This window comes from Helianthus annuus, chromosome 9 (assembly GCF_002127325.2).
Source record: "Helianthus annuus cultivar XRQ/B chromosome 9, HanXRQr2.0-SUNRISE, whole genome shotgun sequence".
NCBI lineage: Eukaryota > Viridiplantae > Streptophyta > Magnoliopsida > Asterales > Asteraceae > Helianthus > Helianthus annuus.
In genome coordinates, this window is record NC_035441.2 from 155,632,193 (window position 1) to 155,776,371 (window position 144,179).

Genomic DNA, 144,179 nt, shown 5'->3' on the forward strand with positions numbered 1-144,179 from the left:
CTTGTCACCTGCAAATGCGACATATCCGCCTCTGATACTTCTCACATCGAACAGAAGACGATAGTCTCCAGTCATGTGCCTGGAAGCTCCACTGTCGACAATCCAAAGACTATTAACAGTTCCTCCTGGAGCCGCCTGCACATACAGTTAACACATCAGATTGAGAGGGGGACCCAAGCCTTTGTTGACTTGGGTCGTCCTTGATCATCAAGGAAAGTGATCTCTATCACTTGATGATTAGGAAATAAAACTTCTGGTGCTCCCCCTGAATTCAATACCTGCTTTTGTTTCCAAGCTTGTGGCACTTTACCAGTATTTGAATTAAACATTTTTGTATTTACTGGTTTTACGTTTGCAGACTTAGCTTGTACAGGTTTTGCATCCTTGACCTCAGATTTCAAGGCCTTCTCAATTACCTTTTTGTTCTTTTGTTTTTCTTTCTTTTCCCTTTCTTGTAAGACACGCGGGTCTTGTTTAGGGGAAACTGGTTGTTTTTGGTAATTGTTTTCATGGGGAACACTTCCTTTTTCTTTCAACTTCTTCAAATATGGGCAATATCTTACGATGTGCCCAATTGTTCCACATTCAAAACACATTCTCCGCTCTACAAACCTCGGAGAACTGTGTTGATGACTCGACTGAGAACCAGAAACTGAACTTTGTGGTTTAGATGTGCTAGGACCTAAGTCACATCCGTTTGTGTGTTGGGTATAATTGTTTTCATCATTTCTCTTTAAAATTCTAACTTGTTTTATGAATTCAATGTTAGATTTATTTTGAAATGTTTCCAATTTGTCCGTACCCTTTGACTCGACAAAGTTCATTTTCTGTTCTCCTTTCTTGACAGAAGCTCTCTTGTTTTGCACCCTAGGAACCTTAGGTTGCTCAACCCTAGATTGTAGAATTTTGGGTTGTGCAGCCTTAGGTTGAGGAGCTTTAGACTGTTCAACCTTAGGTTGTTGAACCTTTGGTTGTGCAGTTTTAAGCTGCTGTACCTTTGGTGCTTGTGCCTTTTGAGCTTTCTTTTCCTGTACCTGCTCTTTACCTTTTCCAGAATTCACTTGTTGTTTTCGCTCATTTGACAATTTTTGATTTCCGTATTGTTTTCTAATTACTTCACACGGAACGGGTTCACATTGGGTGACCGTAATTTTGTTACCCTTGTTTCCCAAAAACTTGTCAGTTCTTCCTTCAAAAATTTTCTCAATTAACTCTTGATTTACGTTTTTGATTGGAAAATCCTTGTCAGAATAAATTTTACTGTCTCCCTTGAGCGTATACAACAAGTTATTCGTTTCACTGCTAGGTACACTGGGTTTCATTGCCTTTGATGTTTCAGCCTTACTCGGTTTCACTGCTGGATCACACAAGATGTGATTCTCAACTGGAATGTCTGGTGTAACCGAGTTAGACTGTGGCCTCACAATTTCTTCAGATTCATCGTCTGAAGAGTCAGCATCCTCAATGATGGGAGGACTCTGTTCCTTTTCACACGATGAATTTTCCACATTCTCAGAAGCTGATTGTTCCGAGGAAGATGTACCAGTTTTGAACCCGAGGCCTGCAGCAAAGTCATCTCGCGCAAGTGGCACAGTAGGTTCAAAACGGGGCATATCCTCGTCATCAGGCTGTTTTGAATAATTGTGGCTCATTGGGGGAGGACATTTTTTGTATCCAATACATTTTTTATCCCCCTTTTCCTTTTGAACACTGATGATGTGATCCAAAACAAAGCGGGAATTGGAATAACTGTCCAATTTCTGCTTGATTGCATCACACTCGCATCGAGCTGTAGCTAACTCCACCATTTGTTTCTCAATTGTGTCAATTAAGTTATTATTAGCATGTTGTTTTCTCAAAACAGCCTTTTGTAATTCAGAAACATCATGTTTTAATGACTTAATTGTTTCTTTAAATTCTTTTTCATTTTTGGTTAAAAAGAAGTTAGCTTCAGATGCTTTGGCAAGATCAACAATCAATTCTTGATTGTGTTTTTGTGTGATTTCAAACAGACTTTCCTTTTCTGCATATTCTAGACATTTAGCACATTCAACAACAGCAGACACAGAGTCAGGTTTAGAATCACATACCTGTGAGGTTTGTCCTTCAACATGAGCCATGAAGGCTGTAAGAAAAGAGAAAGATCCGTCTTCAGAGAAAAATTGAGAAAGCTTCTCAGAAGTTCCAGCAGCTTTCTGGCACAGAATAGACTTTCTCTTGCATAATGCTTCAGCATCAGCCAATAATTCATCAACCTCCAGATCTAAAGCATCACTTGACATATCACCAGTATCAAGTGATTCACCATCAACACTTCCACTGTAACCCGAGCTATCTTCATCTTCTGAAGATTCGCCAGCAGACACGGGTTCTTCAACCTTTTCAACTACCTTGGCATAACAAGCTGTGCCACCATTACCTCCATTACCTCCTTCTCCAAGCTGAACACTCCAGTTACAAATCTCATCAGCTTGAACAACTAATCCTCTGTGGGGATTAGAGTTTGCGGATCCAGAAGTATTTCCTCCCACGGGAACTAATTGTCTGTCAGAATTGTTCTGTTGTTGCTGAGGCTGTCTTGAATTCCTAAAAGGATTCTGATTGCCTTGCTTGGGTGGCTTCTGACATTCCCGTTTGAAATGACCCTTTTCACCACAGTTGAAGCAGGTGACAGCATTTTTATCAAAACCATACTTGGTGTTGTTGTTGCTTTCCAAGCTGGTTCTTCCTGTTCTCTCCATAAACTCTTTAGCTCTACGAATGGCACTAGCAAGGGCCCACTTTATATCCATCATCTCAAACTCTTCTTTGTCAATTTGCTGGTAATCTTCGTTGGTTAGATTGATGTTTCCAATCTGACCTGCAACCATCCCACAATAAGCACTAACCAAGGTGTTTAGCATCTCCATATGTTCCTTGGCTATCTCAACACTGACTTTAGAAAAATTTGAAGTATCCAATCTGACAGTGTTCGGATTGGAAGTAGCTTGAAAGCTTGAAGAACTTCCATAAAATCCTTGTTGTTGTGCCTGTTGCTGTTGAGCTTTGTTTGGATCTAGGAAAGATGGTGGAGTGAACTGTTGAGCTGTCTGTTGCATATACTGTTGTTGTTGAGAAGAAGAAGAATCTGGTCTTGAGATCATAGTATATGCTGATGGATCAAACTGATCTGCTGTGGACGGTCCGGAATTAGAAATGAAGGCAGTTTGCAGCTTAGCATGTTGAGAAGCTGGCTTTTCTCCACTAATACCACCTGCAATCCCAAAATACATCTCTGGATTCTGAGGAGTGACTGTTCTTTTCGCCTTGAGCTTTTCTTCAACATCTTTGTTTTCTAACTTCTGAATAAGCTCATAAACGGTAATCGTATCCAGAACACCGTTTTCCTTGAGGATTTCAAGATAACTGCTCCACTTTGCTGGTAAGCTATCAGCAAATCTCTTCACTAGTTCTTGTGGGGAGGCAGTGACTTTGAAAGCAAACATTTCACTCAGCAGATGGTGAAATCTTGTAGATAACTCAGCTAAACCCTCATTCTCCATGCATGTAAAGCCCTCAAATTCTTTCTTCAGCAGCTCTTGTTTAATCTTCCTTGATTGAGCATTTCCTTCACATCTCAAAGTTAACATATCCCACAAGCTTTTAGTCGTTGTGCAGTAAACAAATTGGTGGTATATGTCTTTATGAAGAGCTTGCGTAAGAATCATGAATGCCTTCTTTTCTAATTCAAACTTCTTCTTGTCGTCATCAGACATGGTGCTATACGTTTCTGGATTTGATCCTGCAACTTCTAATTCATTTTCAAATGGAGTGAAGAAACACATCCAGAGATCTTGACCTTGCCCCTGTACATACGTTCTTAGCCTTTCCTTCCACCATCCCCAGTCATTGATATGATTCAATTTTGGTGGTTTTGTACTTGTACCGGTTTCACTATCGTTCTGCATCATGGCTTGAATGCTGTTGCTTTGATTTGTAACTAACGCCCACTGACTTGCAGTTATCATTGCAGTTTGAGGTGGAGCGATAGCCCGCATCCATGCATTTTTATCGAAATCTGACGCAGATTGCGTAGAGGATGATTGTGGATTCAAGGTTGTTGTCGTCCATGCGGATGGATCCCATTGACCGTTTGTACCCATTTTCTATTTTAATATATTCTGTGAAAATTAACTTAATAAAAAGTTGATTTTCACAAACTATGTTAAAAGTTTCGAAGGATAGCAAGCAGCCGAAGGATTGAGGATCGAAAGACCTGAAATTCACAACTGTTAAGTCTAAAAAATTAAGACTCGAAGGATCCACGAAAGATCACACCAGTTCGAAGGATCAACAGTGTCGAAAGATTACTGTTGAGATTCGAACGATGACCTCGAAGGATAACCTTGAAAGATTCACCTTCACGAAGGATCCTTATCTTTCGAAATGAACAGTGACTCGAAAGATGATCTTTCAAAAAGATTCCTTGACTCGAAGGATAACCTGCTGACTTCGAAGGATGTTCGAAGGATGGCTATCTTTCGAATCTCCTAGTTCGAAGGATATCTTTCGAGTTCGAAAGTTATCTTTCGATGGTTCTGACACAAGTACAGAAAGGTACAAAAGTTGGTGAAAAGTTGATGTGGTTGGTGACCTGCTTTCGGCAAAAGAGGATGTCCTGACACCACCTTTTCACAAAACAGTTTGACTTTCAAAAATAATACCCAAAATAGAACCTTCTTATCCACACCAAGGCAACCGGAATTTGACCGGAATAATGGTCGGAAAACAGAAAAACTATCGGATATGATTTTTAAGTTACCCAAACCTTCCCGTAACACACCCGGTTAGTTTAGAACACGTTTTTATGGTTAAAATCCAGAAAACACACTAAAAACGGGTGCTAAACCAAGAAACTTTTTGTCCAAAAACTACCAAGTCTTGCACAAAAACCCGGTTTTAACAAGGAAAAGAGCCACGGCTCTGATACCACTTGTAGGTCCCTCGGAGGTTGAGGTTTAACCTATTCCTTGTTATGTTTAACCCACTAGCAAGTGCGGAATCCAAGCTAGCAAGCAAACCGGAGTTTATATGTAAGCAAAGTGAACAAGAGAAAGAGTAGACAAGCAAGTATCAAAGTTTTCTCTTGTATTTCAGTGGACACGGTTACAGACCTTGACCAAACTGAAAATACACTCTAACAAAGACCTGGGTTTCACACACAAAAGCTCTCTATCAAGAACACACACTTTGGACAGAAACTTATCAGAACTTATGTGAAAGTGAAACCCTTCATGGATATATATACCCAAAACAGATTCCCATGCACGAAGGATAGACATTCTGATCGAAGGATTATCTGTCGACCAGAAAGCCATTCGAAAGATCTCGAAGGATCTAAGCATACCTCGAAGGATTGTACATCCTTCGAGGTCCACAGAGATACTTCGAAGGACATCTTTCGAAGTCATCGAAGGATACTAAACATCCTTCGATGACATCCTTCGTGGCATATCATCTTTCAACTACTAAGTGTTCAAGTTTGGCCAAGTCAAACCAGGAGGATGGTTGACTTGGTCAAACAACACATTACAATACATAAACACACATAAAGGACGTAAATACAACGACAAAAGACATCGTTTTATACATTACAAAATATAGACAAAGTACAGACACAAAGTGCACCAACAATTAGTGTTTTATTGTGCATAACAATATTGTTTTTTGGGCTTCACTTGTATCAATTTAATTAATTCTATACTATCAATTTGAAACACAACTAGGCAATAAGTAGTTGTACATGATGCATTAGTGTTTTATTGTGCATAACAATGTTGTTTTTTGGGCTTCACTTGTATCAATTTAATTAATTAAAATCAAAATAGGTTAATTTGGACTTTAATCATCATGTGAACCCTTGTCAACCTTGTATTTGAAACAATTACCATACTAAATTTGTAACATGTTGGTACTTTATGAGTTTTACTCTAAGGTTGGGGAGTTTTCTAAAAAAAATTACTATACTTTTCACTTTTAATCCAAATATTTTAATTTTTTGCATTTTAACTTCTTTGGTTTTATTTTTTTTTACTTTTAACACAAATTTTTCTATCTTTTGCAATTTAACCCCAACATATTTTTATTTTCAACTTTGATCATCGTATTTTTCATCTTTTGCAAATTGTTTGTTTTACGTTTCGTTCTAATTTTACGAGTGAACACGCCGCAGCGTGCGTGTGGATTCAACATTTTTTCGTCTATTTTTCCCGTTTGACAGGATTGTTACAATGCGTCTATTTTCCCTATTTGACAGGTTCGTCGAATGCGCGTGCTCTTAGATCGACTTAGTTATTGTTTTCTATTTTTACATTTCGGTCTAATTTCTTCGCATTATCATGCCGCAACGGGCATGCCTGATTAAGTGATTTTACATATGCTTTTCGTTCAGTGTTGTTATTTTTTCCTTTTTGTTTATTTTGTTTTTACGAGCTTTTTCAGTGTTGTTGGTTGCTGGTAGTTGTGTAGCATTAGTGCTACTTGGAACGGTTTATGCCCCCGCCGTAACACGGGGGCACTTAATACTAGTTTATTTTAAAAATTAACCATACCTACCTATCTAGGGTAAGGATTCTAAGAGAAGTTAAAAATTGAGTTAATTACTGTTTTCGTCCATGTGGTTTGTCAAAAATCACTATTTCAGTCCATTAGTTTAAAAATTGCGATTTCAGTCCCTGTAGTTTCACTTTCGTAACCATTTCAGTCCCTGTGGTTTCACTTTCGTAACCATTTCAGTTCATTTATTCTGTTAGTACAGGGACTGAAATGGTTACGAGGTGGACTGAAATAGTTACGAAAATGATACCACAGGGACTGAAATCACACTTTTTAAACTAATTGACTGAAATAGTGATTTTTGACAAACCACAGGGACGAAAACAGTAATTAACTCTTAAAAATTAATCATACCATATATATAAACCTATCTATGTAAAGCAACCATTTTAATCATTTTTCACACACGTCCTACAAGACCTCTTCCATCTCTACAAAAAGTCTCTCACCACCATGTTTTCCAACAACATCAATGTGTTTAGCCCGAATCACCCGTTTTTTGTTCAATGTCAAGCGATGAACCCCAAGAACCCGTACCGAATGAATCCACAAACACGTGAAGTAGAGTACTATCCGATCATGCCTTCTCCACGATCCCCGCAAATGCTCATACCCGATTTCATGTACTACTCGCAAATGCCAACTTCGGCTCAAAATTCTCCCTGATCCCCCTTCCGCCACAATCTTCACAATCCATACTCGAAACCCAAGCGACTTCGTCCAAGACTCGTAGACACTGTATGAAGGGCTTGGAACAAAAATGTGCTATGAAGACGGTCGAGTGGTGAACACCTACCAAAGAGCTAGCTTTGTCACGGGAATGGCTCAATGTTTCGGAAGACCCAATTATTGGTCATTTTTTTTAACCAAGTAAAGTTAAATATTTTGTCAAGTATTATATTTATTTTGTCGCATATGATATTTGCTTTTGTCTAGTGGTTAGATAATTTTGTTTTTGTCAATTGACTTTATAATAATTTTTACTAGGGAGTGACCAAGAGGCTGTCGTTTTTGAAAGCGTATTCGTGAGAAATTTTTCGCCGCGATGGACCATGGTGAATACCGCACACCAGATTCGTTCTCGAACAAGTGGGCCACTATGGGAACCAAATCTCCTACTTGAATAGCATTTACATTAGTATTATGGGCTATATGAAAGCTGATACCGTGTCGGTACCCTGCTGACAAAACAAAGTTTTTCGACCAATGTAAAATATGTGTCCATATTTTTTTGGACATGTTACAACTATATTTTTCCAATCCGTTTTGACGTGTTACCTGTGCCCTAATGCATCAAATCGATATCCAACCGAATGCATTAGCTAGGCGTGAGGAATCCCACTAGTATCATCTATATAATTCATCATCTTTACAAATTTGGATAGAAAAGAACTCTGAACGTTCCTTTTGGTTTTAAGGGTGTACGGGGTGGAAGCGGCAAGGGTTGCGGCAAGCCCCTTTGCCACAAGCGGAACATCGTCGCCATCATTTTTAGCCGTGTGGGGAGGACTTGAATCGGGGATTGTATGCCGCATGCGGGGAGATGGAGGGTGGGTTGAATATGACCGTTGGGAGCACCTTTTTGACATTTCAAACGACTGTATAGCTGCTAGTTAAAAAAAAGGTTTTTATATATTTAAACTATATAAACCTATACCCATTTGAAACAAATTCACACCAACCCACTTCCTCATTTCTCCAAAACTATAAATCTCTACCCCTATTTTAATTAAAAATTGTGGAAGAAATACTAGTGTTTTTCCCACCCGATAGCTGTGATTCATCCGATAGTAGCTTAAGTTTTTTTTTTTCCAAAAACTCATCGACGAAGCCGAACTACAAGACACGGCCACATCTAGTAAGAAATGTTATCTTCGTCGTGGTCGTGAGACTGGCCACGAAATCCTTATGGTGACTCGGGCACATCTAGTAAGACACGACATGGCGCTTTTATACCAAGCTCATGATGATAAACATCACCTTCCTGGTATGGTGGGTAGCCTTGATTGCACCCATTTCGTATGGAGAATGTGTCCCACAGAGTTTCGGGGCCAATATATGAGATGAGATCATTGTTACCCTAAGGTTATGCTCGAAGCGGTGGCCTCTCAAGATTTGTGGGTTTGGCATGCTTTTTGCGGTCCACCAGGTGCACAAACGACATAAATGTGCTTCAGCAATCTCCATTACTTCAAATTGAACGAAATGAAACGACCCCAAAATGTCTATTTTACGTAACAACCAATTATACAAACGTGGTTACTATCTCGTGGATGGAATCTACCCTACATAGTCCGTGTTTGTCAAATCATTTCCATATCCTCACCTACTTGATGAAAAAAAAGTTCAAGAAGCAACACGAGGCGGGAAGAAAAGACGTGGAACGGGCTTTTGGTGTTTTGAAGTCAAAATGGGGTATAATGAATCGGCCAATGCGTGCTAAGAGTGTGTACGTGGTGTATACGTGTATTATTTTACATAACATGATTTTAAAAGACGACGGAAACGCGATAGCACCGGTACACATTCGGGAACCTCGAGTCGAAGCCACGCTCGATGACAGTGTGTTAAACGAGCTTATGGATGAAAATACGCATTGGAGACTAAAACATGATCTCGTTGAGCATCTAGGAGGAATAGATTTACCCCACCTATTGGTGGAATCCGACGAAGAGTAGTAAATTTTGTTAGTTTAATCTAGTTTATTTTAAGTATTTTTAATTAATGTAATGTTTTTTCTTTTAATTTTAATTTAATGTAATGTTTTTTTTATTTTTAATTTAATTAGTGTTCATGATCCGCGCGTTGCGGCAGAAACATTTAATCGAATAAAAAAATAGATGTAAAAACGTTAAACCACACATACGCATTGTGACATGTTAACTCGTAAATTCATACCGAAACGTAAATTCGTCGACATAGTAACAAAATCACGAAAATAATATAATGAAATAATAAAACTATAAAAGCTTAAAGTTATAAAAATATATACACTGCAATTATATTTTTTACATTGATTTTAATATTAGCCATCATTTCTTGGATTAAACATTCAATAATGATAATAATGATGATTTAGAAAAAATTGAGATTGTAAATAAATGTAAAGGTTAGGGCCATCAAAATAAAGTTTTTTATTTAGCCTATAGGTGGCCCAATGGAAATGCATAAAATTAAAACTTGTGAGGTAAAATAAACTTGCCAATTAATATAGGGGAAATGTAATGGTTTTATTTAATTATTGTACTTTTATTAATTAAGTAGTTTTTTTTAAAAAAAATTAGTTTTTCCCCATGGCATGAGAGAAAACCACCTCTTATGATTTTTGGGCAAGAGGGGAGGCTGAGAGGAGAAATAACATGGCATATTATGATTGGGTGGGTGGAAATTTCTCCCATCTCATGAGGGGTGTACACCCTAACAGAATTGAATGCAAGGGAATATCTGATTTTGGCAAATTCTTCATGTAAACCCTTGTCTTTCAAAGGTACTCAACCTTGTGTTTCATCCTGCTTTTTTTTTAACCGGGAAAGGTTTTCATTAAAACAGAGACGATTATAGACTAATGGCAGGTAGACGGGCAACAAGCTGCGCCGCTACCCCCTTTCTGAATAGCAAACCCTCCCCTGCTAAACATAAAATTCTGCCCCTTAACATGCGAGGTGTTACTGCTTACCACCTGCTGAACCCGCTTGAGGAACCGCACCGCGTCAGGGGCGAGAGCGTCAAAGGTATCGAAAGCGAACGAGACAAACATGTGCTGATTCTCGATGCAAGCTTTTTCGTGCTTAGCTACTTTGCCCGCCTCCGCATTGGTTATCACCTGGCCTGCCACAAACCCGTGGTCCCTTAGCCCAACGTGGGGGGACACACTTGTTAAATCGACGCACGCGTGTTTCCCTCCTTCCCATCCAAAAACAAGAATGTCAGCAGGCCGTAGGGTAGATCTCCCTTCTAATGGATCGGTCAAGAAGTTCATCAGGGCTTCCTTTTTTGCCGAGATCCCATCCCGCTTATGGACATCATGAAGCACATCTCGAACTAAATCATGTCGATATTTAAAGCCTGGTATTTCTTTGCAATGGAGTGCGTGCTCCCCAAAATAATCCAAGCAAGCCTTTCGACATACGGGACACGAGTCATCAACCGGGAAAAAGGGTACCATCAGCCGCTACTTGAGGATAGCTCGGTATTCCACAGTTGACATACATTGCCCTAAACCTTCGATGGGAACAACAGACAGAAAATCCTGAGCAAGGGGGGCGCGCAAACACTCAAACACGACTCGCTGCCGTGGGGACAAGGCAAACTTCTCTTCAACTGTCTTGACGATTTCACCATGTATAGCATTCGCCAGAATTTTCTGGGCTTTAAAGGGGGCGGTGCCTTTAATGTAGAAACCGTAAAGATCAAGATCGGGAAGAAAACTATGCAAAGTGTCCAATGCACCCCTGTAATCAGAATCCAACAACCCACCACCATATTTACGAAGGATGTGGTCTTGAAGAACCCAAGATTGGGCTCTTGAAGCCACAAAAATGTAGGAAGAGGCATGCTCAGCTGAGCAAATCCCAAGACCCCCAAAATGGGTCGGGAGAGAAGCTAACCTCCATTGGAGGTCCCCGAAGAAGGCACCCCCACAAACAACAATGTCCTCGATCGCATTCCGAAGCCCCTTGTCAAAAATAGAGACGACTCCCCCGACGTAAGAAGTCTGACACGTCCTGAGCCCGAACAGCAGTTTAGCAACCCCCATGCACGAACGAAGCAGGAGGAGTTCACTCTGAGGGTCCCGAAGACGTTTGAGGTATCACATAAGCTCAACCGCACATTTGGCTCTTTTGCTGACAGCACCACCCAAGAGTTTTACACAATTTTATTATTGAATCAATGTATTTGGTAATATCTCTGCATCACCGTAGTTTTAACGATGATACGATATGTTTTTTTTTCTTCTAATGTAATTTATGTGTTCTTATGTTGCTAATTTGTTAATGAAAATCATTCGACTAATCGTCTTCTTAGGTTCCCAATTTATGTGTCTGCACGTTAAGTGTTAAGTGGTCGATGTTTTGCGTCATAGGAGTGGCACTGTATTTGTTTCTTCTAATAATCCCATAACAATAGAATGTTGTGTTGTTACAATTTTTTGTTGTTTGGTAGCATAACCTACCTCTATGCGACTCTGTTTTTATTTTATGTGTTTGTAGAATGTCCAAGCGAAACATAAATGACACTGAATCACACTATGCAAATGAAACATGCTTGTTAAGTGTCAATGCTTTTAAAAAACATCATAGTTCTTGTAGAATGTTATTCCCTGGATTAGCTAGTCAGTCTCCCATTGATAGCATGCCTAGGTATGTTTGTTCTGCACGTTTCCATCATGTGCAGTATCTGAACAAGAGACTAACGAAGAATAATACCATGTCTTAAGTATTGTTATAAAAATAAAGAATGATGCGTAAGTCATTTGCTAATATATAAGCAACACATTGGAGTCTTTTGTCATTTTTTCCACATATATGGCCATTTTAGTTGCTTAAATTTCAAACCCTGTCTTTATCATTTCATTTTCTGGAATGTATGAGCTCACCAACTTTGACAACATTTGTAGAGCGGTTAAGATCATAGAAGCTAACTTAGTTGTTTGGGCGTAGTTCTTTATAAATGCTAGTAACCGATACCTTCATTTTTATAGTAAACGCAAGGCAATTAGTGACACCCTTAAAAAGGATCTTCTGTCGATTTTATACATCATTCTTTTAAATATCATGACTACCTATTGTTTTCTAATTTGAAATTATTTGTTAATACAACTTCTTTGTAATTTAACAGATAATGCTTCTAGAAGCTTCTTAATTGTTACATCACTTAAATCTGACGTTTAACATGTCTTTAAGACATGATTTGGTGAACCATAACTCAGAATTTAACTCATAAATATATAAAAGAAGCCTATAAATCATACAATTGAGGCTTGTTTTGGTTACTTTTAACGATTTTGCAGAATATAACCTTTTAAGGTATTGCTCTTTTGCATCTATCTTATTGCATATTTTTAACATACTAACCATCTTAAAATAGTGCTTGTTCTGCATATACTGATACAATCAAAGAGTGACATCAAATATAGCTTGAATCACTCAGCTTTGGTCGATTTGCAAACCAGTTGCTCTGTTTTTATTAAGAGAACCTAGAAGGTTTATTGCTTAGGATATCAGTAAATAACTAGTCGGGTGATTGAATTAATTAGTTATTTTCCTGGCTTATGAGCTTATGACTTATTTAAGCCTATCATCATTAGAACGGATGAAAAAGGGCTCATCAGCTTTTTCGAATTCGAATAAGCTCATAATCCAGAAAAAAAGCTAATCTAAACACACCGTTTTTCATGAAGTTTATAGGCTCTTCTTCTGTATATTAGCAGGTTTGATCTGTTAACTGTTATATTCATTCGATGATGGCAATTAAAAATTAATATGTACATGAAAAGAGTGATACTAGAGATACATAATTTAATCACAAAACAATTGACATCAAATTTAAACCAAAAATATTGCTTGTCTGTGATGCTGGAGTCTTAAGCCCGTAAATTTATATTAGCCTGCCGTTGACTGTGATATCTCGCTGAAAGTGTCAGTCGGTGACGTGTCATGTCTTTTTGCCATTCCTGTTGAGTCCAGTGATACATATTCATCGGTTGTGGCTGGCTCTGCTTGCATGGATAATGAAAGCTGTTGATTTTCTAACATTCCACCGGTTTCCTCAGCATCTTCTTGCAGTTGCAATGCTAACTCTAGTCCCCAAATCACTTCGTCCATGGTTGGGCGTGCGATTCCTTCGTGTTTCAAGCAACTAATTGCTGTCTCTCCAAACTTCATTAAGCACCTGGGGGCAATCTCACCGCTTAGGTTGAGATCAATTATCTCATGCAGGGTACCCTTTCGATAACATGACTTTCCCAGTTCTGCTAGATTCACTTGTTTATCCGGTAGCCCTAGATTGATAACAGGTCTTGCACACAACACTTCAAGCAAAACGACCCCAAACGAGTACACATCAGATTTTTCAGTGAGTTGTCTCCTCCTGTAATATTCTGGATCCATATACCCGATGGTACCCTTCCCCACTGTGCTAACATGGTCTTTTGTTCTGTCTTTAGGGCCTAGCTTTGACAATCCAAAGTCAGACAACTTAGCAACCCAATTTTCATCTAGTAAGATATTTGTTGACTTGACATCCCGGTGGATTATTGCACGGTTTGCACCTGTGTGGAGATACTGCAATCCTTTGGCTGAACCAATGCAAATATCAAGACGTCTTTTCCATGACAACGGAGGGTTGTTATTCTTGTACAGATGTTCCCGTAGAGTTCCGTTGGGCATGTAATCATATACCAGTATCATCTCGCCCTCATCATCACAATATCCAATCAGGGACACTAGTTGTACATGACGTAGTTTGGATAGAAACCCAATTTCGGTTCTGAATTCATGAAAACCTTGCTTGGATGATGACTTGAGCCGTTTGATTGCAATAACGGTTTTAGTGTTGTCAATGTACCCTTTGTACACCGTACCAAACCCTCCTTTGCCTATGATACATTTTTCATCGAATTCACAGGTTGCAATTTTCAATTCTATAAGTGAAAAACGAAGACATCGATCTGATAGTAATGGTGGCTGACAAGTCTTAGTAGATTTTGTTGGCTTGTCACCAGCCTTACCAAAGTGTTTGACTCGTGTTCGCAGGAAAACAACAAGACTCAAAACAGTCAACAAGACTAACCCTCCACCAACACCTCCGATTATGGGGCCATATGGCACCGTTTTCTTTTTGTTCTGTATTACAGGAGATGCAGGCCTTGGTTGTGGGTATTCCCTAAGTTCCGGGTTTGGGCTAGCAAGACTTCTATCCGCGCTTACCTTGAAGGCTTCCAAACCGTTCAAATAAGCATCATGAAATGTTTCAGTATTGGGACTAGGATGTATAGCGACCCACATATCCTGCTTGCCTCCGCTGCGATCCGGATCATTGACAAACACGATGTAATCCTTGTATACAGGATACCCGCTATCTTGAGTCAAGTGGAACAGATCAATTTCCTCGTCGGCAGTTTGATTATTAATGAAAATCTTGAAAACCACCTGACCTCTTTCTGTGTATTGTGGTATAATGTTGCAAAAATGGAGCCTGAGCTTGTAATAAAACCCAGAATCAACGGAGAGTAACCAAGTCAGATTGTACCTGTCAGCCTGATTGCCCATACTCCTTTGGGTTTGATAAACTAGCTCAGGCGCAGTATAATTTGGTGTCTCCAAGGTATACGTAATCGGCTTCAACTGAGCATAGACAGGTGTCCACCCGATTGCTGCCCCGTATATATACCTATTATCTTGTTCCCATGACCGGTACATACCAGTATCTTCAGTACCTGATATATGTCCCCCACCCATGTTTAGCCTGTAAATATTTTCAAGAGCTTTTTTGTTGTCAATTACAGGTCCTGTTGTTTGACCAACGTAGTTCAAGTTGCTACTGTTAAAATACAGATTTTCCGGCATTGAAACGATTTCAATACCATTAATGAAGGCATATGAGTTGGGTGTGGGTGTAAAGGTAACATTTAGGATTCGTGTATCTTTTACATATATGATGAATTCTTTGACAAAGTTGGGAACCTGGGGACCATCAACTCCTGCATCAGACCGGGTCGTAGCCAGAAAGGAGGCGGTTCGGAAAGCACTGAAGTTGCTTAAGAGAGAGTAGCCATTGCATGATACTGAGAAATAAGATTGGTTTGGATTGAGGTCAGAATAGGTGGTGGGATAGAAATAGAGGCGGACGAACTTGGGCCCTTGGGAGACCGGGAATTTGTAGGTGAACGACGAAGTGTTAAAGATTCGGGCAGTGGAGTAAGGTGTTTCAGGGACCGAAGGATCTCGGTAAAGGGGGGCAGATGAAAATGAGGTGGTGGTGATGCTGGAGGGTACAAAGTTTGAACTTTCATCACCATCCCATATACGGTCCGAAAAGTTGGTGGTGCTAGAGGAACCACAGTCGAAAAGGTAATGGTCGGTGGCGTTGTATGGTTGGGCGGCCGCGGTGGTGGTGGAGGAGAAGAGGAGCAAAGAATAGAGGGGTAAAGTGAAGGTGAGCAATGGCATAATGCTTGATAGCTCTCCTTGATGATGTTGAAAATATTAATACGTATTTGTGACAAAACATATATGGTGGTGGTGGTTGTTGAAACTTATAACTAAAAGGATTGGCTAGTTGACTTGAGTCTAAAAGGGTTGGCTAATTGACTTGAGTCTTCTAACTTTTGCTAGTGGCCAATAGGAATAATCTAAATTCTAATGATTAATTAATACCTTCTGCAAAAGGAATTGTACCATAACTAGATATATATGAGACGTCATTTGTATTTTCTTTCAGTGACATAATTAGTCGTCACTTGTCATTTATTTAATATAGATACAACGGATAACACATGTGCATCATTCGAACTACATCCGAAGTTGCTTGTATAGATTTTTTGGTTAGATTTATTATTTTTAATTGAATTTATATTTTAATTTAGGTTGATGTGGACTAATTACTGACTTTTATATAATAATAAAATTAGTTTATAAACTTGTAGCATATGTTTTTTGACACTAAGTGACGTGCACACGATGGGTATTAACAGATTCAGTTAATCTTAATAATTTAGCAACCAAATTATGAAAACGCCTATCTTCAAAACCTTTTTAAGTTATAACTTTACTCTATCCTACGGTCTTTATCAGATTAAAATACGAATGAATTCGGTTGTCTAGTATTCAAATCGGGTTTGCTTTGGAATCGAATATGAACTTAGGATTTTTGAACCGATCCTTCCCATAAATTCAAATTCAACTTGTATATAAGTTTATATATTTTATACAAAACATGTAATTGCTACATGAACTCTAAAATTCTCGATTCTCAAACTTAGTCGTTCGCCCACTTAGTCGCTCATGGCTCATGTCTCTCCTCATTGACTCACTGAAACTGTCCGAGAGGACCAACACTCCAACATGTAAATCGCTCCTCTGTAAAGTTTTCAATACTGCCTACCTATAGGGGTGTTCGAAAAATTCTAAATTCGACTCGATTTGAATTCGATTATCATGGTTAGAATTCGAGTTGATTAATATTCCAGTCCAGTAATCGAATTCGAATCGAATACGAATTTATGTTTTTCAGTTCGATTCAAAATTCGAATTCAATATATATATATATATATATATATATATATATATATATATTTAATATGCATATATATACAAACATATATATACACAGGTTCAATTTATATATAAATCTTTCATATATACACACAAACATATTTGTTGACTTAAAAAATACAGTATTCAATAATATTAAATATATTTACCCATGAAAGGAAACATCGCTGCATATGCGATACCAAGTTTTGACTTGCCAACTGCGTTTATTCATGAATGGATTTCCTTTTAAGTTTTAAGAAGGAGAAAGAAAACATTTCTTCCCTCTTCCAAATACCGCCAACTTACTTGCCTGATTTTCAAACTCCTTTTCTGTCTTTTCATGTTGCCACTGAAGAAAGAATATTTAGAAAATTGACTAAAATGAAGTTATGATCAACTGATTATGTACAGGATTGGCCATTCAACATTTAAAAAAAAGGATCAAACTGGGATTTTTGATGACATCTAATCATCTTGAAGAACACAACATTTTACCCAAAGGCAAGTTTTTTGTATTTCCTATCTTTATTGCAAATTTCTAATCTGTTATATCTCAACATATGAAATACATCTTGAAACACTCATACAATGGATTCAATGTTAGTTGATTTGCCGAGCGTGAACGGTTTTGTAGATTGAATCTTCGTAGAAATCTGTCGTGTGACAACAGTTAGTGAAAATCCGAGCAGATAACACGACAATTACTAGAAAACATAATAAGGTCATATGATGAGTGTGCATAGTTTAAGGTTTAGGACATAGTGTAACACCCCGACCGCGTAATACAACAAACCGCGGCGAAAACTTCGGGGAGTCATGTCACAGAATCATTGTTTCACAACACATGGTAATTACAGTTTTGTTTTATTTCATTATACAAACCAAATAAATACAAACAATTGGCTTTCAAGTTTTAAAGTCACTAAGGCCCGCATCCATCCTAAATGAAGCAAGCAATCAACAATCGTCACATAATTGAACCTGAAACATATGTGAAAAACAGTCGGCATAAAAATGTCGGCGAGTGCATCGGTTTTGTATGGCAAATTCATGACTTTGAATTCATATTGCAATACCTCGACCAACTACGAGAGTTGTCGAGTATGTTCCTTGAAATCAAAAGTATTTGATATTGCAATATGTGTTATCAACTTTACAAGTTGATAGAGTAAAACCAAAACCATTGTAGCCATGAATCTTGATTGAAAACATTTGTCTTTGTAAAACCAAGTATAAATCGTCTTTGAAAGTAAACATTGTATGGTTTATATCTTTAAGTGAATATCGTTGTGTGGCATCGTTTGAAAACATTAGTTCAAGTGATCTAGATAACGCTACGACATGTAATGTGATAAAAGCACTTATATATAGGAAGTACCAGCGGCATATCTACCATGCTTTTATCACATTACATCCGTCCCGTTATCTAATCACTTACCATAAACCAATCGTCCAAAATCGTTTAAATCATCCGTGTTATAAACCATCATTCAATCGTTCGTGTTATAAACCATCATTCAATCGTTCATGTTATAAACCATTGTTTAATCGTTCGTGTTATAAACCATCCTTCAATCGTCCGTGTTTTAATTGTGAAATACAACTCTTGGTCGTTCTTTAATGAATACATTCAAACTTTTGTGACTCGACTATACCACCCACGGGGTATCTTTAATAGACCCTGAAAGGCCTCTTTAACAAGACTAACGAATCAACACATGATTTGTTAATCAGAAAACAGTTTCCGTCGTTATCCACATTATCCACCAACTCCATGGGAATACTCCAATAATGGGATTTGTCAGATCCTATGGTACCATAACATACTATTGGTCGGCTTGATTAAAGCTAATGAATGTCATTCGTGTTATGAACTGACGCACCAACAAGTTCGTTCAGATTATTGAAATCGTCGTGTTTTATATAAACCATAGTCTTTGTTTATGAAAACTTGAAAAGCATTTAGCACATATGAGTTGCCCCAAAACAATTGAAAGCATAAAAGAGGGGAGCTATGTACTCACTTGGGATTGCTAAGTATCCTTGAATCAAGTGAAGTATCAAGCTTCGTACGTGTCCTAACGTGTCCTGACATCGGTAACTATGTTTAAGTAACGGCACATAATCGGAGGAATCGGATAGAATGACTTCTTGTAAACCAATTGAGTGTTGAAACTCATATGAAATGGTTTAACAAAGTCTACATTCTGATTTGGAATGAATCCTAAGTGCTTTTGACCCGTTATAACCCGTTAAGGTAGTTTACGCTACTTTAATGTGTCATTTGCGCAATTGCGCGTTCGGATGGTCAAACTAGTCCTATGATAAGTCTTATATGCCTAAACATTTTTAATAATGTTGCATTATCAGTTTAAGTGTCAAAATTTGGGTTACATATGCTTAAATTGAATTTATGCATAAAAAGGGCATTTTGGTCATTTCTTAAAGGCATATAAACAATCTATCATACAACTAACCAAACGAAGTGACCATAAGGTATAACCTATGGAGCTTATTCCCTATACAACTATGGTTACCGTATGTGTTTGGTCGGATCCTAGTGATCGACCAAACGGGTCGGGTTCGAAAGTCTAAGCGGTTGTCAAGACCGCTTGACTTACGACCCTAAACAATCACTAAACTAGAAGTGACGAGTTAAACATGTTAAAACATGTTTAACTAAGTTAGAAAACTGACTTGGTATTAAAACAAAGTGTTTTGATACCCGGAAACAGTTTCGTCGCAAAATGCATATAATCGTGCATTTAATTTGACCGAAACTTTGACTCATCACTTCGACTAGTCAACGTGGTAATCAGTAGGTATAGTCGCAAGGGACTATAACCATCGTGATTACGATCACGTTGCAAAGTTCAATTGAACTTTGTCTTGACCAATTCATGGTCAAAGCCGAAAGTCAAACACTGTTTGTCTTTTAGCTTGAAATAGCTAGAAATGAATAAACAAGACTAGTTAGAACACTTACAAGTGTTCTAGGATGGAAAGAAGACTAGAAAACTCAGGTAGGAAGCCTCCAATGAGTGTGGTAGCCTCCACTTAGAGTGTATGAGAAAGAAAGAAAGAAGTGAAAGAGCAATGGATTAAATAAAGGTGATGGGCATTTATAGTTGTTCATGGAATGGTAGGATCATTACAAGTGTTTATGTGCTCTCCAAGTAATGATCTCCACCATATAAGTGTTTAGACCTGATTAGTAACCTTGTTGAACACTAGGTCCTCAAACAAGAAAACAAGGAAACAAAACCATTAATTCAACTGATTTTAAAAGAAAACAGCTTCTGCCAGCTACAGCTCTCACGCCCCGCGACCCAATAAGCTCTGTGGGTCACGCCCCGCCAAAGAGTACAGACCAGCACTTTCAAAACTTGGCAGAAATGGTCCCTGCAGCTCCAAAACTTGTTTTTCGACGCGTTTAACCCTTGTTAACCCATTTTCAAGGCTTTATAAGGATGTTAAATCATAGGGAACTTGAAATATGCTTAGAAATCCAATTAAGGACTTGTGGATGTTTCGCTTTCAAATAAATCCTCCGTTCCCTTAGTAAAACTCTGGGCCACGTCTGCATTTCCAGCGAATTTGTTAATTGTACTTGTGTGTTGTCTATAGGAAGGTGTTCAGATCCGAAGATTTATGAAAGTACCCTTAGATATCCAAGCAAGGATTTAAAGTGGTACTTTGAGTATTTGTCAAGAGTTATAACTTGCACCTTGTACTTTGTTTCTTAGAAGAAACAAGTACTTAGGATTTTTGTGGAGATCGCGAGCGATCTCAAAAATGGAAGAACAACTAGAGTAGTTTGTCTTGCAAGGAACATGGTTCCTTTGTGTCGGTATCGTAGGGGTGTGTCATTCATACAAGTAACCACATTTGTTTTCGTACATCGAAATGCGAATAAATATTTATTTGTAAACCAAACTAATTGTTTCAAAGTTCTTGGATAATAAAAGAAATAAAACATAAAGTTTAGTCGTTTCAAAGCAGCATCGTCTTCAAGTTAGCCAAATGCTCATCCCCAGGCTGGATTTGCATTAACAAGCCTTAGGAAATTGTTTCTAAAATCGCCTCTCTCGCCACAATTGTAACAAGAACCTGGTGGAATACGAGCTTCAGCAGGGTTGGCTTGAGGTTGGTTTGGACCACCATGGTTCGGGGTAGTTCGACAAGCATCTGCCAAATGACCAAGTCGCCCACTTGATGTGCACTGACGACACTATAGGTGAGCTTGGTAGGACATAACAGACTTAGTTCCTCATAACGATCAATGTCCTAACTGGGTCAGGGAGGCCATCAATGTACTTTTCAATCGCCTTATCCAAAGGCGTAACCATGGTAGGACATAACAGACTTAGTTCCTCATAACGATCAGTGTAAGCTTGATACTCACCGCTATCTTGTTTAAGATTGTCGAATTCCCTTTCCAGTGCCCTGATTTCATGACGAGGACAGAATTCCTTCATCATTAGAGCTCAAAGCTCTTCCCAGGTTTGAGCCATTGCGACATCGGCACCCTTGTCTCTCATCACACCATTCCACCATGTTAGTGCCCTTTTCTTAAAGACACTAGATGCAAACTCAACCTTTCGCTCGTTTGGGCATTAAACGTGTCGGAATGTGCTTTCCAAACTCTCGAACCATTGTAGGAGCCAAGTAGCTCCTTCAGACCTAGAAAATTTAAGCGGTTTAGTCGAATTGAATGTCTTATAGTTGCACTAAGCATTGTTATTGTTATTATTGTTGTTTGCGTGATTTATCTGAGTAACAAGGTTCAGGAGTACAGCAGCGATTTGCTGAGCGACTAAGGCTGCTATTGCAGCATCTTGAGTTTGATCGCGTCTAGGAGGCATTCCAAAAGAATAAGGAAACATGGGAAACGTGTGAGATTGACATTTGGATAACCAAAAAGAGGTATTGAAAATATCGATGAAACATGACGATTGTGACCATTTGTTCGTTAACTAAAACAAACAAATGACAGGTGCCTAATCAAAGTAAGTGGGTCTTTATAATGTATCGCGAAAATATGCTTTAGCTTATAGGTGGACACTCACCCCAAGAGTTCCTAGGTAAGAGTGACTGGTCCGGTGATGCAAATTTGTACGAACACTCTAGCCTTAGACAGAAACTCAGAGTACAGGCACCCACCCTTTCGGATTGCACATGCTCACATTATTAAAGCCCAAACTTTGACGAGATTTTGAAAACACCAAAGGCTCAAATAGCCTAAAACAAATCATCTAAGGATAGATGATTTCTTTGTGAAGTTTTGGAATATTTTTGACTCGAGAGAATGAATTGTGTTTTGTTTTTGTTAATCACCTAAGGATAGGTGATTGGTATTGTATTTAAGAATCTAAACGCAAATTTACATGCGTTAGGGTCCTAGGAAGGTTATAGACTAGGTCAAGAGCATTACTAATAACCTAATTCCCTATAACCATGAGCTCTGATACCAACTTTTCTATAACACCCCGACCGCGTTATACAACAAACCGCGGTGGAAACGTCGGGGAGTCATGTCACAGAATCATTGTTTCACAACACATGGTAATTACAGTTTTGTTTTATTTCATTAATAGACTTGTTGTTTTGATACAAACCAAATAAATAAAAACAATTGTCTTTCAAGTTTTAAAGTTACTAAGGCCCGCGTCCATCCTAAATGAAGCAAGCAATCAACAATCGGCACATAATTGAATTTAAAACATATGTGAAAAACAGTCAGCATAAAAATGTCGGTGAGTACATAGGTTTTATATGTCAAATTCATAGCTTTGAATTCATATTGCAATACCTCGACCAACTACGAGAGTTGTCGAGTATGTACCTTGAAATCAAAAGTATTTGATATTGCAATATGTGTTATCAACTTTACAAGTTGATATATTAAAAACAAAACCATTGTAGCCATGAATCTTGACTGAAAACATTTGTCTTTGTAAAACCAAGTAGTAAATCGTCTTTGAAAGTAAACATTGTATGGTTTATATCTTTAAGTGAACATCACTGTGTGACATCGTTTGAAAACATTCGTTCAATTGATCTAGATAACGCTACAACATGTAATGTGATAAAAGCACTTAGATATAGGAAGTACCAGCGGCTTATCCACCATGCTTTTATCACATTACATCCGTCCCGTTATCTAATCACTTACCATAAACCAATCGTCCAAAATCGTTCAAATCGTCCATGTTATAAACCATCGTTCAATTGTTCGTGTTATAAACCATCGTTCAATCGTTCATGTTATAAACCATCATTCAATCGTTCGTGTTATAAACCATCGTTCAATCGTCCGTGTTTTAATTGTGAAATACAATTTTGGTCGTTCTTTAATGAATATATTCAAACCTGTGTGATTCGACTATACCACCCATGGGGTATCTTTAATTGACCCTGAAAGGCCTTTTTAACAAGGCTAACAAATCAACACATGATTTGTTAATCAGAAAACAGTTTCTGTCGTTATCAACATTATCCACCAATTCCATGGGAATAGTCCGATAACGGGATTTGTCAGATCCTATGGTACCATAACATACTACTGGTCGGCTTGATCAAAGCTAATGAATGTCATTCGTGTTATGAACTGACGCACCAACAAGTTCGTTCACATTATTGAAATCGTCGTGTTTTGTATAAACCATAGACTTTGTGTATGAAAACTTGAAAATCATTTAGCACATATGAGTCACCCCAAAACAATTGAAAGCATAAAAGAGGGGAGCTATGTACTCACTTGGGATTGCTAAGTATCCTTGAATCAAGTGAAGTATCAAGCTTCATACGTGTCCTAATGTGTCTTAACACCGGTAACTATGTTAAAGTAACGACACATAATCAGAGGAATCAGATAGAATGAGGTCTTGTAAACCAATCGAGTGTTGGAACTCATATGAAATGGTTTAGCAGGGCCTGCATTCTGATTTGGAATGAATCCTAAGTGCTTTTGACACGTTATGACCCGTTAAGGTAATTTACTCTACTTTAATGTGTCATTTGCACAGTTGCGCGTTTGGATGGTCAAACTAGTCCTATGATAAGTCTTATATGCCTAAACATGTTTAATAATGTTGCATTATCATTTTAAGTGTCAAAATTTGGTTTACATATGCTTAAATTGAATTTATACGCAAAAAAGGCATTTTGGTCATTTCCTAAAGGCATATAAACAACCTATCATACAACTAAACAAACGAAGTGACCATAAGGTATAACTTCTGGAGGTTACTCTCTATACAACTATGGTCACCATATATGTTTTGTCGGATCCTAATGATTGATCAAACAGGTCGGGTTCGAAAGTCTAAGCGGTTGTCGAGACCGCTTGACTTACGACCCTAAACAAGCACTAAACTAGAAGTGACGAGTTAAACATGTTAAAACATGTTTAACTAAGTTAGAAAACTGATTTGGTATCAAAAAAAAGTGTTTTGATACCCGCAAATAGTTTCATCTCAAAATGCACATAATCGTGTATTTTGACCGAAAATTTGACTCGTCACTTCGAGTCGTCAACGTGGTAATCAGTAGGTATAGTCACAAGGGACTATAACCATCGTGATTACGATCACGTTGCAAAGTTCAATTGAACTTTGTCTTGACCAATTCATGGTTAAAGACGAAAGTCAAACACTGTTTGACTTTTAGCTTGAAATAGCTAGAAATGAATAAACAAGACTAGTTAGAACACTTACAAGTTTTCTAGGATTGAAAGAAGACTAGAAAACTCAGGTAGGAAGCCTCCAACAAGTGTGGTAGCCTTCACTTAGAGTGTATGAGAAAGAAAGAAGTGAACGAGCAATGGATAAAGCAAAGGTGATTGGTATTTATAGTTGTTCATGGAATGGTAGGATCATTACAAGTGTTTATGTGCTCTCCAATGAATGATCTCCACAATACAAGTGCACTAAACTTGGTCTCCAAACAAGAAAACAAGCAAACAAAACCATCAATTCAGCTGATTTTCAAAGAAAACAACTTCTGCCAGCTACAGCTCTCACGCCCCATGATCCAATAAGCTTGGTGGGTCGCGCCCCGCTAGAGAGTCAGACCAGCACTTTCAAAAGTTGGCAGAAATGGTCCCTGCAGCTCCAAAACTTGTTTTTCGACGCGTTTAAACCCCGTTAACCCATTTTCAAGGCTTTATAAGGATGTTAAAGCATAGGGAACTTGAAATATGGTTGGAAATATTGTGGATGTCAGTTTGTTTGGTCGTACATCGCGTTTTTCGGTTAATTACGACGAAACTCGAACGGACGCGAAAACGATCCAAATTACACGACGAAGGGTATTTTTGTATTCCCATCACTAAAATACAATATTTTAATGATTACAAAATTTTTTTGGATGTGCAGATATGGTCAAAACGCAAGATATGCACGAATTTGCATACTTTCGCAGTTTTGATGCTTTTAATCCCTGTTGATCAAATAAGCATATTTTCTCATACCGAACCCCTCAAAGCTTATTTCTAAGCTATGTTAAGGGTATTTAGGGTATGTTTAGCTTATGAACTTGTTTTGGAGAGTACGTTGCTACGAGAATCGGCAGACTTTCGTAGTTTGTCGTCAATAGTCCCTGTGATCGAACAAGCTTGTTTTTGCCATACCGAACCCTTCAAAACTTATTTCTAAGTTATGCAAAGGATATTAGGGTACTTTGCGTTAAACTGATTACGTTTGCATAATAGTTTACATAAAACTTTCAGAAAAGCTTCTCGAGGGTTCGAAATCATATGAAATTTGATATGTGTAATTGTCACATGTAATTATACAAATTCCGGGAATGAAACACAAGATTTCATTGGATTTGTAATTGTATGATGGTCGTAGAGGCACAAATGTGAATGAAATACACATAGCATGGATGATATCATAACTAAATGAAGTATATTTATTTCATGTGAAGGAAAGGATTCATGCAAATTACATAATGCAATCTTCTAAACCAAAATTTAAAAGATAAACACTTGACTGAGAACTAAAAATCTAGAATACCACCAGATATTTCTGGTTACACACTAATTGCTTATTGGTTTAGCTCTAAAATTTAAACTTCTGTATCATCTTCCAGCTGGCTTCAGAAACTCGGAGAAACTTGTTTCTGACTTGAACCCTCCATCGCTGGTGCTAATCGATGATGTGCTATTTCTTATTGCACTTGATCTTGTGAACACATCTTCTGTTGTTGTCGTCTCTCCTTGCATCAGAAGCAGAAGTTCTTGATCTTGATTTTCAGACATTGCTTCACCAACCATTTTCTTTGTTAGGTCAGAACATATATTACACGCACACTAGAACAATATGCAGTAAGCTCACACACTCACACACTCTAAATCACAAGAACAAGAACACGAGATATATAGTGGTTCGATCAAGCTTGATCTACATCCACTCTCCACAACTAGTTCTCTCTTTGTATTAGGTGCTCAAAGTGTACATGTACAAGTACAAGAATAATATTTATAGGGTACAATTAGGTTACTGAATATAATAATATGTCTTCATCAGACTAAAGGATCAATCCACTACTCGAGTCAAATCCTCCATAACCCAACAATCTCCCACTTGGAGGCTTTGACGACCTCAAACTGCTCTCCTTAAAACTTCATCTTCACAAGTACCTCTGTAAACAATTCATCTTCACTAGTTGTGAGCAACGTTCTCATCAATTAATCTGAATGCCAATTGAAGCTACGCAAAGCTTCAACTTCTCTAAGGTGACAACCTTAGTCAACATATCAGCTGGATTTTCAGTTCCTTTGATCTTCTTTAACTTAAGAGTGCCATCACTAACATGGTCACTAACTTGATCTTTGATAAAGTGATATCTCAACTGTATATGTTTCATCTTCAAATGGAAGACAGGGTTCTTTGCAAGGTGTGTTGTACTTTTATTGTCACAGAACAGTGCACAAACAACTTGTTCCTTGCAAAGCTCTTTAAGAAAATTCTTCAACCAAATAAGCCCTTTGCTTGCTTCAGCAATTGCCATATACTCCGCTTCAGTGGTTGAAAGGGCAACACTTTTCTTAAGTTTGGACATCCAACTTACAGTAGTGCCTCCCACTGTAAAGACATACCCTGTGGTGCTTTTAAATGATTCTTTACGCTCACCAAGGTCTGCATCCGCAAAACCCTTCAGAATAACATCTTTCCCCTTAAAACGCAATGCCACTTTTGAAGTTCCATTTAAGTATATTAGCAGCCATTTAACTGCTTCCTAATGTTCTCTTCCCGGATTAGACGTAAAACGACTAACAACTCCCACTGCATGAGCAATATCTGGTCTCATGCATACCATTGCATACATGAGGCTACCAATTGCAGATGCTTACGGAACTTTAGCCATTTTGCTTTGTCTTTATTTGATTTGGGTGATTGAACTTTAGAAAGATTAAAGTAACTTCCCAAAGGTGTGCTTCTGATCTTGGCATCTTTAAGGCTGAATCTCTCTAACACTTTCTCAATGTACTTCTCTTGAGTGAGTGTCAAAGAACCATCTTCTTTGTTTCTGAAAATACTCATCCCGAGCATTTGGTTTGCAGCTCCTAAGTCTTTCATCTCAAATTCTTCAGACATTTGCTTCTTTAACTTCTTGATCTATGTCATGTCTGAACCGGATATTAAATATCATCCACATAGAGTAGTAGAATGATATAAGAACCCATAAACCTCTTGATGTAACAACAATGGTTATTGTCACATCTCTTGTAACCAGCTCTTCCCATGAAGTTATCAAACTTCAAATACCATTTTCTAGGCGCTTGTTTCAGATTATACAATCTCTTCTTCAATTTACACACCAAGTTTTCTTTGTCGTTAACCCGAAAACCTTCTGGTTGTGTCATGTAGATGTCTTCTTCTAGGTCACCTGTAGAAAAGCTGTCTTGACATCTAGCTGCTCTAGATGCAAGCCTTCTGCTTCTACAATACTGAGAACAAGTCAGATGGTAGTTATCTTCACCACTGGAGAGAATATTTCGTTGAAATCAATTCCCACTTTCTGTTTAAATCCCTTAACTACTAATCTTGCTTTGTACCGTTTGGTAACATTATGTTCATCATTGACCCTGAAAACCATTTGTTCTGAAGAGCCTTCTTCCCAAATGGAAGCTTTGTCAAATGCCAGGTCTTGTTCTTCTCAAGCGATTTCATTTCATCTTTCATTGCAAGCTCTCACTATAATGAATCTTTCAACCCCATAGCTTCAAAGTGTTGGGGTTCACCATTTTCTGTCAAAAGTATGTAGTTGACTGATGGTGAGTACCTGCTTGGCGGTCTAGAGGCTCTAGACGATCTTCTTGGTTGAACTTGAGGTGTTTCTGGGGAATTTGGAGTTGAAGGAGTAGCTTCGTCTTCCTCCAAATCATTACTAGAATCGTCCCCTAAGCTCCCATTGTCACTTGACTCATCCCCATTGTCTCGGCCCCCGTCCCGGTTTGACCCGGTCCAGGAGCCGCGGGACAGAAAACTCGTGGTATTTATTATCTGATTTGACAGCAGAAGTTTTAACAGGATCTTTTCAACTTGAAAATGCCCAATTATTTTATTTCATAATCTGGGATAAACCCCGTCATTTACAATAGAGGAATTTCACGAGGAAATTCCCTGGTTTACAAAACATGTTTATTTATTTAACTGAGCCACCCTTCAAGCTTGATTAGTGCTCCATAGCACTTTTCCTTGATTCACACGAGGTCTCCTGAAAAATGTTTTAAAAAAATATTTTTTTCAGCGGGGAAATACTGGTGAATCATTCAAATTTAATAAAATGACACATAGCTATTAATTACAGCATAAGAGCGATTACAATTGCTTTTATCTTATTTTTATCTGGTGCCGTGTCACACCCTGGTGACGATGGTCATACCACTATTGGGTCCTTTCCCCCAAGTAGTTATGATTATCACGGTTAGGATTTATTAGGCTAACCATGAGAAATTAGTAATGTGCACAATACCCCACTTGCCAGTGATTCAAGATAACCACGACTTAATCCCTGTAACTATAACTTTGAAAATAATTGGAGGTATTGTAAAATACTTTTGATAAAAGAGAATGACTCACATTGCAAGTTTAAACGGGCAGAGTTTAGCCTACTGATAAGTCTGATAACCTAGTTTAAACAACAATGCACACGAACAAGGTCAGTAACTAATACAACATTTACGATAACTCACGAGATACAAACCCTCACAATGAATGACAAAGTGCAATACTTAAACATCTATCGAGTTCACGACGTATGACAAAGTATAACCCTAATGTTGGCAGCACTTAAACATCCATCGGATAGTTCCAATCGATCGGACATTGAATCGTAGCAGCGATCGAGTTAATACCCGGTATTGTGGCAGCACCTCCCTAATGAAAATTATGGTTTTGAGCAATGTATCTTCATTTTTTTAGAAAAGTTTTCGACACCAGTGAACTGCTCATGGCCAACCCTATTTATAATTGATTTTTGGGTCTTACGCGGCCCGCGTAAGCCCTTTCTTGATCCTTACGCGGCCCGCGAGGCCGCCTAGTCTACGTGTAGGGCTTAAGTGTCACGAGTAGGAGTGCCAGATGGACAACGCGTGGCCCGGATGCTTATCCGGTCAAATCTTAAGTTGACGCGGCCCGCCCGAAGGTTAAATTTCTTGTTTTCTTGGTTTTTCATGCACGTTAGGGTTTCAGGGGTCCAGGTTTTCACTTGCGGGTCATTTAGGGACATTTTTGGCAGTCTTTACATCCTCCCTACCTTATTTACAATCTCGTCCTCGAGATTCATTGAAATAAGTGAGGGTACTTTCGCTTCATTTCCGATTCCAGCTCCCAGGTGTATTCAGGTCCTCTTTTTGAATCCCACTTGACTTTGACTAGTACTAGTCTTTTGTGTTTGAGAAACTTAATCTTTCTGTCTTCTATTTGAAGTGGTTTCTCAACAAACTTCAACTTTTCATTTACTTGGACATCTTGAAGAGGGACTACCATGGATTCGTCAGATAAACATTTCTTGACATTGGATACATGGAATACGTCATGTACCCCGGCTAACTCTTCTGGTAGTTGTAAACGATAGGCAACTGGTCCTATGCGCTGAATTACTAGGAATGGTCCTATGTATCTTGGACTCAGCTTTCCTTTCTTACCGAACCGAACTACTCCTTTCCAAGGAGAAACTTTCAAGAGTACCTTGTCTCCGACTTGAAACTCTAGCGGCTTATGTCGGTTGTCTGCATTTCTGGCGATTTGGAGCCGTCTTCAGTCTTTCCTTGATTTGAGTTATGTTGTCAGTGGTCTCTTGCACAATCTCAGGACCTGATAATTGGCTTTCTCCTATTTCTGCCCAGCAAACTGGATTTCTACACTTGCGGCCATACAGTGCTTCGAACGGGGCAGCTTCGATGCTTGAATGATAACTATTGTTATAGGAGAATTCAATTAAGGGTAGGTGGTTATCCCAGTTACCACCAAAATCGATCACACATGCTCTGAGCATGTCTTCCAGAGTTTGAATCGTTCTTTCACTTTGTCCGTCAGTTTGGGGATGGTAGGCAGTACTTAAATTTAATCGGGTCCCCATTGCCTCTTGAAAACTCGTCCAGAAATGTGAAGTGAAACGACTATCTCTATCCGATACAATGGAGAGTGGAACTCCATGTAAGGATACTACTTCGTCTACGTATAACTTGGCTAATCTTTCCATGCTAAAGGTTTCTTTTATTGGCAAAAAGTGAGCGGATTTGGTTAATCGATCCACAATCTCCCAAATCGCGTCGTTACCTTTTCTGGTCTTAGGCAACTTAGTAACGAAATCCATGGTTATTAGTTCCCATTTCCAAATAGGAATTTCTAATTGTTGGGGTAACCCTGAAGGTTTTTGGTGTTCTGCCTTAACTTGCGAACAAGTTAGACACTTAGATACATATCTAGCTATGTCTTTTTTCATTCATATCCACCAGAAATTATTTCTTAAATCTTGGTACATCTTATTGTTTCCTGGGTGCATGGTATACCTAGATTTGTGAGCTTCCTCTAAAATCTTATCCCTTAAGTTTTCTTGTTTAGGTACCCAAATCCTTTTCTTGTGGAATCTCCAAATTCCATCGTTACCTTGCTCTAGTTCCTTTATACTTCCTTTCATTCCTTCAGCATCACCCGTGATTGCTGCTTCCTGACATTCTTCAATTGTTCCATTAAATCTACTTGAAGATTTAATCTAAGAGCACGAACTCACTTTTGCTTTTCATGATACTTATGACTAAGAGCATCAGCGACTACATTTGCTTTTCCTTCGTGATATTGGATATCACAGTCGTAGTCACTTAGAATCTCCATCCATCTCCTTTGCCTCATGTTCAACTCTTTTTGCCCAAATATGTACTTTAAACTCTTGTGATCTGTATAGACTGTAAACTTACTGCCATACAGATAGTGTCTCCAGATCTTAAGGGCAAAAATTATTGATCCTAATTCTAAGTCATGAGTGGTATAGTTTTCCTCGTGCTTCTTCAATTGCCTTGAGGCATACGCAATTACCTTTTTGTGTTGCATTAATACACTTCCAAATCCTAACTTAGAAGCATCACAGTAAACTTCAAAATCTTCTGTTCCTTCTGGTAAAGCAAGAATTGGGGTGTTTGTTAACCTTTGCTTTAAAATCTTAAAAGCCTCTTCTTGCCTAGATCCCCATTCAAATTTCACCGCTTTACAGGTTAGCTTAGTTAATGGCACGGCTATCTTAGAAAACTGCCAAAATTCGCACTTGGAGAATTTAGCGTAAAACTTCTATTTTCTTAACAAAGTTAAGAGTGCATGTAAATGCTCACAATGCTCGTCCTAGCTTTTTGAATAAATAAGTGTGTCGTCGATGAAGACAATTACAAATTTATCCAAATACGATTTACAGATCCTATTCATCATATCCATAAATGTTGCAGGAGCATTTGTTAATCCAAAGGGCATAATTGTAAACTCGTAATGACCATACCTAGTTCTGAAAGCGGTTTTTGGTATGTCTTCTTCTTGTACCTTCAATTGATGGTATCCGGAGCGTAAATCTATCTTAGAGAAATATCTAGCTCCCTGAAGCTGATCAAAAAGATCATCAATCCTAGGTAATGGGTATCGATTCTTAATTGTAACTTTATTTAATTCCCTATAATCGATACACATTCGCATCGAACCATCTTTCTTTTTCACAAACAACACTGGTGCTCCCCAAGGGGATGAACTAGGTTGTATAAATCCTTTGCTTAGTAATTCATCTAACTGCTTTTTCAATTCTAGCATTTCGGTGGGTGCTAACCGATAAGGTGCCTTGGCTATCGGTGTAGTTCCAGGAATTAGATGAATCCTAAATTCTACTTCCCTATCGGGTGGTAATCCAGGTAGTTCTTCTAGGAATACATCCGGGTATTCTGATACTACTGGATTGTCCTTAAGTTCTTTACTTTTGGTATTAACAACTACCGAAACCATATATGCTATTCCCTGCTTTCTCAAATAACTGGCCACTTTCATGACTGAAATGAATTTCATTGGCTTTCATGGCTTATCCCCTGCAACCATAATTATTTCTCCTGTGGGTGTATGAATTTCTATGGAATTCTTATCACAAAGGATTCGAGCATGGTTGGCTACTAACCAATCCATTCCTAACACAACATCGAATCCAGCTAAGTTCATGGGTAACAGGTTTGTAGAAAATCTATGACCTGAAAGTTCTATTTTACCTTCCTGCAAGACTCGATCTATACTAACAGAGTTACCGTCGGCTGTTTCTACTTTATAAATCTACGTAAGTTTGGTTAACGGTAACTTAAGAGCTTGGCAGAACGAAGTATTTATAAAACTTTGGTTTCCACCAGAGTCAAATAATACTTTCGCATAAACATTGTGAACTAGAAACGTACCCGCTATCACATCCGGAATCAGATCTGCTTCTTGTGTAGTTAACTGGAAGGCTCTTGCATTCTTCTTGGTAGTTCCTTCTGCACGCTTAGCCTTGTGGTCAGCTGGTTTGGCCAGTTTAGGGCAATCTGGTCTAAAATGTCCAGCTTCTCCACAATTGAAGCAGATTGTTGATTTCTTCCTCCGGCAATCTTCTTCCTGATGCCCTGGAATTTTGCAGAAATTGCAATACCCTTTGCATCTTCCAAAATGCTTTCTTTTGCAGGTACTGCAAAACGGAACAATGGAGGATTTCCCAGTTCCTCTTTTCCTGAAGTTGTTACTAGCATTACCCCCTCTGAATCCTTCGGTAATTTTCTGAGCTAAGTCCTTCTTTCTATTCTCTTCTTGCGTGCGTACCAGTTCATCTGTCAAGGTATTGGCTAACTCCACTGCATCATCAATTGTGCGGGGTCTGGCAGCTTTGACGATATTACGGATCTCGCTAATCAAACCCCAAATGTAGCGAGAAATAAGTACCGGCTCTGGTGATGCCAGAGTTGGCACAATTCTGGCATACTCGAAGAATTTCGAAGTATACCCTCGACAGTCAACATCTACCATTCAGTGGCTCAGGAACTTGTTTGCCATTTGTTCCTTTTCATATTCGGGACAAAATTTTCTTTCCACTATTTGTCTAAATTCTTCCCAATTCATAGTATAAGCCAAGCGACTTCCCTTGGCTTGTAATACCGTATTCCACCATTCTAATGCTTCTTCCTTAAAAATGTGAGAAGCGTACATGACTTTATCTTCCTCCGCACATTTACTTATTTTAATTACTGCTTCAGTTTTCTCTAGCCAATGCAGTGTAGCGGTCGCCCCTTCATTGCCTGCAAATTCAGCTGGTTTACAGGCAAGAAATTCCTTGTAAGTGCAACCAGGTGTTGCAGCTTTCATTCTTTTGAGTATTGGGGCCTGAATTAAGTTGTCGTTGTCGCCTCCTCCGTTAACACTATTACTGAAATTATCGTCGCGCGTGCGTTTACTGGGGTGAGCTTGTGAAGGCTCAACAAGACTTTTAACTGCAGCGACGATTACCGGAATAGCGTTAGCTATTCCCTGAGCGACAATGTTTTCTATATCTTGCCGATTTAGAAAGTGATCCTCATTATTGTTTTCCGATTGATTAACTTCATTAACCGGTTCATTCACAGCGTGTTCCATCTGGTAACTAACAATATATGGATAAGTTAGTGGTACGAATAAATACAACCAAATGCAAATAAAGTAATCGCACGAATCACACCAAACATGTATAGCTAAAATTACCGACTTTTATAGATATACCTGTCTATTACAATTTACAACTGAACTTTAAAATATACTAGAGGTTGTGCATTCCTTATTTAGTCTAGCTAGGAATATTATACTTAGTATGCTTTTATATATATATAAGATTTATTCTATCTCTTCTTACTAAAGTTTCTGGCTTATAGATGATATGGGTGCTGGTACTGGGTCAGGGTGATGAGATCAAATTTTATTGATTGATCCGGTTTGGCAGTTTAACTTAATTAAAAGTTGGCATTTACTGCTGTTGTGGCTAACATATAGAGATTCGCCCACTTTTCCTCCAATTCATCTTCCCATGGTGGGTTATTGTCTATTTCCTGAGTTTCCTTATTAGTTATCATTTCTTTTTCTTGACTTTTTTCTAATAATCCGACGTCTTTTCTTAGCGGTAAGTGGTTCCTCAAACTGTGCCTTACGAATAAATATTCCTTCCTTAGTATCTGCTGAGTATCTTGAGGAATTCGATTGAGATGAGGTTCCTTTATCTTTTGGTGAATTATCTAGTTGACGATAGATGTCCGAAATTCTTTGCTTACCCATACTGTAAATTAACAAACAGTCAATTAACACAAAAAGAAAAACACATAATCACACTAACACGTATAGTCAAAATTGTCGACCTTGCGACTATCCGATTTTATATATTTTAGTAATATGCATCCGTACACACTGATTATCTTACAAAAGTTTTATTCTAAGTTATTTTACAAGATTATATTATTTATTATTTTATTATTATTAAACAAACACACCACACCACCACAAACTGTCCCCGTCAGCTGGCACTTTCAGAAACGACGTTCCCTCTCGTCGTACTTCCAGGAGATCTGTTCTCCTACTTCCCGGATTCTATTCCCTGCATCCACCAGCTCCTCGCCATAGTGGCGGAGTTCAGCCAAATTTTCATTGCTCATTGGTGGGTTTGGTGTAGGCTCCATGTCGAACTGAGGGAAAAAGGTGTTAGAGTTATTCAAAAGGTTCTGAAATTGCCATTCAGTGGTCCACCATTCTTCCAGTTCTGCTGGTAGAGGTTGGGGGTTAACAATGGGATCTGGGATAGCAGGCTCCAAATCTACTGGGAGTTGTGATTCAACTGGGTAATAGAAAAAGTCTTCATCGGCAGGTCCGATGAGGTCACTAAGTGCCAGTTTCTGATCTAACTCCTCCCAGGGTGGCATTTCCTGGGCTTGCCCAGAACTTTCTACAATCTCTATTCCTTTCCCTTTTTCCTTGGGATCCTCAACCTTTTTAACTTTTGCTTTCGATACGGTTGGTCTTTTCCTACGCACATGTCTCCAGCCTACAAACCTTCTTCTCTTTTTCACCTTTGGTTTATCCTCGGGTTGGGCCCGGAATACCATTGGCTCTTCAACATCATCCTGGTAACCCGTGGTAGTATCCATATCTGTAGTATGGATAGTAAAGTTTTGAAGGGCTTCTGATAGTTCATTCATGCTGTTAGCATACATGAAGAAACACACAAAATTCTAAGTTAAAATTTTGTAAACTAAAATTTCACAGAATCATAGAATGGCAATCAGAAGAATTAAGTATTTTAAATACTTAATTGGCTTAAATCAGTGGCTCTGATACCACCTTTTTCTGTCACGGCCCCCGTCCCGGTTTGACTCGGTCCAGGAGCCGCGAGGGTGTAGAGGGTTTTGATCCTTTTGTTCCGGGAGGAATAGCCTCTCATCATATTGCGGCAGAAAACCCGTGGTATTTATTATCTGATTTGAAAGCGGAAGTTTTAACAGGATCTTTTCAACTTGAAAATGCCCAATTATTTTATTTCATAATCTGGGATAAACCCGGTAATTTACAATAGAGGAATTTCATGAGGAAATTCCCTGGTTTACAAAACATGTTTATTTATTTAACTGAGCCACCCTTCAAGCTTGATTAGTGCTTCGTAGCACTTTTCCTTGATTCACATGAGGTCGCCTGAAACATGTTTTAAAAAATATTTTTATCAGCGGGGAAATACTGGTGAATCATTCAAATTTAATAAAATGACACATAGCTATTAATTACAGCATAAGAGCGATTACAATGGCTTTTATCTTATTTTTTTCTGGCGCCGTGTCACACCCTGGTGACGATGGTCATACCACTATTAGATCCTTTCCCCCAAGTAGTGATGATTATCACTGTTAGGATTTATTAGCCTAACCGTGAGAAATTAGTAATGTGCACAATACCCCACTTGCCAGTGATTCAAGATAACCATGAGTTAATCTCTGTAATTATAACTTTGAAATAATTGGAGGTATTGTAAAATACTTTTGATAAAAGAGAATGACTCACATTGCAAGTTTAAACGGGCAGAGCTTAGCCTACTGATAAGCCTGATAACCTAGTTTAAACAACAATGCACACGAACTAGGTCAGTAACTAATACAACATTTACGATAACTCACGAGATACAAACCCTCACAATGAATGACAAAGTGCAATACTTAAACATCCATCGAATTCGCGACGAATGACAAAGTATAACCCTAATGTGGGTAGCACTTAAACATCCATCGGATAGTTCCAATCGATCGGACATTGAATCGTAGCAGCGATCGAGTTAATACCCGGTATCGTGGCAGCACCTCCCTAATGAAAATCATGGTTTTGAGCAGTGCATCTTCGTTTTTTGAGAAAAGTTTTTGACACCAGTGAACTGCTCATGGCCAACCTTATTTATAGCTGATTTTTGGGTCTTACGCGGCCCGCGTAAGTCCTTTCTTGATCCTTACGCGGCCCGCGAGGCCGCCTAGTCTACGTGTAGGGCTTAAGTGTCACGAGTAGGTGTGCCAGATGGACAACGCGTGGCCCGGATGCTTATCCGGTCAAATCTTAAGTTGACGCAGCCCGCGTAAGGCCATGCTTAACCTTTACGCGGCTCGCCTGAAGGTCAAATTTCTTGTTTTCTTGGTTTTTCATGCACGTTAGGGTTTCAGGGGTCCAGGTTTTCACTTATGGGTCATTTAGGGACATTTTTGGCAGTCCTTACACCCATTTTCTGGAATGTCAACTGAAGCTTGTTTTCTTGTTTCACCACTTTCAAATTTAACATATTCTTTGTGAACTTCTGGTCTCTGGTGTTTTTGTCTTTGTACAATTCGTTTTCATTGAAGATGACATTTTTGCTTATGATTACTTTTCTGCCTTCATTATCCCAGAGCCTGTAACCCATTTTTTCTTACCCGTAACCACTGAATGTGTACTTCTTGGACTTTGAGTCTAACTTATCCCTGATCACATGCTTCTCGCCCTCTCATTCAGTGTTCTGTTCATTCTCTTAGCTACACCATTCTGCTGAGAAATTCCTGGAACTGTCCTGATTATCTTTATCCCTTTCTTGGCACAATAGTCAATAAACATCTTGCTTATATATTCACCACCATTGTCCGACTTTAAGCACTTTACCTTCAAATTAGTTTCATTTTCAACAACGGATTTCCATATCTTAAAAGCATCAAATATATCAGATTTATGTTTAAAAAAATAGACCCATACCTTGCATTTTGAATCATTAATGAAGGTAACATAGTATCTCAAGCCTCCTAGAGTTGAAACTAATGTTGGCCCTTATACATCCGAGTAAACAAGCTCCAACTTCTGAGCTTTCGGTGTCCTCCCTGTCTTCACAAAAGTGACTCTCATTTGTTTACAAAGGACACAAGAGTCACATAATTCAGTTTCCACTTTCTTCAAATCTGGAAACTTCCTTTTCTGAGCCAACATCTTCAATCCCTTCTCGCTCATAGGTCCAAGTCAGTTGTGCCATAAATTAGATGGACTCCGACTGGTGGTCATGGCATGAACACCTTCGGCATAAATCTCTGCCATGTATAGAGTTTCTTTCTTCTTTCCTTTGGCAATCACCAAGTTGCCTTTGATCACTTTCCATTGTCCACCCTCAAAGTAGATATTAAACCATTCATCGTCCAATTTACCAACTGAAATCAACTTTCTCCTCAAATTAGGAATAACCCTGACATCTTTCAGCGTCCATATAGTTCCCAATGAGGTCTTCAAGTTTACATCTCCAATACCCGTAATATCAAGCATTTGATCATCGGCTAAACGAACTTTACCAAAGTTACCTGTTCGTAGATTCTTGACCATATCCTGGCATGAGATAGCATAGAAAGAAGCACCTGAATCCATAACCTAGGATTCCACTGAATTCTCAACACAACATATGAGAGCATCTCCTGATTCTTCAAAGGATACACTGTTTACTTCTTTCTTTGCAGCTGGTTTTGTACATTGGCTTCTAAAGTGACCTTTATCTTTGTAGTTCCAACATTCAATGTCTTTTCTGTTCTTTGACTGCCCCATTTTTCTGGACTTTCACCTACCTTGATTATGTCCGTTATCATTTCTTCTTCCTCTACTTTCTGTGTGGAATAAAGAACTTGAAATAGAAGTATCACCATTGCTTCTCCGTCTGATATCTTCATTTATAATCAAGTCACAAATACTCTCAAAAGTGAGGTTAGTAGTGCCAGATGCGCTACTAACAACTGTAACTGTGCCTGACCAACTGTCGGGCAAAGATGATAAAAGGAAAAGCGTTTGTATTCCATCATCAAACTTTATTTCAACCGAGGCTAAATGAGAGATAATCGAGTTAAACTCGTTTATGTGAGAGGTAACCGACATGCCTTCCTTCATCTTGGTGTTAACCAATTGTTGGATGAGGAATACTTTGTTTGAAGCAAAAGGTTTTTCATACATGTTAGACAAAGCTTTTAATACACCATACGTAGTTGTTTCATTGACAATGTTATATGCAACACTCTTTGCCAAGGAAAGCCTAACCACACCCAAAGCGTGTCTATCCAACAACTTCCATTCTTCATCATACATGTCATCCGGTTGTTGTCCCAACATAGGCAAAGGCAAACCCTTTTGATACAACAAATCCTCAATTTGCATTCTCCAAAATCCATAATCACTACCAGCAAACTTGTCAATCTTGATTTTACTATCTTCTGCCATTTTAACGAACAAATAATTATCAACTGCTACAAACTAAACGAGTTCGTACGGCTAAAGGATAACTATACTAGTGGAATCAATTAAAAGAAACGAGTTTCGAGCTTTAAATGGGGATGAAAAAATAATGGTAGATGATGAGATCAATTTGTTCAAGATTGAGGGACTTCTTTGCAAATAATGGAAACTTGATTAGAAAGAAAAAAAAAGAACGGTAGTTCTCTTCTTCTCCTTCCTGTGCGACCTTGCTCCCACAAACTTCACAAAATTAGGCAACTCAAGTGTAGAATTGAAACCAGTCTTTGATTTTGGAACCCTAGATGCGATATTCAGCAACAATGGTCTCTAATTAGGAACCCTAGGTGGTGGCTATGCTAGCGGCGGGGAGATGAACGGCAGCGGCGGCTACTGGGTTACTGAAATCCTAGTCATGATCTAAAGCAACGACGATGAACAACGTCTTCAATCGGAACCCTAGTCCCGACAAGTATCTTCTTCTTCACCTCTGTTTGTTGCTAGTTCAAGTGAATCAAGAGCCTGAGCTCTGATACCAGTTTTCAGATATCACACGAACACTAGAACAATATGCAACAAGCTCACACACTCACACACTCTAAATCACAAGAACAAGAACAAGAACACGAGATTCATAGTGGTTTGATCAAGCTTGATCTACATCCACTTTCGATAACTAGTTCTCTCTTTGTATTAGGTGCTCCAAGTGTACAGATACAAGAATCAGAAGTATTTATAGGGTACAATTAGGTTACTGAATTTAATAATATATCTTCATCAGACTAGAGGAACAATCCTCTGTCTAGAGAAATAATCCTCTGCTCGAGTCAAATCTTCCATAACCCAACATTCTCAGCAGCTTCTTGTAGCTCCAATGCAAACTATAGTCCCCAAACTACTTCATACATTGCTGGCCTTTCACTTCTTTCATCTTTCAAGACACTAATTGCCACCTCTCCAAACATCTTTAAACACTTGGGTGCAATCACACTCCTTACATTTGGATCAATTATTTTGTTTAGGGTCGCTTTCTGGTAACAAGATTTCCCCCAGTCTACCAAATTCACTTCTTCTTTGGCAGCCTGGAATGTATAACAGGTCTTGCACACAAGACTTCAAGCAAAATAACTCCAAATGAGTACACATCAGATTTCTTCGTGAGTTGTTGGCTCCGGTAATATTGGGGATCTAGATACCAAATACTACCCTTCACCACTGTGCTAACGTGGTTTTGTGTTTGGTCTCTAGGCCGCAGCTTTGACAAACCAAAATCAGATACCTTAACTACCCAATTTTGATGTAGTAAGATATTGTGGACTTCCAAACCGTTTAAGTAAGCATCGTGATATTCTTGAGAAGCACCATTAGGATGCATTGCGACCCGCAAATCTGTCTTGCCTCTACTGCCACCGGAGCCATTTAAAAACACAATGTAATCCTTGAATATAGGATACCCGCTACCTTGAGTTAAATAGAACAGATCAATTTCATCGTCAACTGTTGATTATTAATGAAGATCGTGAAAACAACTTCACTACTTGTATTGTATTGTGGTATAGTGTTGCAAAAATGGAGCCTAAGATTGTAAAAAAAAAAACCCAGAATCTACGTGGAGCTTGGTTTAAAAAAGCGGGAAGCGCACAAAAGCAATGAGGTCTAAAACTGATTTTTAAAAAGCGAAGCGTAAAAGCGGTGAACTTTTCATACGCAATGCGCAAAGTGATTATATAATTTATTTTATATATACCATAAGTGTTTAGGATCCAATACCTATGATTTATCTATAATTAAGCTTTATATATATGTTTTAAAATGAAAAAAACATAAATGTACAACATAAAAAGCCTGTTGTACAACATTCAAAAGCATAGAAACACCCCATGTACAAAAAGCGTCCGCCTCAGCTGAGCCTTAGGTCGATTTTCACCCTAAAAAGCGCGCCTTAGCTGCGCTTCTTGTACATCGTGCGCCTTATGTTACACAAGGCGATGGGGTTTGCGCCTAGATGCGCTTTGCGCTTAAGCGCGCTTAAGGCATGCTTTTTTAAACCAATTAAGACGGGGAGTATCCAAGTCGGATTGTACTTGTCTGACTGATTGCCCATACTCCTTTGGGTTTGATAAACTAGCTCAGGTGCAGTATAATTCGGTGTGTCCTTGGTATATGTAATCAGTTTCAGTTGATCATAAACAGGTGTCAACCGAAAATGCAGCTAGGAAAGCACTGAAGTTGGTAAAGAGAGAGTAGCCATTGGATGATACTGAGAAATAAGATTGTTCTGGTTTGAGGTCTTATTGAAATAGGAGGTAGCACGAATATGGAATTCTGATCACCGTCCCACGTCAAGTCAGAAGTGGTGGTGGAGGATGAACCACAGTCGAGGAAGAAGCGTTCAGTGGTTTTGAATGGTTGTGCAGTGGTGGTGGTGGAGGCGAAGAGGAGGAGCACATATAAGAAGTGTAAACTGACTGTTAACATGGCGGTTGAAGAGTAGCATGATTGCTTGAATAATCATAGGAAAGTGTCAACTATGGGTGTGTTTATAAATAACAAATTATTGCAGCAGCGAAAGGCTTGTCTGTTTGCTTCAAGAGTAGACTTGAAAAGTCTTCTAGGTCTTCTCCAAGAATAATTTTAGAGTTAGTCATACGATTATACGTTGTGTGATAGGAGTTGTAATTTGTATGGAATAAACACATGCTTTTGTCAATTACTGGTTCAACCAGTCAGGTTTTGAAAACTACACTGCTTAACATGCAATCCACACAACTACATATAAATTCTATGGATGTGGTATAACCATCATAATAGTGAGTGCGGAGATGTAATTGGTGGTCCTTTGTTAACATGCAATCCACACAACTTTCCACGTAGCAAAGTACCGTGGGCTAACCTGACACTACTCTGATCCTAAGTGTCAATATACCATGGCCTAAACTAACCTGAATTATTGGTTTTGGTATCATATCCCTTGAATTGAATAGTTACATTACAACACAGTGAGCATACTTCTTGATACAATCAGACAATTAATGGCTTCAATGTTGATTTGCAACTCGTGAGTGGTTTGTAGATTAATTCTGATATAAATCTCACTTGACACCAATCAGTTGTAACCCGAGCACTCATATATTCTTAATTTACTAGAAAAGGGTAACAAGGGTTTAGGGAACAATATCACAATTGTATGAAATTTATTCATTACATGTTGCCTGTTAAACATTATTATGTAAAGGGAGAGAACCCTGGAAATTACATATAATTTGACCACAATATAACATTGATTGTTTGTGGTTTGGCTCTAAAATTCCAACTTACATGTTATCTTACAGCTGGCTTCAGAATCTCGGAGAAAACTGTTTCTGACTTGAACCCTCCATCGCTGCTACTAATCGACGATGTGCCATTTCTTATCGCGCTTGATCCTGTGAACGCATCTTCGTTTGTTGTTGGTGTTGTTGCTCTTGTCGCTCGTTGCATCAGAAACAGAAATTCTTGATTTTCAGGCACGGCTTCACCAATTGTTTTCTCAGAAGATTCTTGTAGCTCCAATGCAAACTCCAGCCCCCAAACTACTTCTTCCATTGCTGGCCTTTCATTTCTTTGCTCTTTCAAGCAACTAATTGCCACATCTCCAAACCGCCTTAAACACCCAGGTGCAATCACACTACTTACTTTTGGATCGATTATTTTGTTCAGGGTCCCCTTCCGATAACAATATTTCCCCCATTCCGCCAAACTCACCTGTTCGCTGGGCAGCCCGGGAATCAGAACCGGTCTTGCACACAACACTTCAAGCAGAACAACACCAAATGAGTACACATCAGATTTGTCTGTAAGTTTTTGGCTTCGGTAATATTGGGGATCCACGTACCCGATACTACCCTTCACTTCCGTGCTAACATGGCTTTGTGCTTGGTCATTGGGGCCTAGCTTTGACAAACCAAAATCAGATACCTTAGCAACCCAATTTTCATCCAGTAAGATGTTTGTGGACTTGACATCCCTATGAATTATTGCACGTTTTGCACCTGTGTGGAGATAATGCAACCCTTTAGCTGCACCGATGCAAATTTTGAGACGTCTTTTCCATGGCAGAGGAGGCTTGTTTGTCTTGTACAGATGTTCACGTAGAGTCCCATTAGCCATGTAATCGTAGACCAGTATCATCTCTCCCTCATCTCCACAGTATCCAATCAGGGACACTAATTGGACATGGCGTAGTTTAGACAGCATCCCTATTTCCGTATAGAATTCTTGTAAACCTTGATTGGATGATTCAGTTAGTCGTTTGATTGCAACAGTGGTTGCAGCATCGTCCATGTACCCTTTGTACACTTTACCAAACCCACCATTTCCTATGACGAAATCATCATTAAATTCATTCGTAGCTGCTTTCACTTCTCTTAGTGAGAAGCGACGACATCAATCTGATGGCAGTGTTGAATGTGAAGACTTTGATTCACTATACCCTGGCCCGTACGATGACCTGTCCTTGGAGGCACCATAATGTTTGACTCGCCTTCGTTGCTTCATAACTATGAGAACTAAGATTGACAACAAGACGAACGCTCCTCCACTACCTCCAATTATGACAGCATATGGAGGTTTCTTCTTGCTCCTTTTTACACTAGTTGTCCGCCCTGTTGGTGGGGTTGTGGAACTAAGCTCAGGGTTTGGGCTAGTGAGATTTCTATCCATGCTCAGCTTGAAGGCTTCCATACCATTCAAATAAGCATCTAAAAATAACTCAGAATGGTAGTCCGGACGGATAAGTAAAATCAAATCTTGCTTGCTTTTTCGGCCATCTAGAAATGTGAGCATTAGTGGCGACTTAGTGGCAACATGGAGTATTAGCGGCGACTTGTCCATGGATCCGTGCCCTTGTGTCTAGGTTAATACTGATCGTTGATATGAGGTATGATCAATGGCTAAGGTTTTATCAGAAAAGGCGGGGTTTTTCCCTCCCTCCCAGGGTCACTTTTTCTCAATCTCCCCCAAATTTACATTTGCAGCAAAACCCTACCAACCTCCAAAATCACGCTACCAGATCCAATCTCACTACCGTAAGCATTCTCAGTTGTAATCAACAACCACCTCCAATCTCACCACCGTATTCTGCCACTACCGAAAACCACACCACACCCACACCATCACGGACCTTTAATCCCCTACCGGACGAACCTCCACCGGACGACCACTGGAGCTTTTGTTCTCACCACCCGACGAACCCCCTTAAGGTTATCTTTTCATCTTGTTTTTTTAAGAATTCGGAATTACTTTGCAGTGTTTGATTTGTGTAATTGGAACACTATTTAGGCTCGCGTATTTTAGAAGAATATTAACTTGGAGCTGGTATATATATTGATTAAATGAAGAAGATGGATATAATTTAGGAACCCTAAATAGGAAGTTGAAAAGTCAAACTAATTGTTGGTCTTGATAGCACAAATTAATTGTTGTTCGTTTGATTTGCTTGAAATCCTGTTAAATGGAAAACAAAAGGTCAACCATTTGAAAACCTGGTGAATTGTTGATTTATGTGTGAAAAGCTGGTTGTGAACTAGGGTTGGTTGATTAGTAGATATCTGGCTACAAATACACTTGAGCATACAAAATATCTTCAATTTTGGGGAAAAAGCTTAATATGCAATTATAACACAACATATATATAATTCAGTATAATAAAGAACTTTATATTAGGACAAGTACAAAATGAACTTTATATTAGTACAAAATGAACTTTATAAACATATTTGGTTGGAGTTTTACACCGAACTCACTGCAATATTATGGCCCTTGATCAACAAAACGATAGGCACCAGTTCCGTACCGAACATTTTCGCTACCGGTACCCAGTTTTGATGATTTTCAGTACCGGTACCAGTACTACACTCATCCCTAGCCGTATATGGCTGGAAAATACGTTTGGACGTGGCTGAAAATAAAGCTGTACAGGTATGGATATATGCCGGCATTGGAGTTTTTGTTACAATTATAACCTTAAAGATAGAGGTCGGTGGCACCGACCCAATCTACCCCTAACTTTGCAATAATGTCAAAAATAACCCTGCAAATTTGTAAATGTCACTTTGGTCCCTTCAAGTTTCTAAAGTTTCGAGTTTATCCTAAAACTAACTTCTCATGTTTTTTTTTTTTTTAATTTTTATGTACGTGTCGGTATAAATTCAAGTTCATCTACGCTTTAACGTAATTTTTGTTTCGAAACGAGTCGGGTCAATTATATAATGGGTTGAACTGCCACTTGTACGTCTTAGTTATAGCTATATGCCTGTACATGACCCATATCATGAAATTATTTGTTGTGTAGCTTGAAGAACTTCGGGCTGATATCGTGGACCTGAAGGAGATGTACAGAGAACAAGTAAACACTCTTGTAAATAAGGTATTTAATTTAGCCATCAAGGTTACAATTTACATTAAACTATACATCACTAACCGAAAAAAATGTTAAATATTTTGCCCGATGTTTGATCTTTTGTAGCTCCAGGTGTTGAGTTCATCAATTGGTGCTGCTTAAAGGAGTGGTCAGTTCTTAAGGGTGCAAAAATATACTATACATTATTACAGTAAAATCATTGTTTTACCCTTCTTTTTTCCCTTGATGAAAGATCTTGTATTTTGAATGATTAGTATTTTTGTTAAATGAGTTTTTGAGAGCTTTCATGGCTGCTCATATGTTCTGTAACTTCAATTGATTTAACATACAGGGTTATAGAATTTTTTTTTTTACTATTTTGACTTTTAGTGGCGACAAATATCGTCGCTAAAGATCAATATGTCGACACTAAAAGTGAACAACCTTTAGCGGCGACTTCTTTAGCGGCGACACCTGATCTTTAGCGACGGAGTATTAGCGGCGACCCGTTAGCGGCGACAAGTCGCCGCTAAAACTCTGTTTTTCCTGTAGTGGCACAAACACAACGTAATCCTTAAATACAGGATGCCCGCTACCTCCAGCCCAATATATTACATCAGCCTGCTCCTCTGCAGTTTGATTATTAATCAAAATCATAAAGAGCATCTGACCTACTTTTGTAATATTTGTCATAATGTTGCAAAAATGGAGCCTGAGCATGTAATAAAACCCAGAATCAACAGGAAGTCTCCATGCCAGATCTTTAGACAGTCCCAAACTCCTTTGGGTAGCATAAACTGGCTCAGGTGCAGTATAATTGGGCGTCTCAGAGGTGTATGTTATCAGAGTCTCATTAACAGGCGTTTTCCCACGCACTGCTCCGTCTATGTAATTGTTATCTTGATCCCATGATGACCTGTACATACCAGTATCATCAGGTACCTGTCCCCCACCCATGTTTAGCCGGTATAAGCTTTCAAAAGCCATTTTCTCGTCAATCGTGTATCCTGTCGTCTGATCAACAAATTTCAAGTCGCTACGGTTAAAATACAAATTTCCAGGCATGGAAACGATTTCAATACCGTTGATGAAGGCATAAGAGTTGGGTGAGGGCGTAAAGGTAACGTTCAGGGTTTGTATATCTTTTACATAGATCATGAATTCCTTAACAAGGTTTGGAACAGGGGGACCATCAACTCCTGCATCGGACCGGGTCTTTGCCAGAAAGGAGGCAGTTAGGAAAGCACTGAAGTTGGTTAAGAGAGAGAAGCCATTGGATGACACTGAGAAATAAGAATGTTCAGGGTTGAGGCTGGAGTAAGTGGCAGGATAGAAATATAGGCGGAGGAATTTGGGACCTTGGGACACAGGAAATGTGTAAGTGAATGAAGAAGTGTTAAATATTCTAGCAGAAGAATAAGGGGTTTGGGGTACTGAAGAATCTGGATTGCATTTAGATGAAAATGAAGTGGCGATGATATTGGAAGGCACGAATTTGGAATTCTCATCACCATCCCATTGTTATGGACTAATACCATTGCAAGGTATGGGACTTGTCCCACATCGGTTGTATGGGCAACTGATGTGGGGTTTATATACCAAATGTGCTCTTTCACCCACCAGACTAGTCTTTTGGGTTGTGTTCTCCTGTTTGGTATGTAACATTGGTATCAGAGCCAGAACTCGGAGTGGTGGCCCACGGAGTGGTGGCCTGGAGAGAGCCAGCCGTGACCAACGAGGCTCGGAGTGGTGGCCCATGGAGTGGTGGCCTGGAAAGAGCCAGCCGTGACCAACATGGACATTGGCCCTTAAGGAGGGTCGATTGTTATGGACTAATACCATTGCAAGGTATGGGACTTGTCCCACATCGGTTGTATGGGCTCTCTCACCCACCAGACTAGTCTTTTGGGTTGTGTTCTCCTGTTTGGTATGTAACACCCATCTCCGGTCCGAAGTGGTTGTGGAGGAGGATGAACCGCAGTCGATGAAGAAGCGATCGGTGGCATGGTATGGTTGCGCAGTGGTGGAGCAGAAGAGAAGGACCACAGAAAAGAAGGGTAAACAGAAGGATAACATGGTTGTTGAAAGGGGGTATGTTTTTATAAATCATGAAAGCAGTCGTCATAATATATTTACACTTGCATCAAGAGTAGACTTGGAACGTCTTCTCGGTCTTCTCTTAGAATAAGTCCACAACTAATTATACAGTTATACGTTGTGCGTTAGGAGCTGTATAGATAGAGACATGTTTACTTGATGTTAATTTGTGTGGAACGAACACATTCTTCTGACGATTACTGGTTCAAGTTGTCATTTGTTTCAAGGAAGATGCTTTGTATCACTTTCAATAGCAAAAATAGAAAAAAAAAAAAAAAAAAAAACAAAACAAAACAGTAGAGATCTAAACTTGGGGTTAGGATTAATTATAACGTCTTCTAAAAATAAGGAATCGTAAGAAGGTCATCAAACGTACTCTAATTGACCTCAATTAAGCGGCATTGAAACTGTCTTATCAAACTCTACGATGTGAGATTTTAGGTTTTTGTTTTTAGATGTTTAGAGCATTTCTCATCCAATCCATCAAATTATACATACATTCCACTAAATACAACTCCTATATCAATATATTTTCACTAAAAACAAATACTTTTTCTCTCTCATTTTCAATTAAATAATATTATCATTACATTTTTCTCTCTCCTTCACTCACAACCACTTTCAATATATATTAAAAAAATTATACTGGGTGAACAGTGTCCCCCAAATATACAGATGAAGAGTAACATTTTCTCTCTCCTCCACTCACAACAATTTTTTATACCCTTTAGAATATAAAAACTACCCCTCACATATTTTGATGGTTTGGATGAGAATGCTCTTACTTTGTAGATTTTAGACTTTTTTTTACATTATTGTGTCTTTTTATTTATTATTGTGTCTGTTCTATTTGCTCGTTGTTTACATTATTGTGTCTTTTTATTTATTTTAAAGTCTTATCCCACCCCAAGATGCCAAACTATAATATTTGGACTACCATTTTCAACATGCCAAAAGAAAGAAGAAAAAAAAGGGTTTTTAGAGATATGGCTCTAGAGCAGCCTGTCTATTCTCTTTCATATAACACTACAAGAAATCGGACCTTTAGCGACGACCCAAAAAAGACTTTTCGCGACGAAATTCCGTCTCTGTAACCTATTGCGACCAAACTTGGTCGCAACAGGGTCGTTGCTATTGATCCGTCGTAACAGGGTGCAATTTTCATCGCTATAAAGGCGTCGCTATAGATTGACTTACAGCGACTATTTTTAGTCTCTATAGAGTTTTTACAATTTTCTGCAATTTCACCTTTAAAGACTAAATTTGGTCGCTATATGTTTTTTACAAATATAATTTTTTTTTTTCCTATGGACACTAAATTTAGTCGCTATAGGGTTTTTACAAATATAATATTTTTCTACTACAAACACTAAATTTAGTCGCTATAGTGTTTTTACAAATATAAGATTTTTCTCCTATAGAGACTAAATTTAGTCGTTATAGGTTGCAGATGGAGTGTCACTGATTGCAACTACATTTCGTCGCTATTGTTGAAAAATTTTGATATTTTTTTTTCTAATTTTCCAGGTTACCTAAATTAAAAGCTGTAAACATCAATGCGTTCAAACAACAAATTTTAAAATCAAACTAAGGTCAATTCTAATATAATAGCCATAACATCTAAATACTTAAAAGTTGCAATATATCATTAAAATACATTCTTCCAAGCAAAACGAAACTAAGTTAAACAAATTCATCATCTTCTTGTTCCTCCTCTTGTTCCTCTTCTTGATCATCTTCTTCTTCAAGTGGAAATGACGAGCCAGGAAGTACCAACTTCAATATATGTTCATTTGTGCTTTCAAAGCCGCATTATCTTTTCGCAACTTCTCATTAGCTTCTTCTTATTTTCGCCAACGCTCATCCCTATTTACATTAGGGAATAGTTCGGGTGTTACACTTTTCAAAACTCGTTCAATGCCCCGTAAGTGAGAATGGCGAGTCCCTAAAGCTTTTTTAAGACACCCCACTTGATCAACCGCCATTTCATCCCCACCCGAGCACGGCAATGATCTATTATACTCTTCTTCAATGTTTTCCTGCATTTAACAATAAAATATACATACATTAAATGCTTTACGAAAATCCGGCAGCATAACCACTATAAAATGGATAACCGGTCTGTTACAACAATATCAATAATATCCCGAACCCATTTTTGTATCCTTAAATTACAATTTACAAGTTTAAACGGGTCAAAAAATGATACAACTTACCCAAGCATGTTTTGCATTGTCGTTAATCCATTTGCCTTTCTTATAATGCATTTCTTTCCAACCTTTAACATAGCGGGCTAGCCCGGTTTCTTTAACCTCTAAACAAAAGCATGGTCAGCTCTCTTAATAACCCACTTCAATTCCGATATATAAACTACAGGTCACAAGAACATGGTTAGCTCTGTTATTTCTAACTGTAAGTTTTTTTTTTTTTTTGTGGGCTTTTGTAAACAGAATATGATATGCTATATCAATTAAGAGACGGGTTGGTCATGCATTATTTGATCTTTGTATGTTATAAGATTGTGTACACTTTCTTTATAAAATAAATTACAAAGTTGAAATTATTTGATTATGATCATGTTAAGGTTTTTCTCGGATGGCCAAAACAGTTTTTTACACTTTCATATCATGATGGCCAAAACAGTTTTTTACTCTTTCATATCATGATGGCCAAAACAGTTTCATCATCCGAGAGTGTATAGACATGAAGGTATGCATTCTGCACAAAATTTCTCAGTTGTAGTTTGATTCTCTACATTACAAAATGCCAGTATCCTACAACATATATTTTCGAATTATAATTGTGTGACCCAACATATGACTACTGATTCAAAAAAGTAATTTTGTACGAGTAGTTACCTCTTTGTGTCGCCTATTGGCAAGAGATTGACTCCCGTGATAACTTCCATAAAGTTGTTTTGCTCTGTTTGCCTTATTTTTTTTTTCAGAATGATTCATATACGCGGGAGTTGTGAACAAGCCGTCAATGAGCTTACACCATGCTTCTGGATTCATTGACTAGGGGGTGTTTCTTTGCCTCTTCAACATCTTTATAACCTCCATGCTTATCAAAATGTTTTTTCATTCCTGCCTTTCTGTCCTTGAAACGGCTTGCACATTCTACTTGTATCCCTTCCTTGATTGCATCCCAGTGCTCCGTATTTTGGAAACATTTTATATCAAAATAGTGCTGCCAAATGAAGAAAGCAGAAAAAAAACTGAATGTTACTGAATTGAAATAAAAATATTAATTTGTATCCTTACAGCTAGGGCTGTCCTTTTTACCCGAAACCCGACCCAAACCCAATATAAAGGATTCCCCGAAGAACCCGAACCCAAATATGTCACACCCCCAAAAGACCACATGCGGAAACCCCCGCGAGGCGTGTGACGTACCAGGATCCAAGCAACCAATCACATTGAACTCATAAATATATTTAAATAAAACTTTCATTCATTAACATAAAGGGTTACAAACGTTACATATCTTTCATTGCGTATAGCGGAAGCAAAACTCATTTGTTAAGTGTTTAGTAAACCATGTGTACATAAATCATTTAGCTTGTGTTGAGGTTCCATGTATCATGACCCATGACCACTCCAGCATCCCAAACAGCAAGTCCCAATGATATAAACCTACAACCCGCAAGCATGCAGACAAGTGTGTCAGACGACCCTGGTGAGTTCAAAGTTTTGTTAACGCGTTTAGTTACCAGGTACGTGTATAAAACAGTTCAACAGTTCAATAGTTCAATAATTTGATTTGATGTTGTTATTAACACGATTACCGCAGATGGCTACAAGATGTATTTACCCAACCCCAATGTCTCTATCAAAACATTGGTCATGCTTTAAGGAAATTAGTTCACGCCCGTCCTCCCCGGTACGGTGTGAGGGTGCCAAACCTAATAGCGCTATCAACTAATAACCTCGTTCCCTCCCCGACAACTGTCGGTAGATGTAAGGGGTCTTATGTGATAGAAACTGAGTATAATAACAAACATCCCAATAAACAAGCGTTCCTCCCCGGAACGTTACCCGATATCCCTCCTCGGGATGCATGGTTGGAAAAAGAGCAGTGAACTCACCTGAGATTGCTCGGTTTGTTAATCTACTTTACCAATTCCCAATTGGTCAACCAAACCCTACCGTGGTTACCAAAGATAATCAGTTTCGGAATCATTCATGTCATACATCAACATACAACAAATCACGCACGATTACACAGAATGCTTTTATCATAAAATCATGGCATGACAAGTATCGGTACTTAATTTAAAACAACTAGCATACACAACCCATTATTCTAATTAACATTCTCAGTTAAAGTAATTCAATGACGACATATGCGACCCACTATTGATTTTCAGTTCCCAAAGTCTAGTCACAATATAACAGTTTGATCACTTATATTCCCTTAATAAAAAATTCAATTACATTTGATTACTTGAACATCCAAGTCCCATGTGCGGCCCACTTATTTATCCATTTGTTTACAATTAATCAAACACATGTATGATTGAGACTTGGTTGGTTTTATTCGATAACTTGAACATGTGCAGACCATTTAAATTGCATTAATCACATACATCCATCATGACACAAAATCAATCAATCATAGTAATTATATATCCCAACATCACGTGACTGTTTACATGCATGCATAAGAATATTGTACTGACCTCACCAAATCATTACTCCATGCAACCCTAACACCATGATCATTAGAGTGTTTAACACGTGGCCTATATCATAAATACTATCAACACTCAAACATCTCAATCATTATACAATTCATGTTCATTACAGCGGCAATGTCGACAAAACAAACCCTTACCATAGATCCCCAGCAAGCATCACGCAACATTAAATTCATCCGTAATTCAGAACTCATCCTAATTAGAAACATACCACCGATTCATGCATAAACAATTCATGGACAGAAATCAAACTATAATCGGCCCAAAGATCATACAACATCTTTTATTAACATGAATCTTGAAGCAGTGATTTAACAATACGCAACACGTTCACATCGGAAAAAAAAATCATTATTTAACATTAAACATGTCATCAATAGTTTCTGCCTATCGGCCATACATCGGAGATAAACAGGAGCAATCAAGCAACATTAATCATACTATACTAACAGACATCAATCATGTAATAACACTCAATTATTAACATTGTTACCCTAATCTTCGATCTTCAAGAACATATATATACAATAACTATATGTTTATTAACATATGAATGAACACCGTGAAACAAGCATAACTGACTAACCAAGAGGTTGATACTCGCAAGATACTAAGGACGATCTCCAAGAGAAGGATACTTCAACAACATGGTGGAGGAGTCTACTGCCGTATGCACTCTTGGGAAAATAGGGTTTTTATTTGAGTTTTTAATTCAATCAGTATCATACTATGTATACATATGTGCAAAGAATTGGACGGCTTATTCACTTGGCCGAAATATGGGCTTAAGCCCATACACTTGGGCTGCCAAACCCAATGGCAAGAATGGCGGCTGTTTGGGCTTCAAGTCACCTTGAATTTTCTTTGGGGCTCCTCGGGTTTGAATGCAGCCCACTAAATTAACGATCTACACGAAACACAAAAGTGTGGCCCAACAGTACTAACATATACAAGTCTAACCAGGTTATCGAAAACGTTAAACAGAATTATATAAGTACGGAGCGTGTAACACAACAACGAGTAATAACAAGGAGTTAGGATCACAAGGTTAAACGTTACTAACCTTGAAAGTTCAGGTTGTCACATCATCACCAACTTGACAGAAATTTTGTCCCGAAATTTGATAAGTAAGCACGGAGAAATGAATTGACAAATCAAGATTGTTGCAAATTTTCCCCAGGTGCCACATCATCCCCAACTTGAAGAGGAATTTCGTCCCGAAATTCACCAGTAGTACCAGAATTAGATTGATTGACAGGAAAAAGTTGAGGATATTTGAGCTTCATCTGATCCTCACGCTCCCACGTGAACTCCGGTCCACGTCTTGAGTTCCAACGAACTTCTCACAATCATGATACGACTATGTTGACGAACCTTGACTTCCTGGTCCATGCGTTCGATAAATTCCTCCAGTAAAGGTATCGCACGTGTTTCATCCGACAACCACTGCCTTAGATCCGAAACATAATGACATCGCGTATGTTATCCGATTCGTCGGGTAACTCGAGTTTGTAGCTTACGCTACCGATTCCTCCCAGACTGTTGAATGGTCCACCGTGACGTCAGTTAAGCTCGCCATGCTTCCCAAGCATTCCACACCCTCCTAGGGTGAGACTTTCACCCCGATACGATCGCCTACAGCGATCTTCCAGTGTTTCCTGAGTTTATCAGCTTTCCTGAGGGTCACGCGTTACCGCCAATCGACTCCCGATCGAAACAACCTCCTCAAGAGTTTCGAGTACCAGTCCTGGACCAGTAATTAAGTTGTCAACCATCCCAGTCTAACAAGAAGGTTGGCATTATTGTCTATGCAATGCCTCAACAGAGTTGTCTGGTTACCAAATGATAACTACCGCAGTAGTACTCAACCATAGGTAAGAGTCCTTCCAATTTGCACCAAAGCCAGTCACACACATGCTCGCAGCATGTCTTCGAGTGCCAGGAGAGTTCGTTTTCTCTGATCGTTTGCCCAACAGCGATAAGCAATGCTCTGGTCCTGACGTTAGCCAAGGGTGTTGTGTATTGCCTGACATAAATCATGCATAGCTCAAATTCAGAGGTAACAGGAGTTGGCACCTCGTACCTAAAAGCCGCCTCTCTCAGAGGAACATTCACAACTGTGAAGACTCGTCAGTTTTCTTAATTGCAAGAAAGTGTGTTGGTAACTTGAGTCCATCAATGATCACCCAGGTGATAATGTTTCTATTTCGAGTCCATCAATTCTCTTTTCCATACATGTGTTTCTGGTTGCCACTATCCCACCTTGACTTTCCTACATGTCAAACTTCGTTCCCATGTGTGGCTATGGGGGCATTCAGGCCCGGTCACCCGTACATGGTCTACAGGTTTAATACATCCTATCAAAACTCAAATGAGTAGGATATCGAGGCCCGTGTGCTTCGCCTGCACCAGTCCCCTAAGGTTGCTGTAGTGAGGTCCATATTCGTCCCATGAAGTAGCAAATATCGTCCGACCTGCCAAAGGTTGCTTCCCCATGCCCCACATCGGTCAATCTTGAAAACTCTCTTCCTTCAGTTCCTCAGTTTGAACAAGCGAGTCTGATCAGGTATGTTAAAGTCGATAGCGAGATGCAAAGCTCGTGCACGTCCAGGTTTCACGGTCGTATTCATTCAAAAGTTCTATCATGCGATGCCATTAACTGATTTAGCTCTTTCAAAACCAGGGTACACAGGAGGCCCTTGTGATCGGTCTAAGTAACGCGTTCGGTACCGTCCAAGTAATGCCTCCAAGTAAATCCGAAGACCACGGTTTCCACCGCCGGTTGTGTGTCGTGCAGTTCCTCTTTGTAACTCAATTACGTAGGTCATCACTCTCTCGTGTTGCGTCGACGTGTAACTAGGGCTCTGATTCGAACCATAATGATATACCACTGAGTCACCCGCACCCTTGGGTAAAGACGATGCTTAGCGCATTGCAGAGTTGGGATTCGAAAGCTGAAAAGACGTCCTCCTGTTTTGTCTTTCACGAACATAGCACTCTATTGTGCTAAAAAGATTTAAGCTGCGCGATCTTCGAAAATCCTGTGGTGAATCTGCGATAGAGTCTAGTGTGACCAAGAAATTGCTGCATCCTCGAAGGGATCTTTGGTGCCAATCGGTTTCTAACAGAATGGATCTTAGCGAGATCCCCCATGCGTTCCACTCGTTGATTTCATGGCCAAAAATGTACCTTTCGAATCCAGTAGTCACATTTATCAAGACTTCGCGCGGTGTGGCTCCTTCCCCCAGGAGCTCCCAAATAAGTTGCAAAGCTGCCCATGATGTTCTTTTCTCCAGGAAATGATCCAAAACGTCATCGATAAACACAGCCGGTTTATGTGATCCATAAAGCTGCTGGTGTGTTGATTAACTCAATGGTCATGGTGTACAAAGTCACACTGGCCGTATTGCGTTCACTATGCCGTTCCAAGAACATTCTCCCCTTGGACTTCCATATGATAATAGCTCATTTTGTTAGTCAATCCTCGAATGGAAGCTTGTCCCTCGCAACTGGTCAACAGGGTGTTACTACATGGTCGAAGCGAACGGTTCTCAACTGTCACCTTGCTGGGTTCCCGATAATCAGTACACATACGAAAAGGCTTATCTTCACGGGTATAACTGGGGCTCCCCAAATCGAACAAAAACTATGTCCAATAAAACTCCTGTCCAACACTTCCTGTAGATAGTCCTTGCAACCCTCCTGGTGCAAGACGGTATGTAGCACAAGTAATCAGGGTTGCCCCTGTCGTGAGATCAAACTGAGATTCTTCCCCTAACAGTGGTAGAAGTAAGTCTGAAAACTCCTCGGGTAGCACACTGATAGGAATCACGAACAATTGGTGGATCCTCGATCCTCTTTTCCTTAGCCTCAACATCAGTAACGGTTGCTAACGTAGCGGGGTCATCCCTCCGTAGACATTTCTGGGCCCTCATAGCTGGAATGGCGCTAACCCTTGCACCCCTTTGATGCTTTAGAACAGACAACGGTCCTCCGCTAGGGAGAAGGATATGCAAAACTACCTTCTTAAAGGGTATATTTGTGCGATATCTGAATAACCAATCCACCCTATCTACTGCATCAAAACTGTCAAGGGTAGTAGAAGGAAGGTCGATGTCAAACACTTGTCCCACAAGGTCGAGTTTGCGTCCCTACAATCATATGAGGTTTCAGTTGACTTGCCATCAGCCGATTCCATAGCAGGTTCGGTTTCAAGAAGCATCGGAGTTAAGCAAAACAGTGACAAGGCGATTAGTTACTAAAAACGTGTGGGTCACCATGTTGTTATAATCCTAGCGCCACCCACACCAATCCTATGTGCCCTTCACGAGTACCACATCCAGCGTTGTTGCTACTGCTACTAGAACTCCCAAAACTGTTATTGTTCCCTGGGTTGTTGGCGTCTTGCCTTAACATCGTCCATTCCTTGTTGAAGCCACCATCATTTTCCATACCGAAAGTCATGATTTGTGAGTACCTTGATGTCATCGTGACTGTTGCTTCTAATGTCGATGCTCGAAACGGAGTCATGCGGCCTTTCGCCAACAGGGTCCACCTTTTCACATTCCGTGCCACGTCCTACTCACTGTGCTGTTAGCCACATTCCACACTATAATCTGTTGTCATTGCTTATGTCCCGATTGATTCGTAAGAGTTGACTCCCACGCGTCGCTGACTAGGGTTAAGAATTCGATTGAAGTCAATTTGCTGGTGTTCGTTGCCACTAATCAGGGTTGTCCAATTACTGAGGTCGGTAAAATACTACGCTCACTCTTTTATCCATCGATCTAGCGAGTTGAATGAGTAATACGCGGTATGCTGCGGGAGTGTTGCAGAAGTGATCACACTTCAGAGTCTAAGACGCCAATATACTGAGTTCCAACTAAAGAAGAGGAGTGAGAAGGGTATCGACCAAACATTCAACGCTGTGACATCCAACTCAGGGATGTCCGTACAAGCACCTAACATTCTATCCAGTTTGCTAGGCGTTCAGATGGGTGTTCAGGTAATGCTCGATAGCATCGAGATTCGAAATAATTCAGAGAGGAGTGAAAAGATCATGTTCGAGTAGGAGACATACACTGCTATGACTCCTATAGACTGTTGTGTTTCACATTGATCAATTAACGGGACGGAACACCTTTTTCACTTGTTAAGCCTCATTGGGACTCACATGCACCCCACATTATTATTATGTGTGCACCCACAATAATACTGCGATTTGCATACTCATCTCAGTTCCCCTTAACTCATGTCAAATGGTTCCTCTAACTCGAGTAGCAAACAAAGAGCATCATGAAACGCGAGTCATGAAGGTTTAGGGAAATACCACCCTATCAGTCACATAACACAGGCAAGTAATACATTAACTCATATTGTTGTGCTACACGTGCAATCTCATGCAATATTATATGTAAGTGTTCACTAGTTATGCAGTACAATAAGTATACGAGAGACGAACCTTGCAGTCTGGAGCTGAGTGTCATGGTCGTATTCAGAACTTGTTCGGTTATAGTCTGGTTTTATGAAAACGTTTTAAAACCAAGTTCACTATAACCAGTGGCTCTGATACCAAACTGTCACACCCCCAAAAGACCACATGCGGAAACCCCCGCGAGGTGTGTGACGTACCAGGATCCAAGCCGCTAATCACATTGAACTCCTAAATATATTTAAATAAAACTTTCATTCATTAACATAAAGGGTTACAAACGTTACATAAATCATTTGTTAAGTGTTTAGTAAACCATGTGTACATAAATCCTTTAGCTTGTGTTGAGGTTCCATGTATCATGACCCATGACCACTCCAGCATCCCAAACAGCAAGTCCCAATGATATAAACCTACAACCTGCAAGCATGCAGACAAGTGTGTCAGACGACGCTGGTGAGTTCAAAGTTTTGTTAACGCGTTTAGTTACCAGGTATGTGTATAAAACAGTTCAACAGTTCAATAGTTCAATAATTTGATTTGATGTTGTTATTAACTCGATTACCGCAGATGGCTACAAGATGTATTTGCCCAACCCCAATGTCTCTATCAAAAAATTGGTCATGCTTTAAGGAAATTAGTTCACGCCCGTCCTCCCCGGTACGGTGTGAGGGTGCCAAACCTAATAGCGCTATCAACTAATAACCTCGTTGCCTCCCCGGCAACTGTCGATAGATGTAAGGGGTCTTATGTGATAGAAACTGAGTATAATAACAAACATCCCAATAAACAAGCGTTCCTCCCGGGAACGTTACCTGATATCCCTCCCCGGGATGCATGCTTGGAAAAAGAGCAGTGAACTCACCTAAGATTGCTCGATTTGTTAATCTACTTTACCAGTTCCCAATTGGTCAACCAAACCCTACCGTGGTTACCAAAGATAATCAGTTTCGAAATCATTCATGTCATACATCAACATACAACAAATCACACATGATTACACAAAATGAATTTATCATAAAATCATGGCATGACAAGTATCGGTACTTAATTTAAAACAACTAGCATACACAACCCATTATTGTAATTAACATTCTCAGTTAAGTAATTCAATGACGACATATGCATCCCACTATTGATTTTCAGTTCCCAAAGTTTGTCACAATATAACAGTTTTATCACTTATATTCCCTTAATCAAAAATTCAATTACATTTGATTACTTGAACATCCAAGTCCCATGTGCGGCCCACTTATTTATCCATTTGTTTACAATTAACCAAACACATGTATGATTGAGACTTGGTTGGTTTTATTCGATAACTTGAACATGTGCAGACCATTTAAATTGCATTAATCACATACATTCATCATGACACAAAATCAATCAATCATAGTAATCATATATCCCAACATCACGTGACTGTTTACATGCATGCATAAGAATGTTGTACTGACCTCACCAAATCATTACTCCATGCAACCGTAACACCATGATCATTAGAGCGTTTAACACGTGGCCTATGTCATAAATACTATCAACACTCCAACATCTCAATCATTATACAATTCATGTTCATTACAGTGGCAATGTTGTCACGGCCCTAGCCCCGGTTTGACCTGGTCCAGAGCCGCGGGACAGGAACCCCGTGGTATTTAATTTAAGCGACAGCGGAAGTCTTTAATACAGGATCTTTTAATACTAAAAATGCCCGTTTACTTTATTACATAATTTAGGGATAAAACCCTGTAATTTACAATAAAGTGATTTCACTGGGAAATCTTTATTTTACAAAACATGTTTCTTTATTTATTTATATTGAGCCATTTCCTTAAGCTTGTAGTGCTTCACGGCACTTTTCATGGATCACAACAGATCACCTGAAACATGTTTGAAAAAGGTTTTGTCAGCGGGGAAATACTGAGTGAATCATTCTTTTTATTTAAAACGATACTTTTGTTATAATTTTACAGTATAAGAGCGATTAAAATGTTTCTACATGTCAACTATATACCCACGGTATTTGTCACTCGACCACCTATTGGCTATCTCGTTATCCAATAGTGTCTGTGACTATGGTCATGTCACCCCTTGGCTAACCCGTTGTCCAATGGTGACGGATAACAAGTAATGTATACAAAACCCCACATACCGGCTGTAATGAAGACTACAAAGACTTAATCCCTGTAATTATAACTTTGAAAACAAACATGATTTTGAAAGCAAGTTTGGTAAAAAGAGAATGACTCACTTTGCAGATTTATGCGGGCGGAGTTTAATCTACTGATTAGCCTGTTTAACCTAATTTAAATTACAATGCACACGAACTGGGTTAGTAACTAATACAGCATTTACGACAATTCACGAGATTAAACCCTCACAACAAATGACAAAGTGCGATACTTAAACATCCAGCGAATTAACGACGAATGACAAAGTATAAACCCAATTTGAGCAGCACTTAAACATTCGTTGGATAGTTTCAATCGATTGGATGTTGAATTGTAATAGCGATCGAGTTATTACCCTGTTATCGCGGCAGCGTTTCGTGATTTGTGTGTGTTTAAAGTAAACAGTCGATAATTCAGTGAACGAATTGAGTTTTTACGTCGTTTCAACTCCAGAAATCATGTCCCAAAGCCCTCTATTATACTGAAAATTTGACCCCCCTCGCGTGACGCGAGGGGTCTACGTGGGGGCGTCGCGTGACGCGACCTACTCCATAGGGTAGCCACATCCCTAACTAGCTTGGCTGAGTTGATGAAATTGAAAATTTCGATTTCTACAGCAAGTTATATGCATAATCATAAGCTAGGGTTTACCCCCTTGAGTTTTAGGGGCCCTGATCCTGATTCAGATTGTTATGAAAATTTTAGGGTTTTTGCAGAATTACTTGGGTTTCTCAATTAGGATTTCCTTATTGGACAATATAATAAGTAATATTTATAGTGAGAGTTGTTACATCCTCCCCACCTTAATAAAAATCTCGTCCTCGAGATTTACTCGAATAGATGAGGATATTTTCGCTTCATTTTTTATTCCAGCTCCCAAGTGTATTCTGGTCCTCTTTTTGAATCCCACTTGAGTCGTTTGTGCTTAAGAAACTTGATCTATCTATCTTCTATTTGCAGTGGTTTCTCCACAAATTTCAACTTTTCATTTACCTCGATATCTTGAAGAGGTACGACCAGGGATTCGTCCGATAGACATTTCTTGAGGTTGGATACATGAAATACGTCATGTACTCCAGCTAATTCTTCTGGTAGTTGTAAACGATAAGCAACTGGTCCTATTCGTTGAATTACTGGAAATGGTCCTACGTACCTTGGACTCAGTTTTCCTTTCTTACCGAATCGTACTACTCCTTTCCAAGGAGAAACTTTCAAAAGTACCTTGTCTCCGACTTGAAACTCTATCGGCTTGCGGCGATTGTCTACATAGCTTTTCTGACGATCTCGAGCTGTCTTTAGTCTCTCCTTGATTTGTGTTATCTTGTCGGTGGTCTCTTGCACAATCTCAGGACCTGATAATTGACTTTCTCCTATTTCTGCCCAGCAAACTGGAGTTCTACACTTCCGTCCATACAGTGCTTCGAATGGGGCAGCTTTGATGCTTGAATGATAACTATCGTTATAGGAGAATTCAATTAAGGGTAGATGATCATCCCAATTTCCACCAAAATCTATTACACATGCCCTGAGCATGTCTTCCAGGGTTTGAATTGTTCTTTCACTTTGTCCGTCTGTCTGGGGATGATATGCAGTACTTAAATTTAGTCGGGTTCCCATTGCTTCCTAGAAACTTGTCCAGAAATGGGAAGTGAAATGACTATCCCTATCTGATACAATGGAGAGAGGAACTCCATGCAAGGATACTACTTCGTCTACATACAACTTGGCTAACCTTTCCATGCTAAAGGTTTCTTTCATGGGTAAAAAATGAGCTGATTTGGTTAATCGAGCCACAATTACCCAAATCGCATCATTACCTTTTCTGGTTTTGGGTAACTTAGTAACGAAGTACATTGTTATGAGTTCCCATTTCCATACAGACATTTCTAACTGTTGTAGTAGTCCCGAAGGTTTCTGATGTTCTGCCTTTACTTGTGAACAAGTAAGACACTTAGATATATATTCAGCTATATCCTTTTTCATTCCTATCCACCAGAAATTATTCCTTAAATCTTGGTACATTTTATTGTTACCAGGATGCATGGTATATCTAGATTTATGGGCTTCTTCTAAAATTTTATTTCTTAATTCTCCTTGTCTAGGTACCCAAATTCTTTTCTTGTGGAATCTCCAAATTCCACCACTTCCTTGCTCTAACTCTTTTATCCGTCCTTTCATTCCTTCGGCATTGTCTTCAATTGCTGTTTCTTGAACTTTCTTTAGTTGTTCCATTAAATCTAACTGCAGATTTAATCTAAGAGCACAGACTCGCTTTTGCTTTTCATGATACTTAGGACTTAAAGCATCTGCGACTACATTTGCTTTTCCTTTGTGATATTAAATATCACAGTCGTAGTCACTTAGGATTTCCATCCATCTTCTTTGCCTCATGTTTAATTCCTTTTGCCCAAATATGTATCTTAAACTCTTATGATCTGTATAAACAGTAAACTTACTTCCATACAGATAATGTCTCCAAATCTTAAGGGCAAATATTATGGCTCCTAAACTAGATCATGAGTTGTATAGTTTTCCTCGTGCTTCTTCAATTGTCTTGAGGCATACGCAATTACCTTTTTGCGTTGCATTAGCACACATCATAATCCTAACTTTGAAGCATCACAGTATACTTCAAAATCTTCAGTTCTTTCTGGCAAGGCTAGAATTGGAGCATTTGTTAACTTTTTCTTTAAAATCCTAAAAGCCTCTTCTTGTTTGGGTCCCCATTCAAACTTAACTGCTTTACAGGTTAGCTTAGTTAATGGTACGACTATCTTAGAAAAATCCTTAACGAATCGCCTATAATATCTAGCTAATCCTAAAAAACTTCTAACTTCCATAGCTGATTGCAGAACCTTCCATTTGGTAATTTTGGAGGGATCTACATGAATGCCTTCGTGATTCACCATATGCCCCAAAAATTGCACTTCCTGTAGCCAAAATTCACACTTTGAGAATTTGGCGTAAAGCTTTTCCCTTCTTAACAAAGTTAAGAGTGCATGCAGGTGCTAACAATGTTCTTCCTGACTTTTGGAATAAATAAGTATATCGTCAACAAAGACAATTACGAATTTATCCAAGTATGGTTTACAAATCTGATTCATCATGTCCATGAATGCTGTAGGAGCATTTGTTAGTCCGAAGGGCATGACTGTAAACTCATAATGACCATACCTAGTTCTGAAAGCAGTTTTAGGTATGTCTTCTTCTTGTACTTTCAACTGATGATATTCGGAGCGTAAGTCTATCTTAGAAAAATACCTAGCTCCCTGAAGTTGATCAAAAAGATCGTCAATCCTAGGTAATGGGTATCGATTCTTAATTGTAACTTTATTCAGTTCCCTATAATCGATACACATTCTCATCGATCCATCTTTCTTTTTCACAAACAACACTGGTGCTCCCCAAGGGGATGAACTAGGTTGTATAAATCTTTTTCCTCAGTAATTCATCTAACTGCTTTTTCAATTCTAGCATTTCAGTGGGTGCTAGTCGGTAAGGTGCTTTGGCTATTGGTGTAGTTCCAGGAATTAGATGAATCCTAAACTCTACTTCCCTATCGGGTGGTAACCCGTGTAATTCTTCTGGGAATACATCGGAATATTCTGAAACTACTGGTATATCCTTAAGTTCCTTACTTTTTGTGTTAATGATTACCGAAGTCATATACACCATTTCTTGTTTTCTTGAATAACTAGCCAACTTCATTACTGAAATAAATTTCAGTGGCTTTCGAGGTTTATCTCCTGTGATTGAAATTACTTCTCCTGTAGGTGTATGGATTTCTACGGAATTTTTATCACAGAGAATTCTAGCATGGTTGGCTACTAACCAATCCATTCCTAACACTAAATCGAATCCGGCTAACTTCATAGGTAACAGGTTTGCGGAAAATTTATGGCCTAAGAGTTCTAGATTTCCTTCTCGCAAAACCTTATCTATTCTAACAGAATTTCTATCTGCAGTTTCGACTGTAAAAATCTGCCTAAGATTGGTCAAGGGTAAATTAAAAGCTTGGCAGAATGAAGTATTGATAAAACTTTGGTTTGCACCAGAGTCAAATAATACTTTTGCATACACGTTGTGAACTAGAAACATACCAGCTATCACATCGGGAATGAGTTCTGCTTCTTGAGTGGTCAGCTGGAATGCTCTGACATTCTTTTTAGTAGTTCTGTCGGTCGTCTTAGCTTTGTTGTCTGCTGGTTTGACCAGTTTGGGACATTCGGTTCTGAAATGTCCGGTTTTTCCACAGTTATAGCAGATCCTGGTCTTTTTCCTACACTCTTCCTCACGATGTCCTATAGCTTTGCAAAAGTTACAGGTTTCATTGCATTTTCCAAAATGTTTCTTTCTGCAATTCCTATAGAAAGGCGGAGTGGAAGATTGCCCGATTCCTCTTTTCTTGAACCTGCTATTATTACCCATACGAAATCCTTGGGTAATTTTCTGAGCCAATTCCTTCTTCCGGTTTTCTTCTCTTGTACGTACCAGTTCATCAGTTAGGGTGTTAGCTAATTCTACCGCATCGTCAATAGTGCGAGGTCTCACAGCTTAAATGATATTACGGATTTCGCCAATCAATCCCTAAATATAACGGGAAATAAGCACCGGTTCTTGCGAAGCCAGGGTTGGTACCACTCTCGCATATTCGAAGAATGTTGAAGTATATCCTCGACAGTCTACACCCACCATACGATGGCTCAGGAACTTATTTGCCATTTGGTCCTTTTCATACTCGGGACATAATTTTCTTTCCATTAACTGCTTAAATTCTTCCCAATTCATGGCATAGGCCATATTTCTTCCTTTTGCTTGAAGTACCGTATTCCACCATTCTAATGCCCTTCTTTGAAAAGATGTGACGCATACATAACCTTGTCGTCTTCAGCACATTTACTTATCATAATTACTGCTTCGGTCTTCTCCAACCAACGCAGTGTCGCAGTTGCCCCTTCATTGCCTGCAAATTCAGCTGGTTTACAAGCAAGAAATTCTTTGTAAGTGCAACCAGGCGTTGCAGCTTTCATTTTCTTAAGAAGTGGGCCCTGTCGTGGATCATTGTTGTGATTATCATGATTGCCGCCTCCGTTTACGCTATTACTGAAGTTATCTTCTTGAGTACGTTTACTAGGAATGATTTGTTGAGGTTCAGCAGGTTTCTGAGCAGCAGCCAGGATTGCTGGAATAGCATTGGCTATCCCTTGAGCAACGATATTTTCGATATCTTGTCTAGTCATAAATTGATTTTCCTGATTTTGCTCAGATTGATTCACTTCATTAACAGGTTCATTACTAGCGTTTTCCATCTGGTAATTATTATAGGTATAAATTATTTGTGTCAAATAATCGATAATCAAATATACAAATCAATTGCACATAATCACACAAACTTTTACAACACATGTATAGCCAAAATTGTCGATTTCCCGACTTCCATTTTTATAGATTATATTAGGCATCCGTACACACTGTTTATCTTACAACGTTTTATTTCTATTTTACAGAGTTATATTTTTGTTACTACTGTTATTATACAAACACAGCCTCCCAACCCCACTATTCCTTTGTCAGCTGGCATTTTAGTAGCGGCGTTCCCTCTCGTTGTATTTCCAGGAGATTTGTTCTCCCATTTCCCGGATCCTATTCCCTGTACCTATCAGTTCTTCGCCAAAATGGCGGAGTTCGGCTAGGTTCTCATTACTCATCGGTGGGTTTGGTATAGGTTCTGGGTTGAACTGAGGGAAAAAGGTATAAGGGTTATTAAGAAGGTTTTGAAACTGCCAGTCGTTAGTCCACCATTCGTCCATTTCTCCTAAAGGTTGGGTGTGGATTAGAGGGTCTGGAATAGCTGGTTCCAAGTTCATTGGAAGTTGGGTTTCAGCAGGATAAGGGTAGAGATTGTTGGTGATAGGTCTAATGATATCACAACTTGCCAGTAGATGATCTAATTCCTCCTGGAATGTAAATTCTTCAGTTTGCTTAGAACTTTCCCCGATTTCTATTCTTGTTTGCCTAACATTTTCCCTGATTTCTATCTCTGCTAGCTTAGAACTTTCTCCGATCTCGATCCCTTTTCCTTTATCCATAGGAATTTCTATTTTGGGGACTTTCCTAGTTGTTGGTTTCCTCCTGCGCACTTTCCTCTATCCTACATATCTTCTTCTTTTCTTAGGCTTTTCTTTCTCTGGAGGTGGAGCTTGAAATTCCATAGGTTCCACCACATCAGCAATGTAACCAGTAAAGTCGTTGGAAACTTCTGTTGGTACGGGATAGAGATTGAGATTCTGAAGGGCTTTAGATAACTCATTCATGCTGTTAGCATATATGCAAAACGCACACAAAATGCTAAGTTAAAATTTTATAACAAAATTGCATAAATAAACATTTAAGTATTATTGCATACCATGTGACTAATTTAATACAAAGGACAACTGAAATTCGAAACACAATAGGGTTTATCGTAATTTATTTATTTACTGGATAACTTTTCTTTAGAGCTTCTGGCTTGTAGGTAATATAGGTGCTAATACTGGTTCAGGGTACTGATAGTTTTCTAAAAGTTGGTATTTACTGCTACCGTTGCTAACATATAAAGATCTGCTCATTTTTCATCTAATTTATCTTCCCAAGGTGGATTATTGCCTATTTTCTGGGCTTGCTGATTAACCTTCACTTCCTTTGGTTGTGATTTCTTTCCTTTCTCCTGACTTTTTCTAATAATCAAACTTCTTTTATTAGGAGAAAGTGGCTTTTTAAACTGTGCCTTACGGACAAATATTCCTTCCTCTATATCTGCTGGGTATTTTGAGGAAGTTCCTTTTTCTTTATGTGAAGTATCTAATTTATGATAGATAGCCGAAAGTCTTTGTTTACCCATACTGTAACTAACAAATAGTCAGTTAATAAACACATAATCACAGAATGGCAATCAGTAAAATTAAGTATTTTGCTGAATACTTAATTAGCTTAAATCAGTGGCTCTGATACCACCTTTTCCTGTCACAGCCCTAGCCCCGGTTTGACCTGGTCCAGAGCCGCGGGAGAGGAACCCCATGGTATTTAATTTAAGCGACGTCGGAAGTCTTTAATACAGGATCTTTTAATACAAAAATGCCCGTTTACTTTATTACATAATTTAGGGATAAAACCCTGTAATTTACAATAAAGTGATTTCACTGGGAAATCTTTATTTTACAAAACATGTTTCTTTATTTATTTATATTGAGCCACTTCCTTAAACTTGTAGTGCTTCACGGCACTTTTCCTGGATCACGACAGATCACCTGAAACATGTTTGAAAAAGGTTTTGTCAGCGGGGAAATACTGAGTGAATCATTCTTTTTATTTAAAACGATACTTTTGTTATAATTTAACAGTATTAAGAGCGATTACAATGTTTCTACATGTAAACCATATACCCACGGTATTTGTCACTCGACCACCTATTGGCTATCTCGTTGTCCAATAGTGTCTGTGACTATGGTCATGTCACCCCTTGGCTAACCCGTTGTCCAATGGTGACGGATAACAAGCAATGTATACAAAACCTCACATACCGGCTGTAATGAAGACTACAAAGACTTAATCCCTGTAATTATAACTTTGAAAACAAACACGATTTTGAAAGCAAGTTTGGTAAAAAGAGAATGACTCACTTTGCAGATTTATGCGGGTGGAGTTTAATCTACTGATTAGCCTGTTTAACCTAATTTAAATAACAATGCACACGAACTGGGTTAGTAACTAATACAGCATTTACGATAATTCACGAGATTAAACCCTCACAACAAATGACAAAGTGCGATACTTAAACATCCATCGAAGTAACGACGAATGACAAAGTATAAACCCAATTTGAGTAGCACTTAAACATTCGTTGGATAGTTTCAATCGATCGGACGTTGAATCGTAATAGCGATCGAGTTATTACCCTGTTATCGCGGCAGCGTTTTGTGATTTGTGTGTGTTTGAAGCAAACAGTCGATAATTCAGTGCACGAATTGAGTTTTTACGTCGTTTCAACTCCAGAAATCAAGTCCCAAAGCCCTCTATTTATACTGAAAATTTGACCCCGCTCGCGTGAAGCGAGGGGTCTACGTGGGGGTGTCGCGTGACGCGAGGGGTCACCCTACTCCATAGAGTAGCCACGTCCCTAACTAGCTTGGCTGAGTTGATGAAATTGAAAATTTCGATTTCTACAGCAAGTTATATGGATAATCGTAAGCTAGGGTTTACCCCCCTTGAGTTTTAGGGGCCCTGATCCTGATTGATATGAAAATTTAGGGTTTATGCAGAATTACTTGGGTTTCTCAATTAGGATTTCCTTATTGGACAATATAATAAGTAATATTTATAGTGAGAGTTGTTACAAATGTCGACAAAACAAACCCTTACCATAGATCACCAGCAAGCATCACGCAACATTAAATTCATCCGTAATTCAGAACTCATCCTAATTACAAACATACCACCGATTCATGCATAAACAATTCATGGACTGAAATCAAACTATAATCGGCCCAAAGATCATACATCTTTTATTAACATGAATCTTGAAGCAGTGATTTAACAATACGCAACACGTTCTCATCGGAAAAAAAAATCATTATTTAACATTAAACATATCATCAATAGTTTCTGCCTATCGGCCATACATCGGACATAAACAGGAGCAATCAAGCAACATTAATCATACTATACTAACAGACATCAATCATGTAATAACACTCAATTATTAACATTGTTACCCTAATCTTTCGATCTTCAAGAACATATATATACAATAACTATATGTTTATTAACATATGAATGAACACCATGAAACAACCATAACTGACTAACCAAGAGGTTGATACTCGCAAGATACTAAGGACGATCTCCAAGAGAAGGATACTTCGACAACAAGGGGGAGGAGTCTACTGCCGTATGCACTCTTGGGAAAATAGGGGTTCTATTTGAGTTTTTAATTCAATCAGTATCATACTATGTATACATATGTGCAAAGAATTGGACGGCTTATTCACTTGGCCGAAATATGGGCTTAAGCCCATACACTTGGGCTGCCAAACCCAATGGCAAGAATGGCGGCTGTTTGGGCTTCAAGTCACCTTGAATTTTCTTTGGGGCTCCTCGGGTTTGAATGCAGCCCACTAAATTAACGATCTACACGAAACACAAAAGTGTGGCCCAACAGTACTAACATATACAAGTCTAACCAGGTTATCGAAAACGTTAAACAGAATTATATAAGTACGGAGCGTGTAACACAACAACGAGGAATAACAAGGAGTTAGGATCACAAGGTTAAACGTTACTAACCTTGAAAGTTCAGGTTGTCACAAAATAACCTTGAACCCGGAATAATTTAAATGGTTTTCAGGTTGGATTGGGGTAATTCACTCAAAGTTCACTAATCTTTCATAATATATCAGTAGGTAATTTAGTCAAAGTTCAATAATTTATTTAGAACATAATATATCAGCAGGCTTTAGATATTTGTGATTTATAATTGGTTTGGTTATCGGCTAGTTTTTCCCATCCAAAAACCCGATTAAACAACCCATAAAACACCCCTACTTACAGCAATTGTGGCAAGTATGGCCTTTTTATACTTAGCATCAACATTCTTCCAACTAGAATAATGGTAAGGAGCCTCTGAATCGACCTCTTGGGATATCTTCCTCACATACATCATACATCTGATAATTGTCTCCCACGGCCCTAAATTGGCGTTCTGTTGTACTATATTCAAGGGGGAGTGGCTTATTACCATTTTTTAAATGCTTCATATAGATTGAGGCTTCTTCCAACCGAACGGGTTTTCTTGCATTTAGCTACATTGATACACGAACTGAAAATTTAGCAAATTCAAAAGATATCCAAGATGAAAACAAATATTTGATTAGAATAAGTAATTAACTTACATGACTGACAACTCGTAGGTATCCTATGATTATGAGCATGGGGAGGATCATTCCCCCCATCCCCACCATGTGAGCTAGAAACATTTACCATGTCTTTAACAAAAACATAAAAAAAACATAATCATAATAATTAGTAGACATAAATAATAAATTTTAAACAATTAGAACAAAGACAAACAACAATCATACATTTAATCGGAATCATCACTACAATAATGTGTGTCTACAAGATCATTGTCATCACCGTCAACATCCATATCATCATTTATTTCGTCTTCCTCACTTGAAGTGTATTCATCTTCATCATCATCATCATCTTCTTCTTCTTCTTCTTCTTCTTCTTCTTCTTCTTCTTCTTCTTCTTCTTCTTCTTCTTCTTCTTCTTCTTCTTCTTCTTCTTCTTCTTCTTCTTCGTCTTCGTCTTCACCACCTTCACTTAAGGTCGTCCTCATGGGCAAGTAGCCTAAGTCAACAACCAAGTTACAATCAAATGATTGAGTGTCTCGTGTACTTGATTCACCAACTTCATAGCCTGAATCGACAACCAAGTTATAATCCGAAGATTGAGTGGCGTGCAATACATCTGCCTCATTAGCAACACTCATACTTGGATGATCCCAAAGTTTTCGATGGTGAACGTCTTCCACAACCCTCCAATTTCCGGTTCTTTGAGAAGGATCTTGGAGATAGAACACTTGTTTAGCTTGTGTAGCTAAAATGTATTGCTGATGATCATACCACTCGATTCCAGGATACATCTCACGACTGATGTCGATGAATACAATATTGTCTTTTGTAAATCGTCACTTACCAGACGTTTTGAACCATTTACAACGAAACAGTACAACCGAATAACCATCTAAGTAGTTCAACTCTATGATCTCCTCTAGTTGACCATAGAATGGATAGAATGGAATACCATCTTCTCCGATTGAAAACACCCCACTATTCTGGGTAGCGCGTTGGACATCACAACTGTGTACCACAAACCTAACACCATTGACTATGCAAGCGTTGTAAGAATATGCGTTCAAGAAACCATGTGCCATTGCAGTTAATTTGTTGGTAAGCTCCGAAGACATAGATGATGATGAAGATGAAGATATATTTGCATTATACTTAAACCATGTGGAAAATTGTGTTTTCAAATCACCGACAGGAAAATCAAATTCAAATTTGCTGGATGATGGACAAAAACTTCAAATTAGTTTATCATAATATGTCGAATGAAAATATAAAAATAGAAAACTTACGATTTGTAGTCTTTAATTTCATCACAGTTGTCTAGTACAAACCATTCCAATGATTTTTTGGCCTTCTCACAAAGTCTAGGGACTGTTGTCTTTGAAATTGGCCGACATTGTGATGAAAACACATGCAACTGCCTCTTTGGAATGCCATCATCTGCATTTCTATCGGGACGGTTAAACTTGGTTTGCATACCCTCAAGATACATAGAGCAGAATGTCAATGCTTCATCTGCAACATAACCCTCTGCTATTGAGCCTTTAGGCTTGGCCATGTTTCTCATATACGATTTCAACTTTTTCATGTATCTTTCAAAAGGATACATCCATCTATGCACAGGCCCAACAAGAATAGCTTCTTCGGGTAAATGCATAACTAGATGAACCATTACGTCAAAAAATGCCGGAGGAAATATCAATTCCAAATTGCATAATATCTTTACCACTTCCTTTTGTGCATTTCGCATGTCCTCCACACATAACGATCGTGCACATATTTTTTTAAATAAGGTGCAGAGGTCAATGATTGTTGACGAAACATCTTTAGGCAAACCTGCTTGGACCCCTATTGGTAGCAATCGATGCATGAGAATGTGATAATCATGAGACTTTAACCCAATTATATTTGAATTACTAGAAAGCACCTTCTTTTTAAAGTTCGATCCAAATCCATCAGGTAGTCTCACTTCTCTAATGAACTGACAAAAATGTTCTCGATCAACGGGTTTGAAAGAGTAACGAGCATGTGGCTGGAAGAACCTGTTGTTTTTCTTTATTAGCCATAGATGTGGTCGAATATTCATCTTTTGTAAGTCTTGTCATGCTTTGTATGTGTCTTTTGATTTTTCATTCATAAGTAAAGTTCCCAATAAACTCTCACATATATTTTTCTCCACGTGCATAACATCAAGATTGTGTTTAAGTTCGATGGAGGACCAATAATCCAGCTCGAAGAAGATATTCTTTTTGGTCCAGTTTGTCATTGTCTCTATCTCTGACGCATCACGCTTTCTTTTCCCACATCTATTACTTGGATGTTTACCTGGAACACGATTGGAGACACTTTTTAGTTGTTCTAATATTTTTTATTACTCAATCGTGTAGGATGACCTCTTGTCTCTTTTTTGCCATCAAATAACAAATTTTCCCTCAATTTATGCTTGTTAGGCAAGAATCGTTCTTGACCAACATAAGTTGTCTTACCGATTACACGATAAAACATTTTGAGACAGACCTACAATTGAGACAGACCTACAATTTCCATCTCTCAAAATCCTGTATTTCATGAAAGGACAAAACATTTTGAGACAGACCTACAATTTTTGAGAGAGAAAATTGCAGCAGGTGTTATTGAACCTGAGAAGGTTCATAGTGATGTGCAGACTGTTGATATATTTACAAAGGGTTTGAGTGCAAGTCAACATCAAACTCTTTGTGAAAAACTTGGTCTATATGATATGTTTATCACATGAATTATGGGGGCATGTTAAAATACGTGTTACTTGGAAATTCATGTTGCAACTTCCTGGTGAACATATTATATAATTGTTGGGCTAATGTTATTGTCTAGGTTATGTCTTGTTGGGCTGAACTGGCTACTAAGTGGCCCAGTTTGTTAAGTTGTTGTAACAGATATACAAGTTGTTATAAAAGGCTGAAAGTTTAAGGGTGCTATGTGTAACATTCAAGGGACTGCGCTTGTTATAGTTTTGGACTTGGATGTAAATTGGATTGGTGAGGCATATAAAAGGGTTGTTGCAATTGTGAGAAGACTGATCTCTCCCTTTTTGTTCACTCGCACGCTTCTCTCTGAATCTCTGGTGTAGTATTAGGGTTTGTAATAGTTTTACTCTGTTGTTGAAGATCATTCTGTGTAAACTCTCAGTTGTTTGTGAGAGTTTGATATTCTGTTGTTGATGATCATATGTGGATGATCATCCATGTATTTGTTTGTATTTCATATTGATTACAGATCTCACATATTGTAGATCTAGGGTTTGGGGGTGTTTTCTGGTTTCGGTAATCAATAAAAGTTTTTGTCACCGTTTTGTCGCTTCTCTGTTGTTTGTGTTGATTCTTTACATTGTTTGTGTTGATTCTTCATACATTTTATAGGGGATACTACCAATCGATCTCTGGTTGAATGTTGGAACAAAGCAAGGGTTTCTGGTATTGTAATAAAATCATACTCAATACTCAATTTTACTCAAATTCAATCCATGTGTCAACAATCAAAACAGTAAATTTCAAGCAAAAATACAATAAATAAGAAAAGTAAAGCATCATGAATAATTTCAAGTGCGAATAACCAGATAAGCAAGAAATTATTCTCAAAATTAAAAAGCTAATCCAATCCAAATCAGTTTAACCTCGTACTTAATATAAACAATATATTTCCGTAAATTTCCCAAAAGAACATAAATTTTTTGAAGCAGTACTGCTTTGGAAACGTGAATTGATGCAACAAATAAAAATAAAAAAGGAGAATTGATGGATTGAACATGAACTTTAAATTTGTAACTCCAATAGAAAAGTGATAAACTCAAAAGTGAAAACGAAAGATAATTACAATCAAAATTTCAACCTACGAACTATGTAACCATCCCTATAGAGGATTCATGAGCTCAGGGGCGGACCCACCACCATGCCAAGGTGGGCGGGCGCATCCTCGAGAAAAAAAATTTTTATGTAAATTTCCGAAGAAAATCCCGTCCGCACCCCTTGGAATTTTTCGTCCGCACCCTTTGGAATTTTTCAGTCGCACCCCTTGGAATTTTTCATCCGCACCCCTCGGGTAAAAAATATTATGGATTTATATTATATTTTTTTTAGTAAAGTCTGATTTTTTATTAAAAAAAACTACCTATATTAATATATTATACTACTTAAACCCAAACCAAACCTTAACCCATTAGTCCATTAGTCCATATCCATTACCCAATACCCAACAATAAACAAAAAGCCCATTAGTCCATTAGTCTATTACCCAATACCCAACAATAAACAATTAAGATTTAGCCCAAACCCCTTCAATTTCCTGATTTCCTCCTCCCGCCCTTCTGATTCTGCCCAGCGACTTCTTCAGCAAGCCAGCAGCAACAGCAGCCAGCGACTTGTGTGCGGTGGGTATAACAATTGGAAAAAGGTACATGCGTCACTTAAAAAACATGTTGGTTTAGTTAATAGTCTACACAACAAATGTTTCCAAATGAGTGCCGATTTAGTTAACGAAAATCAAGCGGTACACACACAATGGGACAATAGGACCCCTAAGGAGAAACGTGAATACCGACTTAGACTTAGTGCTTCTACTTTGCTTGGGAAAAGGTTGTTGAATGGAGGATTGGCGTTTCGTGGACATGATGAATCAAAAGATTCATTAAATAAAGGGAATTTCTTAGAGCTTTTAGAACTCATGGGTGAAATGAATGAAGAGCTTGCTAACGTTATCTTAGAGAATGCACCCGCGAATAACCAAATGACAAGTCTTAAAATTCAAGCGGACATCAAACATTGTTATGCTCAAGAGGTAATTAAACAAATTTTAGAAGAACTTGGTGATGATTTTTTTCTTTATTAGTAGATGAATCATGTGATGTATCAAAAAAAGAACAAATGGTGGTTGTTATTCGTTTTGTTGATAAAGTTGGGATTGTTAAGGAGCGTTTTATTGGGCTTGTTCATGTCAAAGAGATAAGCGCAATAACACTCAAAACGGCTATTGATGATATATTGGCACGTTATGGGTTAAGTTTGAAAAGGATTAGAGGCCAAGGCTATGACGGGGCAAGTAACATGTCAGGCGAGTTTAACGGCCTAAGGGCTCTAATCTTAAAGGAAAATGTTTCGGCCTTTTATATTCACTGCTTTGCACACCAACTTCAACTAGTTGTTGTGGCGGTGGCGCACAAACACACACCAATTTGGAGAGTTTTTGAAACGATAACATGTTTAATAAATGCCGTTTGTGCATCTTCTAAACGACAATATATGCTTCGTGAAAGCCAAAGAAGACAATTTGAAAAAATGGAAGACGTACTTTGTATCGGAAGTGGGTTGAACCAAGAAATGACACTTTCAAGGCCCGGGGATGCACGTTAGAATTCCCATTACAAGACACTTTCCCGTTTAATTTCTTTATATCCAAACATTATGGAAGTTCTTGGATGGTTAGTAGAAATGAGTCAAACTCTTCCTTGTAGTAGACAAGCGGACGGACTTCTAGAGGATATGAAAAAATACGACTTTGTATTTTACATACACTTGATGGAGCATATTCTAAACATCACACATACGTTGTCCCAATGTCTTCAAAGAAAGGAGCAAGATTTGATGAATGCAGTTAAATTGGTTTCTTCCACCAAAAACCAACTTGAAAAGTTTAGGTTGGAAGGTTTTAATGAGTTCTTGGAGAAGGTTAACTCCTTTTGTGACATGTATGAACTTGAGGTGAAAAAATTGGATGATGAATACGTTAACCCAAGGTGGCCAAGAAGAAAGATGAACATCACAAATCGGCATTATTACGAGTATGATTGCTTCAATGCGGTTCTTGATTTGCAAATACAAGAATTTGGGAACCGTTTTAATGAGGTAACATCGGAACTACTTGTTTGTATGAGTTGTTTGAGTCCTTGTGATAATTTTAGTGCATTTGACATTCCAAATATACTAAAGCTAGCCGAGAAGTATCCATATGATTTCAATGAAGAGGAAAAACGAAGGCTTTCGATTCACCTCGGAAACTACTTTAATTTTGTGAAAAAAGATAAACAATTCGCCAACTTGGATGGTTTGTCAAGTCTTGTAAGGTTAATGGTTTCAACAAATATTCACGTTACTTTTACATTGGTATATCGGTTATTGAAGCTTGTTCTCGTATTACCCGTTGCAACCACAACCGTTGAAAGATGTTTTTCGGCAATGAAGAATGTGAAGACCGACTTGCGTAATCGGATTGGGGATGAGAATTTAAGTGATAGTTGTGTATGTTATATAGAGAAAGACTTTCTTAAGAAAGTAGCTTTAGATGATGTTTTGGATAGATTTCAAAAAATGAAAACCCGTAGGGCGACATTTTAATTATGTTTGTACAAAGTCTCACGTGTTTGCCAAATATATAAATTTAGTTTGATGTTCTTTTGTCTTACAAGACCCGACCCGACCCGACCCGATACAACTGATTTTTTTACTTATGTACCTAGGGGCCTAAAATTTTTAAAAATGTTCCGCACCCCCATAGAAAAATTCCTGAGTTCGCCACTGGATGAGCTTTGAAGAATAGAAGTGTAAATGAAAGAATAGCATGATTGCTTGTATAATCATAGGAAAGTGTCAACTACTGGTGTATTTATAAATAATAAATTATTGCAGCAGTGAACGGCTTGTCTGCTTGCTTAAAGACTCTTGTGTGGAATAATTCCAAGAATAATTCCGCAGTTAGTCAAACGGTTATACGTTGTGTGTTAGGAGTTGTAATTTGTGTGGAATAAACACATGCTTCTGTCAATTACTGGTTCAACCAGTTAGGTTTTGAAAAAAAAACACTGCTTATATTAGTATAAAACAAAACTACATATAAAAACTATGGATGTGGTATAACCATCATAATAATGACTACGGAGATGTAATTGGTGGTCCTTTGTTAACATGCAATCCACACAACTTGCCAGGTAGCAAAGTACCGTGGGATAACCTGACACAACCTTGACCCTAAGCGTCAATATACCGTGGCCTAAACTAACCTGAATTATTGGGTTTGGTATCATATCTCTTGAATTGCATAGTTACATTACAACACAGTGAACATATATCTTGATACAATCAGACAATGGCTTCAATGTTAGATGATTTGCAACTCGTGAGCGGTTTGTAGATTAATCCTGATATAAGTCTCACTTGACACCAATCAGCTGTAACCCGAGAACTCATATATTCTTAATTACTAGAAAAGGTAACAAGGGTTTAGGGAATGATATCACAATTGTATGAAATTTATTCATTACATGGTGCCTATTAAACATTAATATGTAAAGGGAGAGAGCCCTGGAAATTACGTATAATTTTACCACAATATAACGTTGATTGTTTGTAGTTTGGCTCTATAATTCCAACTTACATGTTATCTTCCAGCTGGCTTCAGAATCTCGGAGAAAACTGTTTCTGACTTGAACCCTCCATCGCTGCTACTAATCGACGATGTGCCATTTCTTATCGCGCTTGATCCTGTGAACGCATCTTCGTCTGTTGTTGGTGTTGTTGCTCTTGTCGCCCCTTGCATCAGAAACGGAAATTCTTGATTTTCAGGCACGGCTTCACCAACTGTTTTCTCAGAAGATTCTTGTAGCTCCAATGCAAACTCCAGCCCCCAAACTACTTCGTCCATGGATGGCCTTTCACTTCCTTGTTCTTTCAAGCAACTAAATGCCACCACTCCAAACTGCTTTAAACACTCAGGTGCAACCTCACCCCTTATTTTTGGATCAATTATTTTGTTCAGGGTACCCTTCCGACGACAATATTTTCCCCATTCTGCCAAACTCACCTGTTCTCTGGGCAGCCCGGGAATCAAAACTGGTCTTGCACACAACACTTCAAGCAGAACAACACCAAATGAGTACACATCAGATTTGTCTGTAAGTTTTTGGCTTCGGTAATATTGGGGATCCACGTACCCGATACTACCCTTCACTACCGTGCTAACATGGTTTTGTGCTTGGTCACTAGGGCCTAGCTTTGACAAACCAAAATCGGATACCTTAGCAACCCAATTTTCATCAAGTAAGATATTTGTGGACTTGACATCCCTATGAATTATCACACGTTTTGCACCCGTGTGGAGATAATGCAACCCTTTAGCTGCACCAATGCAAATTTGGAGACGTCTTTTCCATGGCAGTGGGGGCTTGTTTGTCTTGTACAAATGTTCGCGTAGAGTCCCGTTAGCCATGTAATCGTAGACTAGTATCATCTCTCCCTTATCTTCACAGTATCCAATCAGGGACACTAATTGGACATGGCGTAGTTTAGACAACATCCCTATTTCCGTATGGAATTCTTGTAAACCTTGGTTGGATGATTCATTTAGTCGTTTGATTGCAACAGCGGTTGCAGCGTCGTCCATGTACCCTTTGTACACCTTACCAAACCCACCGTTGCCTATGACGAAATCATCATTAAATTCATTTGTAGCTGCTAACACTTCTCTAAGTGAGAAGCGACGACATCTATCTGATGGCAGTGTTGATTGTGAAGACTTTGATTCACTATACGCTGGCTCGTATGATGACCTGTCGTCGGTGCCAGCACCATGATCTTTGACTCGTCTCCGCTTCTGGAAAACTATGAGAACTAAGATAGACAACAAGACTAACGCTCCTACGATACCTCCAATTATCGCGGCATATGGAGGTTTGTTCTTGTTCCTTTTTACAGTAGTTGTCTGCCGAGTTGGTGGGGTTGTAGAGCTAAGTTCCGGGTTTGGACTAGCAAGACTTCTATCCGTGCTTAACTTAAAGGCTTCCAAACCATTCAAATAAGCATCATGATATACTTCAGTATTGGGATTAGGATGCATAGCAACCCACAAATCTTGCTTGCCTCTGTTGCGATATGGGTCATCAACAAACACAACATAATCCTTGAATACAGGATAACCACTACCTTTTGTTAAGTGGAACACGTCAATTTCCTCATCAGCAGTTTGATTATTAATGAAGATCTTGAAAACCACCTGACCTGGTTTTGTGTACAGTGGTATACTGTTGCAAAAATGGAGCCTGATATTGTAATAAAACCCAGAATCAACAGAAAGTATCCAGGTTAGATTGAACGTGTCAGACAGATTGCCCATACTCCGTTGGGTTTGATAAACTTCCTCAGGTGCAGTATAATTGGGTGTCTCCGTTGTATAAGTAATGGGCTTGTGACCATAAGACGGTGTCAACCCAATTGCTCCTCCGTATATGTAGTTAATATCTTGATCCCATGACCGGTACATACCGGTATCTCCAATACTAGATATATGTCCCCCACCCATATTTAATCTGTAAACATTTTCAAGTGCCTGGTCGTTTGTAATATCAGGTGCTGTAGTCATCCCAACAGGTATCAGGTTCATAGAGTTAAAGTACAGATCTTCCGGCATTGAAACAATTTCAATACCGTTGATGAAGGCATATGAGTTGGGTGAGGGTGTGAAGGTAACGTTTAGGAGTTGTGTATCTTTTATATAGATCAAGAATTCTTTGACAAAGTTTGGAACCTGGGGTCCATTAACTCCTGCATCTAAGCGGGCCTGAGCCAGAAAAGAGGCGGTTAGGAAAGCGCTAAAGTTAGTTAAGAGAGAGAAGCCATTCGATGATACTGAAAAGAAAGATTGTTCTGGTTTGAGGTTGGAGTAGGTGGCAGGATAGAAATATAAGCGGAGGAATTTCGGGCCTTGGGAGACTGGAAATGTGTAAGTGAACGAAGAAGCGTTAAAAATTCGGGCAGAAGTATAAGGGAGGATGCCGGATACTGAAGGATCTGATTGGAAGGGAGTGGAAGGAAAAGAAGTGGTGATGATGTTGTTAGGGACAAATTTAGAATTTTGATCATCATCCCATCTCGGGTCAGAAGTGGTGGTGGTTGAGGATGAACCGCAGGCGATGAAGAAGCGATCGGTGGCTTTATATGGTTGTGCAGTGGTGGTAATGATGGATATGAAGAGTAGGAGCACATAAAAGATGGGTAAACTGAAGATTAACATGGTTGGTTGAAGAGTAGTGTGATTGCTTGAATTATTAGAGAGTATTAATTAATGGTGTTTTTTATATATTATAGGATCAGTGGTCACATTGTCTGCTTGCTTCAAGTGGAGCTGTGGAGACTTGGAAAGTCTTTGGGTCTTCTCCAAAAGCTTATAGGACTAATTCAAAAGTTATGTATACGAGGTGCTGTTAAGAGTTGTACTATAGAAAGTGACGTGCTTTGTAGATATTATAATTATAATTATAATATAATTTGTTTGGTGTAACACCAATCATTTTTAGAGATTGCAAAAAGAAAAGAATGATAAGAGTTCATCAATCATCTTACCGGCTCGAGCTTCTCTATCCATCACAATTCACAAAACCAGCCGGTTCATTGGCAAACTGTTTAATGCTTTAAAATAAACCGATGACTTGTCCAGTTTTCAACAATTCGACTGACGGGGGTGTGGTCCAATTTTGAAAGTGGGAGATACTTTACGTCACTTTCAATGACAAAGTAGGTAAAGAAAAATCCATTTGAACGAGTCAATAATAAATTAATAATAGGCTAAGGGTAAAAGGGGGTTACCATTTGAGGAGAGGTAAACTCTTCATCTACACAATCAAATCTTAGAATTCCTCTTTCTAATTTCTAAGTCCCCTCTTGCACTATTTTATTTAAATATAAAAAAACAAAAATAAGATTGTGATTGGTTGAAAATAGTGGACCCCACCATTATCCAACTCTCTATCTTCTTCTCCTATGCGTTATACACCGAAATCAAGTCTCCTCGCGAGGTAAACTAGTTTACCCCATAGTTTGTCGCACCCACCCCGTTCACCCTAATAGGATAATAAATTGTATGGCTATGGATATAAACATGGAGTGTAGGGCTGTTCAAAAAGTCTGTGTCTCGAGGCTCGGTCGAAGTTTGCTCGAAAAAAGTTTGAAAAAGCTCAGTTCGAAGTCAGCTCGGTTTTATACGAGCTGGCTCGGCTCGGTTTGTAAACGAGCCGAACCCGAGCCAAGGTAGGTTCGATTCGTTGCTCGTTCGTTAGTTGGCTCGTTGGCTCGCTCGTTAGTTGGCTCGTTGGCTCGTTCGTTTGGCTCGTTTAAATTAAACCACAAATTATATATGTGTGTATTCTAATATATTTAAGAAATGTTGTTTAATTAGTAACATGGTTATTTTTTATTGAACGAAATAGATTATAAAACTATAGTATTTATTAGTAATATTGATTTAAAAAATTATTTATTAAGGTAAGTAATATAGAATCTTTTCTTGTTTGTTTTATTTATAGTTTGCCCAAAAGTACTATTCTATTAGCTTAAATAATGTTTTATTTATTTATTTTTTGGTTTTATGTATACTATTATGTATAAAAAAATACAAAAATATAAACTTTTTTTAAACAAATGAGTCGGCTCGAGCTTTGACGAGCCGAGCCCAACTTTCAAGCTCGTTAAGAAAAATGAGCAGACTCGGCTCGTTTCCATTTTTAAACGAGCTGAGCCTGAGGCCATCCTAATTTGATTCGGCTCAGCTTGGTTCTAACCCTAATGGAGTGTTGTGGGCCCTCCAAAATGATGTTATTTGGGCCTAAATAGAAAAAGAAAAAAAAAAAGAATAACCTAGGATGAAATATAATGGTGAAATATAATAAATTATCTCTCATTTTTAATGAGATACTAGTTTCCTGTCGCGCGTTGTGGCAGTGCCGTACGCAAAATGATAACGCATAAACTACAATTGACTAGGCTCGTTTTCGAATGAAATTTACGTAGAAACATGATAACTCAAATTTATACCGTTGAATCAAAACGCATCAAATTTACGTCAAAACATAGTCCACTCAAACCGTACGTAAAAGAGTACATTTTTTTAATTGACTCGACTCATCTTCAAACAAAAACTACGTTAAAACGTATACGAACTCGAATTTACACCGACACATTGATAAAAAAAAACGTAATAAATGAGTATTATGGTAACCTCAAAACTTTAGAAAGGTGAGGGGATAAGAAGGTAACATTTACAAAGTTAGAGGGTTACCTTTGACATAATAACAAAGTTTAAGGGTAAAATGGGTTGTATGACAAAAGTATGAGTGTTAAAGAGAAGTTAGAAAGTATGAAGGCTTTTGTGTGAAGTTAGAAAATAGAAGGGTTATTTATGTCAATTATTAATTGAATTTTGTCAACTTAAAAAAGTTGAGGGTTTTTTTGACAAATAAGAGTCATGGTCACCTTTTCTTATTATCACCTTTTCTTACTTTTTCACTCAAAAAGTTGGTTAAGAGAGAGTAGCCATTGCATGTTACTGAGAAATACGATTGTTCTAGTTGTAGGTCGGAATAGGTGGCAGGATAGAAGCACAGGTGGAGGAATTTGGGGCCTTTGGAATACCGAAGAATGTGGTTGGAAGGGGGTGAATGGAAACGAGGTGGTGATGATGTTGGGAGGCACGAATATGGAATTCTGATCACCATCCCATGTCCGGTCAGAAGTGGTTGTGGAGGAGGATGAACCACAGTTGAGGAAGAAGCGTTGTGTCATAGCCTAGGAAAGAGTTAACTGTTGGTGTATGTGTGAAGATCCAAAAATCAGACAAGGCCGGAGCCTGTAAAAGGAGGAATTGGATCTTATGGGAGATAGAACCTTCACCTGCAAAACAATAAATCGTTAGGCTCGCCGCAGAGATGGGAGGGCCCCTCTGCGACTACCCTCCGGCGTGAGGATAAGTATTGGTAGAGAGAGAAAATAAGGACGAAGGTTTAGAAAATCGTACTTGGCCTTGTACTTGATGGGGTATTTATAATGGTCAACTGAGATGACGTCATTCGTCCAGACGCACTTGAACGGATGTCCGTCCTCGGCGACATGGGGAACGGACATCTTCAGAATGTCCGTCCAGGTATGGTCCGGTCCGTCCTTAAGGATCATATCCGGACACGGATATGTATCTTCAACTCCCCCAGTTTGTTAAGTTCTGCTAGGGCGAATAACGTGGCGTTATTTAAATGGTGATGATGCGGCGTAGGTGAAGTAAGTTGTTTGACCGTCAGTCACCCGCGTGTGACGGGTATGAAACCCCGCCTTGGGAATCGCGATCGTCTATTGAAGTGACGGTTTGATTTGACAGACCCAAACCGACTTAAATCTTCCTATAAAAACCCTTTTCACATTTTACTTTTTATCTTTCTCACTCTTGATTTTTCCTCTCAACTTGTTACCCTCCTTGTCCGTTCTTCTTCTTCTTCTTGAAATGTGCGTTCTTTTCTTCATTACTATCATGGACCCTGGCAAGGATAACCTTGCTGAAAGCTTTAGCGTTCTTACCCAACGTCAGTTGGATAAGTTCGTCCAGGAATATAACATTCCTTTCGGTCTCAACCCGGTCCTTCCTTCGAAGAACGAAGCTATATATCCCTTTCGTCATGGGAAGTTCCCTTTGTACACCTGTGTGTGCAATTTTGCGAATTACAGGGTTCCCTTCTCGAAATCTTTAGTTAGGGTGCTTCGATACTTCCGGGTTCACCTTTGCCAAGTGAACCCATTTGGAATAAGCCGCATAAACCATTTCGAGATCTCTTGTAGGGCTTTCGACCAGAGACCGGACCTGGACGTCTTTAGATACTTCTATGAGTTTATTACAGCCGGCGATTGGTCACCTTTGCCCACCGGAAGGGAGTCCCCAGTCCTTCCGAGGATGAAAGGTCCAGCCTGAAGAATTTGAAGGATAACTTTTTCTGGCTGGACGACCGCTGCCTTCCGGTGGAGATGGTTTGGAGGTTCAAGGATCAGACCATGCCCTTCGACCTGGGCGATGACTTTAAGAAGAAGTCAGCCAGATCCCTGATTGAGAAGAAGTCCCCTATCCGTCCTCTTCCTGAGCATTTTCTTTTATGGGGACGGGTTTGTTTTTCCTGGGGCCGAGGGGGTAGAGATTGGCCGGTTATCCGCTCAAAGCGTGAAAGTAAGTCTCCGACCTCTTTCCTTCCCTTCGGCACTTTTTCTTTTGTTGTTTTTCTGAACTTGGATCTTCTTTTTGATGTGCAGGAAACCAGATGTCGCTTAAGGACGCACTGAAGATTCCGAACTTTAATGTTCTGGATTTTAATTTCGATGAACAAGCTGAAGGTGAAGTTCCTTTTATGCAACAGGTGGCTTCGGCGGCTCAGGAGATTCGCCCTCTGACTGGTCAAGGTACTTCTGAACCATCTGCTGCCGATGCTACTTCTTCTGTGCCAAAACCTACAAAAGGTGCTGCTGGGTCATCCGGATCTCAAGCTGGGAAGGAGTCCATTCTGGATGACGTGGATAGTGATCCGAAGGTACGGAGTTTAGACGAGGCCTTGAAGTATCAACCTTCTTCTGGTTCCCAAAAAAGCAAAGGTGTTACTTCTGATGTTGAGCCGAAGGGTTTTATTCGCAAGAGAAAGAATGAAGCTCTTCAAATTCGTTCATCCGATCCTCTTCCCATGCCGAAGGTGAAGAAAAACAAGAAAGGTTCCTCTCATTCCAGTGGGAATGTCATTACTGAGCTTGATGAACATCTTTTCGGCGGTAAATCATCACGGGAGGAGGCTGCATTGGCCCGTTCCGCCCCGACTCCAGCTTTTCCATAGGATATCTTCCAATAAATGAATCCGAAAGTATGGAGATAGAGGATCAGGGGGTTACGAGCAAAGGGAATGAAAAAGCTCAGAGTGAACCGAAGATGGTGACCTTTTTAGGTACAATTTTGGACTCATCTTTGGGTCCGGGCTGTTTTATTGATGATGAGGGAGATCAACTAACTTCTCTTCCTCCATCTTGGTTCGGACCTGAGTTGATGTCCTCTTTCGACATGCAGATGTATTCTCGGATGATATGGAGATAGATCCGGCAACGGCCGATGAAAAGTTTGTTCGGGAGTGGGATATCCGGAATAAGGACTCGGTGATGGATGACCTTGTTGCCAGGACGTTTCTTTTCAATATCAGCACCCCTTTGGATCATGCCCGAAGCCGTAAGATGAAAAATCAAGATCTTGGTGTGGCGGTGCTATCAAATCAGGCTCAATCGAACGTTTATGTGACGGAATTATACCACCGTGGGTTGAAGCGGAGTCCGTGAGGGAAAATCTGGAGAAGGAAACTCTTTCCCTGAAACGCAAAATACAAAGAACTCCGGATGCTGAGAAGAAACTTTCCCAACTCTCTCAAGACCTTCAAGCTCAGAAGGAGAAGGTTAAATCCCTAACAGAATCAATCCTCTCAAGCCACTGCTGCTTCTGCTTTGGAGGACCGAGATAGGATAGCGACGAAATTGAAGGATTTTTCCGAATCCTCAAAGAAGAAAGACGAGGAGCACAAGATGGTTTTGTCGAAGATGGAGGAGTCCATTTCCAATGCTCGTACGGCTTATGAGAAGATGAGGGCAGGTTCGTCCTTTGCTTGATTTAATTTTTTCACATCTTTAAAAATCTTTCGAACACATTGGTCAGAGAATGATGCCCTCAAAACAGGGGAGGCTGATTTAAAGGCTAGGATGGACGAGTTGAAAAGTCACCATAAGGCCGAGATTGAGGAGCTGAAGCTGGAAAGTGCAGATTTGATGAAGAAGGTGGATGAGTTGCAGGCTACCAAGGCGTGGCTCCTTTCGGAGGGGGCACAGTTGTTGGCAAAAAATGTTCATAGAGGACCAGAGATGACGGCGGCCGTGGCAGCGGTGAATAATGCCATGAGCTCTATTGGAGTCAACCCGGTCTTCATCAGGGGTACGTTCATGCCCTTAAGAAGAAGACTCCTTATGCAGAGGTCCCCTTGTTGAATCGGAACGCCGAAGCTGACCTGAACACAGTCGTTGCCTGTTATGAATCCTTGACTTTTCCGGTGGTGAATGACCTTCCGAAGCTTATCAACGCACCGCTTTCAAAGATTAAGGATGCTCTCTCCTTTGCTGGTGGGGAATCTTCGACAGAATGAGGTGGACATACCCGGCTCTTTGGGGTATGCACCTTTGTAAGTTTTTAGTTGGTTAACTGTTTAGAAGGTGGACATATCTGGCAACTTGGGATATGCACCTTGTTTTATTCGGAATTACTGTAATGATCTCGTTCTTACCGTTTTGTATATCTGACAATTATCCTTTATTTTGTAAATGACTTGAATGACTTCCGGTTGCACTAATCCGGTTATTTTTATATGTAATCACTTTGTTTTACATGCGTTCATGCTTTTTTATGTTTACATTTTCTCTTTTTCTTTAGAACGTTTTCTTTGATGTGCGGATCCGTCTTGTTTACTTAGGATAATTTTTAAATGATAGTAAAGATACGAATGATGCCAGTCCGTCCTTACTTTTTAGGGTTAGCATCCCTGATTCGGCCGATGATAATTTTTACGTTGCAACTTGTTAATGATAGAAAATTCATGCATTCTATTTAAACATTCCGAAGTATATTCTCCGGATAATACATGCTGGTAAAAACGTTTAATAAGTGCGGGTAACACCTTCCGCAATTCATGGGAAAAAATAAAAGGGGTGCGGGTAATACCCTCCGCAGTACAAGAAAAGTAGAAATGATGCGGGCCATAGCCTCCGCATTACAAACTTATTTTAAAATATTCTAAAAATTCTTCAAAGGAAGCATCTTTTAAGGTGCATCCCATTCTAGGTACGAGGAATGGGAGTTCCATCCATCTTGGTGAGTGTGTAGGCACCATTTTTTCCAGAGGTTTTGATTTGATAGGGCCTTTCCCACTTCATAGCCATCTTTCCCGTACCCTTGGCCAAACTTGCATCGTTTCTCCGCATAACATAATATCCTTCTTTGAACCGGACCTCTTTGACTTTTAAGTTGTAATGTTTTTCCAACTCTTTCTTGTATTTTGCTTCTCGGATGGCTGCAAGTTCTCTTCTTTCCTCGGCTAGGTGGAGGTTTAGACGAAGTTGTTGCTCATTCTCTTCTTGGCTTTGGCGCATGCGAGGGGTAGGGATGCCAACTTCGGCGGGAATGACTGCCTCCGAGCCGTATGTCAAACTGAAGGGAGTTTGCCTTGTGCTTGTTTTCGGCATCGTCCTGTGTGCCCATAGGACATGCGGAAGTTCGTCTGCCCAGGAGACTCCTTCTTTCCCCAGCCACTTTTTGATGCCTTCCACAATGCTGCGGTTGGCTCTTTCCACCTGTCCGTTAGCCTCGGCATGGGCGACCGAAGCGAAGTTCTGTTCGATGTGCATCCTTTCGCACCATGTTTTAAATGGCTTTTCAGCGAACTGCTTCCCCATTGTCACTCACGATGCATAGTGGCATTCCATATCTGCACACTATGTTTTCCCATACGAACCTCAGTATCTAATCTCCAGTAATGGTTCGGAGGGGTTTGGCTTCAATCCATTTTGTAAAGTAGTCGATCGCTACCAGCAGGAACCTCACTCCTCCCATGGAGACGGGGAAAGGAACAACGATATCGATTCCCCACTTCTGAAACGTCCACGCCGAAGTTACAGGGACGGGGTCGTTTTTAGCTCGATGGCTGATGAGGGCGTGCCGCTGACAATCTTCACACGCTTGCAACTCGTTAACAACACTTTGATGCATACCCGGCCAACAATATCCGGCGTTCATTGCTTTGGCTATGACCGTCCTAGGCCCAGAGTGGATGCCGCAGATCCCCCAATGGATTTCCCTTATGACATAGCTGGCTTCCTCCGGAGTTAGGCATCTCAGGAGCGGACCCAAGAATGTCTTTCGATAAAGCTTTCCATCGTGAACTTGGTACTGAAGCGCTTTTACCTTCATCTTTTGTAACACCCCGAAAATATAAAACTATATATATATATATGTATATATATTGTAATTACGAAGCGTTAAATAAACAAGAACAGACTAACTAGGATTGAATAACCCAGTTAGATACGAGTCTTGTGATATCAAATAAATGGATGGAAACTCTTAGATTATAAATAAAACCATAATTGAGGGACTTAAGTTGTAAAGCGGGGAAACTTGAGAGATTAAAACAAAATAAACTCCACCAAACACACACTTAGGTGTGTTTGGTCGACCAAAAAATGCAGGGAGCGAGCAGGAGCTCCTCACAAACCCTAGTTCTCACTAAAATTGATCAATTGAAGGCTCTAATCTGGTCTAAATTGAATTTCAAGCACAAATTAGTGATCACCTTGTTGAGGGGATCATAAGGTATGTAAAATCTTGATGTTTTGATTCACCTTAAATTCTAGGTTAATTGTGAAAAACTGAAATTTAGCTTGATTATGTCTTGCATGGATGAAATTAGAAGTGATATGATGTCTAAGGATAAACCCTAGATGATTTCTTATCAAAATCTTGCATGAGGCTTGTAGGGTTTATAATCACCAATGTAGATGATTAATAAGTTTGTAGAAACTTTATAAACACTAGGATTATGATTCTTGTTCTAGTGTAAACTGAGTTTTTAGAGGTAATTTTTGAAATATAGAAGTTAAAACGTGTGTAAACGCGCCTAATTGAAGTTGGTTTAAGATGAAAATTTCAAGTCATGAACTTGGTTTTGATTATGTAAAAATCAAACCCGCTAGGTGTTTGTTAAAACGCCTAAGTGAGGATTTAAAATGTTAAAAATTGGGTGAAACGCAGATTTGATTATTATAGAAAAATATGCGTTAAGGCTTATGAAAGAGTTCTAAACTTATTGTGAATTGAACTCTTTAGGAAAAGAATCTGGATCGTCAAGCGGACAAGCCGGAAGGGATACGCGTTTGAAGGGTGTGCTCTAAAGGTAAGCGACCTTAGTTCCGTTACATTATGCATAAATGTTTGGTTTTAGTGTATAAATGGTGTAGTAGTGTAACATATGCGTTTGGTGTGTCCGTGAAGTGATGAAGCTCACTCGACATATCAAACGGGTCAAAATAATGGTTGGAATTGGTTTTGGAAAAGGTTTGGCTTGTCATCAAGTGATGGTTTTCACGCGACAACCAAACGGGTCAAAATGATGCTTTTAAAAGAATCATATGCGTCGAGACTTGAAGGTCTCGCATTGCGTTAAGTGTTAGATAGCACTACGCCAATGCATTTGTCATATTAATTTAAGTTAACGAATCCAAGATATCCGGTCAAACAATAGAAATAAATTGTAAGTGTCGCTTGAAGTGGAATGCTTGAATTTTGAGGAAACAAGCATTAAGTTCTAATGTGAGCGTAAAGCCATGGAATGGCGCGAATACGCCTAGGTTTATAAGCCCGGGGATTTGGGTAATTATGTCCAAAAAGTCTTAGAACTGAAAAAAATAGTATTTTGCACTTATTGCTAATGGGTTGGATAATTAAAACAGGGATTTCATGAATCATTTGTTTGTAATTCGGTTTCCGTGATGTGAAATTTACATGGTTGGCTCCGTAATTTTATTACGGACTCATAGGAAAAAGAATGGACTAAAACGGACAATCGAGTAAAAAGTTGTGATTGTTTAAAGTTAGATTTTTGTAAATTTTCGGAGCTGGGCAAAATGCTGGTCCAGAAACTGGACCTGCTGGAAAAAGCACTCCCCCGCGCCATGCGACGGGGGCATAAGGAACTGGCGCGACACGCAGGGCCGCCCGCGGCATGCGAAGGGTCGGACTAAGTCTAGCGCGTGGCGCGACAGACTAAAAACCAGAATTTTTCGATTTTCGTTATGTTTATGTATTTGGGACTTGTCTAGGCTCGATTAACATTGTCAAAACTAATTATTTATGTGGTTTTGACCTCAGGTGATGCTCGTTAGCTTCGGATGCCGATCAAGCATGAATTCAAGAACCGAACACCATTTTTGAAGCTTCCGCACTAATCTAAACCTGTGTAGACAATGTTGTTTTCTGAACACTATTAGTTGTGAATATTTGAACTAGAAGGTTCTTATGTTAACTCGCTAAACAATGTACATCTTAACTTTTAACTATGTTTTGCTAAATATGCATTTGGTTTAAAAAGGCCCGTATTTTATGATTAAAATAATAGAAATTTAAGACGAGTGTTACAAGTTGGTAATCAGAGCTCAAGGTTGTTAACAAAGTGTGTTCGGTTCAAGCTTGATCAAGCATCCGGTAAGAGTTAATTGTTCTAAGTAGATTTATTAAGTATAAAAGGGAAACATGAATTGACGTGCATGGGAAGAGTGTGTTAACACACTCAAACCCAGAAAGTGCATTAAATAAGAACGGTTAAAACAAGTTATGAACTTGACTAAACCGAAGTAAATAAACTGTATGCTATAGATGAAATGTTTAATGCTTGATGTAAACATTTCAATTTTGAAGATGACGGATAAAGGTAATGATGATGCGGTGCCGAGAGTCACCGAGCAAATGAGACAAGTGATTGCCGAGGAAGTAGGAAAGGCAATCGAAAATAGCCTATCCGGTTTTATTGATAAGATCCAAAATACGGTACTATCGGTTGTTGATGAGAGAATCAAGAAATTGGAAGATAGTGCCAACGTAGCTAAGGAGAAATCTGGAGAGCGCAAGGGCTGCTCGTACAAAGAATTTATGGCATGTAAACCGCCACTCTACAACGGAGAGGTGGATTCGATAGTATGCCAAAGATGGTTGAGTGATATCGAAGGGGTGTTTGAGAGAACCCACTGTGACACGAATGACTTCGTGGCTTATGGCACGGGTCAGCTGAGAGGTCAAGCAAAAGACTGGTGGGATAATAAGAAAAAGGAGATAGGAAGTGAAGCGGCGAAGGCGATGACATGGGACGAGTTTAAGGTACCATTCCTTAAACACCACAGTCCCAAAGCGGTTATCAATCGAATCAAAGAAGAATTCATTCAGCTTAGGCAGAAAGGTGAATCTATTGATAAGATCACGGGGATCTTTCTCGACAAACTGAGGTTTTGTGATGAGTTGGTGACATCCAAAGAACAGAAGGTGTATTATTATTATTACAATATGCTAAGCGTAAAAGTATCAGGAGTTCATGACTCCCTCAAAATACGAGACTCTCACCGAAATCATTAACACTGCTCGAGAGAGGGAGATAGAGCTAAAGAAACAGATCGAAAGGGGTGAAAGAAGGGCGCAAGTGGTTAACCCAAGTCCTACAAAAAAGGCACGCACGACTGAGTCGTCGAAGAAACAAGAGGGAAAAAGCGGGTCGCAAAGCTGCAAGGTATGCGGGAAAGGGCACAAAGGTGAGTGTCGGTTTAAAGATAAGCCATGTCCCATATGTGGGAAGACAGGGCACACAGCTGCATTATGCCCCGGGAAGGTATCGGTGTGTTACAATGCTATCAACCGGGTCACAAGAAATTAGAGTGCCCGGAGCTAGTCGGGAGAAAGGATGGCAAGGATTCACATACGGAGACTCCAAAAGCAAAAGCCAGATCCTTCCAGTTAACGGCAGCCGAGGCGAAGGTGGAACCCGATGTGGTCTCAGGTATATTCTCCGTAAATTCAATTCCCGCACATGTGTTATTTGATACGGGTGCGAATAAATCCTTTATTTCACATGGATTTATTCGACATCCTTCATTCGAACTGACAAAATTACCTATGCCATTAGAAGTAGAAATAGGTGACAACAAAAGTTTCATTGTATGTGATGTGTGTCAAAATTGTAAAATGAGTATCGACTGTGAAGAATACTCAATAGATTTGATTCCAATGTCGATGGGAGAATTCCAAGTAGTAGTCGGGATGGATTGGCTATCCCGACATCACGTGAAGGTCGTGTGTTTCCGCAAGGAGATTAAGCTAACATCTCCAAGTGGAAAACACGTTTACCATCTTTGGCGAAAAAGGGGGTAGCCCCGTTATGTGCTCGATGCTAAAGGCTCATAAACTCATGAGGCGTGGATTTAAAGCGTTCATGATATACGCGAACGAACCAGACAAAGGACCGCCAAGGATTGAAGACGTACCAGTAGTATGTGAATATGCCGATGTATTTTCGGAAGATTTACCAGGAATACCGCCAGAACGGGAAGTGGAGTTCGGAATCGAATTGGTTCCGGGCGCGAAACATGTGGCCAAGACGCCGTATGGACTCGCGCCATCAGAGCTACAAGAATTGGTGTCACAAATCCAAGACCTGCTCGATAAGGGGTTTATTCGGCCGAGTGTGTCCCCGTGGGGCGCACCGGTGCTATTTGTGAAGAAGAAGGATGGAAGCATGTGCATGTGCATTGATTACTGGGAGTTGAACAAACTCACGGTGAAGAATCAGTATCCGCTTCCAAGAATTGACGATCTATTTGACCAATTGCAAGGTGCAAGTTGGTTCTCCAAGATTGACCTTAGATCGGGGTATCATTAGTTGAAAGTCAAAGAGGAGGATGTACCGAAGACGACCTTCCGTACACGGTACGGGCATTACGTATTTCTCGTGATGTCCTTCAGATTAACTAATGCGCCCGCGGCTTTCATGGACCTCATGAACCGGGTTTGCAAGCCAATGCTGGATGAGTTATTGATAGTATTTATCGATGACATCTTGGTATATTCAAAGAATGAAGCAGAACACGCAAGTCATTTATGTGAAGTGTTGGAGACGCTCAGAAGAGAGAAGTTGTATGCAAATTCTCAAAATGTGCTTTCTGGTTGCGAGAGGTACAATTTCTTGGGCACGTCATTAGTGCAAACGGGGTGTTAGTAGACCCGTCAAAAATAGAAGCAGTGGCGAGATGGAATCCTCCGAAAAACCCTTCGGAAATAAGAAGCTTTTTGGGGCTGGCGGAATATTATAGGAGATTCATACAAGACTTCTCCACGATTACTACACCGCTGACCAAACTAACCCATAAATACGAAAAGTTTATTTGGGGCGAGGAACAAGAAAAAGCTTTCCAGACGCTTAAAGAAAAATTGACCCACGCTCCGGTATTGTCATTGCCGGATGGATTGGATGACATGGTAGTTTACTCGGATGCGTCACATTCGGGTCTTGGGTGCGTATTGATGCAACGAGGCAATGTTATAGCCTACGCCTCAAGACAACTAAAGACTCATGAAAAGAATTACCCGACTCACGACCTTGAGTTGGCAGTACTTGTATGGGGTAAAATGCACCATCTTTACCGACCATAAAAGTTTGAAATATTTCTTCAATCAGAAGGAATTAAACATGAGGCAGAGACGGTGGTTGGAAACTGTCAAAGATTTTGATTGTGAAATACATTATCACCCGGGGAAAGCCAATGTAGTGGCAGATGCATTAAACCGAAAGGTAGATTATACGCCCATTCAAGTGCGATCAATGCAACTAATCGTAACATCGGGTTTACTTGAACAAATCCGAAAATCTCAAATTGAAGCATTGAAGGAAGAAAATGTGAAAAAGGAAAGAACAGTTGGCCAATTGGAAGAATTGGCGGATGGTAACCAAGGGTTAAAGACTCGTTTTGGGAGGATATGGGTTCCAAATTCGTGTGGAGCCAAGGTGCTCCTACTTGACGAAGCCCATAAATCCCGTTATTCAATTCATCCGGGGGCAACCAAGATGTATAATGATTTATAGCAAAACTACTGGTGGCCCGAAATGAAGAGGGATGTTGTGAAATATGTGGAGAAGTGTTTAACATGTTTGCAAGTCGAAGTAGAACACCAAAAGCCGTATGGTAAACTGCAACCGTCGGATATCCCAATGTGGAAATGGGAACAAATCACGATGGGCTTGCTGACCAAACTACCCAAAACCAACCGTGATTTTGATGCTATATGGGTAGTTGTGGATAGATTGACAAAAAGTGCTCACTTTATTCCGATTCGTGAGACTTATACATCCGAAAAGATATCAGAGGTGTATACAAATGAAATCGTGGCACGTCACGGAGTACCGATGTCTATTGTTTCCGATAGAGATACTCAGTTTTCTTCGAATTTTTGGCGCGAATTCCAAGAACAGATGGGAACCAAATTGTTCATTAGCACCGCGTACCATCCACAAATGGATGGATAAAGTGAAAGAACAATACAGATGTTGGAGGATATGTTACGGGCATGCATTATCGATTTTGGGGGTAGTTGGGATGTCTATATACCACTGGTCGAATTTTCATATAATAACAGTTACCACGCAAGCATCGGCATGGCTCCATACGAAATGCTTTATGGTAGAAAGTGTCATACCCCGGTGTGTTGGGGTGAGGTTGGTCCGAGAGAAATTGCTCATAAAGATATAGTTCGAATCACGAATGAGAAAATTGACATGGTTCGAGCTCACTTGAAAACAGCTCAGGATCGACAAAAATCATATGTAGACAAAAGAAGAAGACCAACTGAGTTTCAAGTCGGTGACAAGGTTATGTTAAATGTATCGTCGTGGAAGGGGATTATCCGGTTCAGAAAAAGGGGGAAATTAAGCCCAAGGTTTATTGGGCCATTTAGAATCATCGAACGAGTTGGTAGAGTCGCATACCGCCTCGAATTACCCAAAGAATTGAGTGGGATACATAACACGTTTCATGTATCACATCTCCGGAAATGTCTAGCCGACGAAACAGCTTACATTCACTATGATGACATTGAAGTGGATAACAGTCTTAACTACGCGGTGAAGCCGATCACGATTCTAGATCGTAAAGAGAAAAGCTTAAGGAATAAGGTGAGTAATCAGGTGAAGGTTAAATGGGAACACAGAAAGGGTTCGGATACCACATGCGAATCTGAGGAAGAGATGCAACGGCTCTACCCTACTTTATTTGGTACGTACTATGGTTTCGGGGACGAAACCCTCTTTAAGGGGGGTGGACTTGTAATACCCTGAAAATATAAAACTATATATATGTATATATATATATATATATACTAGGTTATCACCTAGGACTGCTTCCCGTGTAGTTTAATTTTATTAGTTAATAAACATGTATTTTTATTAAAATGTACATATTATCTCATTAAACTTTTACACGACATTGAATAATTGTTATTGTTTATACAATAATAAATTAAAAAATGTCTTCATTTATGTTAACAATAACAACTTAAGTAAATACTATCATTCATAAATGCATAGACGGTCCGGTAATTTTATCACCCAAGATTTCTTCCCGGACAGGAAAATTTAAATTACATTAATAATAAATATATATATAAAATTAATGCAAATAAAATGACATATTACATAAATTACTAAAAAAGTGGATTGTATCATTAGGTAAGAAGTTTTCTTTATAAGTTGTGTACAAAAAAAATCAAGAAATAAGACAAATAATTTTACATTTACAAGTTAATTTACTAAAAGTAACATGAGCTCGGTCCGATTGGTATAGCACGCCCCGCCGCATCCAACGTTGTAGATGCAAGTCCTCTTTGATTTAACAAACATCTGAAATTTAATATCCTTGAAGTCACTTCATAAATAATAAACAAAGTAACAATGACTATTTAATTGCTGATTACAAAAACCACAACTAAGAACACCAACCAATAAGGCAATTCTATCTTAAGTTCTTAGCTTTTCATTAACTACCACATATCGAATAGCACCAAACCATCTACTTATAAACATGTTAATTGGAGTTATGTTAGATCTCTAACAGTTACCTTCAATTACAAACTTGACACTGTCAACTCGACCTTGCCATCAAATGAAGTCCTTTTAGGTGTGATTTATAATGAAGAATTGGAGTCTATAGCAGCATATGCATATTCTTCTTGTCATATAAACGAACTCATGCATTTATAAACCAGTTTGAAGCCTATTTCACTAGACATATAAAGATTTTCAATATGTTTAGTTATAATGAAATGTCACGTTATGTATTTTTGAGCTACACTCGATCTAAGCATGAGCACTGATTAGCTTCTTCAACTATTCTACCTATTGAAAATAAAAAAAATGGTTATTTTATATTATAAAAATTGAAGACGTCATGAACATGACAAAAAATATTGAAGACGAAAAGGAATTGTCACACACGTCATCAATTTTTTACTGGTTTTTCCTATCTTGAAATCTCGTCCCGATCCTCTGGCCGTCTATTATCCACATACAATTCACCAATAATAATATGGTAATTAAAAAACACCCCATAAGGTATCTAATAATATAGGCCACCCTTCATTGTTTTATATACGTAGTGATAAAAGAACTTTTAGTTTTTTAATATGAATTAAATGAAAAAGATAAAAATAAAACACTAGCAACGAAGAGGAAGGCCATCTGACCCAATCCCAAGGCATATCAAGTAGGTAAGTGGCGTCACTTGACCCATTTGACATGTTCAATAGAAATTACGCACTTGACCCATTCAATAAATATTACACATTTTTATTGTGACTTCTTACCCATTTCTTGAGTTCAATAAAAATTACCCACTTGACCTCTTCAACAGAAAGCTTGCAGGTAACAAAACCAAATTCACAACTATTATCATTCTCATCATGATCATGTTCAGTATATACCTTCATCAAATTAAGTGGCAACTATTACTCAGTATATACCTTCATCAGCATCCCAAACCATCTCCATCTTGGTCATTAGTGGCCTTACCATCTTCATGTGGTTTGGTTGGATCACTAACCATACATGCTGTAAATTATAGCAGGAAACAATTAATTTAAGACAATACTTACTTGGTTCGGTAATTGTTAACATCCAGGGTCATTAATACATGAAAACAAAGCAGTACGGTTCATTTTATACTGTGAACCCATAGAAAAAAAGGATACAACAGAAAAAAAAACTTTTTATAGCAGAAAATTTGAACTTTTCACTACCATGACTAACAAATAACAACTAAAACACATTTCTTTTCTTTCTTTTTTTTTTGAAATAGCAACTTTTTTTCTACTTCAATTTCTAGATGATTCTTAATTAATATAACCTCCTGTTCTTCATATCAAGGCACAAGAAATGCAAAACAAAAACATTCATTTCTTAACAAAACCTGACAGAAAGCATGAATGTGCATATAAAAATATCAGGTCTGATTTATTTCGCTATTTAACGATAAAGCGAGCATTCGACTATTAGGTCATGTCAAAATTCAACTATACACCAACTGCAAAACACTACCTTTTCCCTGTGGCACAACAGTTCCAAAACTCGTACTCCAACGGCATAGCCCACATCCTCCAATCTGATCAAACATAATTTTACAACATCCATGAAAGTAGGTATTAGATATGAATTCTAGTATTATGCATTGAACACTCATTAGTTCATATCAAAGATTCCACGGGTCATTTTATAAGACATCAACAACCTTAACGATACCCGTTATCAATCGACCACCAACATCTTTCTATTCCTCACGTAATATAATGTTCAGTGAATCTACTCATCTAAAATGAAGTATAAAAATGACTTTAAAAGAACCTTGCAAGTAGGACAGAGCTGAGACCAATTTCCAGTCCAATTAGCTGTGTTGATCAGATCAATTTTCACCAAAGGACCCTGCATAGAATTTATTTGTATGGTCACACGTCGTGAACGTATTTTTGTTGTGAAATACAACACAACCACCCTTTAAACCCCCAATCATCCTCCAACGAATCCAGTAAAGAAAACTTCAATAAAAGCCGTAAATCATAATCAAGTAAGAAACGTCGGAAACAACCAAAAAATCCGACTATATGCGAAATCAAACAAAGAACATACCATGAAAATTCTATAGAATGAAGAAACGGTTCATCAAATTTAACTTATCTCCGCCGCTGTCTACATATCTATGGCATGAACAGATAGATTCGTTTTTCATTTCTGTAGTGATTGATCAACATCTAATTGATCCTTAATCAGTGGTGAATATGGCGATGATTGATCTAGAAGAAAGAGGAAAGGGAGGCTAGGGTTTAGAATGGGGATTACCTGGAAGTGAATAACCTTGATTTTGGAATCCTTTGTTAAGCCATTCACATAAGCGATTCAGAGAGAATGAGATACAGGTAGAAAAAGAAGAAGCGTATGATAGTTCAAGGTTTCAGGAAAGCATATGGTAGAACGTAGAAGCTTCAAGCCAAAGGAAGAGGGAGGCTAGGGTTTCGTGTGAAGCAGTGAAGGAAAAGATTGAGCGACATGAATTTAGGTTTTTAGATGAATTATATACCTGGGTCATAACACGGGTCGGATCACATTAAAACGGGGATCCGCGTTCAATTTTAATACCCATTCAGTTTCCCGCCAAAACCAAATCTAATAAGCCCTAATATTATGACACGTGTCCCAATTTTTTTTATTTATTATATATAATAGATATATATTGTAATTACGAAGCGCTAAATAAACGAGAAGAGACTAACTAGGATTAAATAACCCAGTTAGATACGAGTCTTGTGATATCAAATAAATGGATGGAAACTCTTAGATTATAAATAAAACCATAATTGAGGGACTTAAGTTGTAAAGTGGGGAAACTTGAGAGATTAAAACAAAATAAACTCCACCAAACACACACTTAGGAGTGTTTGGTCGACCAAAAAACGCAGGGAGCGAGCAGGAGCTCCCTATAAACCCTAGCTCTCACTAAAAGAGATCAATTGAAGGCTTTAATCTGGTCTAAATCGAATTTCAAGCACAAATTAGTGATCACCTTGTTGAGGGGATCATAAGGTATGTAAAATCTTGATGTTTTGATTCACCTTAAATTCTAGGTTAATTGTGAAAAACTGAAATTTAGCTTGATTATGTCTTGCATGGATGAAATTAGAAGTGATATGATGTATAGGGATAAACCCTAGATGATTTGTTGTCAAAATCTTGCATGAGGCTTGTAGGGTTTATAATCACCAATGTAGGTGATTAATAAGTTTGTAGAAACTTGATAAACACTAGGATTATGATTCTTGTTCTAGTGTAAACTGAGTTTTTAGAGGTAACTTCTGAAATATAGAAGTTAAAACGTGTGTAAACGTGCCTAATTGAAGTTGGTTTAAGATGAAAATTTCAAGTCATGAACTTGGTTTTGATTATGTAAAAATCAAACCCACTAGGTGTTTGTTAAAACGCCTAAGTGAGGATTTAAAATGTTAAAAATTGGGTGAAAACGCAGATTTGATTATTATAGAGAAATATGCGTTAAGGCTTATGAAAGAGTTCTAAACTTATTGTGAATTGAACTCTTTAGGCAAAGAATCTGGATCGTCAAGCGGACAAGCCAGAGGGGATACGCGTTTGAAGGGTCTGCTCTAAAGGTACGTGACCTTAGTTCCGTTACATTATGCATAAATGTTTGGTTTTTGTGTATAAATGGTGTAGTAGTGTAACATACGCGTTTGGTGTGTCCTTGAAGTGACGAAGCTCACTCGACATATCAAACGGGTCAAAACAATGGTTGGAATTGGTTTTGGAAAAGGTTTGGCTTGTCATCAAGTGATGGTTTTCACGCGACAACCAAACGGGTCAAAATGATGCTTTTTAAAGAATCATATGTGTCGAGACTTGAAGGTCTCGCATTACGTTAAGTGTTGGATAGCACTACGCCAATGCATTGGTCATATTAATTTAAGTTAACGAATTCGAGCTATCGGGTCAAACAATAGAAATAAATTATAAGTGTCGCTTGAAGTGGAATGCTTGAATTTTGAGGAAACAAGCATTAAGTTCTAATGTGAGCGTAAAGCCATGGAATGGCGCAAATATGCCAAGGTTTATAAGCCCGGGGATTTGGGTAATTATGTCCAAAAAGTCTTAGAACTGAAAAAATAGTATTTTGCACTTATTGCTAATGGGTTGGATAATTGAAACAGGGATTTCATGAATCATTTGTTCGTAATTCGGTTTCCGTGATGTGAAATTTACATGGTTAGCTCTGTAATTTTATTACGGACTCATAGGAAAAAGAATGGACTAAAACGGACAATCGAGTAAAAAGTTATGATTGTTTAAAGTCAGATTTTTGTAAAATTTTCGGAGCTGGGCAAAATGCAGGTCCAGAAACTGGACCTGCTGGAAAACGCACTCCCTCGCACCACGCGACGGGGGCATAAGGAACTGGCGCGACACGCGGGGCCGCCCGCGACACGCGAAGGGTCGGACTAAGTCTGGCGCGTGGCGCGACAGACTAAAAACCAGAATTTTTCGATTTTCGTTATGTTTATGTATTTGGGACTTGTCTAGGCTCGATTAACATTGTCAAAACTAATTATTTATGTGGTTTTGACCTCAAGTGATGCTCGTTAGCTTCGGATGCCGATCAAGCGTGAATTCAAGAACCGAACACCGTTTTTGAAGCTTCCGCATTAATCTAAACCTGTCTAGACAATGTTGTTTTGTAAAAAATATTAGTTGTGAATATTTGAACTAGAAGGTTCTTATGTTAACTCGCTAAACAATGTACATCTTAACTTTTAACTATGTTTTGCTAAATATGCATTTGGTTTAAAAGGGCCCGTATTTTATGATTAAAATAATAGAAATTTAAGACGAGTGTTACATCTTTCGTGCTTGAGCTTTATCTCCCGGGAGTGTGCCCTCTTTCAAATAGTCCAGGATCGGGGTCATCCATGATTTTTCTTGTATGAAGATTGACATTACGTCCTCCGCTTGGCTGATAGCCGGAGTTTGCAGAGTCTCAACCAGAAATTCCTTGGACAAATGACAGAACGCGACGGATGCAAGCTTACTCAGGGCATCAGCCTTTTTGTTCTTACTTCTCGGGATGTGGACTATCTTGCATGAATCAAACATGGACATTAAGTTGTTGACTTGGTTTAAATACCAAATCATGTTTTCTTCGCGTGCCTCGTACTCTCCATTGACTTAGTTGGTGACTAGTAATGAATCAACGTGGGCCAGGATGGAACTTGCATCGGCTTTGGCCGCTGTTGGACTCCGGCTAAAAGAGCTTCGTACTCTGCTTCATTGTTCGAAGTCTTGAACTCAAAATGCAGAGCGTAGGTGTATTCTATCCCTTCCAGATCTATCAAGATTAAACCAGCTCCGGATCCTTCTTTGCTAGAGGCTCCGTCTGTGTACAGATTCCAAACTTTTGGGAGAATGGGTTTTTCCTTGGTGCTTTCTCCGGTAGGAACTTCCGTAAAAAAATCTGCCACTGCTTGGCCTTTTACCGGACCTCAGGTTTGGTAGGTAATGTCGAAAGCACTGAGCTCAATTGCCCACTTGGTGAGTCGTCCGGAGACCTCCGGTTTTCTTAGGATTTGCTGGATTTGAAGATTAGTTTGCACCTCTATGTTGAAGGCCTGAAAATACCTTCGGAGTTATCTGGATGCATGTACTAAGGCGAGTGCCAATTTTTCTACCATCAGGTACCGAGTTTCATAATCCTTTAGGATGCGGCTCACATAGTAAACCGGTATTTGTGCTTGGTTTTGGTGCACTACGAGTACTGCGCTGATGGCAAAATGAGAAACGGAGAGATTGTTAGGATCTGAGGCTCTCATAATTGTGCTTGTTTATATAATTTAAACATTAAGTGCAGCGGAAATGAACACAAACTTTGTAAGCACAATTCAGGAAGAAGATAGTTTTGATAAACACATGCTTTTCATAGAGTCGAATGATTACAATACAAAGCAGAAGATTTACAGAGCATGCTTACAAACTAAACTCCCCCTCAGCCTGATGCTCCAAGGTTGACTGCACAAGATGAAAGGCTTAGACTAGAGGAGAAAAACCCACTCAAGAGATTGTTAGGATCTGAGGCTCTCATAATTGTGCTTGTTTATATAATTTAAACATTAAGTGCAGCGGAAATGAACACAAACTTTGTAAGCACAATTCAGGAAGAAGATAGTTTTGATAAACACATGCTTTTCATAGAGTCGAATGATTACAATACAAAGCAAAAGATTTACAGAGCATGCTTACAAACTAAACTCCCCCTCAGCCTGATGCTCCAAGGTTGATTGCACAAGATGAAAGGATTAGACTAGAGGAGAAAAACCTACTCAGTCAATCAAATGTAACAGTACAGGGTACTGTTACATTTATAGGCAAACCAAACCACTGAAGCATCTTAGCTGACGTCACCATGAAAGCGACATCTAACAAACTAACAAACTCTATCTACTGTTCTATAACAACTGACCATACAGACACTGATTAATTTCTAAACACGGATATATAAACACTGATTCTTCATTCCACTGTTGTAGTCAACCACTGATGTTGAGCATCAGTGCTTTCTTTAAAGGGTGATCAGGCCTTGAACGAGCAGTACTTTAGTTATTCATCAGTGCTTGGAATCCATCAGTAGATTGAGCTTCGGTCTTTAATCTTCATCAGTACTTTAGTAGCAGTTGTTCTATTGAGCAGTGTTTTGAAGTCTATCAGATGCTAGATAACAACTGTCAAGGGGAGAGCTTAATGAAAACAACTGCTTATGATTAATCCTCTATGGTGAACTGGTTTTGGCTTTCATTATCTGTTCCTTTAGTAGGGTTCAATCCCAATAATCTCCCCCTGGAACAGATAATGCCAAAACCCTTCATTATTCTGGATTTTTATTTCTCATCAGAAGTTCCCTAACTTGTTCTTTAAATTGAAGCTCAAAATCCCGAGAACTTGTATCACCCTCATCCCTACACAGTGTAAGCTCAAGGAGATCTTGTAGATCTTCAACACCTAGGCCTAGTGCTTGATTCCTTGATATGTGCTTCACTTCTCCATTAGATCTGATCAGGGTCAATACATGGGTCTTTTGATCAGACATCCATTTTAGTACTTTTGAACCCAATGGGTTTCTTGGGAGAGGTTTATTCACAGATGAGTCAGGGGATTGTGGCCTTGTGAGAGGTTGTTGATCAAAACTCAGTATATTTGCTGGTTCAGAGTTTTCAACATGATCAGCACTCTGAGCTTTTGATAGTTCAGAGTTTTCAGTATGATCAATACTCTGACCTTTTGCTACTTCTGAGTTTTCAGCTGACATTTGATTGAAGGCCGTTTGTATGATTTCATTTGCTGCAGCTATGTCTTCTGCAGCTTCTTGTTCAATCAGCTCTTGCCTTTTTCTTAGTTCAAGCTCAATGGCTGTCATGTCTGCTGAAGTGTTTGGTGATGCAGATTTGGTCAATACCTTTTTGACAAGGTTTTGAAGTTTCACTGAGCTATCTTCATTTAGATCCATTTTCTTGATGGCTTCTGTAAAGTACTCAGCTTCCTTTTCTTTTTCTTCTTCACTGGTCAACAGTTTCCCTTTTTCTTGGTTTAACACAATGATAGGGGTATCTGCTGATGTGAACAGTGGTTTAGGATCAATGACCTGTTTTGGCTTTTTGTGTTCAGGCTTCTTTGGTACATTAGGGTCTGTTATTTTCCTTCTTTTCAGCCTTTCATAAGCCTCCTCTGTATACTGCTTGGTCCATTTTGCTATGGCTTTAGCAGTTCCCATATTTGCATCCACTAACTCCTGTTTCTTTCTCTTGTATTCTGAAGTGAGTTTATCAATGGCCTGCTTGTATTTACTCCAGTTTGGAGCTGTCTTTTTCTTGCTTGGATCATTTTGAATTCTCTTGATTCTGTTCACCTCATGCTTTAGTGCAATGAGTGGCCATTCACTGAATTGTTCTTCTTTGGCTGGATAAAATTTTTCTTTCATGATGAATTCAAGAAACTCCTTTCTCATTACCTTTTGTAGGGCAGCATCAGGTGGCATATTTGACATGTCTTTGCTCAGGTCTTTTGCATAATCTTCCATTTGTTTGACCTTTGTGAGTAAAAACACCATTCTTTCAGAAATGGCTTTATCACCTTGATCTTTGCATTCAATTCTGGCTCTTATATCTGCTTGCCTGGCTTTGAGTTTTAGATACTCACTCATGTTTAATGGATTCCTAAATCCAATGAGAGAAGGAAATCTTCTTTCCCAAGGATCATCTATTGTATAAAATTGTTTCATTTCATCCTTTACAGCCTCCAATTCCAGTGGATATTTCTCAGCAATAGATTCAATTCTAGTGGAGGATATTTGAGTGGGTGGTTGTGGATTGATGACATTGTAAGGTGTAGAGGATAAAGGAATAGGTGCTGGTATATCATCAGCATTCTTCTGAAACTTCCTTTTCCTTGTGTAAAGCTTTTTGGGTGAAGGGGATTTTGGTTGTGATGTAGAAATGTTGAGATCAGTGGTGGATGGTTGACTAACAGCTGTTGGAACAACTGGTGTTTCAACCTCTGTTGTCATTACAACTACTGATGTGTCAGTAGGTGTCTTCTACTTTTGAGCAGGTGTTGAAATGGTAGTGATTTGAGTGGTGGAAGGTGTCTGACTAACAATTGTTAAAACCACTGGTGTTTCAACCACTGTTGTCATTACACCAGATGTTGTAACTTCTGGTGTCTTCTGCTTTTTGGCAGGAGGTAATGGTGGTGAATTTGGTTTTGGTAGTGGTGATGTGATAATAGATGATGGTGGTGGTAGGTCAGTGGTTGTGGTGGTGTGTGTTGTAGTGGTGAGTGTTGATATGGCAGCTTTAGTCTGGCTATCTTTTTCTGGTTCAATATAAGTACCATCCTCAATTCCCTTCTTCTTCCACTTGATTTTCTCCCCCTTTTTGGCATTATCTGGAAATGGTTCATTCATGAAGAGGACAGTGGGAGGAACTTTTCCAGTGGTACTTTGGATGTGAGCCTTGATAGCTTTGATGTCTGCCTGAGTATCTTTAAATCTTGACTCCACCATGTTTGTCAGCATTTGTACATGTATTGCATGCTGCTGATCAGCCATTTGTTTTTTTTTTTCAAGCAGGGGTTGAAATATATTCCATAGCTCATTTGCAGAAGGTGCAGGTTGTGCAGGTGCTTGAGCTGGAACAGCAGTGGATTGTGCTTTTTGAGCTTTTAACAGCTGTTGCACCATATCCTTTATTTCAGCAACTGATGTTTCAAGATTTTCAACTCTGTCCGTCAATTCCTGATATTTTAAATCATCACCCAAGTTAATGGGATCATTTGATTTCCCACCAGCAGTGGTTGTACCAATGTGTGACTTAGGAAATGAATCCCAAAAGTCATTCATTGATGCCTGTTAGGACCGGTTTGACTCCGAAACGATTGCGTATGACACGTTCAACGTGCGGAATCCGTGAACGTGAACGACCGAAACACACGAGACGTACTCAATCTGTGATTCTATAAAAACGTATGAAAATGTACAAGCAACACGAATCACCTTTTGCCTTTCTCTCTCTACTTTCTCTCTCTAACCTCTAAGCTTCAAAGTTCCAAATGGAAAAAGTTCTAAATGAGAACCCTAATGGTTCTATTTATAGGCCAAAGGTGATAAGGAATCTTTCCTTATTTACAATAATGCCACCTTGCCTTTTAGTAACAAGATATTACATTATAATCACTAAAGTTCTTATGTTTCTGCTACGAACGGAAATGACGGAGGCGATAGACATTACTGCACTAACAGACTCCCCCTTGGATATTGCCGCAGTCAATCCGTAAAAGCTCGTAGCGTCTTGTCTTTCTTTTTCTTTCTGAGTCTTCTTGAAGATTTGACATCTTCAGCTACCCAGACTCCCTCTTGCTCAAACAGAATCCTGGTGGATCTGTCTTCAGCTTCAGCTCCCCCTTTCAGTAAACTCTTCAGGCTCCCCCTTTCGTCAAGCTTCCGTGCTTTTGGGATCGACACCTGGCTTTCCAGTTACAAGCTCTTCCAGGAACGATACCTGGCTCCTTACACGCTTTTGTTTGCGTTGAGCTCGTCTTCAGACTCCCCCTCAGACTTGGCTATCGGGATCGTAGTCTGGAATAACATCTGCAACACTCATACATTTATAAGTGACAATGTTTTGAAATTGTCCAGAAATCGTATTCTGGCTCTTTTAAACTTTCTATATCAAGATCCTGGCTTTAAAATATAATAATATGAATATTTCCAGAAATACTTGATTCTCTCCCCCTATCAACAAACTTCATGGATTTGGCAATATTAAGCATCCAAAATTGAAAACTGGCTCTATTACAGATTTTAACAATATGAGCATCCAAATCCTTCACGGTTAATCATCCAAGTCCAAATTAATGACCTTGGAGATATCACAAACTGTTTTTGAATTTTTGATTTTAAGGTTTCAAGTTTCAAATTAATGAACTTGTTTTATTATCAGAAACACGATCAGCGAACTCAGATTTTGAAACTCAGCATTCAGATATCGGTTGTCGAAAATAAAGCGGAAATCAAAATCTTTTTGTATTTTTCTGAAAGATAAAGCAGTAAAGAAATATGTACAAACATATTTACAGACAATATTTTTGTTTGAGTTCGTGTCAGAGGATCATATCAGTTTTTGACAAGTCACAAGTACCGTTGAGCTTAGTTTCACATTAAGAATTAAACAATTCACTTAGATTGTCGATATATTTGTCCACTTAAATTTTCATACAAATTTCAACTGATTCAGGATACGTATTAGATGTTTTAAGAACTTAAACTCATTCATGTGTCCCACCTCTTGAATATACTCCCGTATCCAGAATCCCAATATTCAGTCTTACAGGTGAGTATACTACAATGATATATGTACATAAATTAGGTATGCGAGGGCCGAGGGATCTCAGGTCGATACTTCCGTATGCGCAGAGAGATATCAGCTTCGACTTTTTGGTATGTCCCCTTTAGAGGATCTTTTAGTTACAACAGCAGCGATTATCAATTTTATTGTTTCATCTGCATGCTGAGGGTTTATGCTATGTTTCAAGCATTAGCAGAAAGTATTATCCAAGGACTAGGTCAGAACTTCCATTCATCAGAAGTCCCGGAATAATACCCCAGACATCATTGAGTATAAAAACCTAGTATATCAGAATACGAGACCTTTCAAACGAGATTTCAGGGGTTACCTATATATCCAAGTAGCGTTCCCCACGAAATAAGTAAAATTCAAACTTGCTTAGGTTTATATCCCGAAAAAGTTTACTAAATGTATAAAAACCTATCGGCATATCATCAGTGAGACTGTTTAACGCTATTTAATCATTACATTTCTTTAGCATACTGTAACTGTCTACTGATGTACTATCATTTCCTCTTTTTACACAAAAACTCAATTTTTGAATTTTATCATGTTTTTGGCTTTTTCAAATTTTCTAATGTTTTTGGATTTTCTGCCAATACAATAATTTTTACTCCCCCTAAAATTCAAAACCATTTAAAGAAAATTTGACAAACCGATACTGATAGCTTTGTCTCGCCATCCATTTTCTGCTTCACATGCTCTGTTTTGCAGAAAATATATAATGTACCCCCATGATTTACAACACATTGATCTTTTACAGTTTGAAAACCGTTTTTCATTCTTGTGAAATTAATCATGTTTGTTCCGCCGTGAGGGTTTCGGCATATTCAATCAGAACTTCCCCTGATAACAAACTATTTTCCCATTATGATTTCAAAACACTTAAGTTTGTTTTAATCAAAATGGTTTTTCCGGAAAATAAGTTTTGTTTGATTCACACACGGGGTTTATTCATCACTTTGTTCTTTCATCAACTAATACGAAAGTTAAATCAAGTACAACTTAATGTCCTTGATAAAACATTTCTCAAGAAATATGCCGATTCCTACTCCTCAATTACCAACCTGGGAGTTCCGGCAAATTCGAATAACATATTTTTGAAATTTTTGTATTTTTGACAAATTTAAAAACAACATATTTTTGATTTTTCAAATTTTGACAAAATGAAAACATATATTTGGTTTTTAAATTTTTCAATTTATAGGGTTTTTGAGAATATTGTTTATTTATATACAGAAAACAAACAAACTCCCTGTTTCAACCAACATAGGGTTCAGCAGCCTTCTCCTCCTGTGCTAGGCTGCTTCGATTCTCCTTTGATTGATGTTCAGATTTCTTCAGAAGCACCTGCACATTCAAAGTATTCAATTACTTGAACAATTTAGCCCAGGTCTGTTGAACCTTAGGCATTTCAACACAATATGCATCATTCAGCTTCGGAAAATCTTTGTCATTTTGTACAAAGACTTTGTCAATTTTGACTTCAACCTTTTCATCTTTTACCGAAGCAATTTGTTTCTTAACACTCCATGTTTGACCTTTTGGAGTCCCTCTTTTGTAAAAATGTGACTCTTTTTGAACATTTTGATCTTGAACAACAACTTTTGGTTTCCAAAACTGGTTTGGTTTTGTTGCATCAATAGTTGTTTTCCAACTTTGTGTTGTTCTAAGTCTGGGTGTCACTGGTTTCCATGTTTGTTGTGAGTCAGCCTTTGACATTTTCGGCTTCCAAGTTTGCTTTGAATCAAACTTGGTTGACTTCTGAGTCACAACTTCAGATTTCTGTTTCTTAACATAAACAGACTTCTTTTTCGTCTCAACACCAACAGGTTTCAGATTTGGACACTTGCAAGCAAGATGTCCTGTTTGATCACATTTAAAGCATGTTCTCTTTGAGACATCTTTGACCTGTTGTTGTTGCTTTTTCTGAGCATGAAACTCTTCATTAGACTGTTGTCTAAATTTGAGTTCTTTCTCTTCTTCTGAACTTGTTCCGTGAACAAAGTTCATTTTTGCCTGAAAATTCGGAGTTTCATTTTTATTCCAATTTTGTTTCTTCTTATAACCCAACCCAGCCTTCATGTTTTTCTTCTTGTAACCAGGTTTGCTATAAAAAGTTTTGTGACCTTACCAGCAAACTTTGGAATTTCAGATTTTTCAATCTGAACCATCTTGAAAACTTTATCAACCTTTTCTGTAATCACATTCTGAATCGGGAATACAATATCTAAGAATAATTTGTCTGATCCAATCATGGTATAAACCAATCCCTTTGAATCATCATTCAATTTTTTCTCAGATTTTGTGTTCTTCAGATATCCATCATGAAGATTTCCTTCATCTTCATCCTGTGATTCAGATTTACCTGTATCAACCGACTCTTCGTTCAAGACACTTTCAACGACTTTTCCTACCACCTCTGAATCATGAGAATCATCAGATTTGGAATATGTTATGTCAATGTTATCTGGCAATTGATCTACCAAGTTGAAAGCTTTCTCGACCTTTTCTTCATCATAAAATGCAAACTTTTCAGGTGGTGGAACTTGATGATACTCTGAGCCAATGCCTTTCTTGTTCTGCTCAGACTCACCATCACCCAGTTTTATATTGAAAATTCGTTCAAGCACATATGACGACACGTGATAACTTTTTAACTTGTTGTTTTCCTGTTCTAAATCAACAATCTGTTGCTTTAGCTTAGCAACATCCTCAATATAGGAATTAACAACATCTTGTTTTATAGCATACATTCGTTTAAGTTCTTTGGTTGTTTCACATAAATGATTCATTCTTGATTGAGCATATTTCATTTCATCTTTCACCTTTTCATATGATTCTTTTATAATGTGATATGATAATTTCATTGAGTCATATTCTTTCTTCATTTCTTGAACCACATTCTCTTTTTGTGAACATTCATTTGTCATTTTCAAAACGTTTTCCTTCAAAACTTCATTTTCTTTTTCCAATTCGTTACATCTTTCTGAAAGTTTTTCATCATTTTCTTTTAAAACTTTTTCTTTTTCTAGCATTTCTTTGCATTTTTCTTTGAAAATGTTTTCAATTTTTGTGAGCTCAAGATCTCTTGTTCTGAATTGCTCATCTTTTTCAGTACAAGCTCTGCACGGTTCCATGCATTTCTTGCACTGAACAATCAGTTTCAAGTTTTCAGAATCAGAATTTACCTCAGTGATTGGCACCTCGGTGTTTTCAGCAGCTTTTATCTGCTTTATCTCAGCATCATCCTTCTTTTCTTCTTCTTTTACTTCTTCTTCAATCTGCTGTTCTACAGAAACAACTTCTTTCACAACTTCTGCTTCAACAACCTTTTCAGCAACCTTCTTCAAATTATCCACCATCTCTTCAACATTTTTCTTCATTCTTTCCTCATATCTTTTTCTCAAACATGACAGCATAGCATATCTGATATCTTTTTCATACTGTTTAATGTATGTATCATCTTTCGTCACCCTTCTGTAGTATTCGGCTCTCAACGGGACAACAAGAAGAACATCATCAAAAATTATGTCTTTCTTTGGAACAACCGGCTCTCCTTCTCTGTTGTAGTAACACTCTCTCTTCTTATCCCATCTTCTGTTGCTGACAGCACTTTCATACTCTTCCTGCATCTCATCCATTCTGTTGTAGACCACATTTCTTTCTCTGTAAGTCTTCTCACTCAAGATCTCTTCTCAAGTTTTCTCCTTGATCTCAACTTTTTCTTCATGGATTTCAGCAGTGTCTTTGTCTTTGTTTTCATCTTGAATCTCAGCAACGAAAACAAACTTTCTTTTCTCTGTAATAGCCCTGCCATGAGCTGTTTTTCGAGCATTCTCCAAACGATCTTCTTCTGGACAAATAGAGCTCCAATCAAACCCTTCATCATCGTGAATGACAAAACAAGCTCTTGATTTATCCTTGGGTTTATCTTCGATCAACTTCGGCTCTTCTCTGCTTCGATGGTAGATCGCCTTTCGATAATAGTCATCATTGAAAGGACGTTCATTTACTTCAGCAACTTCTGCATTTTTACACTCTCTTTTGAAATGACCCTTTTGCTTGCATCTGAAGCAGGTCACTTTTGACTTGTCGAATCCGAGCTTCGTTGATGGACCACCAAGAGATTGTTTCCCAGTAATTTCCATGTATCTTTGAGCTCTCCGAATGCAGCTTGCCAAACACCAACGAATATCAATAAGCTCCATTTCCTCTGGATCAATCTGGTCGTAGTCTTCTTTTGTCAGTTCAGAATTACCGATTTTTCCAGCTACAAGACCTTCATATGATTCCAGAACGGATGCAAGAAAGCTCATTTGCTGCTTTGCTGCATTGATGCTCATCGAAGGAGAATTCTTTAGTTTAAGAGCAATGTTGCACAAAATCTCCTCTCCATCTTCAGAACTAGTTTGTGAGGATGAATGATATCCAGAATGATGACTTGTGGACGTTGTTTGTGGTTCTTTCATCTTCTCACCACTGAATGCTGTCTTTGGTGAACCAACACCTTTATCAGAAGGTACACTGCCTTTGTAGTACAAGCCAACATTCTGTTGATGTGAAGAACCAGTCATCTTGCTTTGCTTTTGAAGCTCCAAGTCATGACTTTCAATCTTTTCAAACAGAGAATCAAGAGAAATTTCATCATATGAAGCATCATTTTTTAATATAAAAACAAACGTTTGCCACTGATCAACTCGTGGTAACGCTTCAATTACTTTATCTATAAGTTCCTCTCTTGTTTTGTCAATTTTAAAACGTTCAAGCTCGATTTTAAGGTGACAGGATCTCTCTATCATTTGCCTCACCGATTCTCCTTTTAAACCATCAAAAAGATCAAATTCCTTTTTAAGTAAAGCGATTTTGTTCTTTTTTATCTGTTTGCCACCCTCAGCTTTAACACGTAAAGCTTCCCAAACCGATTTGGATGACCCACTATGATTAAGCAATGCAAATATATCATTCCTAATTGTCACGACCCCCGACCCCATCCTGGCCGGAATCGGGCGCCGCGAGCAGTCCAGTGGTACCGGTGATTATTTTTGAAAAACATTGCAGCGAAAATTTCATCAGGACCGAGAGATAGGAAAAATATCAGAGTTTAAAAACACCGGATTTTTATTTATTAAATAGGTAAAATGAATTCATGTTTTACAAAGGTAGCTTTTAATAAAATGATATTTCTTAATAAAATAAGCCACTTCTTGAAGTCCTTTAGTGCCGGATCCAATCCTTACTCCAATCTACTGTAATTACCTGAAACGCGTTTTAAAAAGGTTTTGTCAGCGGGAAATACTGAGTGAGTTCATTCAGGTTTTATACAAAAACAGATTTGTTATAATTCACAGTATTAAGAGCGATTACAATGTCTCTAATATCAAACCAACTACCCACGGTACTTTATCACTCGACCCACTGGCCCACCTGTCCAGTGGTGTCTGTGATTATGGTCATATCACCCATTGGCTGCCCAATGTTGAAGATTATCAAGTAATGTATACAAAACCCCACATACCGGCTGTAACTTGGTGATTACAAAGACTTAATCCCTGTAATTATAACTTTGAAAATAATTTGGAGTTTTGTAAAACAGTTGATAAAAAGAGAATGACTCACATTATAAGCATGCAGTATTTAACAAGCTTCCTGATTCAATTTCTTCTGGGAATTAGCATCTACTTTGATTGTAAGTGTATGGGGTAAAGTTTAGTCTACTAGTAAGACTAATAACCTAATTTAAGAAGTGATGCACACGAAACTAGGTAAATAACTAATACAGCATTTACGACAATTCACGAGATTAAACCCTCACAACGATTAATAAAGTGCAATACTTAACAATTCAGCGGATTCACAACGAATGACAGAGTATAGTCCGAGTTCGGACAGCACTCAAACATTCAAGTCGAAATCACGATGAATAACAAAGTATAAACTCAATTTGAGCGGCACCCAAACAATCGTTGGATAGTTACAATCGATCGGACGTTGAATCGTAATAGCGATCGAGTTAATACCCTGTATCGTAGCAGAATTCGTGATTGTGGGTGTTTTATAGCAGAACGGCTATAACTCGGAGTGTAAGACGGAATTTTCCGTCGTTCCAACTCCAGAAATCAAGTCCCGATGCCTGCTATTTATAGCTGGAAAATCGTCCCCCTCGCGTGTCGCACAGGAACATGTGCACCCGTCGCGTGGCGCGACGGGTCTATTTTCTAGCCTAGGGTGGACACGTTTAGGGGTAAGCTTGCTGAGTCAACTGTACGACTAAATTCAATTTTGACAACAGATTTTTGAAGATAATATCGAATGGGAATTGCCCCCTTTGAGTTTTAGGGGCCCTGATCCTGATTCTGATTATTCTGAAAATTTTAGGGATTGTGCAGAATTATTTGGGTATCTCAACTAGGGTTTCCTATTGGGTAAATAAAATAATAGATATGACTTTTGACGAGATTTGTTTACAAAATAAATAATAGTTTTGGGTAAATCACAAAAAGGAAATAAAACGGTGAGAAAAGAGAATGAACCCACTTTGTAACTTTAGGGTTCAACTAGAAAACCGCCTGGTATAAATTTTGGAGTGAATTTTAAGTTTTGTCCTTTATCTTTAGGTCACTTTGCAATTTTTGTCCTTTATGTTTAAATTTGACGAGTTTTGTCCTTTATTTTTAAAAATCAAGCACGTTTTACCCTTTATGTTTAAAAATCAAACACGTTTTGTCCTTTATGTTTAAAAAATCAAGCACGTTTTGTCCTTAAAAATCAAGCATAAAGGACAAAACGTGCTTGATTTTTAAACATAAAGGACAAAACTCGTCAAATTTAAACATAAAGGACAAAACTTGAAAAAGTGGCCTAAAGATAAAGGACAAAACTTGAAATTCACTCTAAATTTTGGGTATAACTTCTGAGCTATATAAAATATATAATGCACTCGTGGTAAGTATAGTACCCCTAATTCAACCTTATCCCGAAGTCCCGAGATAGAATCCCAACAACTTAGTCGGGCAGGGCCCTGACATATGTTATGAGGCTCAGATTAATCGGAAAGGGTAGCGGTGATCGGGAGTTACAATACTTAAAACGAGGTAGGACTTTATTATTATTATAAATAAAAATAAAAATTTAAAAATAGAATAATGAAATGGGAAAGTTGGCGATGCATACAGGAGGGGAGAGCAATTTTTTTCAACTGAAGGTTTCTCTATTTATAGGCTTTAGCAAGCCTTTTGAAGTCTCTCAAAACCTACACGTATACATCAAAATTCCATTTCTTCTAATTTTTTTACACGTACACTAGCCTACATTAATTGTAATATGACATCTTTCATTTAGATGTTTAGTTTGATTATTTTATTGTACACGTAATGTAACTTGATTTACTTATATTTTATTATATATATATATATTATAATTAATTTAACTGCTTTACTTATTTGGTGCTTATAACTTATAAAATATAACTTTCTAAGAAATAATAAATATGTCTTTCGAACAAGAATATTTTTGTCTACATTTTGAACCAAGTTTCATTAAAAACGGAGTGGGTCCAAAATACAATATATTTTTATAGTTTAATTATTATATGGTTCCTAGGCCCGTCTAAGAACTTCATATTTCTAATAGTCAACTTACCCGTAGACTACTCGTCTAATAATATAAGTTTTTTATAGACTTTTATTAGAAAGGTCATCCATATATAGGCCAATTAACTAGAATAATATTTCAACCAACTATATAAAATAGTGTTTAAAACTATTTGGGTTGAATATTTATATTAAAAATAAACTAGTTACTAGTGGTTAATAAATTTAACCAAGCCTATAATTCTTATATAAAAATAGGAATGTTACAATAATTGCTGACTGTATCAATGCAATCATCCTTTGTTCGGCGGCAAATTCTGCTTTGTCATCTCTGGAGAATCTTTTAAACGGTAATTCTTCACCCTTGTCATCTTTTGGCTTTTCGTATCCATACTCTAGACAGAACCAACTTTGATGCGCATACGCTTTCGCCCAATTGATGAACCGTTCTTTCCACCAAGTGTAGTCTTCAATACTTTCGAGAGTTGGTGGTTTAGAATGTGTTCCGTAAAAGTTATCATGCTTGATGTTCTCATTGATCGCCTTTGTGATGGTTTTTGGTGTAACATTTGCAATCTCGGACGATTTGGATGTGAACGCGTTGAAAAACGTGTTATATGTAACACCCCAAAACCCGAACGTATAACTCACTAATAAGATTTCATGGAATATGAAAAATGTTTAAATAAACATGTTGTATAAGAATGAATAGAAGATATAACTTAGTTAGAATAAATGTGAAATATTGCATTATAAAATAAACTATGACCAAAGTTTAGGCAAACATATAAATGGAGGGGCTAAACATGTACAAGGAAAAAGATATTTACTAAAAGCAAAATAAGGAAAAACAAACACACACATCTGGCGTGTGTGTGTGTGTCGCCCCAAGCAGGAGAAAAAGAGGAGAAACCCTAAAATCCTTGAAGTTGCAAAATTGAGAAGGGAAATTGAAGCTAATCATATGCATGAATCTGAATGTGCAACCATTTAAGCCTACTAAACAAGTGGTAAGTTGTAGAATTTCGATTTGATGATCATTGATGAGACGGGTTGTGTTTAATCCTTGAGCCTATGTGAAATTAGAATGGTAATGAACTAGAATCATCTCATGAAACATGAATTGTGTTCGAATTTCTGATTATATTGATGATTTAATGAAAACCCACTTGTAAAAGTAATTTTATGAAGTTGATGATGTTGCATGTGCTAAATCAAGTATAGTTTTGATATATATATGAAGTTGGATATTGTGGATTATTGTTAATAGCCTTGATTTAGGATGAAAGTTATGTGAGGTTAATGGAATTTGATGATCTTGATATGAACTAGTAAGAATATGCAAAGAATGCTTGTACATTATGCTTAGATAGTGGTACGCACACAAAGTGTTTGATAAAATGCCTACATGAAACTTGAATTGATTCAAGTTTGTGTTAAAAAGTTAGTAAATTCGTCACTTTTGACAGCCTAAGATAGTCATCTTGTAAAGGTCGTATCTCATTCGTTATTAGGAGTTAGACAACGAGCCTTATATCGTTGAAAAGCTTGTTTCGCATATTACAATTCTTATTTGGTCACAAGAGGCTGGTTATGAGATTTAGTGGGTCAAAACAGCATGAAAAGTTAGTAAATTCGTCACTTTTGACAGCCCTAGATAGTCATCTTGTAAAGGCCGTATCTCATTCGTTATTAGGAGTTAGACAACGAGCCTTATATCGTTGAAAAGCTTGTTTCGCATATTACAATTCTTATTTGGTCACAAGAGGCTGGTTATGAGATTTAGTGGGTCAAAACAGCATGAAAAGTTAGTAAATTCGTCACTTTTGACAGCCCTAGATAGTCATCTTGTAAAGGCCGTATCTCATTCGTTATTAGGAGTTAGACAACGAGCCTTATATCGTTGAAAAGCTTGTTTCGCATGTTACAATTCTTATTTGAAAGTCGAAGTCAGATTACGTGATTAAGAAGGGGGAAAGTGACCCCGAACAGCTGCTGCGTGAAAAATGCAGCAATGAAAATAATGTGTTTTATGAACTTAAAACATATGATTTTCTAGTCACCAATTTACTAAACACTAAATATTGCTTCGGGTGAATGTTTACAGTTGTTAAGGTGTGTTTAAAGCGTTACTATGTGTAAAATTTGGCGTTAATGTATAGCAAGTAAGGATGGTAAAATCATGTTGTTCATGTACCCCAAATATGGTCGTCTAGTATGGAATCCCGAAAGCTTTAGTATATGTAGTATTGATATTATGTATGTGTGTGTATGTAATGGATTGATCATGTGGTTGTAAGCATGTTACATCATGAATATGAAGTGTATATAATGCCATTGTTATAGCTTAATATGATGACACGGATATATGAGGTTAAGTCGAAAGTCCATAAGATGGGTCGTTGACTTTTGAAAGTCAAACCTTGCATAAGTAGTATGGCTAGACTCTTGTCAAATTTCAATGCTATAAAGTCATAGGGCGCATGTTTAACAATGTGTGTTATATGCAATTATTTAAGGAATTATACGAGTTGGAAAAGACGTGATTTTAGGTATATGTCTTATGTTTGTTAGACTTGACTAATGAAAGTCAAACGTGAACCATGCATTCGACATGATCATTAAGTGTACAATCATGTATACTAACAAGAATGTGATTGCGTGATGAGAAGGCATAGGGATCATGTGGAAATGGACTCAAGAACGGAAGGTTAACGGGTTAAGCGGAGGCGAGGAAGCAAGCATGAACACTAACGCTCGAGGTAAGTGATTCTAATTTCACTTTTTAGCTTGTTTAAATAAGGTATTCTTCTAAGATAAATGAGTATGTTACGAAGTCAAACATGGATTTGGTTGAATGAAAACGATGGTTCTCGCTAAGTAGATCGAATGTGTCAAATGAAGTTTTGTTGTCATAACATAATGAAGTGTAAGTAAGTTCTGAACCTCTTTTTTTAGTATTTAGAAAGATTTGTTAATTTTGTCATATGTTGCGAATAATGAGATATGTAAGAACGTAAGATCAAATGAAGTTCTAAGTTTAGTTTTGTGGTAATGGGTCAAAGATGTTAACTAAGTCGAAAAGTGTGTATTAAAGATCAAACGGGTCAAAAACTAGGTAGCGGGGTAAGGTAAGGATTCGACCATTAAGGCATGAGTGTTAGTATTAGAATGATTTAGGGGCTTGGACAAATGTTATTTTACGTTTTGGGACGCTCGGGGTGCACGAACAGGGGTCGAAACGGTGAAAATAAGCAAAAAAACGGAGAGCAGATCTGCAGAGGGGCGTCCCCGACGCCGCTACCAGCGTCGCCGACGCTGGTGGGTTTTGGCCGACGCCCTATGTTGCTAGTTAAGTCAGTTTCTTTGTTTTCTTTGATTCTCGGGCCCCGTAAGCCCATTCCTAAGCCCCGTTAGACCCCCGTCATGCACCCTAACTTTACCAAATAGTTGTGTGAGTTATGGATGAGTAAGGAACCCGTTTTAAAGTTTCCGAAATGCAACCCAAATTTAAGAGAGAGTTTTTATCAAGTATGGGTAAGAAGGGAACTTGCTCGTGGGTATGCATAAGGATAAAATAAGTAGTTATACATGTGGGTATGTGTTTGATTGTACGTAAGTAATTGGAACTCGTAGGTGAGTATGACTATGAACGCGTAAGTATGGAGATTTATATGTATGTAATTTACATGTATAGACGTGTGTGTTTAGGACTTGCACGTAATATTGTGTAAGATGTAAATTGTAAGTATTTGTACGAACAGAAAGGTATGTATGCATGGATTGGAATTTAAATATATGCACGAATGAATGAGACTTGTTTATGCGTATATGTGGACTTATTCATATGAATGAAATCTAACGATGCTAACCGTTTTTCTATTGAGAATGAAATGGAAGCACAGGTATACAAATAATGGAAGTTGTAGGTTTGACACAAAAATCCAATGATGGTGTTCGAATGGATGGATGAATGGATTAACATAAGCGAAAGCATGAGATGTCGACGCCTAACTATGTATGTTTAAAACTTATGTATGATGTGACTGGTTGCTAACGATGTGATTGTATGTGGTGTCTACAGGTTGCGTGGATTTAGCATCATTATGAAGGATAGAAAGATTGAAGATCGAGTCAAGAGCAAAGGATTGTACGGGAAAGATCGGTCACATAGTTTAGCAAATGTAGATCCGAAGTATTAATATAATGGTACATGGTAAATCCTTTTTAATGAATGTATGACATTTGATATTCGAACTTTCCTGTAAGTACTATGTCTATTAAAGAACGAAATTTTTGGGTTCATATTTTCCGCTGTGTTGTATTTTTTTTAAGTTATTACAAGTTAGTCTTACAGGGAATTGTTCATAATACGAATAGGTCATGCCCGATTTTTGTTAAATTATAGCATGATAATATTACTTTCGGATTAAGAATTTTGGGCGTTACAAGTTGGTATCAGAGCCCTGGTTTGAGCGAAATCAAGTATGAGGAAGTAAATACTTGAACTCAAACCTGTGTGCTCTTGTGACAAGAAACCCGTACAATCCAAGACTCGATCAAGATCTAAGGGTAGAAGCCAAGGTAAGTATGTCCTTAAGTATATATTGGAAGATAATTAACAATATGTTATGTGTAAGTTAAGCATGGTTGCTTGGAAGGAATGATTTGTGGATGCGGTCTAGCACCGGCACCAAGGTATGTAATATGACATATTGACCCAGGTATATATATCTAATATATGTAAGTACATGTGATGGTAAAACCAATCAATGAAAGGAAAATTTTAAATAAATAAAAAAAATGGTAAGAAGGGTAATGAAGTTTTGGAATTGTTATACGTGCCGAAACCTAATTCTTCGGACATAAGGTGACAATTACACGAAGACACGAAACTAGTATGTTGATTGTGTACCTGGCCAGTACACAAGAAACATATGACGTTCGTGAGCCCGTGATAATTGTTACAGGTGTGTCCGTTAGAATTGGGTAGCAGGTGGGCGTATGGGTGAAATGGGTAGTAAGACTATCAGGAGATTTAGAGTAATACGTAAGAGTGAAAAGTGCGAATGATAAGAAGGAAGAATGTTGAATCCGTAAGAAAGTACGAATCAACAATGTATGAATGCAATGCTTGAATCCGCGAGACGGATTCAAGGGATGAAAGGCGTAAATGATCTGTTTGAATCCGCGAGACGGATTCAAAGAATGAAAGATATGAATGTAATGCCTGAATTCGCGAGACGGATTCAAGGAATGAAAAGCACGAATGAAATGTTTGAATCCGAGAGGCGGATTCAAAGAACGAAAGATGTAAATGCAATGTTTGAATCCGCGAGACGGATTCAAAAGATAGAAGGTACGAAAGGTATGAATAATGTGTTCGAATCCGCGAAACAGATTTAAGATACAAAAGACGGAACTAGTCTACGTGAGAAGAAGTCGATAGCTTGACCATGTATGCGTCAAACAAGTCATATAAGTAAATGTAAAGCAAATGAACAAAAGAATGATAGGAATGAAAATATCCGAATGTGTAAGTAATTACGGACCAGACAAGTAAATATTTCTTAAGTGATATGATTCAAATTATGCTTAAATTTTCATGTATAGATATATGAATATATTTATGCAAATGCGTTGTATGCAAGAATGGTCGAAAGGATAAATGGGTCATACGGTCAGATGGCGATTGCCATTTGAACTCGTTAGTTAATGTTTTGATATGTTAAGTTTTGTATTCATAGGTGAGATTGATGAATGGACACGCAATGTCATCAATCGGAAAGGAATGATCACCGTAAGATAAGGATGGCGAATCAATGGAATCTACTTCCGTCAGATATCATAGTGTGATAAACCTATCAAGATCAGTGAAAGAATTCTCATAAGCGAAAGCTCATTACCCGGATGAATGAGATCAATCCTGGGATGGGTTGAATTTGTAATGAAGTGGTCGGTTCGCTTTCGCGGGTCGTGGCATTATTCCAAAATAGTAAGGTTAGTGAATTGTTTAATATGTGAATTTAAGTATAAAGTTAGGAATTGAATAAGTACCTCCGCACGAGCCAGTGGTAAAGCAAGATGTGATATGATAAGGAAGGGTTGACTTTTAGAAGTAGGCTAAGAATGAGTTTTAAATCTGGCTTAAGTAGTAGATAGTGCATGTATGAGTAACAAGGTAGAAATAAAACTCCAAATATATACGAAATTATTAGAACTAATACTAACGGTGAATGTGGTAGCAAGTTCATATGAACTTCATTTTGCTTTTATGTAAATCATGGTAGAAAACCCTTGGGATTGCTTCTAGTTTGCACACTTTAGTTGTAGTACGATAATGTGATGGTACGATTATATCTACTCATGAATAAGACTTTTGCAAAGATCCTGAATGTATTCATGTGGTATTGAGCATCGTGAATGGATAGATGAAAAAGTAAGATTAGTATTGGTCTACCAAGAATGAGAAAGGTTTCGGGGACGAAACCTCCTTTAAGGGGGGTAGACTTGTAACACCCCAAAACCCGAACGTATAACTCACTAATAAGATTTCATGGAATATGAAAAATGTTTAAATAAACATGTTGTATAAGAATGAATAGAAGATATAACTTAGTTAGAATAAATGTGAAATATTGCATTATAAAATAAACTATGACCAAAGTTTAGGCAAACATATAAATGGAGGGGCTAAACATGTACAAGGAAAAAGATATTTACTAAAAGCAAAATAAGGAAAAACAAACACACACATCTGGCGTGTGTGTGTGTGTCGCCCCAAGCAGGAGAAAAAGAGGAGAAACCCTAAAATCCTTGAAGTTGCAAAATTGAGAAGGGAAATTGAAGCTAATCATATGCATGAATCTGAATGTGCAACCATTTAAGCCTACTAAACAAGTGGTAAGTTGTAGAATTTCGATTTGATGATCATTGATGAGACGGGTTGTGTTTAATCCTTGAGCCTATGTGAAATTAGAATGGTAATGAACTAGAATCATCTCATGAAACATGAATTGTGTTCGAATTTCTGATTATATTGATGATTTAATGAAAACCCACTTGTAAAAGTAATTTTATGAAGTTGATGATGTTGCATGTGCTAAATCAAGTATAGTTTTGATATATATATGAAGTTGGATATTGTGGATTATTGTTAATAGCCTTGATTTAGGATGAAAGTTATGTGAGGTTAATGGAATTTGATGATCTTGATATGAACTAGTAAGAATATGCAAAGAATGCTTGTACATTATGCTTAGATAGTGGTACGCACACAAAGTGTTTGATAAAATGCCTACATGAAACTTGAATTGATTCAAGTTTGTGTTAAAAAGTTAGTAAATTCGTCACTTTTGACAGCCTAAGATAGTCATCTTGTAAAGGTCGTATCTCATTCGTTATTAGGAGTTAGACAACGAGCCTTATATCGTTGAAAAGCTTGTTTCGCATATTACAATTCTTATTTGGTCACAAGAGGCTGGTTATGAGATTTAGTGGGTCAAAACAGCATGAAAAGTTAGTAAATTCGTCACTTTTGACAGCCCTAGATAGTCATCTTGTAAAGGCCGTATCTCATTCGTTATTAGGAGTTAGACAACGAGCCTTATATCGTTGAAAAGCTTGTTTCGCATATTACAATTCTTATTTGGTCACAAGAGGCTGGTTATGAGATTTAGTGGGTCAAAACAGCATGAAAAGTTAGTAAATTCGTCACTTTTGACAGCCCTAGATAGTCATCTTGTAAAGGCCGTATCTCATTCGTTATTAGGAGTTAGACAACGAGCCTTATATCGTTGAAAAGCTTGTTTCGCATGTTACAATTCTTATTTGAAAGTCGAAGTCAGATTACGTGATTAAGAAGGGGGAAAGTGACCCCGAACAGCTGCTGCGTGAAAAATGCAGCAATGAAAATAATGTGTTTTATGAACTTAAAACATATGATTTTCCAGTCACCAGTTTACTAAACACTAAATATTGCTTCGGGTGAATGTTTACAGTTGTTAAGGTGTGTTTAAAGCGTTACTATGTGTAAAATTTGGCGTTAATGTATAGCAAGTAAGGATGGTAAAATCATGTTGTTCATGTACCCCAAATATGGTCGTCTAGTATGGAATCCCGAAAGCTTTAGTATATGTAGTATTGATATTATGTATGTGTGTGTATGTAATGGATTGATCATGTGGTTGTAAGCATGTTACATCATGAATATGAAGTGTATATAATGCCATTGTTATAGCTTAATATGATGACACGGATATATGAGGTTAAGTCGAAAGTCCATAAGATGGGTCGTTGACTTTTGAAAGTCAAACCTTGCATAAGTAGTATGGCTAGACTCTTGTCAAATTTCAATGCTATAAAGTCATAGGGCGCATGTTTAACAATGTGTGTTATATGCAATTATTTAAGGAATTATACGAGTTGGAAAAGACGTGATTTTAGGTATATGTCTTATGTTTGTTAGACTTGACTAATGAAAGTCAAACGTGAACCATGCATTCGACATGATCATTAAGTGTACAATCATGTATACTAACAAGAATGTGATTGCGTGATGAGAAGGCATAGGGATCATGTGGAAATGGACTCAAGAACGGAAGGTTAACGGGTTAAGCGGAGGCGAGGAAGCAAGCATGAACACTAACGCTCGAGGTAAGTGATTCTAATTTCACTTTTTAGCTTGTTTAAATAAGGTATTCTTCTAAGATAAATGAGTATGTTACGAAGTCAAACATGGATTTGGTTGAATGAAAACGATGGTTCTCGCTAAGTAGATCGAATGTGTCAAATGAAGTTTTGTTGTCATAACATAATGAAGTGTAAGTAAGTTCTGAACCTCTTTTTTTAGTATTTAGAAAGATTTGTTAATTTTGTCATATGTTGCGAATAATGAGATATGTAAGAACGTAAGATCAAATGAAGTTCTAAGTTAAGTTTTGTGGTAATGGGTCAAAGATGTTAACTAAGTCGAAAAGTGTGTATTAAAGATCAAACGGGTCAAAAACTAGGTAGCGGGGTAAGGTAAGGATTCGACCATTAAGGCATGAGTGTTAGTATTAGAATGATTTAGGGGCTTGGACAAATGTTATTTTACGTTTTGGGACGCTCGGGGTGCACGAACAGGGGTCGAAACGGTGAAAATAAGCAAAAAACGGAGAGCAGATCTGCAGAGGGGCGTCCCCGACGCCGCTACCAGCGTCGCCGACGCTGGTGGGTTTTGGCCGACGCCCTATGTTGCTAGTTAAGTCAGTTTCTTTGTTTTCTTTGATTCTTGGGCCCCGTAAGCCCATTCCTAAGCCCCGTTAGACCCCCGTCATGCACCCTAACTTTACCAAATAGTTGTGTGAGTTATGGATGAGTAAGGAACCCGTTTTAAAGTTTCCGAAATGCAACCCAAATTTAAGAGAGAGTTTTTATCAAGTATGGGTAAGAAGGGAACTTGCTCGTGGGTATGCATAAGGATAAAATAAGTAGTTATACATGTGGGTATGTGTTTGATTGTACGTAAGTAATTGGAACTCGTAGGTGAGTATGACTATGAACGCGTAAGTATGGAGATTTATATGTATGTAATTTACATGTATAGACGTGTGTGTTTAGGACTTGCACGTAATATTGTGTAAGATGTAAATTGTAAGTATTTGTACGAACAGAAAGGTATGTATGCATGGATTGGAATTTAAATATATGCACGAATGAATGAGACTTGTTTATGCGTATATGTGGACTTATTCATATGAATGAAATCTAACGATGCTAACCGTTTTTCTATTGAGAATGAAATGGAAGCACAGGTATACAAATAATGGAAGTTGTAGGTTTGACACAAAAATCCAATGATGGTGTTCGAATGGATGGATGAATGGATTAACATAAGCGAAAGCATGAGATGTCGACGCCTAACTATGTATGTTTAAAACTTATGTATGATGTGACTGGTTGCTAACGATGTGATTGTATGTGGTGTCTACAGGTTGAAGATCGAGTCAAGAGCAAAGGATTGTACGGGAAAGATCGGTCACATAGTTTAGCAAATGTAGATCCGAAGTATTAATATAATGGTACATGGTAAATCCTTTTTAATGAATGTATGACATTTGATATTCGAACTTTCCTGTAAGTACTATGTCTATTAAAGAACGAAATTTTTGGGTTCATATTTTCCGCTGTGTTGTATTTTTTTTAAGTTATTACAAGTTAGTCTTACAGGGAATTGTTCACAATACGAATAGGTCATGCCCGATTTTTGTTAAATTATAGCATGATAATATTACTTTCGGATTAAGAATTTTGGGCGTTACATTATAGAATTCCTCAGCCATGGTTTGAACTTCTGAATTACCTTGAATCACCTGAATCAATCACGTAAACAAACGATTAGTTCAAAAATATCAATCAACTTGTACGCACGGGAGTTTGAACAATTTGATAGTGATTTGTGCAGTTCGATCGAATACACCAGCCGATCGAGTGAACTGGTCGAACCAAGACGTGCTAGCCGATCGAACGAGATATGCTGCCAGCCGATCGAACGAGATATGCTGCCAGCCGATCGAACGAGATATGCTGCTAGCCAATCGAATGACAATTAACGCTGCTGTTTGATCGACTACGCCAGTCGATCGAATGGGCTACTCGATTGAAGACACTTCCTAGCCGATCGAGTGGAAGTTGCTGCTAGACGATCGAATGAACTGTTCTGCTAGCCGATCGAGTGAGATGTCTTGCTAGCCGATCGAATGAGATGTCTTGCTAGCCGATCGAGCGAAATGTCTTGCTAGCCGATCGAGCGAACTGTTCGAACAAGCAAAACTTTGCTAGCCGATCGAGTAGGCTACTCGATCAAGAGATTTCTCAGCCGATCGAGCGAGCTACTCGATTGAAGATACTACACAAACAAACACTACACGACAAAACTTGATCAATCGGTTGACACTTAAACTTCAATGATGAAACTTCGATTTTCAAAACATCATCACATGCACATTGATATAATTTCGAGACAATGGCCGATAATCAATTAACTATTTAGTTAAATTTTGATTTTCTCATCATGCAAGGTCTGACAAACATACTAAAAGATTTGAGATTTATTGAGCCGCATATACATATTGGGTCGGTACTTGACAGTGATTGGGCCTAATACTGCATTAACCTTTTAGTGATTTTTGATCAATTAATCATGCAAAAACTGATAAATAACACTACTCAATCAATTTTTATTTGACCAAACTATATTGAATACTGAACAATTTAATGGAATCAGTCAACAATCAATACAGTTTCACATGCAAACTGAGATACAGGCTGACAACCATTTCACATTTAATCGATTCGTATGAGCTGACAGAATGAATGATTTCACTTGTTGTAATAAACGGTTCTGAACTATTGACAGAGTTTGTTGACTTAATTGATTTTAAAAGATGATGTGTTCTTATGACATAGTGATTGCCATTAATGAAAACTGATCATGGTTGACTTTAATGAAAAATGTTACTACCCGATTGGATGCAAAAGACGGTCAATCGAACAAGAGTTGCTAGCCGATCGGCTAGGATCAACAAGTCAATGTCAAAAGTGAGTGTCAGTGATGCAATGAATCGACTAGGCTAGCCGATCGAGTGAGATGTTCTGCTAGCCGATCGAGCGAGATGTTCTGCTAGCCGATCGAGCGAGATGTTCTGCTAGCCGATCGAACGAGATGTTCGATCAAACTTGCTAGCCGATCGAGTGGTTGGTTCGATCGAACTTGCTAGCCGATCAAGTGGTTGGTTCGATCGAACTTCCTAGCCGATCGGTTGGCAGAATAAAACTTTGACACTTATCACTTTCTTTTTTTTGAAAATAAACTATCATTAGAAACTGCCTCCGACCCAAATGGGCAAAAGGCCAATACAAAACAGGGGCCCCGACCCAAACGGGCAAAGGCCAAAGTTACACCATATACATCGGGTATTTACACCAATCCTTCCAACTAATAAATTTACATGCTGATCTATTTTTAAGCCACCCAAACCCTCTCGATTTAATATCTATCAAGATCTCTTGAGAACTTCTCCTGTGTTGATTAAATACCAAATCATTCCTAGCCTTCCATAAACACCAACACGCGATAATTACCAATCCCCGTAAAATCTTCTTCGTTTTTTTCCTTTCTTGATTGGAGTTATGAATATCCATCAAGTCTTTGAATTCGAATGCGAAAATCGGAGGGATGTTACACCAATCACTGAAATCTGCCCAAACACGAATTGCCAACGAGCATGCTGTAAATAGATGATCTAGAGATTCCTCATACTCATCGCAGAACGGGCACATAACCGATGTTATATTAACTATTGAAATATAACATCTAACAAAATGTTTATTAACTATTGAAATATAATAGCCGACAAGGTTGATATTATCTCAAGTGTGATTGGGCCTTTTGAATGAAAGATCTTGATAGGGCCGTTCACTTAAGTCTTTATTCGAGGATTGGGCCAAATAACTTTTAACGCTTGATTTTAATTCTCATCAAAGTGGGTCGGTTGACTGTCAAGTTTTAGAATTTTCACATGCATTTAAAACGGTTGTGGCCGACAACTGCTTATCATATCAAATATTGAGCCATGCAACTTTCAAAAATAATGTCAACTTTTAATAGGGCCGATTATATTAACGACACATGTGTTGGATATTTATGTCCGGTTCGATAAGTCAACGCTGCCGACCGGGTCTTGACCCGTAAGAGTTACACCGTGGTCAACGAACTAAAAATCCACTTAACTAATAACTGGTAATTACGAACGATACGCGGGTATTGAACTGAGAGACGGGTACATGGACCGAATGAGACAAGAACCCTCTTGCTTCGCCACTTGTCGCGCACCTACATTGCAGCCAATGACATTACATGCAATGGATCTTCTCGCCATTTGGCGCGCACCTAGAATTTGACCAATAACCTTTCATGCAAATGATTTTCGACACTTGGCGAGCATGCATAAAGCTCCATGTCCTATTTAAATGGGGCTTGGGTCTTGCTTTTAGATGCAAGAGAAGATTACAAAACTCTCTCAACTCACACACCCAAACCGGTCACCACCGCCCGCCGCCGCCGCTCTCCGCCGCCCGCCGCCGGCCACCACCGCCGAGACCCGGCTCACTTTCGCGTATCTCTCGTTCGTGTAACTAGCATTCGTTCGTTGAACCTCGGTGTCTCAACCGGTTATTTACTAACCGAAGGTATATCTAAACCCCCTATGGTTGATGTTCTATTTCGTGTTTGCATGTTGGTGACTTTGTTCCATTACGGGTAATCCTTGGTATAAAAGTGTTTATGTTAATTTTGTTACATACGCTTCCGTTGCCAAAATGTGTATATGTTTTTTTTTAACTAGTTAAAGTTTATTTTGAATAACCTATTTCTAAATGCACTATTTTGTCAAAATGTTTTGACTAAATCCTTGTGACAAAATAAACACATATTTAATATGAACCGGGTTCATGAAATAAAAGAAAAAATATACCACGGAAATTCCTTCAGTGGTATCAGAGCCGATGCTCACCACATGCAAATCGAAACCGGTCTTTTTCACCGGAATAATAAATCACAAACTTTAAAGGTCTGAAGTTTTTGATTTATTTTTATCTTTGGGCTATATATATATATATTTTTTTTTTTTTGGTCATATTTTAGTTGTTAGTATTTTGTTGACCAAATTGCCCAAACATACTTTTGGTTATGTTGAATATGTAAATCGGGCCCGACCTTGTGGTTGTGTTTATATTTGGTTTTATTTGTGGTTTTGGCCCGTTTTGCGGCTCAAAGTTGTAATAGATTAGTTTATAGTTTTGGCCCGTTTTGTGGTTCAAAGTTGTAATAGATAAGGTTCTTTGTCTTTGTTATATTTACTTGTTAAATATTGTTGAACCGAAGACCCGAAGCAAGATCGAATGCCAAGAGGAGTCTTGGAGTTAGTGGGAGTCGCTCAAGACAACAAGATGCACTCAAGTCCATCCTTGTGGTTTTTTGTGTTTTGTGACCGTGACCCCTTTGATCTTGCTACTTGGCTCTAGCAAGATCATAATCATGCCCATATGATTTACATATTCATTTTTCCTATTATGGTTGCCTTTTGACAAATGTTATCACACTTCAACTTAATACCAAAATGTATTCTTAAAAGTTTTTTTTTTAAAAAAAGGAAATCGGAAAAAGCAAGTTCTAGCAACTTGGATATTTTTTTTTATAACCACTAGAGTTTTATAACATGTTTTTTTCTCACATCTTTAAAACTCATAAACTTAATAGTTTTCACTATTAACTTTAATTGGTTATCCCAAGTCGCGACAAACTTAGTTTTATAGGTTATCTAAAACTAATTGTCCCGAGAGGTGAAAGGGTCTTTTTGGTTATGTCGCAAATATAATATTTAGATTAAAACCGACTATAACGACCCTATTTGGTAAAAATTAAAATCAATAGTCTATGCCATCCTACTACTAGTAACACTTGGGGCATAATGCGAACCATCAGTGTTGGAGCCACAGCACGACACTTGGTGTCTAGTTTATCCTTCCAAGGTGCAAGGGTTCCGTCGACACATCCGGCCCTTCCACATGTGACCGTTTTAGGACGACTATTACTTTTCTTCTCGTGTTGCGTGCCACAGCCGTCTCGAGAACAAAAGTGGCATAGATGAGGCCAAACGTATCAATGCAAGGACAAAAGATTGTCCTCGCAGCCTCATAAACCCCGGGAGTTGTGCTTTTCTCACAATTGACAATCGTTGTCAGTCCGCTTGAACCTCTTGCTAATGTTGCATGCCCCAGCTGCCTTTAGAAAGAGCTTCTAACCGGATTCTCGCTCCTTATCGTCTCACCTCACTAAACAAGGAAATACATTGAAAATACTAATTAAATAATTTTTGCTTAACAGATGTCATCTGAAAACAACTCCTCTTTTGCTCTCAAGTCCATACTTGAGAAAGACAAGCTGAATAACACCAATTTTCTTGAGTGGCACCGCAACTTGAGAATCGTTCTCAAGATGGCAAAAAGGCTTTATATTTTGGAAACCCCGATCCCAACCGCACCCGAAAACAACACTGTGGTTGCGAAGAAGGCTTTCGACAAACATAAAGAAGATGCCATGGAAGTTGCTTGCCTCATGCAAGCCACCATGTCTCCAGATCTTCAGAAGAATATGGAAGACATGAATGCCTTCGACATGATTGAACAACTCAAGGGCATGTTTCAGAAACAAGCCCGTCAGGAACGCTATGACACCATGAAACAGCTCATAAGCTGTAAAATGCAAGAGGGTTCCTCAGTTAGTGCTCATGTCCTCAAGATGAAAGGCTACATCGACCAACTGAACAAACTTGGTTATCCTCTCCAAGATGAGATGGCTGTTGACTTCATTCTCAACTCTCTTTCCAGTCACTATGATCAATTTGTTATGAACTTTAACATGAATGACTGGGTAAAGACAGTGCCAGAGCTACACGGGATGCTCAAAACGGCAGAGATGAACATTTCCAACAAAGTAAGCCAAGTGTTAATGGTTCGATCTGGTGGTGTTAAAAAGCCCAAAACAAAGAAGAAAAGTTATAACAGCAAAAACAAAGGAAAGGCTCCTGTTGCTGCCAAACCTGCCACCAACAAGAGCAAGCAAGCTGTGAAAGCCCCTCTTCCAGAAGAGCGGCAATGCTATGAGTGTAACAAGATGGGGCACTGGAAACGTAACTGCCCCGAGTATCTTGCCAAGCTCAAAGTGAAGAAGGCTAATGGAGAAGGCACTTCTTCAGGTATTCTAATATATGTTATCGAACTTTTCACTGTTTCAAGCAACACATGGGTATTTGATACCGGGTGTGGTTATCACATCATTAATGTCTTGCAGGAGCCTGAGAAGTGGAAGAAACTGAAGCCGGGAGACATGGAGCTCATTGTTGGCGATGGGAAAAGAGTCCCAGTTCTGGCAACTGGCACATTTAATCTTACATGTCCTTCTGGTCTTGTTGTTGTTTTGAACAATTGTCTTTATGCACCTGGTTTAACCAGGAACATCATTTCAGTTTCGTTGCTTTTTGAACAAGGATTTAGATATGTTTTTAATGGTGTTTCTATTTCTGCTTATCTAAATGATATTTACTATTTTGAGGCTAAACCTCGAAACGGTATCTATGAAATTAATGTTCAGCCTAGCAGTAACATATATCACCTTTCTAAATGTCAGAAAAACGGTACTAGTGATTCATTCCTATGGCATTGTAGACTTGGCCATACAAGCAAGGCACGCGTAAAATGGCTCCAATCTGAGGGGATTCTTGAATCCACCGGAACGGACTCATTTGATGATTGCGAGTCTTGCTTAGCTGGCAAACTCACCAAGGATCCCTTCACCCATGTTGGTGAACGAGCTAGCGATCTACTAGGACTCATACACTCAGATGTATGTGGTCCTTTTAGAACCATGACTAGGAATCACGAGAGATACTTCGTTACGTTCATCGATGACTATAGTCGATATGCTTATGTCTATCTCATGAAGCATAAGCATGAAACTTTTGAAAAGTTCAAAGAGTTTCAAAACGAAGTTGAAAACCAACTTAATAGAAAGATTAAAATGCTTCGCTCAGATCGAGGCGGTGAATACCTCAGCTTGGAATTTCTCGATCATCTAAAGGAACGTGGAATAGTTTCACAACCCACTCCACCAGGCACACCCCAACTTAATGGCGTGTGTGAAAGGAGAAATCGAACCCTACTAAATATGATTCGATCGATGATGTGTAGAACAAATTTACCTCACTCCTTTTGGGGTTTTGCTCTTATGACTGCTGCTCGACTCGTAAATCTAGCGCCGACCAAAAAGGTAAACAAAACTCCATATGAGATATGGCATGGGCATAAGCCGAATTTGAGTTACCTAAGAGTATGGGGGTGTGATGCTTACATCACAAGTGACTCTGATGACAAGCTCGACCCTCGAGGCGAAAAGGTTGTTTTCGTCGGATACTATAACCAATGCGGTTATTACTTCTACCATCCTGATGCAAATACGATTTCCATCAAAAGGAAGGCTAAAAGGTTCCTTGAAGATGAACTTCTTAGTCGAGGAACTGGAAGTAACTTAGTAGATCTTGAAGAAGTCCAAGGACTACAAGCAACCGTTGACGAGGTCGGAACGTCTGAACCACAACAAATTGTTGATACCGAATCAGACCCGAACACAAGCCTTCGCAGGAGCATCAGGACTCGTAAAGAACCCGATAGATACCTTTGGCATGTCGAGGGTTCTGAAGTCCTGACAGTAGCCAAGTCTGATGACGAGCCTACTAGTTACAAATCTGCTATTTCTAATCCAGATTCTGCGAAATGGCTAGAGGCCATGAAAGCCGAGATGCAATCCATGCGTGACAATCAAGTTTGGGACTTGGTTGAGCTACCCCCCGAATCTCGGGCAGTAGGGAGCAAATGGGTTTTCAAGAGAAAAACTGACATGCATGGAAATATACAAACCTATAAAGCACGGCTAGTAGCGAAAGGTTTCACTCAAACTCAAGGTATTGACTATGATGAAACTTTTTCACCCGTTGCTATGATCAAATCGATCAGGATATTACTTGCCATAGCTGCGTACTATGATTACGAAATTTGGCAAATGGATGTTAAGACCGCCTTTCTTAATGGACATCTTTCCGAAGATGTTTATATGGTTCAACCTGACGGTTTTATCGATCCAAAATATCCTAATAGGGTATGCAAGCTAAACAAGTCCATTTATGGACTCAAGCAAGCATCTCGGAGCTGGAATCTTCGTTTTGACCAGAAAGTCAAAGAGTTTGGTTTTGTCAAGAACGAAGATGAACCTTGTGTTTACAGAAAGGCTAGTGGGAGTGCTATATCATTTCTCATCTTGTATGTGGATGATATATTGATCATTGGAAACAACATCCCCATGCTTAAGGAAATTAAACATTGGTTGGGATCTTGCTTTGCAATGAAGGATCTTGGAGAAGCTGCTTACATTCTAGGAATCAAGATCTATAGGAATAGATCTAAGCGACTTCTTGGGCTAACTCAGAGCACATACATAGATCAAGTAATGAGACGCTTCAAGATGGAAAACTCCAAGAAAGGAGGTGTTCCAATGACTAAAGGAACCGTCTTGAACAAATCGCAAGCTCCCTCTGAGAACCGAGAGATAAAGCAAATGGAAGGAGTTCCATATGCTTCAGCGATTGGTTCTATCATGTATGCTATGGTATGTACTCGACCAGACGTCTCGTATGCTTTGAGCATGACCAGCCGTTACCAGCAGAACCCTGGGGTTGCCCACTGGACTGCAGTTAAGAACATCCTTAAGTACTTGAGAAGGACAAAAGATATGTTCTTGATATTTGGAGGAGTCAATGAGGAGCTCACTGTAAAATGTTACACTAATGCTAGTTTTCAAACTGATCGAGATACCTCTCGCTCACAAACGGGTTTCGTGTTCACTCTCAACGGAGGAGCTGTCTCATGGAAAAGCTCCAAGCAGAGTGTTGTAGCTGATTCTACCACGGAATCTGAGTACATTGCCGCATCAGATGCCGCAAAGGAAGCTGCTTGGATGAAGAAGTTCATAACCGATCTCGATGTGGTTCCAAGTATCATGAAACCCATCCAGATATTTTGTGATAACACAGGTGCTATTGCTCAAGCCAAGGAGCCTAGATCACATCACAAAGCCAAGCACATTTTGAGAAAATTTCACTACATACGTGAGATTGTGGAACGTGGAGACATCGCTATAAGCAAAATTGACACAGATCAAAACTTAGCTGACCCATTTACTAAGCCAATGACTCAAGAGAAACATGACCGTCATATGGATGCTATTGGGCTTAGATTAGCTAGTGAAATGTTTTGATTTAGTATTTGGATGTACGAACATCAAACAGTTGTATTCCTGTATTCATTTTGATTTACTAGTTAAATGCAATTCTTGAATCCTACAACTGTGTTTGATTTTGATACGTTTAATCCGTGAATCTTGTATTCTAAATTATCCGTAGTCGATCAGACTCGTGGGAACGACTCTGAATTAAGACTATTCTGATTTTGGACTCAAGGAATTGGCTTCCAAATTCACAGGCTTCATTATGAATGATGCTGGATGTAACTCGCATCAAATCATCTTCATGGATCTTAGTCATAAGATGTTTTGATTTGGGCATACTCATTTAGTATCCTCTGACCTGAGATACATACTAGAACTTCCGTTTACTAAAGACTATTCTTTGATCAGTGTCAATCGCTGTCGCGTAACTGCCAGTCATAAAGGCATTGGTTGGGAGTGGTTCTGAAGTTCAGTGGGAGTTGTATGTAGTCAAGATGGGATTCTGTGCTCTTACATTATATGTAACAGTTAGACATCTGGGCGCCCTCGTTGATTCAAACTGGTGAAGTGTAAGGCCTTACCCAAACTTACTGTGTGTTTGATTGGACCACTTTGATTCTTGAACGAGAACGATAATGATTGAACGCCATATGAGATTGAATCTGATCCATGTCTCATTGTTCAATTGATGTCTTTTACAGAAGGGATAGATGACAACGATTGCCATAAGTCTATTGTCTTCAAGTAGCAAGCCATTGCTAAAGGGAAGATACCTTGGTTAGTGACTTTAAAGTGTCATGACCTGTTGGGGGCAGCCATGTGTAGCTAGAGCACCGCTGGCTGTCTGCGTTGAGATCTTATCAGAGACCGTCCAAGTGGGAGCTGTTGGATATTTATGTCCGGTTCGATAAGTCAACGCTGCCGACCGGGTCTTGACCCGTAAGAGTTACACCGTGGTCAACGAACTAAAAATCCACTTAACTAATAACTGGTAATTACGAACGATACGCGGGTATTGAACTGAGAGACGGGTACATGGACCGAATGAGACAAGAACCCTCTTGCTTCGCCACTTGTCGCGCACCTACATTGCAGCCAATGACATTACATGCAATTGATCTTCTCGCCATTTGGCGCGCACCTAGAATTTGACCAATAACCTTTCATGCAAATGATTTTCGACACTTGGCGAGCATGCATAAAGCTCCATGTCCTATTTAAATGGGGCTTGGGTCTTGCTTTTAGATGCAAGAGAAGATTACAAAACTCTCTCAACTCACACACCCAAACCGGTCACCACCGCCCGCCGCCGCCGCTCTCCGCCGGTCGCCGCCGCCCGCCGCCGGCCACCACCGCCGAGACCCGGCTCACTTTCGCGTATCTCTCGTTCGTGTAACTAGCATTCGTTCGTTGAACCTCGGTGTCTCAACCGGTTATTTACTAACCGAAGGTATATCTAAACCCCCTATGGTTGATGTTCTATTTCGTGTTTGCATGTTGGTGACTTTGTTCCATTACGGGTAATCCTTGGTATAAAAGTGTTTATGTTAATTTTGTTACATACGCTCCGTTGCCAAAATGTGTATATGTTTTTTTTTAACTAGTTAAAGTTTATTTTGAATAACCTATTTCTAAATGCACTATTTTGTCAAAATGTTTTGACTAAATCCTTGTGACAAAATAAACACATATTTAATATGAACCGGGTTCATGAAATAAAAGAAAAAATATACCACGGAAATTCCTTCAACATGATGTGATGATGTGTTATATATCTATTTGATGTTCGATCGGCTGAGTTTGACAATGCAGTGAAATGGAAAGGTATGCTGGCCGGTCGGCTGAATGCTAGCCGATCTAGGCAGCTAGCCGATCGAGGCAGATGTTTGTATGATAAAACTTCCTAGCCGATCGGCTGGGAATATGTTTGCAGTTCGATTGGTTGAACTTAACGGTGGATAGGACAGGGATGCTGGCCGATCGGCTGGGCCAGCCGATCGGTTGGCATCTTCAACTTAACAACAACAGCAACCATTATTTCAGCTTTTTCGAACCAAAAATTCAAGATTTCTCCCAAACGGCTTGGAATTTTGACCTGAAAATTTGTAGGCTTGTAGATCAGATAGTTTCGCACAACATATCAAAAATTCAGCAATTTTTAACCGTAAAAAGTTGTTTAATTTTGCGATTTTCAGTCAAAAACGTGAATAGATGAAAAAGTTAAGAAATTTTGACAAATCTGAGTGAAATCGACTCTGAATCTGATGAATTTCTGTGTGAATTTGTGCGTTTGATCCGTGCAATCGAGCTCCTGCTCTGACACCACTTGTTAGGACCGGTTTGACTACGAAACGATTGCGTATGACACGTTCGACGTGCGGAATCCGTGAACGTGAACGACCGAAACACACGAGACGTACTCAATCTGTGATTCTATAAAAATGTATGAAAATGTACAAGCAACACGAATCACCTTTTGCCTTTCTCTCTCTACTTTCTCTCTCTAACCTCTAAGCTTCAAAGTTCCAAATGGAAAAAGTTCTAAATGAGAACCCTAATGGTTCTATTTATAGGCCAAAGGTGATAAGGAATCTTTCCTTATTTACAATAATGTCACCTTGCCTTTTAGTAACAAGATATTACATTATAATCACTAAAGTTCTTATGTTTCTGCTACGAACGGAAATGACGGAGGCGATAGACATTACTGCACTAACAATGCTCCTTGTTCTTGGTACCGGGGTCTTCTTCCTTCAACACTTGATAGCCTTTTGAAGGTACCAGTGGGTATAACAAACTCACTGGTGGTTCTCAGAAGTGCTATGGAAGGAATTGCCTTCAAGGGAGTCTTATGAATGTAACCACTGTCCAAATGCAAACCAGTGGGTTCAACATTTGTAGTGGCTGCTCCACTTGAACTACTGTCAGGAATTACTTGTAATCCCTGCAGTGTAATCTCCTCTGTTGTTGCTGGGATAGCAGAGGTATAAACATCAGACCCAGTCACTTGTTGGAGCATACTCTCAGTGATAGGTGTTTGAGAGGAACTGGTTTGTGTCTGTGCTATATCAAAGGCATGCAACAAAGGTATTATGGATTGTGGTAATATGAGGGGTGAAGATAAAGGTGTTGAAAGAGATATGTCCTTGGGATCAGGACTGAGGAAGATGGATCCAATTGGGTCCAGAGCTTCATATTGTGGGGTCCCTGTGTTTACAACCTGATCCTTTTGTGAGGATGCAGGAGGAGTTTGAGGCAAAGGTGGAGATCTTTCTTCCATCTGCTGTGAGGAAGTAGCAGCAGTGGTTATAGGTGACATTTGTGTTGTCACTGGCAGTGGCTCTGGGATCTCATCTTCCAGAGGTGCCTTTGTTTTGGGTTTGGGGGGCTTTCTGGATGTTTTCTTTTTGGTCTTTTTGGTAATGGCAGGTGTGGGTTTCAAAGCAGTGGTTGTGCTGCTATGATCACCTGGAGCAGTGGGCTCAACAGCCGATACCTAAGGAGCAGTGTTATCTGCTAAATTCTGCTCAGGCACCTCTGTTTTTGTTTTTGAAGGTGTTAACATTCTAGAGAATGTTTCAGGTGTTAAACCATTTATTTGAAAATAACCACCTTGTTTGAGCAAATTTTCATTCTCCTTTCCAAATTTTTGTTTAAAATAGTAGCTTAGAAACCTTGGAAAGAGCAAAAATAATTTGCTGTCAACATTTTTTTACCAAGTCATTAAAGATCTCCTGAGAATAGTTAAAATCTTCATTGTTTAAAATAGCATAACCCAGGCATTGAATCTTTAATGGTATTTCATTAAACGCAGTTGTTTTATTTGAAACACACATCAAAAGAGTGTGAAATAAAAACCTAGGTGCAGAAGGGAAATAACCTTTTTGTAAGGTATCTCTTTTTGGTTGTTCTGCATACCCCTTCCCAGAAAATCAGTTTTCAATATGCTTTTAGAAAAAGAAGTTTTACCTTTCTGATCATCAAGCTTAAAGACTTCTGAGATTGATTGTGGAGTAATTTGAATTGCTTTACCCTATATAGAGGAGTTGATGGCTATGACAATGTCTCCTTGTTTCTCAAGGGTAGCATTTTTCCAGAACTCTCTTTGGGTTTGTTGGTAAGTAGGAGCATCTGCTGTTAGCAAAGTTTTGTACTTTGATGTAGATAAGGTGTCAATGATTGAATCGAAGGTGTTGGTGGTAGTGGGTTTTGTGAGTAGACTCAAGTAATTGTGAGGGGATTTGTATGGGATTTCAATGGGTTCAGCGGCCATTTAAGTGGCGTCTTTGGAACCAGAGGATGATTTTGATTTTGATTTTGATTTTGATTTTGATTTTGATTTTGATTTCGTCATTTTGATGAAGAAGATCAAAGAATGATTTGTGATGAAGAGTGGGAAACTGTTTTGAGAAGAGAATTTTTGGAATTCAATTCGACAGTGTGTGTTGGGGTTTTGGTCAGCGGTTACAATGATCTGATGGCTAAAAACTAACCACGTGCCAACCTCTGATAAAGGATGAATAATGGAGGACAGTTGTTTTGAGAGCCACTGATGAAACAAACATCAGTGGTTACAACGGTAACAAATGAAACAGTGGGTGATTTTTACTATCAGTGGATAGCATATCAGTGGATAAAACGTTGATTTTGAACAACAGTGTTTACCATGAACATGAGAGAGCAGAGGTTGACTTTCAGCAGTGGACAGTGTTTAAGAAACAGATGTTTGAGCACAAGAGTGGTAGGGAAATGGTGAGGTTTTGAAAGACAATGGTAAGAAATTGAAAGACCAATAACTCAGCAACTGTAAGTGCAACAGTGAAAAAGCTTTTGACAAAAATTTTGAGCATCTGCTGGTTCAGATGAAGGGAATGATTTTGTCTTGTGTAACCACAATATCATGTCTAGCATCTGTTGATCTGCAAGAATGCTATTCTTAACAAATTACATTTTAGATGCAAATTGTCAAGTTTAATATATCTGCAGTTTTTACAGGAATTTGTATTCAAGGTTTTTGCCACATATCATTTACAAGATTTGAAGCTTTTATAAGTTCATGACAGTGGTTTAGTATCCCAGATGATGAAAACCTTTTTACTAAGGTTACTCATTTTGTGTCTAATTATTTGAATTAGAACATAAGTATCTCAGTAGTTAAAATCTATTAGCAATCAATTTTTGATCTGTGATAAAACAAACTTGAGATTGATATGACCTTGACACTAGTACCTTTTCCTTTTGATCTGTTTTTAAGGATAATATCTCTAACAAAAATAGAGGATCTATATCCTGACAGGTGATTGATACTTTTACTATCAAAAACAAGTAAAAGTACAAAATATATTATTCCAGAAAAAACAAAGAATAATATATCATGTTTTATTGAGAAAAACCTTTTCAAGAAAAATAATTAAAGGTTATTCTGAAAACAACATCAAAAAGGATTCTGGTATATTTTCCAATTAAAACTCATAGTCACATCATTCTCAAGTTTTAGGAATATGGTCAATGATTTGAAATACATTGAAATAACCACTGTTTAAGACCATTTCCTTGTCAATTGATTGCAAAAATGAGGAAACATGTACACATAGGTTTTTGAAAGTCCTGTTATAGACTTTGTTACCATGTGATGATGCTAATAATTTGCCTAGACCTCTTTTAAGTTCAATCACTGGTGATACTTAGTGTTACATGAACTTCCCTGAATCAATGAATGCACACAGCTACTTGATGACCATTGCTCACCCAATTTTGGACTCTAAAGTGTTTTACATTTATACTCTTTTCTTTTGACTTCAAAAGTTTTGAGATAAATACACCTTTGAGTTATTTTGCTTCTTCTTCTTTTCCTTTTTACACTTTCCATGTATAAGTTTTGAAGTACTTACTGGAAGGTTCTAAGGGAAGAATATTCAAATCCAAAATCATTTTTCAGCAATGTTTTTAAGAGATTTGGACATTTCTGGGCATGTTGATGCCAAATTTCACATTACTCATGATCTGGATATTTGAACTACTGATTTTCTTAATGTATTCTTAACACAGTTGATTTTGGTCCTTTTAAAGGATTTACAACCTGTTTTTCAATACATAAGATCTACATAGCTAAGGTTTTAATTTCCCTCTTTTTATGTTAACAAAAACACTCATGTTTTCATCCGAACATGGATTTTTGTTGACATGAGGCAAACACTTTAGCAATAGTTATGACAAAAACATTACAAACTTCATAACAACAATCGACATCAATTTTGTGAAATAACATAACTATACCATAGTCATCAGACCTATTTTCAAATCTGAGAGCTATAGGTAATTTCTGCATGACGTCATATGTTACGTGAAGTCCGTGTATCTTATGACATCTTGGTTGTTTTACAGAGCTCTTGAATTACTCTGTTTCTCAACGACTACAATCAACCTTAGTATCAATCAATTTTGAGCCGAACTGTTATGTCAAATTGATTGTTAGATCGAATTTGACTGCCCGAGCTCTGATACCAATTGTTAGGATCTGAGGCTCTCATAATTGTGCTTGTTTATATAATTTAAACATTAAGTGCAGCGGAAATGAACACAAACTTTGTAAGCACAATTCAGGAAGAAGATAGTTTTGATAAACACATGCTTTTCATAGAGTCGAATGATTACAATACAAAGCAGAAGATTTACAGAGCATGCTTACAAACTAAACTCCCCCTCAGCCTGATGCTCCAAGGTTGATTGCACAAGATGAAAGGATTAGACTAGAGGAGAAAAACCCACTCAGTCAATCAAATGTAACAGTACAGGGTACTATTACATTTATAGGCAAACCAAACCACTGAAGCATCTCAGCTGACGTCACCATGAAAGCGACATCTAACAAACTAACAAACTCTATCTACTGTTCTATAACAACTGACCATACAGACACTAATTAGTTTCTAAACACTGATATATAAACACTGATTCTTCATTCCACTGTTGTAGTCAACCACTTATGTTGAGCATCAGTGCATTCTTTAAAGGGTGATCAGGCCTTGAACGAGCAGTAATTTAGTTCTTCATCAGTGCTTGGAATCCATCAGTAGATTGAGCTTCAGTCTTTAATCTTCATCAGTACTTTAGTAGCAGTTGTTCTATTCAGCAGTGTTTTGAAGTCTATCAGATGCTAGATATCCATTGTCAAGGGGAGAGCTTAATGCAAACAGCTGCTTATGATTAATCCTCTATGGTGAACCGGTTTTGGCTTTCATTATCTGTTCCTTTAGTAGGGTTCAATCCCAACAGAGATGTACTGTGACGGTTTCCCCGGTGATTGGTGTGGTTAATGTGGGTAAGGACCCAAGACAAACTTTTAATTCCTGAAATGCCGAATCAGCTTCTGTCGTCCATTCTATCTGACCCTTACTGGTACACTTTTTTAGCACGTTCATGAAAGGAATGGTACGGTCAGCTGCCTTGGAAATGAAACGGTGAAGAGCCACAAGCTTACAATTCAGAGATTGGATTAATTTTACCGTTTTCGGAGGCTGCATGGAGATTACGGCTTGAATTTTATCCGGATGCGCCTGGATTCCGGATTGAGTTATCCATACACCCAGAAACTTGCCTTCCCCTAAACCGAAAGAACACTTTTTAGGGTTCAACCTTAGATTGGTACTCCGAAGCCTAGCGAAGGTTTCAAGTATGTCATCAATCATATTATCTTCGGCTTCGCTCTTAATAAACAGATCATCCATGTAAATTTTCAAATTTCTTCCAATTTGACCCTTGAATGCCTTATCCATCAGTCTTTGATAAGTAGCTTCGGCGTTCTTTAATCCGAACGACATTTTGGTGTAACAAAAGAGACCCTCATTTGTTATGAATTCCGTTTTGTCTTCATCTCCTAGAGCCATTTGTATCTGATGGTACCCTTTATACGCATCCAATAAGCATTTGAGACGAAAGCTTGCCAAGGAATCAATTTTTAGATCAATCTCTAGAAGAGGGTAGCAATCCTTCGGACATGCATTACTAAGGTCGGAGAAATCAACACACATCCTCTAGGTGCCGTCTTTTTTAGTGACCATTACCAGGTTGGAAACCCAGGTTTGGTACCGCACCTCCCTGATAATTCCAGCATTTAACAATTTACATACATCTTCGGCAATGGCTTTATGACGAGCTGGAGCCATATTTCTCTTCCTCTGAGCGATCGGCTTTACCGAATGCGACACTTTCAACTTGTGCTCAGCCAAGGAGCGAGGGACTCCAACCATGTCAGAAGTTTGCCAAGCAAAGACATCAAGGGAACTGGATAATAACTTCCATAGTCGCTTCTTGGTTCTTTCGGGGAGTTGAGCTCCGATAGCAATCTTTTGTTCCGGAAAATGTGGGTGAATAGCCAATTCCTCCGTTAGGAGAGATGGAGGCTGCGCATTACTCCCCTCACTTTGTCGTATTTCAGCTACACACATGGTGGACTCAGAATGCAAGTTTGCTACACCAGCTTCGGTGGGAAACTTCAATGATCCATGGATGGTGGAGCTGATACTGCCGAAAGCACACATCCCTGGTCTCCCTAATATGACGTTATGAACAGACCTAGCTCCAATCACTAGGTATGTTAAGTTGACAGTTCTGGCCAAACTTCCAGTACCCAACGTAGTTGGTAACATGATTTGCCCGATCGGCTGAACCACTTCTCGGGAGAAGCTTACCAACGGCATAGATACTTGTATCAGCTTTTCCTTGGTTTGCGGAGCCAGCTATTGGAAACACTGCTGGTACATGATTTCTGAAGCACTTCCGCTGTCAACATAGATTCTCCGGACCTTGTGTCCTGCAATTACCGCAGATACAATGATCGGCCCGTCTTTGATTTCACCCAAAGTGATCGGAGGGAAGGCGATCGGTTGATGCATCCAAGCGGCCATATAATGATTGCTCCGTTTGATGCCCTGATTATTCATTTTCCTGATCATGCAAATTGCTGACTGGTTATTCGGATTATCCACCAAATTACCAAAAGATTTTCCTTCTTTTACCTCTTTTACCAGATGTGACAGCTTGCCGGATCAGACTGCTTTCTCAATTTCCTGCTTCAGAGACCAGCAATCGTCCGTGTTGTGGCGTCGTGATGATGGTAGTCACAGTACTTTTTGGAGTTCTTATCCCCCGGATTTCGAAGTTTCAGAGGTGCAGGAAAGTTTGCTCCTTCGGTGCTGAGGATCTCACTAGGAGTTTTGGAAAGGTCTGATAGGTTATATAACCTAGACCCAGAACTTCGTCCGCGCTGGGACCGATCATTTCTACTGTAAGGATGAGACCGTCCCCTACTTCCGGATGGAGCTTTATCAATTACGGACCCGCCATTCTTCTTCCAAGAAGACATTTTCTGATCCGTCTCTGGTGCCGGATTATAGGTTTTTTTTCCGCGAGCGAAGGCTCGGGCTCGCTCCATGAGCACTTCCATTGTTTTTGGGAGATTTTCGTGCAGCTTTTCCACCAACTGGTTATTCCGGACGCCATGACAGAAGTCGGATATCCTCAGTTGGTCTACGACTCCACTGATCTGCATACCTTCTCGACTGAAACGGTCGATGAACCTGTCTAGTGATTCGCCATCCTTTCTTCGGATGTTGTGTACTTTGGTTATTTCCTTGGAGTAATGCCTTTGTTGACTGAAGTTCTGGAGGAATAACCTTCGAAACTCTTCGAAATCATTGATTTCCCCTTCATTCAACGCGTCAAACCACACACGTGCAGCTCCGGTTAACGTTTATGCAAACATGAAACACCAGGCTGGCATTGGCCATTGCTCAACTCGTGCGGCCCCATCGAAGTCAAACAAGTGATCGTCCGGATCAGTGGTACTAAATTTGGAGGGAGCTTGGCACGTGTGATGCGGGCACTAAATTTGGAGGGAGCTTGGCATGTGTGATGCGGGCACTAAATTTGGATTTAGCAGTCATGGAGACCGGATGATAAGGTTTGGTGAGTTCCGGATCATTGACTACTTCTGCTTGTGTTTCATTTCGCATCGTCATTGCTGGAGATGGTCTGGAGGAACCCTGCACATATCCATTATAAGTTTCCGAAGTAACAACTGTGGAGAAAATAGGAGAGGCGAAAATTGTAGGACCCATAGTCGTTACCGGTGTTTCATCGTGAAAGAGCCTGGTTCGTAAACCGAGGATCTCTTCATCTCTAGCCTATTGGGCTTTTAGTCGTCGTAGGAGATGTCACACCCCGGCCGCGTATAACGTGCAACCGCGGCGGAAACGCCGGGGAGTGTTGTGGACATAATTAATTGTTTCATAACCATGGAAACCAAAGTTACATTTTATTTATTAAACACGAGTGTTACATCGTTTCAAAACAGGAAATACAAAGTTCATAACATAATTAAACTAGTCTATCTTCGTTTTTAGGCTCTAAGGCACAGGTCCGCCCTAGTGTCACCATTGTCATCCTACACAATAGCTCCTGAAAACACATGTGAAAGTAGGTACGTCAGCATAAAAATGCCTGTGAGATACATAGGTTTTGTGAAAATGGGATTCATGACTTGAGTTTAAAGAAATGTTTAATAACAGTCAGTCATGAACCTTGTAATTTGTCTTGCTTTGTAAACCATTTGAAAAACGATAATATCAGATGATGTGTATAGATAAGTGTAAGGTTAAACGAGTAACCAAGTAAAATGAGTTGAATAAGATAAGTTGTTTGTAAAAAAATAATGTCTTGTGAAGAGTATGTTATTTGTGTAAAATGTAATGTGTCTAAACTGAAATGACTTAGATAACGCTACGATATGTAATATTTTACAAGCATTTATATATAGGAAGTACCAACGACGTATCCACCATGTTTGTATCATATTACATACGCCACGTTACACCAACCATTTACCCAAACCAACCACCATGTAAATTGTTCATGTATAAACCAAATGTCAAGTGTTATTGTGTAAACCATGTCGAAATGTCTATGTTCAATGTAAACCACCAAGTATGTATATCAATGTCAAAATGTTTATGTTTAATGTAGATCATGTAATGTGTACCCAAACTATATCTTGTATGGTAAGTGAGATGTATCAACTAAACCATATGTGAAATGCACAAAACAAGGTGTTGAAGTAAAACATGGTTTAAATCAACGTTATGTTTTGTGGAACAATGCATGCTCTACTGATATAAACATTTATGCGGTATTGTGAAATATGCATACATTCAAGCCTTGAGACTGTGGCGATAAACCCTTAAACAAATTAAAGGTTTATATAGGTTATGTATATCGAATTCGGTCATTCCTTCCAATCCAAACAAACCCAGGATTTCAGGAACGGGAGTTGTCAATTCCTATGGTACCACTACCTACTAACGAATGGCGTGATCAATGTTAATGAATGTATTGTTCCATGTTAAACAAACCAAATGTCATACCAAAATGAAGGCATGTGATGTAAACAATTGTACCAAGTATGCACACAATGGGCATAAATAGCATGAAATGTAACGTGAA

General features: G+C 38.7%; 8 protein-coding genes, 2 long non-coding RNA genes and 1 pseudogene across 14 annotated transcripts; 4 read left to right on the plus strand and 7 right to left on the minus strand.

Moving 5' to 3' along the window:
* Positions 1–13,025: 13,025 nt before the first annotated feature.
* LOC110927393 (receptor-like protein kinase FERONIA) lies at positions 13,026–15,837 on the minus strand. The gene has a single exon (XM_022171076.2). The coding sequence runs from the start codon at positions 15,762–15,764 to the stop codon at positions 13,197–13,199; it is 2,568 nt and encodes an 855-aa protein (XP_022026768.1). The 5' UTR covers positions 15,765–15,837; the 3' UTR covers positions 13,026–13,196.
* Positions 15,838–42,284: 26,447 nt separating this feature from the next.
* On the minus strand, positions 42,285–47,018 carry LOC110901519 (annotated as a pseudogene).
* Positions 47,019–49,280: 2,262 nt separating this feature from the next.
* LOC110901511 lies at positions 49,281–69,564 on the minus strand. The gene is made up of 5 exons (XM_022148337.2): positions 69,482–69,564; positions 50,456–50,786; positions 49,814–49,909; positions 49,472–49,636; positions 49,281–49,373 (listed from the first exon to the last, which is right to left on the minus strand). Exons 2-5 carry the CDS (start codon positions 50,609–50,611, stop codon positions 49,281–49,283), a joined length of 510 nt encoding a protein of 169 aa, XP_022004029.2. The 5' UTR covers positions 50,612–50,786; positions 69,482–69,564.
* A 140-nt stretch (positions 69,565–69,704) lies between these two features.
* Positions 69,705–70,132, minus strand: LOC110927390. The gene is made up of 3 exons (XR_002585636.2): positions 70,014–70,132; positions 69,825–69,917; positions 69,705–69,734 (listed from the first exon to the last, which is right to left on the minus strand). It is a non-coding gene; the product is annotated as an uncharacterized LOC110927390 (long non-coding RNA).
* Positions 70,133–70,627: 495 nt separating this feature from the next.
* On the minus strand, positions 70,628–72,197 carry LOC118481809. Its single transcript, XM_035977089.1, has 2 exons — positions 71,078–72,197; positions 70,628–71,003 (listed from the first exon to the last, which is right to left on the minus strand). Exons 1-2 carry the CDS (start codon positions 71,872–71,874, stop codon positions 70,628–70,630), a joined length of 1,173 nt encoding a protein of 390 aa, XP_035832982.1. The 5' UTR covers positions 71,875–72,197.
* Positions 72,198–74,279: 2,082 nt separating this feature from the next.
* LOC110901504 (zinc finger MYM-type protein 1-like) lies at positions 74,280–75,172 on the plus strand. The gene is made up of 2 exons (XM_022148331.1): positions 74,280–74,556; positions 74,655–75,172. Exons 1-2 carry the CDS (start codon positions 74,280–74,282, stop codon positions 75,170–75,172), a joined length of 795 nt encoding a protein of 264 aa, XP_022004023.1.
* A 51-nt stretch (positions 75,173–75,223) lies between these two features.
* LOC110901493 lies at positions 75,224–76,946 on the plus strand. Its single transcript, XM_022148321.1, has 2 exons — positions 75,224–76,057; positions 76,899–76,946. The coding sequence occupies exons 1-2, from the start codon at positions 75,224–75,226 to the stop codon at positions 76,944–76,946; spliced, it is 882 nt and encodes a 293-aa protein (XP_022004013.1).
* LOC110927389 (receptor-like protein kinase FERONIA) lies at positions 76,919–79,960 on the minus strand. Its single transcript, XM_022171075.2, has one exon. The coding sequence runs from the start codon at positions 79,818–79,820 to the stop codon at positions 77,193–77,195; it is 2,628 nt and encodes an 875-aa protein (XP_022026767.1). The 5' UTR covers positions 79,821–79,960; the 3' UTR covers positions 76,919–77,192.
* Positions 79,961–86,464: 6,504 nt separating this feature from the next.
* Positions 86,465–87,079, minus strand: LOC110901485. The gene has a single exon (XM_022148314.1). The coding sequence runs from the start codon at positions 87,077–87,079 to the stop codon at positions 86,465–86,467; it is 615 nt and encodes a 204-aa protein (XP_022004006.1).
* A 3,016-nt stretch (positions 87,080–90,095) lies between these two features.
* On the plus strand, positions 90,096–91,098 carry LOC110901479. The gene is made up of 2 exons (XM_022148307.1): positions 90,096–90,713; positions 90,757–91,098. Exons 1-2 carry the CDS (start codon positions 90,096–90,098, stop codon positions 91,096–91,098), a joined length of 960 nt encoding a protein of 319 aa, XP_022003999.1.
* Positions 91,099–114,439: 23,341 nt separating this feature from the next.
* Positions 114,440–123,962, plus strand: LOC118482178. 5 transcript variants are annotated; one of them, XR_004867619.1, is made up of 6 exons: positions 114,440–114,810; positions 116,473–116,562; positions 117,706–119,800; positions 122,366–122,455; positions 123,598–123,710; positions 123,777–123,962. It is a non-coding gene; the product is annotated as an uncharacterized LOC118482178 (long non-coding RNA). The 5 variants fall into 5 exon arrangements; XR_004867618.1 differs by having other exon boundaries at positions 122,366–123,710; XR_004867620.1 differs by lacking the exon at positions 123,598–123,710.
* Positions 123,963–144,179: the final 20,217 nt, after the last annotated feature.

Bases quoted from the DNA above. Each gene is read 5' to 3' on its own strand.
- LOC110927393 (XM_022171076.2), bottom strand. From the start codon at position 15,764: ATGCCATTGCTCACCTTCACTTTACCCCTCTATTCTTTGCTCCTCTTC.
- LOC110901511 (XM_022148337.2), bottom strand. From the start codon at position 50,611: ATGAATCCAGAAGCATGGTGTAAGCTCATTGACGGCTTGTTCACAACT. The intron at 49,910-50,455 runs GTAACTACTCGT...TTTTGTTTAGAG, and splicing joins CCAATAGGCGACACAAAGAG to GTTAAAGAAACCGGGCTAGC. The intron at 49,374-49,471 runs GTAAATAGGGAT...CATATATTGAAG, and splicing joins CACCCGAACTATTCCCTAAT to TTGGTACTTCCTGGCTCGTC.
- LOC118481809 (XM_035977089.1), bottom strand. From the start codon at position 71,874: ATGAATATTCGACCACATCTATGGCTAATAAAGAAAAACAACAGGTTC. The intron at 71,004-71,077 runs GTAAGTTTTCTA...TCCATCATCCAG, and splicing joins GAAATTAAAGACTACAAATC to CAAATTTGAATTTGATTTTC.
- LOC110901504 (XM_022148331.1), top strand. From the start codon at position 74,280: ATGAGTGCCGATTTAGTTAACGAAAATCAAGCGGTACACACACAATGG. The intron at 74,557-74,654 runs GTCTTAAAATTC...CTTTATTAGTAG, and splicing joins CGCGAATAACCAAATGACAA to ATGAATCATGTGATGTATCA.
- LOC110901493 (XM_022148321.1), top strand. From the start codon at position 75,224: ATGGAAGTTCTTGGATGGTTAGTAGAAATGAGTCAAACTCTTCCTTGT. The intron at 76,058-76,898 runs GTATGTTATATA...TGATACAATCAG, and splicing joins AGAATTTAAGTGATAGTTGT to ACAATGGCTTCAATGTTAGA.
- LOC110927389 (XM_022171075.2), bottom strand. From the start codon at position 79,820: ATGTTAATCTTCAGTTTACCCATCTTTTATGTGCTCCTACTCTTCATA.
- LOC110901485 (XM_022148314.1), bottom strand. From the start codon at position 87,079: ATGGGGAAGCAGTTCGCTGAAAAGCCATTTAAAACATGGTGCGAAAGG.
- LOC110901479 (XM_022148307.1), top strand. From the start codon at position 90,096: ATGACGGATAAAGGTAATGATGATGCGGTGCCGAGAGTCACCGAGCAA. The intron at 90,714-90,756 runs GTGTATTATTAT...TAAAAGTATCAG, and splicing joins TGACATCCAAAGAACAGAAG to GAGTTCATGACTCCCTCAAA.